The sequence below is a fragment of the Gavia stellata genome, chromosome Z, assembly GCF_030936135.1.
Source record: "Gavia stellata isolate bGavSte3 chromosome Z, bGavSte3.hap2, whole genome shotgun sequence".
Lineage (NCBI taxonomy): Eukaryota > Metazoa > Chordata > Aves > Gaviiformes > Gaviidae > Gavia > Gavia stellata.
This window is the reverse complement of record NC_082637.1, coordinates 1,816,660-1,960,838: the sequence shown is the minus strand read 5'-3', so window position 1 is coordinate 1,960,838 and position 144,179 is coordinate 1,816,660. Positions and strand designations below refer to the sequence as shown.

At 41.1% G+C, this 144,179-nt stretch overlaps 5 protein-coding genes across 5 annotated transcripts; 3 read left to right on the top strand and 2 right to left on the bottom strand.

Annotated features, from left to right (window-relative positions):
* Positions 1–47,235: 47,235 nt before the first annotated feature.
* MBD2 (methyl-CpG binding domain protein 2) lies at positions 47,236–89,190 on the bottom strand. Its single transcript, XM_059833915.1, has 7 exons — positions 89,070–89,190; positions 75,486–75,645; positions 67,803–67,940; positions 56,905–56,995; positions 55,981–56,158; positions 49,812–49,952; positions 47,236–47,678 (listed from the first exon to the last, which is right to left on the bottom strand). Exons 1-6 carry the CDS (start codon positions 89,180–89,182, stop codon positions 49,823–49,825), a joined length of 810 nt encoding a protein of 269 aa, XP_059689898.1. The 5' UTR covers positions 89,183–89,190; the 3' UTR covers positions 47,236–47,678; positions 49,812–49,822.
* Positions 89,191–90,535: 1,345 nt separating this feature from the next.
* On the top strand, positions 90,536–100,979 carry POLI (DNA polymerase iota). Its single transcript, XM_059833574.1, has 10 exons — positions 90,536–90,568; positions 91,636–91,761; positions 92,480–92,644; positions 93,455–93,607; positions 94,609–94,845; positions 95,529–95,707; positions 95,980–96,071; positions 97,580–97,713; positions 98,762–98,964; positions 100,087–100,979. Exons 2-10 carry the CDS (start codon positions 91,725–91,727, stop codon positions 100,909–100,911), a joined length of 2,025 nt encoding a protein of 674 aa, XP_059689557.1. The 5' UTR covers positions 90,536–90,568; positions 91,636–91,724; the 3' UTR covers positions 100,912–100,979.
* A 602-nt stretch (positions 100,980–101,581) lies between these two features.
* On the bottom strand, positions 101,582–109,645 carry STARD6 (StAR related lipid transfer domain containing 6). The gene is made up of 7 exons (XM_059834161.1): positions 109,614–109,645; positions 108,209–108,302; positions 108,009–108,058; positions 104,853–104,979; positions 103,744–103,861; positions 102,569–102,662; positions 101,582–102,235 (listed from the first exon to the last, which is right to left on the bottom strand). Exons 2-7 carry the CDS (start codon positions 108,296–108,298, stop codon positions 102,082–102,084), a joined length of 633 nt encoding a protein of 210 aa, XP_059690144.1. The 5' UTR covers positions 108,299–108,302; positions 109,614–109,645; the 3' UTR covers positions 101,582–102,081.
* Positions 109,646–111,164: 1,519 nt separating this feature from the next.
* On the top strand, positions 111,165–121,209 carry CZH18orf54 (chromosome Z C18orf54 homolog). Its single transcript, XM_059834150.1, has 6 exons — positions 111,165–111,458; positions 115,517–115,667; positions 116,775–116,883; positions 118,290–118,421; positions 120,008–120,081; positions 120,970–121,209. The coding sequence occupies exons 1-6, from the start codon at positions 111,179–111,181 to the stop codon at positions 121,079–121,081; spliced, it is 858 nt and encodes a 285-aa protein (XP_059690133.1). The 5' UTR covers positions 111,165–111,178; the 3' UTR covers positions 121,082–121,209.
* A 6,562-nt stretch (positions 121,210–127,771) lies between these two features.
* On the top strand, positions 127,772–136,897 carry LOC104255705 (uncharacterized). Its single transcript, XM_009809853.2, has 9 exons — positions 127,772–127,849; positions 129,625–129,849; positions 131,095–131,301; positions 132,636–132,869; positions 133,639–133,792; positions 134,976–135,085; positions 135,229–135,342; positions 135,972–136,118; positions 136,772–136,897. Exons 1-9 carry the CDS (start codon positions 127,772–127,774, stop codon positions 136,895–136,897), a joined length of 1,395 nt encoding a protein of 464 aa, XP_009808155.1.
* The last annotated feature ends 7,282 nt before the right edge of the window (positions 136,898–144,179 follow it).

The following is a 144,179-nucleotide window of genomic DNA, read 5'->3' as shown; positions in this document are numbered from 1 at the left end:
TGCTCATAGATATGTTCTACTGGGACTTCTTACAAGACTAGAATAAAAATAGAAGATATAAAAATCTCCAATTTAATTTATTCTCTTCAATATCTCCAACAATCAATTTGCATTTCTTCCTAGCTGAAAATCAAGGCTCTTTAAATGACCTAAAATTATCTTTTCAAAACATGGTGAAAAGACTATTGATTACACTCCTCTAGTACGGATAGAGAAATTGATGCGCATACAAGTCAGAACCCAAATTTTCAAAAATAATTATCTGTAATAAGGAGCTCCTCTGCTTTCCTTTGTTTAGCAGGGGAACTAGCAAACAGGAGAGAGAACTTCTGCTTCACATTTTGGAAGAAGCAGTAAAACAAGCCACCTTCAACTGAAATAGCAAAACTAACATAGGGATGCAGACAAAACCAAACCCCTCCTCACCAGGGATTCATGAAAATTTTGGGAATTCACCTAGTGTGAGTTGATTACATATGTTAGGCATTTTTATATGGACAAGTGCAACTGGTTTATTTTCTGAAGGCTTGAAAAAGTATTTTAATCAGCAAACAGTCCCCAAATAAACTCAGGTTAGTGGAAGGGCCTCCCTTCACAGAGGATTTACACCCCATTGTATTTCAAGCCTTGATTCTATGCAGTGCAGATATAGCCTTAGAGATATGAGCTTGAACCTACTCATTAAAGCTCAGGTGTTTGCTGACTCTGGTTTTTAATCTAGGGTATCTCTACACCAGTTTTAAGCTTAGTTTTTGAGTTGCCTTGTGTTTGGAACTCACACTGCTGGCTGTTTCTGTCAGTCACTTACCTCATTTCTCTCTCTGAATCTAGTTAAAACACTGGATGTGCAACAAAGCAGATGAATCATTATAACTCAAAATCTAATTCTTCCCAAATAATAAATACTGTTTAGGGACTATGTGATACACCAGAGAAACTAAGAGGCAATTAGGAGAGGCACAATAACATTCCCTCTTCTCTTTATACAATATAATTTAAAGGATCAGACCCTTTAAATAATACGCATTTGTTCTGTGTCCCATTCCTGTCACAGAGGGTAAGTACACTTCAAAAGAAAGCATGAGGTCAGCATAACTTCAGAGTGCTCATGGGACTGGAAACAAGACTCAGGACAACCTTCGGCAAGCAGGTAGGATGCAGATGGCAACAGATCGAGTGCTGGACAGGACAGATCAACACAGAGGAAAGATGAGTTTCCATTCACAAGCATTCTTCCAAACACTCTGCTGGGCAGTGCTGTAGGAGGAAAGGATTCTGGGTGGCTACAGGAAGCAACCTAGAAGGTCACTACTTGGCCATGTTAAGGTTCATAGCCCAGAGTCCATGCAGACTAACCACATCAGTCAGGCATCCAGGAGAGAGGATTGCAGGGCAGGCCATGAGCACGGTCTTTGGCAAGTCCTTTGAATCATTGGCTAAGCAGTGGCTAAGCTCTGCTGTTCCTGCTCAGACCCTCCTGTCTGCTCCAGCATGTGACTGCTGATCTACAAGCACTCAGCTGTTGTCAAAGTTGGAATATATTCCTTAAAACACACTAGTGTTTCGGGAGGTACTCATAGTCAATCAGGCAATCCAGCCCTACTCATCACAAACAGCATTTGAACTTTCCATGTCTTGAAGCCAAACTGAAGCCTGTTCAGATTCCCACTGGACTCTTACAATAATGTACAAAATCTGTAGGTTTTGGAGAATTTTACACTGCTGCTTTGTCAATATTATTCAAGGCTTGAAATTCAGTCTGGGTCATAAAAGAAAATACAATGGGAGGTGGGTAACTTGAGCATCACATCAGGTGAGATATCTTAAAAAATACCAGCCTTTTGAGTAACAGGATGGAAGCTGTGGTATAGCACAGCTTGGGTCCATTCACATGCTGAAGTGCACTGTCAGCTCTTCTCAGCCTTTTTTCTATCACATAGCAACGTTATGAATTGTTTTGAGCTACACAATGAGTATCTTGGTTGCACAGCTGCCAAAGTGAGCCGAAGTCCAACTGAAGTATGGACTTGTAGGAAGTTTCACAGGAGCTTCGCGAAAGTACATGGCATCCACCAGCAGATGCCCAGAAATGGCAAAATTCTGGTGCCAAGTACTGTTCTGGCACTGCTATTCTATTAAACCACCGCCGCTAAGAGGAGGGGATTTCAGCAGTCTAATTATCACTAGCTTTCTGTCAGATGGTTCATTAACCTTCCCCCCAAACACGCAAACAAAACAAATCATTCTGATTTAAAGGTTTCTTTTTTTAGATCTCAGACAGTTTACCATAACTATTTGGAAAAGAGTATCTATTTTTAAAAACATAAGTACTTCCATTTCTCTGAGGAAAAATAGCAGTTACAGAACTAAGTCATCATTTAGAAGCACTTTTATCCCTTCTAACAAATGGAAAATTGTGCAGCTTTTGTTTCTACATCTAGATTGCCTTAAAACTCATGTCTGGATTTAAGCAATTAGGAATCAGTGCATTTCCTCTACATCTGTGGATTGCATTAAATAAATTGGAAACATTTTAGAAAAGGCGATTGTCATTCTTAGTAATTAACAGCATTTCTAAAGTAACCATCTTGCAATTCCCTTTGTTATTCCCAGATAATCAGACCCCTATGTCTATGTTCCACCCAGCTCATCTACCCCTGAAGTTAGCAGGGATACTGTAGTACTTCATTTCACTCAAGGTATTCCCATCTTAATCCAGGTCTTTCTTCAGAGCCGCTGGGTGCTTCTTGCTACATATGCACATAGCTAGCTCAGACCATCCGCAATCAGAGAAACCAATCTGGAAATGCATTCATTCCCAGAGTCCATAGTTTCAACTGGTTTTCCAACGGAAAGAACACATACAAAGTAAGTCTCATAACTAGTTACTGTAGGCAAATAGATAGGTCCCAGATTCTGTTCTCAGCTGCCATATGACATTCAGCAAATAACTTTGTCTAGGTGTCATTACTCCTGCTACACAGGCAGAGAAAAGACAATTACTCTGCTGGAAAGTGCATTGAGCTCTATGGTTGAAAAGTACAAAAGCTAAATAATTATTAGATATATTCATACTTTGGTGATGTTGCTTCCAGCATCTATAAACCACAATTTTCTTAAAAAGGCTGTTATTTTTGCATGGTGACAGTCTTTGGGCTGTGAACATCCAGCATGTGTATCACAAAGACTCAGTGGGAGCAAGAAATGCCATAGGGAAAGTATAATGTACAAATTAAAAAAGAGCAAGACTTAGTTTGTCATTTGCTTATACAAACTCTGTGTTGTCTCCTCTGCATGAATACAGTCCAACTCACAGATGCTTAGAGAAAAACAACCACTAAAGCTTATGGCCATCAACTAAATGTAAATATAATCTCATATTCTGCTTCATCACTCCAGCAGAGCCCATGTCCCTTATGTTGGCAAATGGCGCTCTCTGCCTATACAAATCAACCCACACAAGGAGAAAGAGAGTTTCAGTAGTAAGCTTACTTTTATAAATTAGGTAGAGATGTCTTAAATTGTCTTAGTTATTCAGCTCTGTGGCTACAATTGATCATGATGCTTTACTGTTCATTCCCATCTGCCCTAGAACAAAGCATCCATTAGAATAATGCATATCTCATTTGCCATATTTAACTTTACTGTATAAAAGGCAACACAGGTAATAACTCCAAGTATAATACAAAGATTTACATAGGAGATTAACAGAGCCAAAGAGCAAGGCTCTTTGTATGGTTATTTAGAAGGCAAGTGAGTACAAAAATGCCCTCACTGCTTGAAACCTACATAAAAGTCATCATTAATAGCAATAATTCTAATGTCAGAGTGAGTGCAGAAAGCTGTAGCATTTTGTGCTGTAGAGGATAAGCAACCTGCAAAATTCAGTTCTGATTTCACTTAACTCATTAAACTAACAACTTCCTGTGCTAGTGCTGTTTGAGAGTCCACTTTCTGTTTTGAGCTACTCTTGAGCAACCTGACCTAGGGAAAGATGTCCCTGCCCACGACAGGGGTTGGACTAGATGATCTTCAAAGGCTCCTTCTAACCCAAACCATCCTGTGATTCTAAGAAACTGAAACTTCTAATTCAGATGACTAGTCATCACTGGATTCCTTCAGTACAATCTTTTTGTGTCTAATCTCATATGATGCCATATCAGTTAGTCCTTCCACCATTTCAGGAAGGTCATAGCAATTCTTGTTAGAGCCAGGAGAGAGGAGGAAAGGACATCTTGGAGTTTTGGACTCTCCAAAGCACTGAGCTAGTTCTAACTCAGATTTGAGCACATTTACCTCCTTGTGTTATTTCAACTAAACCATTTTAAAAGCCATAGAGAGGATTAATTTTTCAGCCATCTGTAACACAAAATAAATAAAATCAAAGAACATGAGCTTTATAGGAATTCATGAAGAAAAAAGCACAGTAAAATGAACGTAATCCCATTTATCCTGTGACACCCAGGATACCTTTAATGGCCTGCAAAACCTCCATAAAAATTAAAATATAAATAAGATGAGATAAAATACAGTAAAAACATAATTAGTAGAGTGCTTCCCTGCACACTAACAGGGATAGCAGCTAAAATGCAAAGGTTCAAGCCTGCCTATAGTATTGATATTTACAACTGAGTGTATAGATTACTGGCGATTTGTTACATGGACCCGCAGCATCGGCATTTGCAATGTATGTGCCTGGCTCCTACGTGTATATTAGCAGTGTCTCCTAACGGTGACTGTGTTTAGAAAGATGAATAAGAAGAGGGAAAAAAAATCAAAGTGAAAAGGTTTGTACACCTCTCTGTCTGTGCTTGTGTTCCCTGGCTGGTGCACATCAATCTTGAAGTTATTATCACATTGGAGATGGTTTTTGATTCTGTATCTCCACCTAGCAACACAGCAATGCATCAGAATAGGGCCATACATAGCTACAAAAAACTTATTCCAAATAATGCAATGTTTTTATATACACCTTCTAATATTGAAAGAACTTGGTCTTTAGTACAGAAAGGAAGGTAAATTATAATATCTTTGCACAAACCGGATGTGAAGCACAAAACTGTCAAAAACCTTTATTATAATGTGACAACACCAGAAGAGGATTAGCATAATTAGCAATGGTAGCTAATTATTTTCTTTATCAAAATAGCATTGTTTACTCTCTACAGAGTGCACAGCAGCAGGCTGAAGCTGTGAAATTATAAATGGCATGGCAGAATTTCTTTACTGGAGTGTGCGTTTACAGCCAGAATGAAAGAATACTCAGTGTGATGCAGAGACCTGTTCTATAGCAAACCACTTCAGAAATGCACAATCAGTAACCTGGAATGGAAACCAAGAGGTTTTTCCACCTAGGGGGAAATTTTGATTTTATTTCCCCCCTTTGTAAGCACTGTAATCAGAGTCTCCACAGCGGAGAGCGCTCACTGCAGACACCTGCTCTCACACAGGCAGCAGCCGAGCTGGGACGGAGTCCTCCAGGGCTGCAGCTCTGCTTGCGGGAAATGCACTGCCAACACCTCAGGGAGGACATGAACAGCACGGAAGGAGCAGGCTCTGTTCAGGGAACTGGGAAGGGGCAGCCAGTGCGTTTTAAACATTAAATGACATTTTGGCATAGTCAAACAGCGCCATTAACCCTGCCTGATACCTGAGGGTGAAAGCCTGCATGAAACAATTCTGCCATGAAGGGTCAGTGTATGAGGGCTGCTTAGATGAAGCCAGAAGGAAGTCCTGCTGTTTTGGTGGGATGACTCCATGCAGAGCTGCAGGGGCTGTCCCAGGAGGGAGCCTGCCAGCATCCCTGTGCTGGGACCAGGGAAGCATCAGTGGCTCTGGTCAAGCCCACTGCAGCCAACAACCTCACTCTCCCAGGAGGGAGAGGGAAAGTTTTGAGTTCTGGACTCCCTCATCTGCAGAAAGCAAGCAGTGGCTGTGTACCCACCTGAAGAGGGAAACCTTGTTCCAACTTAACGCACTCAGGAATGGAAGATCGACCTCAAGGCAACTGATCAAGCACCCTGGGCAAGTCATTGGTCTTACTTTTTAAACACTGTGTGAGAGAGTCAAAAAGCCATCCCTATACTCACACATGTGTTGCTTAGTTATTACTTGCATCATAAGTTATTCTCTCCTCCTTCTCCATCAGTAAAGTTTAAGGCTTTTTTTAAAAAACTTTTCTAGGACAGCAGTTAGCCATTGGGCCAAGAGAAGCATTACCTACAAAGAATGCTCTGGCAAAGTAAATGAGTTTCCTAGATTTCAGGAAGAAGTTCAAGCTGGTATCACTTAACAAGATTCAGTGGGAGCCTGTAGTTACCAGGGGTGACTCTTATTTTCTATTGATAAGAGTGTCTGAAAATTTAAAATACTAAGTATTTATTAAATAAAGAATAGCAAAATATTTAGGCATAGGAATCTTGGGATTTTTGTTTTTTTGTTAAACACTGAGAAAGCAAGTCCCTCATGATGTACCTTTACTGAAATCCATTTTTCCTTTCAAAAACCACTTACACAGAAAAACAATCTTACTAGAGGCATACAGAAGAGAATATCCTTCTATATACAAAATGAGTTACAAGAGAAGGAAGAAATCATCCCATAGTATCACAGTGAAAGAATACATTTGTTTGTCAGCTGAATGCTGCTAGCAAAACTTCAGGCACAAACTCTCAAGATGGAAAACCTAGGCACTTTTCACAGCCAACCATGCCCTTGATCCGTGTAGCCCAAAAGATCAGTGTAACCATTATAGATCATAGCTGTCCTATTTTTAATGCAACCCAAGCCATCACAGCTATGCTGCTCTGGGTAGTATTTTCCCTTTGGTCATTCCATTGGTATTTTTGCTCTACCTATGCTCCCAAATGTTTTTCTGATGAAACATTCCTCACTGGATCTGACTTTGTGTCCTGCTTTGGTGTTCCATTATAATTTATAATTAATGAGGGTATGATTCCTTCTATGTGTGTCTTCTCAATGGCCTAACTTTGTCTTTCCTTGCAAGACTCTAGTCCCTATGCCATGAACATTGCACAGCAACAGCTAATATGCCATCTGCTCAGTATTCAGCTATTAAATGATTATTAATATAAGAAATTAAGGGCAATTTATTTTATTACAACAACACGAGTACACCTAGGAAAGCAATGAAGTCATGCAGTTAAGCTTATAAGGAGAGGTTTTCTTGAAAAAAAATCAATATACTTATTCATTATTCTTGCCCACTTTCAGTCTGTTGTCCTGCCCCATGATTTATCTTCCCCCAACTCCAATTCACAGTCTACCCAAAAACAAAATTTATTCCATGCAAAGTAAATTACAAGGTGCAAGGAGAATAGGGTTTGGCTGGCTTAACAGAGCACTAACAAACCACCACATAGTTGCTCCCAACATAAAATTAACCTGTCACTACTGCGTGCAAGAATTCCACAGAAACTATTCAACAGCAGAAAGTTGCCCAGACTTGAGCTTGACCTATTTACTATGCAGACAAATTAATCAGTAGCTCAAAGAGCCTGAAAAGTAATTTATTTGTTAGAAAGTTTCAATATTTTTACAAAGAAAGTGTTTGACTAATTAGGAGCTGTATTTAATTGAAAAAAACGAACAAAACAAACTCTGACCACTGAGACCATGCATCTTGGCTATCACTTAAGAATGTAAGCAGGATTTAAGGACAAAATCTACCCAATACTTTCATTCCTACTTCTGATACATCCCTTATGTTCACAGCCACAAGAAAAACTACAGCAGTTAGGATAAAACACAGCCTATCCCTGTTCCTGAGGAACTTCTCATCAAGAGGCTTTCTTCATTTATTCATCCCATCTCAAAGGATGGAAATGCAACTGCAGAGACATTTTTAAGTCCTGGCTGTGGAACTTTCCACTTTAGAAAACTAGCAGAGCCCTGCAGCTGGAGCATGTATGATGACAGGGTCAAGGGGATGCAGGTAGAAGGTTTGCAGCATGACTGAAATCAGGGAGAGACTTCAGGGACTAGATTGATTTCTGAGTAACTTCAGCACAGAGACCTCCTCTTGGTGACTTCCACGCTGAAAGATGGCATGGCTTTCTTGACTGACCATTTTCCCCATGAGCTCAAAATGAAACCTAGAGCATACAGCTTGTTCCTTTGACACAGCAGAGCCACTTTTCCTCATTCTCCTTTTCCAACCTTAGGGAGATCAGAGACACATTTGTAGGCATAGACTGAGCAAAACTTGAAGCAGAAGTACTTGACACACAGTTGAGCCCATATAACTTCAGAGGCTGCTGGCACCACTAGAAGTTACAACATTAGCATTAGGACTTATGGAAACGTTGAGTTTAAGTGCCAGCCTTTTCCCTGCATGTATTTTTGCTACAAGATGATATATAGTGTGTGTTTCATAGATGTCTCAACATATTTTATGCTTAACATTGAAAATTTATTCAGGTATTTTTAGCATTGCATTGCTGCCCTTCCTTCTTGGGGAGGGATAATATACAAGATTTAACAACCAATATGGAAGAGACCCAGAGACAGCAGTAATTCTTGGGGTTCAGCTGACATTTGTGAACCTCTGAGCTCAGCTGCTCTCATGGTTTACGATATGTGCAGAACCACTTGAGGGAATTAATAACCCACTACCTGTCTGGAATAGAAATCTCCTTCAATCGAAATAACATCTGCCCACCTCTCCTTTCTACCCCTTCCAACCATTTTTTCCTTCTGCATGACTGGGGACTGGATGAGAGGTTTTTCAATTTTAATCAGAAGGCAAGGAATCATGGAGTACTTGAAAATTAATCCTAATAACAATCTAATTATGGGCTCTGAGTTCAGGTCTAGAATGAAATTCAAAATTATTGATTGACATGGGACAGATAAAGTGCCCAACTTCATGTTGAGACCTAGTTGGAATGCCCATAGAAATCAGTATATTTTTTAAAAATGGATGCAGAATCTGACCATCTCTGTTGGAATGGCAACCACTTAATTAGGACACTAATTAACCCTTCCAGCTTTGTTTGAAGTGTTTCAGACAGTGGTGGACCTGCACCTGACAGATGCAGCGAGAAGCCAGCACCCATGAGGTGCACATCATGCCTGTCACCTGGAACCTCAGAGACTCTTTTTCTAAGGAGCTAAAGCAGCCAGTTTAGCCACATCTGTAACATATATACTGAAAACTATTTCCGTAAGGTCATAAATGCACATGAGCATCCCCAAACATAGAAACAAGTGTACCTTAGACCTGACCAGACACATTCTAGATGATTAAGTAAGCTGTTCATGATTTCTGCTATTTCAGACCAATATTGCTGTCACAGTACTACAAAGCTTCATTGGGGCTACCAAAATAACATCATTGTGACAAACCCCAGTTTAAGGAAAATTATTTGGAGTAAATTTAAAAACTGCATCTCCATACCCTTTAGATGAGACATTCAGGATATATTCCTTACATAGGAATGGAGGCTGCCAAGACAAGGGTAGAAACAGGCTCAGGGAACTAACTTACACTGAATAAGAAAGAATTGTCTTTTGAAGCAGTTGCTAGACAGTATGGCAAAAAAGCTTGTACATAGCAGTCTAGCCTTACTGTGACCCTTCAAAGTCCTTGTTTTCTTGGAAATATTCATTCAAACATACTCTGAACTTCCTAGAAAGTACAGTCTACAGTGGCTGAAAGCTGTAAGAGGGGGACCTTTTTGAGCAGCTTGTACCCAATTATTGGCAAACCTATGCAGAGTTACATGCATATTCCCCTCTTCACTTAAATATGTATTTAAAATACCTCTGAAGGAAGTGAATTGATCAAATACTTGCAGTCACCAGTTGAAGTAGTAGCAAGTCATATCCCTCCTATTAGCAATGGGAAACAAGGTATATGGTAACAGAGAGCAACCCAAGGACCACCACCAGAGTTCCTTGACATTTAACATGGGTCATCAATGAAGAATCCATTTGCACGTCTCCCTGGGAAGTCAGCATCATCATTCCATTCACAGGAAGAGATACATGACAAGTGTAAGCAATTCCATAAGGAATTCCAGAGGGGGAGTTGGTAGGGTAAAGCACTGGCAGAAGTCAGCCAACAGTCTCTGTGTCCCTGGTGGGTACAGGCAATAATTCTGCCTGAAAACACAGGATCAATCTACACAAGAACAGCCCTGTTTAAAGGCAAAGAACAGATTGACTAAACACAACTGGACTGATCTTCACTCTTCAAGGCAATGAACCAGCAGGTGTTACCATATGGTTACAGGGTGCCACACTAGGCATGATCTGTCCTTAACCAAGGTAAGAGTGGGTCCATGCTTGGCACATAACATCAGATTCATATCCTCTTAAAAAGTGCAGGTAACATAGTCCAAATCCTGAACAGGCATGCTCAGGTGTTAAGGCATTCGGGGCATTTCTATTAATAACATTTGTCATAAGACCAAATTCAAAGCAGCAAGAATTACTAATACTTATCCCAGCTCCTGAAATGTCTATTTTTCTTTTACAATTGGTTGCTAAAGCTGCTGCTGAGCTCTGGGCACTGAAACCAATGAATCAAGTATAATGAGTCTGACATGTCACCTAGCAAAACACTGGGAAGCTTTAGCAAAAACACCCTTGGTTCCATGCCATTGCCTCCCCTAGATTCAGAGTTCGAGTTTTATTGTTTTGTTGCTATAGACTTCACAGATGAATAGCCACATTGCTTCCAATAAATGCCTTTCTTCATACCTTTCTCATCTCCACAGCACTTTCTGACATGGAAAATACTCCGAGGGTATGTTAAGAGCTAACAGAAGCAAGGAGTTTTGGAAACAGGATTAGTTCAGTATACTTACTATAGGTATGGGTGTGAGTACATGACTATGTTCGTATTGAATACATGTAAATAAGTTAAAGAACAAAGCAAGAGAGCATGAGGAACTGTCATGCATTTGAAAGTCTCCTGTGCAGTTTCTGCCACATGAAAATGCAGCTTTTCTCTTCCTAGTGGAGATGGCTCATCTGGTTGCTGGAGAATGCTACTGCTCCAGGCTCTTAGGTCACACGCCTTTTCTGTGGACACCCTCTGTTTGACCAGTTCAGCTACATGGTCCCTTTGGAGCATGGACAAACACAGTCATTTAAAGCAAAGAAGCCTATGAAAGTTTTAACAGGAATCAGCTCAAAATCAAGAATCAGCCCAGCCTTAAACACTCTTCCTAGGACTTTTCTCCCAGCCATGTTTCTGTCTTTGTTTATGCTTTTTGGGTTTTTTAACATCATTGCTCCAACACAGAGGGAAGAACTGCAGATGTGGGCCTAGGCAGATGGATGCTGAATTACTGGAAGCAGAACTGTGACCACACCGCTGATCCAGCAGCCCCTGCCTTCGGAGGCCAGAAGTGGTTTCTCGGCAGCAGAAGTTCTGTGGTGTTGAACTCCCTCCAAGTATGTCTTCTACCATGAGACAGGGGAAGAGATACTGAGAAGAATTACACTGCAACTGAGAAAAATCATTACCTTCATTATCACTGGATTAAAGCACCTTGCTAATAATAGAAGCAATTACAAGTATGTTGCTTCTGCAAGCTTGCTAAAGAGCTCTTTATTCCTGTTAGCATGGAGGACTGTACAGTCACATTCAATTTGCTACCAATTTCAGAATAAAAGAATAGTTAGTTTGGTTATATTTAACTAATTAAGATTTATTCAAGAAGCTAAATCCCAGCATATGGCATATGTTACTCAGTATTCAGTATGCATAATCGTTGTGTTCTTCTGTAGCTCCTTATAGCACCCCAGAAAAGAGAAAGTATATAGAAAAGTATCAACAGCTATTTTACACGTGAATAGCTGCGGTTAGGTTCACCAGTTAGCAGCAACAATAGCAAATAACTGAATATCTGGAATATGGTCACAGCTGACATCTTTCTTACCCCTTCTAAGCTTTTCTGCACTCCAACCACCCACTTGTGATCAGTAACATGGCTGTTGAGTTTCTCCAGGGCAGGTCTCCAGCTGTAAGGTGAGGGTGCCAGGGTTAACTGAACTCCTCTTTGGACTGTTCATCAGGCAAAGATCCACAGCTCCAGCTGGAGGACCCATGCTAGAATATCAGCTTTTTATTCACAAGATGTCCTCTGAAGTAGAAGATCTGAGTTCAGTGCAGAGAAAAAATCTCTGAACCTCAACCTCCCTTGTTCCCTGACTTCAGGGCTGCTCTGCACCACATGTGGGTGTAGGTTGTAGGGAAGTGTTCCTGCTTTCAAGGTATTTTATCCAGTGTCTTTTTTCCAATGCCTTTTTTCTAAATTAATAGATTCCTCCAAAAAGCTTTTTTTAATCTGTAGTCATCTTGTAACCACAACTGTTTTGACAAAAAGCTTCCCACGACGCTGACAGTGAATAGACTAGGGGAGCACGTGTGATGGAGCAGCAGCAAGAACCAGGTTTCTACAGAAATATCTGTTTAAAGTGAAATTATTCTGTTGGACAACAATATACAGATTCAATGCCATATGAAGAAGGGATGCTATGCTAGGATTTCTAAAGGAAGAAATAGATAGAACTCAGCTTTAGTTCACTGTATGCCTAACTGCACACCAGAAAGGTGCGCTAGTATTTTCAGCAATTATGGAGCTTAAAAATCAATTTGTTCATTGGTCCAGGTCCTTTAACTCACACACTGCACTTCCATGTGTGCAAGAGAGAAGTAAAGGAAAGTAAAGAGAAAACTAGGTAAAGTTTTAGAGCCTGGAGAACACAATGAAGAAAACAAGGGACTGGAACATTAAGTTATGATCCGAATTGTGTGTTTTCAGAAAAGCTGGGAAAGCCTGAGGGGGAAGTCAAAGCCTGAATAGGCTCGTACAGCTTCTTGCAATGTTGTTTATGTATAGATCATTGGGTTTTTTCCAAACATGAAATGCCTCTTCCTAGCTTTGATTGCCTTTTGATGAAGAAAGACTGTCTGATACTATGTATAGCACTGGGTAAAACATGTTTTTCAAGCCACGGTACAAAAGGGAAGAGGATTTTTAGTAACACTAAGGAAAGCAAAACAAAGCTAATGCACCCTACTCATATAATTCCCAAACCTAATCCCTGTATGGTCAGCAAGCAAACAACTAATTTCACATCAAGGGTCTGTAAGGCAGAGCTTTCCCAGTGGGAAAAGTCAGCAGCAGGGAATATCCCTGCAAGACAGACATGCCCCACAGCTGTGAGAAACAGCTCCACAAACCACCCAGGACCCTAACCCATCTGGCACAGGTTGGGAGTCACAGCCATAGTTTCTCCAGTTAAGTGTTTTTCTTTGATGTGCTAATAGACCTAAATTAATGCTTTTCTTACATTCTCACCATTCTGAAACCACATCAGCACTTTACATTTGACATGAGCCTCACATGTATCAGTCTGAACTGGAGTCACATAGATCCTTTATCTACAGTACCCACCTTCTGCACATCTACAAGGCAGTCCCCAATACATATTGATGGTGCATGCAGCTGATGCCATCTCAAAGAAATAATACCCATACAGAGTATCAGAAGTACATTTTCAATCCAATAGTCTCATTACTCAGCCAACAGTGATTCAGCCCCTTAGATGCCGATTTATCCATTTCAACATTAATTCTTTGTCATTATTGATGGCACACTGTTAATTGATTAGCCCAGCCCCACTTTCTCCAACAATAGCAACAGTATTCTTTGACTTCAGAGGAAGCAGAATCAGGCTTGTCATTAGTAAATGATTTTACTTTGTCTTTTTGCTTGGTTAGTCATGAGTTCCATGTAGAGGTAGCCTCATTTATGGTCACTTTCAAAGCTTTATTATTTTTTGATGATGAACCATAACATTTCTTTACACAAGCTAAACTGGAGGAGACAGCCAGCTTCCTTTGATAGCCAGTGAATTCTGAAATGACACCCAAGCTCTAAGCTCTGTGCTGTAGGAATGCATTATGCACATCTAGCAATACCATCTATATTCGTTAGTTCCTATGAACAACCTTGCAAACACTGATGCTAAACTCAGTGTGGTATATTTTATTAGACTGTGCAAAAAAGAAAAACCCCTGAATAACATCATCTGTATTTGAATATAATGTTTACAGTTAAAGGTTCTGAAACAACAGACATTTGGTAGTTTGAGAAAACTAATTGATATATTATGCAGATTAGATTCTCAGTTGTTACACTAAACCCAGAAAGTGCTGTATGCTAGATTTATTTTTAAACATGCTCTATTTTCAGTTGTTTTCATCGTCTACTCTTGGATAAGGAAACACGAGAGTTTCAAGCACTTAACCAAAGAACTGGAACAATTAATTCGGAGCCTGACTTCTCTATACCATAGGACCCTTCCTTCTACACAACCTTGTTCACATACAGGGGCCTTTAAGGTGCATACTACATTCATTGCTGTAATTCAGTTCAGTGGTCAAAAAATGCTAAAAAGATTTTTAAAGGTAATTAAGAAGCATTCAGAAGAATATCCAGCACACTAAACAGATGCAATGATTGAAAGCTACATATTGTAATAGGAAGAGCCATAGACACCACTTCCCAAGAACTCAGACAGGAGAACCCATCTGAATGATACAATTCTTTAAGGGCAAACAGCTTATTATTCCATGTCACCACTTTTCTTGATCTGAATTATTTGTAGGAGACTAATATAAAGTGAAGAAGCACAAATGCAAGGGAAAAAATGGACTCAGCCTGCAAAATAAAAATGTCAGCTCCTCTCAGACAGCAGAAACACCCTCAGAGTTCAATCTGGAGCAAAATAATATGGCAATAGCCTTAAAGTAGAGAACCATATTCATTACGAGTTCGAATATTCCACACAAGTTAGCAAACCAAATTGTGCACAGAATCAGCTGCGAGATAAAGCTGGTTTTTAGGAATTAATTCAGACCTATTCTTCATCAGTATATTTTAAACCAATTAATAGCTGTACAAGGCCTGCCTGCTGAGCACATGTGCTGTTGACTTTAAGCAGTTACACATTCTAGCCCAAAGTTACCTACACTCCCCAAATATCCAGATAAAACCACTCAGTGCCTTTTCAGATATTTCCGAGTATCTTGTCTGCCCTCTGGCTACCACCCCAGACAGCTACAGCTCTCCCTCGGGTCTTGTCTCACACATACCACCACCAGGATGTCTCCAATACCCCAGAACACGCCAACCTGCACCAGATACCTGCCTATGAGCAGCTGAATTGAGCTCACACCATCAGTGGGAGGTAGAGCTCCTCTCCAGCTGACAGGAGCTTACACTAACCAGAGCTGAAATGGCTCCCCAAGCTTCACTGCATCCATCAGCTAGATCTCTGGCGAGGTTGGAAGTTTAGATATTAACTGCCACTTACGCAGACACGTACATCTAGGTGTCTTCATCTGCTAACTGAAATCAGCTCTGGATTATTAGTCACTTTTATTCTTGGAAATTTACTTGTAATGACATTAGCAAGAAATACTGGTGAGATGTAACCTTTACAAAATATTACACCAAGCAAATGAATACAAACAAGGGTTTACAGGACCTTCACATCTATCACTTCAGATTTACAAAGGAATTCCTCTTTATCTGCTCCACTCATGTAGCTATGCAAATAAGGAGAAAAGTCCTGTCCACCTTCTGGGTAACCCAGAGAAGAAATCCCCATTTGCCAGGTAAAGCCAACAGCCTAGGTAAGAGATATATCAGCACAATTACTCATGGGATTAGAGAACAATCCCACCAACTCCCCACATTGTACCTTGGCAGTGCCTGAGTATTATCAGCTTTCCTACAACACATTTACCCACCCAAGAGTGGAAAACAAACAGCAAGCCATTGCATTGCTAACAGTATGATAATTAGTTATCTTACATGCTTACAGTTAAGCAAATTTTCCATCTGCACAAAAAACCATTTCATTTGCTAGCTACAATGAACTGTTAACATTGGAAAGATTCTGACTGCATCCTTCAGGATGTTCTGCTATTAGCTGTACCAATAGCTTCAACACCATTGACTCCACCTGGATTTCCCCATTCTAGCAAAGGGGGATTGTAGAAAAAGTTCCCAGCCTCTAAACTTTGAAACATACTTACATAGAGGAAGATCCAATAGAGCCAGTTGCATGAACATTCAAGGTGGCCAGAAGACACAGCAGATGTTGCTGGTAAAGACTACACCATCTACCCTTGCTCACACTGCAGCCCATCCCAACAACACCATAACTAAGCAGAGGATACAGCTACTTCCCTCTCTTGTGTGCCTTTTATTTCCTAGTGCAAATGATTCTTACTGATGGGAATCCTGAGTTTAATCAAAGACAATATGGGTTTTCAAAGCAAAGAAGCATGATGACTAATTAAGCCACTCCACCTCTCTTAGTCATTCATTTTAAAAATCAATGTCGTTATCTCTAACACATGGAAACCATTAACAGCTTTGTTCATTTGTTGTCATCATGTGCTGGAACCAGAATTCATTGCTTGCCAAAACCAGGAAAAGATGTTACTGATTCCATGGGGTGCCAAATCATGAGTCACTTAGAAAGATAAAGTGATTATAGAGAATAAAAGACTTATATAGCCACCTCTCTGGCATTATAATGCATTTGAGATTAGTATGGAGCATATGAGGACATTCCCTATTCTATGTCTTTGGTCCCTGATGCTCAGAATTTGAAAACTTGAACTCTTCTTGAAAAAAATCATTTCTTGAAAAAATCACAGATGCTTCTGCAGGATATGATAACCTGAAAGCTCAAAAGCCTTGTTCCCAATGCTTGGGAATGTCAGAATTCGGCTTATGCCAATGATTATTCATGTCAAACTCAAATTCACCAGGTGACGTAACTGACCATCAATCCATTTTAGCGACAATACGTTTATTTCATGAGTAGGTATAATGCTGTAGATCATATATATCACCCTGTCCACTTGAGTAAACACACTGGCTTTTGTGCACTTAAATTCTTGAGCACACCCTTGCAGTAATGTTGTGCTGGGCTGCTGGGTGTGGGTTTTTTAATAGAACAATATTTTAAAGTGATTTGTTTCTTAGTTACAGGATGCAGATAACGATAATGCTGTAAATATTGTAATGCATAGAGGACAGTAACTCAGGAAGACTCAGTCATCTATATAAACAAGTCATCTATATAAACAAGACATACTTTATCGCTGCCTTTGCTGAGAATTCTGTGCCCAGATGCTGAAGCATATTTCCAGGTTTGTTATATGTGAGTTAATGGATGGAGTCGGATTCCCCCAGTGAGATTTATTTTGGAAGGTACCTGGTATTTGACCTGTGTTTGGACAGTTCTTCAGAAGTACCACGTACACATTCAGAACTGCCAGACTATTAATATTTTACGTACATTGATGGTCCAAATATAACATCATGCTTCACGTCTTTCCCTGGTAGGAACTAGTTTATCATCTTACTGACAGTCCGGCTTCTGCACCGTGCAGCTGAGTAAATCATTTGTAACAAAGAAGTTCTTTCAAGGGAACAGCTTTTTTTTCTGTTTGCACATGGTATGCGAGGATGCATCAATTTTCTCTAAAGTACTTGTTGTGGAGGTTTATCTGCCCACACAATATGATGGAAAATTAAGTTAACTATCGTGCCTGTTGGAAATAAGTTACATACAGTCTTTCTGCAAATAATGTCCATAGGGTTGATACTCATCCCTTGCACCAATGAGTCCTGAGGTCAAGGTGCCATAATATCAGTTGGCATGTGGTCCCTTAAAAAAATGGTGAAAGCTGCTCTGATCGGACACTGCAGGTCACAGAGCATTGTTGCATTATCTCGCTTCGCGAGGACAAGCCTGAATCAAGTGGCTCCAAAAATGGAGCCGGTAAACGATCAGGAAAAAAGAGATGGAGACTTCAAGTTGATGAAAGAGGAATAATGAATTTAGGTTATAAAGGAGAGAAAGCTGGGCTAAGAGGAAACGCAGAGTAAAGCAAAATTCATAATAACTTAGGTGGAAAAATACATTGTTAGCTATTTATCTAGTTTATTTTATGAATGTGGCAAGAACAATAATTTTCTTCAACTATGATTACAAAAGTAACTTGTCAGAAAACTAGTAGACCCCCACATTGTCGACATACTCACCACAATATCTTAAATATTCCCCCTCCCCTTAAAATTCTTTGGTCAAAGGACTTCTTTCCAAGGAACTTCATTAGTTATTAAAAGTTGCAATATTTTGTGGGATTTTGGATTAGGTTTCTGAATGTCCAGCTATGCAAGAAAAAGAAATATTTAATTATAAAAATTGGATCTCTTGCAGTCCTTTCACTTAGAATAAAGGTTGCAGGATAAAGGGTTGTTGGGGAGGAAAAAGTCTGAAACAAATTCATTTCATTTTCACTTTTCCATATTAATTGTATTCATTCACGTATCTGGAGGTAATTACAGGCAAAGAAGAGGAATCAAGAATTTAAATAATAACTATTAACTTTTTCACTAGGTACATTAATTTTATGACAAGTCATTTGCCTATGATAATTAGCTTGGTGATACTGATGTACTTTCTTAATAAATCATACAAAATAAATGGACTTGAAAGTTACATTATTTCAAATTAGAAATAAGGTTTTATATGTAAATGGTGAAAAACGGTGACTTCTGCCAGACCAATGGGAACAAGGACAGTATAAAACATTAACAGGGAGATTTTTATGCTGTTCTTCGAGGGTCTCAGCCTGACATTAATGTTTTGGAGAAAACAGAAAAGTCTTCATACGGCCTTGTTCAATGGAAACCATCTTTTTCAGGCTTCCACAGTTCAGATTTTCCAGGGCCAAAGACAATTTGAAATGCCAACGTGAACAGCATAACCTGGCTGAGTCCTGCCCGGAGCTGGGAACGGGGGGGCTGCTGGAGCTGGTTGTCCCCCCCATCACTATGGGATCAGCGGAGATGGGGAGGTGCTCTCGAATCAGAGATATTAATATATGCTCAGAAGAAAGCCGCTGTCCAGGGATGGGATTAAATATTTGCTGGCTTCACACTTCCACAGCCCCCCAGCCTCAGTTACAAGGGGCAGCGCGTCCCGTGGGGGCTTTACCAGCGCGGAAGCTGGGAGCGCTGGCTGCCTCTTCTGCCTCGGGCACGGCGGGGCTGCGGACAGAAAGCCCCAGCATGGAAAACTTGCTTATGCTTCAGCACCTTCCCATCAAACAGCCTGCAAGTTATCGGAGGAGGGATGTCAACTAAAGAAAAAAGTAGGCAGAAAATTAAAAATTTAAGGCAGGTAAGAGAAAGCTGGGTTAAGGAGAAAGTTACTGTGCCCTGAACTTCACAAAAAGGAAAGTTTTAAAACAATTCTGGAGGTAAGAGATGGGATTTTTTAGGGATAGAGTGTGCTCAAATCTGAACTTCATCTAACAGGAGTTTGGCAGACTTTTTTTTATCTGTTTTATTTTTTCCTGGGTTATTTTTATCTTGTGTCTACATGAGCTATTTATAAATCATATAGTTCATATGCCCTAAGGAAAGCTTATAGGCTAGAAGTGTCTTCACTGAATTTTGCATTGCTTTTTGCATTTCATTTTTTGCCTATTTGAGATCCATGAATAAAAATAAGGAAAATCAAAACAGACATTTAGGGAATGTGAACAATCCTATTTACTCAGTTTAATTTGCTGAAGTCCAGTTGTCAGCCCATTGCATAAATAGTTAAAGACACTACATCAAATCTTTCACTGGTTTACAAGTAAAATTTAGGGTTGTTACTTCTGACTCAGGTTTTATTTGATATATTTACATACTTAAATTTACAGATAGGTAAAAGGTGTGGAAATTCCTTTCTCTTGCACCTGGAAATGATCGGAGTTCAGCTGGGTTGGTGCTGTGTGTGTTTCACAACACACATACAATTAAATTTTACTCTCACAAATACCCACAATAAAGAATTTTAATCTCACATGCTCCTTTGGCACTTTTCCCTTTTACTGATGAAAAATTACTATAGTCAATAGAATACAACTAGCGGATCCAGCTCAGATATAAACATGGAATAGCTGTGGTAGCCTGCTTGCAATCAATCCTTGGGAAACCGGGGGGAAAGGAATATTAAAAATGTGCAGGGAAAAAAAAAGAAGAATTAACAATTAACTCAATAAATTGTCCATTTGGCAAATTCTCCATATATGGCAGAGGGAATTGTGTTATCAACTGCATGCTCATTTAAAATTATTTGCTTGGTCCTACATACAAAATAATAAAGGGTTATCACATTTAAAATGTCTCCAATTATATAGATATCAAAATGCAAGTTCCGTGCCAAGCTTCTTTAAACCAAGCATCCATAAGTAAAGGTGCAACACAACGCTATGGGTTGAATTGCCCACGAGGGTTTACAAGGAGACAAGCAGGCAAGGCGGGCAAGGTACCGGGTCCTGTGCGTGCCACCGTGCGCACTCCCGTTGCAGGATATCAAAGCTCGTGGGTCAATGTGCCATTTGGCTGCCAAACACCTACACTCTGAATTCCACGGCCAAAATCCCACCCCAGCTGAAATAAAAGGCAAAATTCCCCATTTAATTCAGTGGATCAGGAGTTTATCCCGTAGGTTTTACAGGTGTCAAAAGAGAAACGGAGCAAGCGCACTTTAATATGCCTCCCTCCCTTGGTTCATCCTTTCCTGTATGAATACGAGCACTGGCATCGTTATTCAAAATTAAGAAGCCACTTTTTGCATCCACAGATGGAAATAAATTCTCTTCGAAAGTGGAGGAGCAAATATATCAAACGCTTTACACAGCTGGAAAAGCCTGTCTGGAGAAACGAGCCTGGGCTGGCCCACGGATGAAAGCAGTGGAGAAGTAATACTGCAAGGGCAACAACATCGAGGCTCTTCCTGTTTCCCTAGGAAATCGCCATCCTTACAAAGCAAACCAAAGGGCCTTTGTTTCAGATGGCAAAGTAGGATTAAAAAAATGTAATTTTCATCTCTAAAGTGGTATCTGGCTCTTCATAGAGATGCCCAAGTACTCCTGGTCTGGCTGCGCTGGCACAGCCATGTGTCACTGTTCAGTGCCATGCAAAGCCATGGGCTTGGAACAAGGAACAAAGTAGTCACACTAGTGCAGCATTTAATCCAGCCGGATCAACCGAGTCACAAATCCTTACTGCAGCAGTACCATTGCTGGCTCTGGGCAGGGTCATTCAGAGATGGTTCAGGTAGCTGCAAACGGCTGCTTTGCTCCACTTCGACGTACCACAACTGTCCCCAGTCCAAAACAAGCAGCAGGTAATAATAAGCACATAATATAAAATAAAATCAGACTGTAAGCGCAGCCAGCTTCACCTGAACTGTTTTTTTCAAAACCTCCCCTGGCCCACAAGAGAAATTGGTGTAGCAAAACATTTTCCTAACCCACAGGGTAGAGGCCACTGCTGTTACAACATGAAAAAACCCTCTTTCAACAAATGCCCAAGAAGCGGGCAGTCAAGAGACCCCGCTGCAGTACAGCAGGACCTGCATCAAGCGTGCCACCTGATCGATTTGTAGACATGATGCAAAATCCAGCACGGAAAAGAACTTTGTGTGGCAATATCATGTGCCTTCCCGGCTCCTCTTTAGCCATTTGTATTTGGTCTCCAAGGCAGACGTACCATGAAACACCGCAAATTCTTCCCCAAACCCTCCCCTTTTTCTTTTTTACATCCCATTTAAGCACAAGGCTGGAAACCGGTTTTGAGGAACAGCCCACTCCGAACAAAGGCTGGATGAACTGCCTCCTGCAGCACCTGCGGCTTTGCCGGATGGATGGTTATCTCCGACAGACAGAAACGTTGGCATGTTTTGAAATGTGAATTGCAGCGGGGAAGTTCATGCCATGGGGGAGAAACAGAAGGGGAAAGATTTCCTTTTACCAAGCCTTATTAAAATGGAAGAAAGTGAAACTCAACAGAGAAGGTCAAAGCGAGCCATGGGAGACAATGCATTAGGGGAAGGGAGCATTAGGCATGGTGGGTGGTTTCATAGCTTCCCTTTTTATGGAGTGCAGCAGACTGGGATGGAAAACATATCTCACAGAAATGCAGAACGAGGCATATGGGAAAAGAATAGGCAGAGAGGCAAAGATTTTGCAATAGCGGACTTTCTTAAGAAGAAAAGCAATGGGATTTAGAACACCTCCTTCAAGCCATTCACCTAACCAGCACCAGGCCTCTCAAAAGTCGCTTATAAAACGAGTAAAGCAAGTCCCAGCTAGAAGCAGCATGGCCTAGTCTAACAAGGGAAAATGAGACAGAGTAAACTCAGATGATGGAAATTCTGAATTAATGGCAACATGTGGAAAAGAGCATTTGATTTAGGAGTGAGAGAAGCAACTTTTCTTTTTCCTGCAACAGAAAATGCTATGGAGGATTGAACTACATCGATACACAGCAAAGAGGGTATTAAAGAAAACTCTAAAAAACCAAACAAGATAAAAAGCTGCGGAATTTTTGTTCTCACTTTGGCAGCCGTGCCCTTTGTAACATCTTCCGTGCCTGTTGCTGTACACGCTGCTGAGAAAAGGAATTGAAAATTGCTCCAGCAGAAGCATGCATCACAAGGACAGGTGTCAGTCAGGGAGAAAACACCAGGCACCCAAATGAAAGGCTGGGGAGAGCTCTAATTTGCAGAAGACATTGCTGAAGGTGCACACGGAAACATGGAAATCAACATATTGATTTGTTGACTGGGGCATCAATTTTTACAGATCAGAGCACAGTATCCAGCATAGCACAGAGGAGGATAAAACAAGAAGTGCAAGGGAAGAACATGATGTACTGGCAAGTTTACAAGTAATGCATTTTGGCTGGGTCTGAACATGATTTTTAAAGTCACGTCTGGCTTAGGAAACCCAAACTGAAATGGATAAGTTTTTTTTTTTTTTTTAATGCCAGCCTTAGTGCTGAATTTAGACTAGACAATTATAAGCTTTTCTGCTATGGAGAAGCTTGGAACTGTATCGTTTTTTAAAACAATAGACTGCTCTGAGGTTATTAATCTAAAGTAAATATTGGAGTCAAAATACAAATGCTCAGAACAATATATTGTGCAATAAACCGTGCAAACCGGATGTTGAGTAAGCAACATATCATTTTGTTTTAAAAGCACGAGGATTAAACATTAACATGTGAGAGGACTAGAATAGGCAATATGAGGGCAACACTGCGGTCAATCCGTTTCATGAAAGAAGCACCTTGAAGTACTTTTAATTTCATGGGTTAGTGGAGGTGGGGGAGTTATTTACTTTTGGGGTGGTTGCTTTTTAACAGGATTTATGATACGGTCTTAAAACAGCTAAAGACAAATAGGACTAGGGCTCTCTGCATGAGGAGAGTTAGGTGTCTCAGGATGGGATCCAAAATTGCCAGCTCTATAGGACACCATCACCCAACATCAGCAGTTGGCTTCATCTATTCTGCCTGTGATAAACCCCAGACAGTGGAGAGACTTAGGACCCCCAGACTAAGCAGGTTGGATTACCTTATATCTATGCTGTCCAAGTCTCAGGATCCTTTGACATAACAGGTTGCATACGGATTGTGTCCAGTGCAGCACTCCCATAAGCCCATTGCATCTAGACAGGACATCTCCTCCGTAGGCTCCATTCCTAAGTCTTCTGGGAGACGTAAGGTCTGTGTGGATAGCCTTGGAGGCAGTCTAAGTCAAACCTGTCATGGCTTGCATCCATGCAAGGCTGAGCCCTGGTGCATACTATCCTCCGCTTCTGCAAAAACAAAGGAATTGCTTGGTTTGGCCCTGGAAAGAGCCCCAGTATGAATGATGACGTAGGCACTGGGGAGAAAGCGGGGACAAGAACCACAGAGTTTCAGTTTCAACGGGTCTGAGCACATCACTTACACCTAACCCCAAAACGTGACAAAAGACAAAGAAGACGGCAGGCGCTCAGACAACTCAGCCTGACTTGGTTTAAGCCAGAAAGGAACTGAGCTGGGAAAAGAAGTCTCTCAATGCTTAGATGTATATAAGGTTCTGTAGGTGGTATTTTCTCCTGCTCAAATATGTTGCTTTTGTTTTAAAGAATTGCAATTAATGCTTTCTGTCAGCCTGAAAGGAACGAGTCTGAGAGCACCTACCGCTGGCACATAAATATCAGTGACTGCACTCAAATGCAGCTCACTCCAGGCTAATTCACTATTCTGCTAGCAGTTCTGTATTTAGTTTTTCATTGCTGCTGGGTTTTACTGCAGACAATATACTACTGCCTGGATGCTGGATGCTGTTTAATTGACACTGAAAAGGTGGCACGTCAGGGGAATAAAATTATTTAAAAAAACTTTCCCTTTTGAGAGCTGAGCAATAAAGACTTTATGGAAGAAAAGTGAAAAGTGAATTATTTTTTAGTGCTGGTGAAAGATGCCAGCCCAATAGGCCTAAAAACTGAACTCCTCAATTACCCATGGTCGGGAGAATCTACAGACCAGAAAACAAGGAGAGGCTGAGAGAGATTGTTTATTCAGCCTTAGAAAAGATGGGTATGGGGAGACCTTGCGGTCTTCAGTTACCTAATGGGAGTTGGTAGAGAAGACAGAATCAGGCTCTTCTCCAAGGTGTGCAGTGATAGGAGATGAGGCAATGGACCCAAGTTACAGTACAGAAAATTCCAATTAAATGTAATGAGAAAAATTTTCACCATGAAGATGGTTGAACATTGAAACATGTACTAGGGTGGTTGTGGACTCTCCTTCTTTGGAGATATTTAAAAATTAGCTGACCAAGGCTTTGAGCAACTTGATCTACTTGGAACCCTCTTAGAACATCAGAGTCAACAAGATGACTTCCAGGGGTCCTTTCCAACCTCTGTTATTTTATAATTCTATGGTTTTGTGCCATCTACCCAGCAACAGGACTGGGACAACATAAGAGGACTCAAAAGTACTTATGAGCTTAAAGACACGATTTTCAGGCAATTTTGAATAAGAAAATTTCAGCAATGGAAGCACAAGCCTTTTGCCACCCGAGCTAACACCGTGTTAGGATGTAAATGTGGCAGTACTGCTGTCGCTTTGGTCCAGTCACTACAAGAAACACTTCCCCACCTCACCAAGCTCCTCATGCAGCTGAAATAAGAACTTGTCAGGGCTGAAGCTGCTGCTCTCAAGCAATTTATAAGGCAGCTGACAAGGAAACACCCTGGGAAAAATTTATCAGGAGGGTTAATTGGTTATGCAGTGTCATGGTAACATGTCTACAGCACTTCTGGTGTTGACCTCACGCCTATATCTGTGTAAAGCTCTAATCTAAGACCCATTAAAAAAAAAAAAAAAACACAAAAAAGTGTTTGCCATCTAATGCAAATGACTAAAACTAGGCAAAATAGAAAGGTTTTTCCCCTTGAGATTGGGCTTATGTAGGATTTAGATGCTTTTATTCATGCACAGGTAATAGAGCAAAATTATGCATTATTTTAACCCTGCAGTTTTCACATTTCCTAGCCAAAGGACACTCAATATTTTTTTAACTTAATGCAGACCACCTGAATTTACAAAGAGTTCCCAGTCAGCCTAAAATGGAGTGATAGGCTGTCATTATTGCTGCTGATACCAGCCCCTTCTATCACACCAGAGAGCTGGGGCCCCTGTTCCTTCATTCTTACTTATGTTCCTCCAGAGAAAGGTCTGACTGAGTGAAACTGCAAATAAATTACTTTCATTAACAGCACTTTCTCATAGTCTGTGTTAAGGATAAACCTGACAGGGCATGCTTTTTCGAGAGAAAGTAGCCAAGATCCAAAACCGTCTCTGGGCACGACACAGGCAGCCTCAGCCTCACTGTTTATTTAAACACTGTCTTTATGTGACAAACTCTTACCACTGACATTTTCTGTATCTGCTGGGTGGCGAGGTGGGAGCTGTCAACATGCAGCAATTCAAAGAGAAATCCAACTTCCCCGATTCGTGATTTTCTTTCCTTTCTCTTCTCTGATAAAAGCAGCTACTTTGGTTGCCTCCTACTAACAAAAAGGCTCATGATCTCCCCTTTCTCCACTGGTGTAAGGATGCAAAAGGACATGGCACGTGTTTTTGCTCTGTGTCCTGTTCCCATAGTCAATCCTCAAAGCCTTCCCTTTTTCTTCTGCCTTTCGCAGAAGAGCCAGCCTGGCCGGTTTTATGGGAAGAACCCTGCATGATGCACTTCTGTTTTGAGAAGTTTATGCTCGGTCGTAAAAAATTCAGGCAGGATTTTGTTCCCATTTCTTTTTTATTAAGTTTCATTTAAGTGCTTCAACAGTTGCAATGCAAAGAGAAAAGAAACATAAGCAAAGATGTCACCAAGTACAGATCTTAAAAAAAGCAGTAGAGTGTCAGGCACTATAAAATTTTCTGTTGGTCAGTTATCACTTGGGTTCTGCTCCATCCCACCTCATTTACTCCCGTTTCATGCCTCAGCCATGAAGAAGGTGGCGTTCTCTTCCTCTGGGCCTTTTCTTACCTTCTTTTCTTTGTCCAAAAATTCAACCCATTGGCTCCCTTTGCATTTCGACTTGGCCATAATTTTGCTCCCACCAGAGTAAAACTCCAGATGAGGAAGCTTCTCTGACACCCTCAATGTCCCGTCCAACAACATTCCATCACTCCCTCTTCCCCCAGGATAACAGAGGTCCCCTACTCCCTGCTTTGCCTTGTCCACATAGTGAGCTGTTTAGAAGCCAGTCTTGTCTTGATGTCTTACAAGCATTAACTCAAGTGTGGCATCTTCATCTTACAAAATGTCACTTTTTAAAAACCTTTTCTCATCTGGAATTAAAGCTGTGCTAATCATAACTAAAAATGCCTTGTGTACACCCGGCTGTAATAACAGAGACCTTGATGACTGGTTATTTCTGCTTCTCTTTCCCTGTTCTCCCAAACTTCCCTGTGACATGGATGTGAAGATAAAAGCCCTTGGAAGCACACACCTCACATTGTTTATATTGCAAATCTGGATGCTTTAGAAAAATCCGGTTAATAATAATGGGCTATTTATGAGTTTATTAATAAACTGATGCAAAGTGTGTGTGTAATGAGTCATTTAGGTCCATGGCACTTTCTTGCATTAATAATCCAAATGCCTGAATTAAGATTTATATAATGAAACCTTAAGGGGCCTGTTACTGTCATTTTTGTTAAATAATTTTCTTCAAAGTCGTACAAATAAACATGTTTTTTGCATACTAAAACCTAATAGCTCCTAAGAAACCATTACACTCATCTGTGAAATAATATGCATGTTTAAATGCATCTAAATACATTTTTAATGTATTTGTGCTATTCCAAGGGAGACCATAATGTCTCTTGTGCCAGTAATAATGGTTAATTATGTTGAATTTCATATATGCAAGCTTTTCTTCTCCTTCCTAGTACAAAAGCAGTAAGAAATTAAGCCATAAAATCACACTCGAACAAAATTACAGATTTCACCTAATCCCACAAAATAGAGGAAATTAAGACTATAAAATTACTGGGGTTTTTCATCCCCGGCTCAGCTCATTTTGCTTGTAATTAAAGCAAGGTTCGCTCAAGGAGGTCACAGATTAGAAAACCTGTTATTAACTCTGATTAGGACAATTAGGATACAAGCCACAAGCCCCTGCCTTGACCCTTGAGCTGGGTGAGCAATGTAGTGCCAGGAGGTGGTCCTTCCCATCTACTCAACACCAGTGAGACCACACCTGGAGTAGTGTGTCCAGTTCTGGGCTCCCCAGTACAAGACAGACATGGACATACTGTCCATACATGGACAGACACGGAGAGACCAATGAAGTGCCATAAAGATGGTGATGGGACTGGACCGTCTCTCCTATGAGGAAACGTTGAGTGAGCTGGGGCTCTTCAGCCTGGAGAAGAGGCGGTTTGGGGGGATCTTACCAATGTATATAAATGCCTGAAGGGAGGGTGCAAAGAGGATGGAGCCAGGCTCTTCTCAGTGGTGCCCAGTGACAGGACCAGAGTCAATGGGAACAAACTGGACCACACAAGGTGCCATCTGAACACCACGACACACCTTTTCACTGTGAGGGTGACCGAGCACTGGCACAGGTTGCTCAGGGATGTTGTGGAGTCTCTGTCCTTGGAGATAATCAAAAGCCTCCTGGATGTGGTCCTGGACAACTGGCTTTAAGTGGTCCTGCTTGAGCAGGGGGTTGGACAGATGACCTCCAAAGGTCTCTTCCAACCTCAACCATTCTGTGCTTCTGTGATCGGTGGACCATGATGGGTGACATGGGCATGCAATTTTAAACAGCATTACCTCAGAGTTGCCAGTTATGGGAAGTGTGTTATAAGGGGTAAAATTAGAATAGATTGATGCTTATTCCAGACACAGCATTTTAACCATCCAAAGTTCCACTGTTTCTATTCCTGTACTGAAAATGTCAAAGACCATGGCAGTATGTGGGGAAATCCTCCACAAATAACTAATGCCATGACAAGCAAGGATTTAAAGTGCAATGCAGTAACATAAATTTAGATTAAAACACAGTGGAGCTAAAGTCCAGCGAGTGTTGAACACGCAGCGAACCTCCTCGCTAACGAGGTGGAGCTGGAGGTTCCTGAGGCTTGGAGGCAGCGAGGCAGCAGCCATGGTGAAGATGAGCTCGGTGACTTCTCACCTCAGACAAGAGCGTTTTGTGAATGCTAGCTACCCAACCAATGGGCAGCCTGTCCAGTAAAAGCTAGAAATAGAAGCAGCTCATTAGCAAATAATGACGAACCCCAGAGCCACCCTGCCTACAGTTTTCGGTTGTCTGCGTTGTGTATCCTACTCTCATCCCACCCTGGTCCATGAACTGCTCTGCAGTCCCACCAAGAAGAACAGATCTGCCTCATGCCTTCCTTCATATGCTCCTATGTTAAACAATGTTGATGCACTGAAATAGAAATCTATTAATCTGTCTGATGCATGTCTGTGACTAAACGATTCGTCCCTGTCGTTAAGCCACGGACAATAATCCTGAGACAATAACACAGTACTCGTGCCACCTGCGGCATCAGTGGGTGATTCACCCCGCCCTTCCAGGATGCTGTTTCAGAACGATGAGAACGTAACTCTGAAGCCACCCAGCTCTTTCCATCCCCTGCGGAGGGCGAGCTTAGGCAGTCTGTGCCAAGTGTCATCTTACCTAGTTTAAAAGCTGGATGCTTTAAAATATGCTATGGAGTAAAGTAGGATTTTAGTAGACCTCCACTTAACCAAAACACAATTTAATTGGGTGCTTTAAAGACAAAAAGGTGTTTTGCTGGTATCTCCATGTTTATTGTTACATCTGCTTGCTTATATTTTTCATTGAGAATACCCTGTTCTACACACTGAGTTTTTAAGAGTTCAGGCACAGAATGCGGTACATGCACCCAGCCTAACTGGTCTTCGTCAGCTTGGTGTTCCTCACCACCTTGCACCATTACAAGAAGTTGCATTAGAAGACCACTGTGGTTTCCAAGTCAGGGGCCTGAGAATTGGACCGTGACAGAACTGTGTTACTGCCATTAGTAACACATTTTTACACATTTGCACATTTGTTAATAATGTATACTTTCTGGTGCATTAAAGAAAATCCACATCTTCATTCATCTCCCTAGCAAAATCTCTTGCTGTAATATAGCTGATGCTGACATTATTATTCCCCATCAATAATTCACGTCAACTTGATTATAGTAAAATTCTTTGTGCCAATTTTACTGCTGCTCCTTTCTCATTCTTCCCTGCAGTCAGACCATGGTGGTTAGATTTCTGACATGGACTAAAAGCACTCATTTGCAGAACTTGCTTATTGTGAAATACCATACTCCTCTGTGCTAAGGAGACTTTGCTAATCATTGCTATTCAATACCAGAACAATTAAGAAGCCTTGAGGAAGCCACAAAACACATGGGATATGAAGTGAATTACTGTGACTATGTCTCATGCCTTTCATTTATTGTTTAGGGTTGCCTTTAAGTAAAAATTATTGAAAATATCTTCTATTAATGATCCTAGCCCCAGTTCTCACTTGCACTGTAGTTCTGTAATCCCAGAGCATCCTCACAAAGGTCCATGCCTTAATGAAGGAAAGTTTCTGAAGTGTTTAACTGATGTACTAAGCTCCCACTGCCTTTGTGGGATTGAACAAATGTAATTAAACAGAATATTCCCTGTCTCCCCCCCAAGCCCCTCAGATGTTCCCCTGTGGTCAGTATTGAATCTTCTTTCACCAGGTCCATACCTAATCCTTCTGAGAAAGACTGTGTTGGCTCAGAAAGGATAAAATCAGATGCACTATAAATGAAGCCAATTCAAGGCTGCCGTTGAGTGGCTTCCAAATCATTCTGTCAAACGTTAACATAAAAACAAAATCTTTTCTCCTTCAGATATACTATCTTCTTCCCCCTATCTTCATCTTTCAGTCAAGATGTCCTTACCTCTGGTGAATTAAAGTGAAATAACAATATCAAGAAATTATTTGTGTGTGGATGCATCCTGGTCCTACTGCAACGGACCACAGTTAAGCACAGGGAAAGGAAATTACCAAGGAATACCTCCTTATGTCTCAACAGACTAACAAACAATAAAACAAACACACGTTAGCTTCCCCCAGCAGAAGTTTATGTCAGTGAGAGCTAAATTATGGTCTGGCCCTTGATTTTAGAGAAGAATTTCTCCCCTCATGCTGATGTAACACCATTGAGGGCAAATGTGCGCGTAAGTGCAAGGGTAATGTAAGAAGCAAATCAAGATGCTGTTCTTTTCAACATGAAAGCTGAAAGAAAAATAAAGAATTTTTGTTTTAAAAACCTGTTACAATAAACTAAACAACTGCTCAGCATACCTAATTTATCTTTCAGCCACAGCGTACATATTTGTTTAATACTTCTAAACATTTACTTAAAAAAAAAAAAAATAATCACGAAAGAGACTTGACCTGTATTTAGGTCAATTGCTAGTTTTCGTCTTTGGCATTTAAGTCCAGTTTTGTTTTCCAGGACTACTAGGAGAAAACAGAGCCAAAGAAATCAGAGGATGAAATGAATGCCACATGGACAAGGGCTGAACTCCTTTAGCAGATGTCTTTGATTACAAAAACACAATAAAGAAGCAAGAACGATTAGGAAGGATAAAAAGCCCTGAAAAATAAACTCAGCTAAGAGTGGATGCTCTCACAGAGACGAACAAGTCCCAGTCATGTAGCTGTGAGATGTTCAACAGCACCGCAAAGGCACAAGATGCAAGACACAGTACTCACGCTGTGATACTTGTTGTCCTACAAACACTGTGAATAGATTGACTAGTTTGGATAGACAGCATCCCAATTATGAAAATGTGAACGTATTACATGAATAGGAAAGTGCTAGTAATAGCTTTTGGCACAAAGCATCCAGTGTTATAATAAGTTAATGGAGCAGCCTGAGGTCCCCAGGCTGCACGAAGAGGGACCAGGCAGGGTTCCCACTGCACACTCCTGCTCCACGACTGCGATACACAACATCCCCCTAACCACCCTCCGCTCCCATAAAAACCACCCCTGAGATGGGACTTTCAGCGCAATAACCTGTGTGACAGAGAAAGAGGTATTTCTGCCAAGGGAGATAATGAATGTCCTTCCCAATACAGAAAATAATGTAAAGGGCCATTGTAGTTTAAGGGATCTGAATGGCGTGGAAAATAGGGGCAAGGCGAATTTCGGCTGCTGTGAACACACATGCACACACCAGAGTGGGACTCTTCTCCTGGAGAGTCCTGGCACAGAGTCTTTATTATTATCTGCAGAATTTATCCCAATTCTGTTTGCAAACACTATTATTTACTATAAAAGCAACAGTTGCTAATTTCCCAAGTTACCTCAGTCTTGCAGATCAGACCTGTTCATTCTGTGGGGTATTAAGCATTCCCCCACTGAGTCCACAGTGCTCCACCACTGGCACAGACTGACTTTTTTTTACTTCTTATTCACTCCATACCTTGACCATTGCTATTTTTGAATCAACACAAAGCCTTGGCCAGAAGAGTCAAATCCCTGTTGCCGTGTCTAAAGGATATTAGGAAAAATTTCTTTGCTGAGAGAGTGGTGAGACACTGGAATCAGGTGCCCAGGGAGGTGGTGGAGTCACCATCCCTGGAGGTGTTCAAGGAACGCGTGGACGTGGCACTGCGGGACATGGTTTAGTGGGCATGGTGGGGTTAGTTGATGGTTGGACTTGATGATCTTGCAGGTCTTTTCCAACTTTAGGGATTCTGTGATTCTGTGGTTAAATAAGCACAAAGCACACAGCAACCCAGAGGAAGGACACACTGATATCATTTGGGTATGACTCCCCTCCCCACCATACCTTCCTCCCTCGTTCCCACAGCCTTTTCAGAATAAATTTATTTATTTGGAATAGATACCTGACAATGGGTACTAGCCAAAAGCTCGCAAACGCAAGCAGTTATTTCAGATTTGTAGTGTTCGACATCCTTTATCTGCCCCTCAACAATCCAAATTCTAACGGCTATGCCAAACACCTTGTTAAAACTTTTAAAACTGCCACGAAAACTGTCAGGGGAGATAAACAATCTTTAAATCAGAAAATAGCTTCTTGCCTGTTATCTTATCAGCCAATAGCACCTACTTACAGAGAAAGTGTGCCTGCTGAACTGCTCCTGATGGGAACACATTTGCAGAAGACAGGAGCTCTGAGACCTGCCTTGCGTAACAGTCCGCATCTCTTTTTTTGCAAATTTACAGCTTCTTTCCAAGAGCCTTTGCCCAGACTTTAAAGCCAGCCAGTCACCATCAGGGGCCTTTGCAAATCTCTGCCTTTCACTGCCTACAGTTCCTCCTTTTCTACATGAAAATTGCTTTGTGCTTCCAGGTATTTCTTCTAATCCTTACATACACACCTCTGCTTTTGTTTCTTGCACTTCTGTTTTTTTCCTGGGGCTATTTCTTTTTCTTTCTTTCTTTCTTTCTTTCTTCTTTTTTTTTCTTTCTTTCTTCTTTTTTTGCTTTCTTTCTTCTTTTTTTTTTTCTTTTTTTTTTTTTTTTTTGGGTAAGGCTTCTCATTTGAAAAAAAAAAATCCCTTATCCTAGTTTAACTCAAATCTTCCTTCTCCCAAGGCTTGTTTCTGGAGAAGAAAATGCATCTCTCTTCCTCTAACTGCAAATCGCAATGCTCATCATTTTATAACTCCTGATTCAGACCGTCTTTTGAAAATAACTGCTTGGCTGTCCATCAAAATATCATCTAAGTCTGGAAGCTGCAGCATAAACTGCTCGTGCTGGTAGGAGGAATATTTCAAACACAGTCACACAAATAACAAGAACAAATGTACATAAATAAATCATTCAAAGCAAGGTTTTCCTCCATTGCTGATAGTAGTGAATGTTAACAGATAGAGAAAGTAATATACTTTAGCTACTGAAAAGAAGAACAGACGTGCACGAAGTCAACATTTTCAGACCCACAGCCTTCCGAGGTGAGCTGGGGCAGCTGCCCTGGGTCACAATTTTCAAGAACAACTGGCAATTTTGAGCATCTAATGGAGGGTATTTTGGACACCATGTTCAGACTCGTCGAGCCTCATGCATGCCCACTCTCAATGAATTACTCAGCGTCTTAGGAAAATGCATTCAGAATTTTAAGAGCAAAAGTTAAAACCTGCACTTGGGGAAAAAAGCAGCTGTTAAACCTCCATGTCCCTGCTCCCTTTCCACTGAGGAATGACTAGCCCTCATCTCCCTCGTAGTGGTGGATGGTAAAAGAACAAACCCAGAGCTAGAAATTGGAAAAAACCCACAAAACATCGATGCTTCTTCAGGAAACTCCATAGTTCAATCCTTTGTATTTTCACTGTAGTTACAGAGACCTTGAGTGCCCCCAGTGAGCGGAGGGAAACTCCATTCCCACCAACGCCAACACTTGAACCTTTGAAGCCAGCAAGGTATCAGAGCAGTACTGGGCACCAAAACACTCACATTGCCTGAAGTCTCTTTTAGCACTGACAAAAACTGAATGAGTCCTTTCCCCGTGCTGAATGGGGAGCCATTTCAGAGACGAAGCCAAAGGAAAGGCTGCAAAGGAAGTTGGCAAATACTTGTGTGGAAATAGAACACGACAAATTAGGTAACGTGGTCTGATGGTACAGGAAGGAGAGGACTCAAGGGGGATACAGGAATTGGGAGTGAAGATCATGATGATAAAGAGAAGTCTAAAGCATTTAGATGTTACAAATGAGGGTGAGGTAAGAAAACAGACATTTGGGCTGTAATTACAGGGCGAAGTTTCTCATGGATCTACATGATTTTGAATAGTTGCTTGAAGAGTAGTAGAGGTAACAGAGTGGTGGGGTGGGGTCTTCTAACAAGGCTGGATGTAGTTCTAAAATGTAACAGAGGACTCAGCCCTATAATATCAGCTGGATGACCTGACAGCCTGCCATCTCTATGGGCTTTTCATTACAAAAGAGTTTAACATCCAGCTGGATAGCATCCGAGATCCCGCTGTAGCAGCAGCAGAATATCCATAGTCAAATGAGATGAGAAAGGGACTAATTGTGTTCCCCTTCCAGACACCACCTTCTTTCTCCATTTCTCTTCTTTTCTTTCTTTTCCCTTTAAACAGCTGGGACATGCCCAGCTCTTCAGTTAGATGCTCGTGTTTCTGAAAAGAAACTTTCTCCATTCCCTTCTTTCCTGTTATGAAACAGTAAAACTTTCAGAAAAGTTCTAAAGCACTTTAAAGCCTATAACCTTATAAAGTTATAAGGTTCTCCTGTCCCAAAGCTATACTGTAAAATAAGTCCACTGCACAAGCTCACTTCATTTTTAATAATTCTATAGTTATTACCCCATAACTTTCCTGGTCATGAACTCCAGGCATAAAACTGAAAAGAACAAAAAATCTGAAGAGCAGTTAATAAAATGTTCTCACACAATTTCTCCACACTCCCTAATTTAGGGACAGATTCCCCCCTTGGATGGATGCGAACAGACCCTGTCAGCAAACGGCCCTGTGGACATCACCGCTGGATTTGACCTCAGAAAACTCAAGGTGAGATGTCATTGCAGGAACGTGTTCTCTCTACTGTTACTTTTAAGAGGACATAGGATTGCAGATGCATCACGCACACACAGAGGCCCACTCTTGAAAATGTATCAAAGGGCAAAATCAGGCTGTGAATGCTGAAGGAATAAGATATTGTCATTGTCAGGAAAAAGAAGAGCGCTTTGTGTAGCTTTGAATACAGAGAGGAGTCTATACGATTCAGCGCTGGGATGCAGTCATGCAGAAGAGCAGTCTTTACCAAACCTTGCAGTGCACATAGCGGCAAGGACTACCGTGGGGTTTTTCAGTGCCTGACTAGTTTATATCCCAGAACAGCGACATCCCGGGGGGATGCAAAGCCACCCCACTGGTGTCATGTCCTGCAGGGGACTCGGGCACTGCCTGGGTGAGGGGGCAAGGACTGGCCCCTCTCTGCTTGCCCACCCCTGGGCATGCTCCATGGCACATGCATGGACATCCGCAGCACATCCACACTTCCGTTCCATTCCATTCCATGCCATCCCATGCCATGCTATGCCATGCCATTCCATGCCATTCCATTCCATGCCATTCCATTCCATTCCATTCCATTCCATGCCATGCCATGTCATGCCATGCCACGCCATGCATTCCATTCCATTCCATTCCATTCCATTCCATGCCATGCCATGCCATGCCATGCCATGCCATGCCATGCCATGCCATTCTACCCTATCCTACTCTATCGTATCCTATCCTATCCTACCCTACCCTACCCTACCCTATCCTATCCTATCCTATCCTATCCTATCCTATCCTACCCTACACTATACTCATTAATAAAATGAGGCTCCAGAATGGATGATCTGTAACTTCCAAGACTTACTTTTGAAATTCCGTAAGCAACAGTCTCAAATAAAGCAGAAGGGTTTAAGTCCTCTACTAAATTTTTAATTTGGGTTTTATAAAACTGTCCATGAAAGACATCTCTGAAAGGTTTCCAGGGGTTTAACTGAAAAAAAAATGTTTTTGCATACCCATAAAAGTGTCTTTTTAACAATTACATTTTACATCGTAGTATTACAAAAATTGCATTCACAATTATTGATTAACCAACTATAAGACCAACAATTGATTATAAAAACTCTATAGGATTTTCCCATACAAATAAACGATTCACATTATTCTGTGCTGGGAACAAAGAGTTTCCAATGACACGAACATAACTGTGAGCACTGACTGAACAAACATCAGGTTCTTACCAAAGATAATTTATTATATTAATTACATCTTGCTTGAAACTCATAGAATGAGAGATATTGGAAAAAGTTATTTTCCTTGGAAATGTAAAACATTGACTATATTGATTAATTTTAAGTGTGATGATAAAAATTCTCCTGTCCCCAGAAACCTGTTCTGCTTCCTTCTCTTATCTTTCCCTTATCTTTTTCACCTTCCGATTTTAATCCTTTCATTTTAATTTCATTCTTCCATTAAAAGCAGAAAAATTTAAGTTGCATTTGTTTTGGCCCTTATGACCCAACCCTTGGCAAAGCAGAGCTGGTTTCTTTAACGATCCCTGTGAAGGCAGCGAGGTTTGGGTGTGCTCATGCCTTGGGAAATTTCCCAAAATAGATGTGCTGGAATAATTGTTGGAATAATTGTTCCCTAAGAGTTATTTTGGTATACCCCTCACAATCTGAAATCGTTAATTTTTTCCCCATCTGGAGGTGGATTGAGCTAAATATGAAAAAACAATCATTACAATCTGGAATAAATTTCCACAGGGGGCCTCCGTTGGAATAACTTTTCGGGAATAATTAGTCCATCACCGGTCTGCTGGCAAACTTCCAAGTGCAGACAAGCCTTTATAGGGTGTTACTTAATTTATTTGCCAAGCACCACGCCAGCCAGGGACCCAGCGTGACCGCAGGCTGGTGGTACCCAAAGGGGCTGTTAGGTTTGCCCCGATGGCACAGCAGACACCTGCCCAGGGGTTCACCTAAAGTCTCTGCAAAGCAATAGCCCCCGTTAGAAGATAAATCAGAGTGCTTTTATTTGGTTCCTGCCCTTTTGCATCACCCACAAGTGCTTAACTTTCTGCAGTGGCTGCAGAGGGAGCTGGAGGGGACTTGCCACTGTGATGAGCCCAGCACCAGTGACGGCAGCGCAGCCGGAGCAGCATCGTGTCCGTCCGGATCACTGCACTCTCTGGGACTCCCAACCACCATTTGGGAGATGCTTTCTAAAGTGATTAAGGATGAAAACTATCACCAGTGGTTTTAACTGTGAAAGCCAAATGGTGCTACTTTTGGATTCCCACCACAATAATGCCTCTATTAACCACTTAAAGGATATCTTACATGTATTTCTCCACTTAAATAAAAAACAGTGCAGCTATATAACATCACAGCAGGTCAGATGAGGAAAGGAAAGCCACCTCATAAGAGAGACGGCATTTTGAAAAGTGAGAGGTACCTCTTCAGTCATGTCGGTTGTTCAGAGCTGCCAGTGTAGGGGGAATATAAAGCAGTACTCCACCTCATCACCCACCAATACTGACTTCTGCAGCAGGCAGGTAACCCTGAACCCACCAGTTACTCGCTCACCAGCCCACCATGCTCACCTTCTACAACCTCCAGCAAGGTGGTCTGGCTGAAGGCCAACAAGGTGGCCCACCTTCTCTCTACAAAGCTATTAAATTACCGGGAAAGACAGTTACAGGCCACTGCAGTGATATGAGGCTGGTTACGAGATGCTAGGAAGCAAGAAGGCACCACAAGACTAGTTCTTGCTAAGCTGGCAGTCTTGCCAAGCTGGTAACTCTTGCCCTTAAGCAGAAGCTGACAGAGTTTCTGGGTTGAAATACATGGGATTTGGGATCATAAAAGTGCCAGAGATTTGGAATCCTTTATGAAAACAGAGTGATGTTAAATTATCCCTCGAACTGCTGATCCCTGGATTTGAGGATGCGAATCGGAGGAGCTTTCCCACACACTGCCTCCTCCGGAAACCTTTGAGAAGGGGTCATCATTGACAGGGGGAGACAAGTGCTTGGTTTTTTACTACAAATTTCCCCCTGAGACGAATGTCAATATAATCATTCAGAGACTAAAATCTGTCCTGAGATAGGAATCAATACTTCTGTTTTAAGCCTCATTCACGGAGAATGAGCATGTGCTAAAATAGTCCATAACGGATTGGGTGTTGGCAGTTTATCATCTGTCAGCAAACCATTTGAGAAATATTTCTCTCACACCCCATACAAAGATATGTATGAGATCGTTGTTCATTCTATAGGTATAAGAAGACTCTTTCTATTTTTTTTAAATTTACAAAACAGATGAAGAAAACCTGACGCTTGATAAAGGTTATTTGCTGAGCTGCACATGCACTCAGAAATCTGGTTGATACCATTTTAGACTGCAGTAATCATTATTCCATCTGCAGGATCCGGTGTGGATACACTGCAGGATACAAACTGAACTTGTCCTTCAATCCTCAGCCTGAAACTTTTCCGAGTGCGTTTTGGTATGCGGGCAGGGCAGTGCCAGAGGGAAGCGCATGGGAATCACGCCTTATTCAGCCCCATGCTAATGCAATTCCCTTTTTTGTTACTCTCCAAGTTCACATTCAGCCGCATGAGCAGATACTAACAAGTCAAAAATATCAAAACCACTTAAGAGGCAGCATAACCCTTTCACTGTTTAGTACCTCAGAAGAAAGCCATGGGGCTCCAGCTGAAGTTGGGAGCACGAACCACTGATGGGGTCAGGTGGGGAGAAACTTTTCAGCCCCACAGGTACGATGCATCAGCGGGAGCTCGACGAGTCCAACCACCAAACCCCGGTAAAAGCATCACCTCCCTGTGTTTCAGACTCACTGCAGCCGAGAGGTGTGACACACAAGGTGCACATGCTTTCCCAGTGCCTTATTTTCCACTGATATTTGTAAATCACGGGAACAATTCCTTGGTCCTCAGGCCATTGTAAGAAGGTGCACAGCGTTTCTGGCTAAACTGAGCTCCACAAATGCCCTTTTAAATTCTTTTCAGTACTCCTACCTTCTCAGAGGCATCCAAACCTGCAAAACGGATCAGTGGGATCTCGCCATTTAACGCAGGTAATGCGGTGGATATTGCCTCGGCGCCAATAGGGTTTTCTACCTCAAATCATCCACTGCTGCAGTCATCCAAGCAAATGCATATTGCCACCTAATCCCAAACTGATTGAGTTTCCATTTTTCTAACAGCCTTGTCTATACCTGAAGAATTTGCTGGTATTATCTCTGCTTAGTGCAGTCATATTTTTTAAAAGAGCATTTTATTAGAGTGGAACGAATCTCAGGAACCTGGCAAAGCCCTTTCTTGGGCAGCGTTAGCGGTGCCGGGCTGAAGGGAAGGGGAGTACGTGCAGGCAGGGTGCAGGCAGAGGCAGGACAGACGGACACCGCGGGCACCGGCCGGCGGGGAGGTCACAGCAGGCTGAGCGGAGCAAAACACCTGCAAGAAGCCTTTTGTTCATAACGTTTCTGGGAAGGCAATGAGGTAATTGCTGAAAGTTTTAGGTAAGGTAAGTACCATAAAATTAAAGAAGAATAATTGAACAGAAAAAAGTACTTTTAAACAGAAAAAAAAAACCCCCGACATTTATAGAACAGAAATCTTTACAAGTATTTTGTTCATGACAAACTATCACCAGAAGCACAGAAAGCCATATGAGTACAGGAAAAAAAACCCCAGACAGGTCTTTCACATGCAGGTTTAAGGTAACTGAATCTGTGAATTTGATAAGAATTGGGTATCATTGGGAAAAAGAGAGGAGAAACTTGGGAATATTGCATGATTTATTCTGATGCTTTTAACCAGATATTCGAAATCTTCACTCAGAAGAGATTTCATCTTTTGATTTACTTCATTAAACTTTGTAAAGAGCAAAGCCACCTGGAAACAAAATGCTTTGGAGTAGAACGTCTATTTTTCAAGCAAGAAAAATATGTTTTCATTGTGAGTCTACTACACAGGATTTTTCCCTAACATTTCAGTTTACCCACTGAGCAGTTAAATCTGTTTGCAGAGGCTCAGTGAAGACTTTGGGCGTCAGAAAATATCAAGCACCTTCCCTTTGAAATGCAGCGAGTGTAAGACTCTGCACCAGTTACCTGTGTGTTGTTGGCTCAGGTAAACTCCTGAAAACCACAGTAAATAACTAAACACTGATTGTTGGGACACTGTGACTCCTGCACCTCCCTGCTAACTAAAAAGCCAAACTAAAAATAACTCCTGCAGAAGCACAGATGTGTTGTAGAGGCTCCTTCCAACTGGATGTGCCAATGAAACGATCAAAATCTGCCTAAATCCTGGCCGGCCGGCCTGTTACATATTCATAGTGTAAGTCACCAGGCAGTTGCATGAGCAGGTTTTGAATGTTAATTGTTACTTTTTGTTAGTATTATAGTTACGATTGAATGTGCAAATAATGCCATGTTTATGGCTGTTTTCATCGGCTCGCTGTGGCTTCTTCTGCAGCAGAGGCGGGGAGCTGGGAAGCCTCAGCCCTTTGCTAGCAGGGAGCAGCAGGAAGGCAGGGAAAGGAGAGGCCGGAGAGGGCAGGTCCCTGGGTGACATGCAGGACACGGCTCTTCGGAGAGGTGCTGTGGCTCGATTTAAATGGAGAACTGCCTTGCTTTCCAATGGCTTGCAACACTACAGGGGGACGAGTGGCTGGAAAGCTGCCCCGCAGAAAAGGACCTGGGGGTGCTGGTTGACAGCCAGCAGAATATGAGCCAGCAGTGTGCCCAGGTGGCCAAGAAGGCCAACGGCATCCTGGCCTGTATCAGAAATGGTGTGGCAGCAGGAGTAGGGGGGGGATCGTGCCTCTGTACTCGGCGCTGGTGAGGCCGCACCTCGAATACTGTGTTCAGTTTTGGGCCCCTCACTCCAAGAAGGACATTGAGGTGCTGGAGCGTGTCCAGAGAAGGGCGACGGAGCTGGTGAGGGGTCTGGAGCACAAGTGTGATGAGGAGCGGCTGAGGGAGCTGGGGGTGTTCAGTCTGGAGAAGAGGAGGCTGAGGGGAGACCTCATCGCTCTCTACAACTACCTGAAAGGGGGTTGTGGTGAGGTGGGTGTTGGTCTCTTCTCCCAAGTGACAAGTGGTAGGACAAGAGGAGATGGCCTCGAGTTGCCCCAGGGGAGGTTCAGGCTGGATATTAGGAAAAATTTCTTTACTGAGAGAGTGGTGAAGCATTGGAACAGGCTGCCCAGGGAGGTGGTGGAGTCACCATCATTGGAGGTGTTCAAGGAACGTGTGGATGAGGCATTGTGGGACATGGTTTAGTGGGCATGGTGGGGTTGGGTTGGTGGTTGGACTTGATGATCTTACAGGTCTTTTCCAACCTTAATGATTCTGTGATTCTGTAAAAATAACCTCAGCTGAAGCCTGATAGAGTCAACGGTTTTTTTCCTTCATTTCAAAGGGCTGTGAAATCAGACTTGTACCACAGTAAATATAATCGAAACAGTAAAGCCTTATATTTCTCCAAACATTTCTATTTTTAGACCTCAATGTACTTTGCATCAAATTCGCCAAAGGGCCAAGGTCCTTTAGTGGAGTTCCAGCAGAATGGGGATGTTTAAGGCCCGAGCTGAAGCCTTTGGTGTATCTGACCACCCACCTACCATCCTCCCTCCCTCCTGGACGCTTTGGCAGGGAGCTGGTTGACGGCTTTCCCACCTCCTACTCAAGAACATGTACCACAGCGTGATGCTAAAGCAGGATTCCAGCTTTGCTTCTAGAGCTGGATTTTTACAGCATGTCCCCAAATAGTCAATACGCAGGTCACAAAAAACCAGACAATTATAATTCTGGAAAATACTGGAAAAGAGGGGTGTTCGACACCTTTGCCTTCAGCTGGTGCTGCTGTCTAGCAGCCGGTATTTCTCCGTGGGCCGCCCCTGGGAGCAGCCCCTCCTGCCTAGTTTCTCCGGGCGCTCAGGCTGCCCGCGGGTGCTCTGTGGGCAGGATAAACGGCATTTTTTTCTTCCCAGGGCATCCTGTGGGGATGCAGACTGCAGGTGGGGATGCAGGCTGCTGCCGGGGATGCGGGCTGCAGGCAGGGATGCAGGCCACTGCTGGGGATGCAGGCTGCAGGCAGGGGTGCAGGCTGCAGGCGGGGATGCAGGCTGCTGCCGGGGATGTGGGCTGCAGGCAGGGATGCAGACTGCAGGCAGGGATGCAGGCTGCTGCCGGGGATGCGGGCTGCAGGCAGGGATGCAGGCTGCAGGCGGGGATGCAGGCTGCTGCTGGGGATGTGGGCTGCAGGCAGGGATGCAGACTGCAGGCAGGGATGCAGGCTGCTGCCGGGGATGCGGGCTGCAGGTGGGAATGCAGGCTGCTGCCGGGGATGCGGGCTGCAGGCAGGGATGCAGGCTGCTGCCGGGGATGCGGGCTGCAGGCAGGGATGCAGGCTGCTGCTGGGGATGCAGGCTGCAGTCAGGGATGCAGGCTGCTGCCGGGGATGCAGGCTGCAGGTGGGGATGCGGGCTGCAGGTGGGGATGCGGGCTGTTGCCAGGGATGCGGGCTGCAGGCGGGGATGCAGGCTGCAGGCAGGGATGCAGGCTGCAGGCGGGGATGCAGGCTGCAGGTGGGGATGCGGACTGTTGCCAGGGATGCGGGCTGCAGGCAGGGATGCGGGCTGCAGGCAGGGATGCAGGCCGCAGCCCGGCGCATCGGTTGGGCTGCACCGACCTCTAGAGGCTTCGGCCCCCATTGCCGCCATCGCCGCCTCGCAGCGGCCGGGCCCGCGGGCGGATTTCCCCGGCGGAGGGAAGGGATTGAACGGGATGGAGGGGGGAAACTGCCCGGTCCATCTGCTGCTCTCTCGGGCCTGCTGTGCCGCCTCTCCGCCCGGAGAGGCTTCAGGCAGCGGCTGCGGGAGTCTGCGACAGCGTGGGGCCGCGGCTGGGGAGGTATTTACGGGCTTTTTTGCACAAATTGGGAAATCTGTGAGATTCCCCTAGGGAAGCCTGGGGACAGTCATCTGCCTGCGATGCTGCAAGCACCCGGACATCTTCTCTGGCCAATTTATTGCTATCCTGTTGGAAAAAGTGGGTACCATCCCTACCCAGTCCCAGACAATGTGTTCCCAGAATCACAGACTGATTTCAGGACCAACGCCTGAGTGCAGATTTTAACAGGGAAGCTGGACGTCTCATCCAAAGCTGTGCAAAGTGCCTGAACAAAGCTACTAACTCTGAAAGTCCACTGAAGATGCAACCAGTGATGCATCAATGATGCAAGCTCAGCTCTAATGGAGAAGGCATTAAACTTTTGACATAAAAGCTAGGAAAAAGCCAATCTTTCCCATGTAGATATAAAAATGAAAGCCTGTACCTAGGTTCTTCTAAAGTCAATGAAAAAGCACCTGCTCATTTCACTGAGGTGTACTTTAGCAGAGAATTTTAGCACCCCCAAAAGACTATTGCATTATTTTTAAGTAACATCTGCCTCAAAAGATACGCGATGTGAAAGACGATGCACACTCACACACCAGAACAGCTCCTGCATCCCTAACACCCAGCCCTTTGGAAAGATCCCTGCTGTTGTTTGTGGCATTTGCTCCACTACCCAGCATATGCTTTTTTCTAGAAGGCGGCGATGTATTCTGTACCACGGCTCTTCTCCAGCTGGCTTTTGGACTTCATCTCCAGCCAAACCACAAAGGAAGGAGAAGGGAGAGCTGAGTATTTTGCTGAGTAGTAATTCCACCTCCTCGAGAACACAAATAGAGTATCTGATTTTGGTTTGGTCGTATTAAAGAGGCTGCTTCAGATTTAAAGATTATCTTTATTTCTCTTTAAATGTGCTCAGCGAATCTCTACGATCTGCCCCTGCAAACAGAGTATGTACATACACGGGAAGTCTGTAGCTACCCCTATATATGAAATGCAAGCCACTTCCATGCACAAAAAACACTATAAATACTGTATTCAACATACAAGACGACAGTGATTGCCTATTTTAGACCGTATTTGAGTTCCTCCAAGGACTAAATGTTAAGGCAGGCAATGTAAACAAAATCCAAATAACCACGGAGGGGAGATCCGGGTGAGCTGTGGTCACAAACAGTTCTCTGCCCAGCAATCTCCAGTGTCTCCAGGGAAGAGCTACAAACAGAAGATGGAGGCAACTGTTTAGATCCTCCTTCATTTCAGGACCCTGACCTAACCTGCTGATCTCACATTAAATATAGGTATTTCATAAAGGTACCTGTAACAGCTTACTTTACAAAGCAGTCCTCGATCAGGACTGGGGAAGAGAGAGGAGGAGGAATCCCAGTGACTGATGAAGGGAACTGACTCATCTTTTAAGGAACTGTAGCAACTAAATAACATGCATGAGTTGCAAATCATATTTATTGCAAAAAGTTTCAGCATAAACCAGCATGTGCACACGTCCCTGCTGGAAAGAAAACCAGAAATGAGTGTTGTAATGTGTGTACAGCAGGCAGGTTCAGTGCTCTGGGACGAAAACTGGGCTTGCACAGAGCAATGCAATCACTCATGTGCCAATGGCTGGCAGAAGTTTGTGGACAACGTAATCACATTGTAAATGATAAATTCAAATTCAGTTGGGCTATGGCGAGGTACTGTACCGGAGCGTGTGCCCTCCCGCACCCTGCCCAGCCGAGCTCTGAGGGAAACAAGGTGGCTCGCAGCAGCAGTGAGGTGGACAAGGAACCTGAAAAGTCTTCTCCCCGTCTCTCTCCTGCAGTGACAGACTGCTGTAGTTAGCACGGCAGGAAAAATAGGTAAGATCACTACTTTTTCATGCCCAGAGGCAAATGCCTTTAACCCAGCTTTTTCTAGAGTTATTTCTCTCTCTCCTGGAAAAAAAAGATGAAAAAAAATGTTGTTTAGTGATCTTTGACAACTGAAGAAGCAGCAAACCATAAATCTCTCCTTCCTTCTGCCAGCCACACCAGCAGTTCTCAGGCAGCCCCTCAATCCCAAGTCCCTCCCGTCACAGGTAAGGACCCGAACTCTAAGCTATAGCACGCCACGCTTTCCCTCTGGCCCCAGAATTTGGTATTATTTTCTCAAAAGTGGAATGGCCTTAGCTGGGAGCCTAAGGAATATCCCTGTGTAGTCCATGAAATGAGGGTTAGCACATACCGAGGGGTGGGGAGGTGTCAAGATGTGGAATCCCGTATCTTGAATAACCTGTAACCACCACCATCTCCCCCACCAGTTAACCAGTTAAGCCATTTAAAATCCACCATGGTTTGGAGCTATAGGCTAGCGGTGCCCTTCCTTCTCGGTGGTTTTGCTGATTTTCAGATAGGAAAATACCAGTAAAACCAGAAAATCATTCATTTCAGTATTGAAATACCATCTCACTGCCAACAGGTGAAAGAAAGGCTGCCGTCAGAACCACGATTTTGACAGAAAGGTGATGAAAGCATTAGTGGAAATTATTTTGTCAAATTTGAGTCCAAACTTTGGAAACTTCTTGGGTTTTAATACAAAGCTTTCTTGTTTTGACAGAGAACATATTTTCATTAAAAAAGAGAGGCATTTTCTTCCCCCAAGGCTTTTCAGCTACCTTTAGTAATGGTGGTTACTCACTAAAAAAAGTGATAAGAGACATCACTAAGAAAGAAAATAACAGCATGTTAAATAGCGTAGCAACATCTCATAGGAAAGGAGATGCATGACTTTTTGCGCCCGCCCGGGAGGTGTGAAGCACAATCAGGGGCAGCACAGTCTGGACATGCAGTACCAGAGGTTTTGAGTGCAAGCCCAGGACAACCCCCCTGGCCCCAAGGGCATTAGTTGTTAATGTTGGTGTAAAGAACAACAAAAACCCTACAAGACATGGTTAAACAGTTACTATGAAGAGTAGCCTTTCTTCTGAAATAGCTGTATCTGCTTTTTGCTCTAACATGAAATATTTTAATCAGGAAGAGCCTTTTAAAGCAATTTCTGTGCTGGTTTTATTGCACTTCAACATACAGTCGTGTGAAGAGTAACATCCTGGCATTTTCATCCCTAAAATGAGACTCCATTGTACAGCTACGCAGGAGAAGTCACACACCATCCCCATTCATGAACTCTTTGGTCAGTAATTATGCAATACAAGTCTGGAATTAGAACAAGTATAAACTGTTCTTAAGTTTAACTAATTATCAATGGTGATATGTTTTCACTCATCTTCATTCAAGTTCTACTTCCTGAGTTTACCTGTCAAACCCTCAACTTGTGTTCTGAAAAGTTACTAGGTAGCACAGCACACTTACATTCCCCAAAAGCAATCTTCATGAAATTCACCAAATAATGATAATTTGTGGGCCACATAGCTTCCTTCCAATTTCACAGAAGCCTGTTAGTAACAGGCTCCATTCCTTTCTTGAGGAGAGAGTTTGATCGCTCCCCAGTCTGCACCCAGGCAGCAAAAGACCAGATCCATTTTTCTCTTTTATTCTGCCCAATTATAAACTGAAGGAAGCTACTTCAGAAAAATGACAATTTGTCTTGATTCCCATCCCAGGAAATCCTGCAGTAAGATCACCTTTCTCTCTGCTCCCCTCTTGTGATCAGTATTGTGTGGACAGAAGAGAGACTCCGGAGGCGATGGAAAACTTCTCCCACTGTCGGCTGCAGAGCAGTAGGATGCGTTAACTAGTCATTGAGAAGCAGACTTTGTTCTAACCTTGGAACTACTCTGCCCTGCCAGGCAATTTAGTCTTTAAGTCTCTGGGGAAGTTAAGCAAACCTGTGCAGTTTTTGGATTATTTCTGAGTTTTCTGATTAACTGTGCAAGACCCAACTCAGTTCTCAGAAATCTTTGCAGTACCATAGGCCATCCCGGTGTCCCAACTGCTTTGTCTAGGCAGACAGAAGCAAGCCCAAGTTTTGGCACCTGCTGCATTCTGCAGTGATGCCACTTTCTTTACAGTCTCACTTTGACCTCAAAGCAGAACTCTGTAAAGTCATGCTGGCTACTTATTTTTAGCACTCGTCTTTCTCAGAGGAAATACGCACTTGTACTTCACCTGGGCTGAAAAATCCGCAACTGCTCCAAAGTTCAGACAGATTTCCTGAGGCAGTGCTCCGGGCAAAGACAGTGCTTGTTGATAGACGCCTTTCCCAGCCTAGCTAGTACCTGGCCAATGAGCAGGGACGTTCTTCGCTTACTCTATCCACAACACAACAACTTTTCAGCTGCTTGGAATATAATCATTTATTTCTCTTTACAGTGATGACGGAAGAATGTACAGGTGTTTTCACCCATAGGTATAAAAATCTGTTTATATACAGAGTCACAATAATCTTTAATTGGGAAATCATTCTGTTCTCCTGATCCATCCTTACTAAAAACCACAGGAAAAACAAATACTTAGTACAGGCAATATAATTCCAGTAGGTTTGCAACCTGGCATCAAAAGCTCAGCTTTAGATTAAGGGTAACGTTCGATACTTAAAAAAGGACTTTAAGTCATAGGACACAAAATAAAGTTGCTTTTCAAATAAGATATATACATCAAAAATAGGAGTCTAAAAAAGGCATTGGTTTTAATGCTATTAGAAAGCTATATAAATGTGCATGGGTCCATTTCTTCTTGTAACGAAAGACCGAAGGAGAAAGTGCCTCTGTCTTTTAGGAAGTTCCTCCTGGGACAAGTCAGTTAAAAGTACCTGTAAAAGAGAAAGAAGTAAGTCCTCTTGGAAAAGTAAAGGCTGACAGTTGCCTCAATTAGGATGACTTTGTTGGAGCAGTTATAGCTGCGTTTCAGTTCCATATTAAGAGCACACCATAAATAGTTCATAAGTGGGTAACAAAAAATTACTACAGTGTAAATAGCTACTCAGTTGTTAAGAGTCCCACAGATGCCTAGTTACTTTTTCATTAAGCACAACCCGCATATATAACATGCTTTTAACATCCAGCCTCTTTCACCACACACCCTCCTGGCACATTACCCAGGCTTCTGCAGTACTTCATCACGGCCTTAAATCACTTTCTGAATTCTTGTTTTTTAAATACAGCATAACATGTACATAAAAAGTTTCTTAATGTAAAAAGATCATACTGGAACATTAGTCTGTATAAAGGAAAAAACCCCGTGCATCTTTCAAGCTATTTTACATCTCAAAAATTTTGTTTAAGTCTATAATTAAAGCCACTAAGGCAAAAAAAAGCAGTTTTATAGAACATAACCAACACACATACATGTACATGTACATTGGCTACGTACTTGTAAATAGGTAATGAGTTCACCAGTTGATGAAACTCAAGGTCTACTGATCCAACTGATTTCTGCAGAGAACCATAGTACCAGCGCAAACATAACCACTTCTATAAAGAGATTTATGACTCTGTTACAAAATAATTATTTTATGCTAAATTAAAAAAATCAAATTGACAATCTGATTCTAAAACGGCAAAGGTTTGAAATGTCACATCTTAAAACAATGTCCTTTCTTGACTTCCTTTAAAGTTATCCATAATTAGACTTTTAGAGGAGAAACACTCAGGGATTAAGAGTTTAATAGTAAATAGCTGTAACTTAAAGATTCCAATAGCCTGGAAAACATCAAGATTGCTGGCTTATGAAGTGGACTAAACAACAGTGGCAAATAGCTCTTGTCCACAACTTAAAGATCAAATTTCCCTTTATGCTGCACTGACACTATAAGTAATAAAAATGACTCTGCATTAGAAACATGAGTATTCAAGGGTTGGTGGGTACATTATAAATACATTTTGTTTCTAATTATAAGAATTTACTCAAGCAACACACCCTTGTGTCTGAAGCACTAACCTAGCGCGCAGTCTCAGTGCAAAAATAACACCTGGCTGTTGGGTGCACCAGGCTCATATTCTTCATACGGGGGGAGCCAAAATGCCATGGAATTACCACTCTGTGCTATGGGTTGAATACCAGTTTGAACGTTCAGCAGCCTTGCTAAAGCAGGTCACAGCCTGGAAGCTTCCATCCTATATCCACAAGTTAACTTTTATGCAACTATGAATACTATGTTCAGGTAACTCCTTTCTATCTGTCAAATAGGAAATACATACATTCTTTCCCCTTGTGGGTAGTAACTCCAGAACAAAAAAATGAAATTAATTCCTTTAAAATTACACAACCATCTCCAGACAGAATTCTTAGTTGTTACAACTTCTGCTAACTCCTTATGAAAAGGTCAGATCTCAAAGCTGTGCACTTTCATAAATGAGCACTACAAGCTCAATGGAAACAAGAAAACGAATTGCCATTCTTCTGCAGATTATTAAAAAAAAAAAGATTTTTTTTAAGAAAGTGTTTGGCAAATCCACAGATCAGTACCGTAAACAGGTATAAGGTACAAGAAGATGCCTTGGGAAATTAGTTTGTAGAGGTATTATCCATTTAAAAATAAATAGAATAGTTTCAGGATAGTAATTTCTACTAAATTAGATTTTGCAGAACAGAAAAAGGCCAGTTACTTTGATTGCTTTACCCTGGTTTCACATCAAGTATTAAATGCCAGAAAATATACCTATAACGGTTTCTAGAGACTGGGTCTTTGCTGTAAAGGACAAAAAACACTGTTTTTTTCCTCCCTGGTGATCCATGTCGCACTTAACATGAGGATGTTCATGCTTATATATGCAAAACCAACCCAGTGTTCTGGTGATACAGTGCATGTCAGCTAACATACGTGCGGGGATAAAGCAGGACTGCTTGTGTGTGATACACTACCATCCACCGAATGATGGCGAAGTGACTGCCAGCAGCTGAGACAGGTAAACCTCAGAGTGTGCCTCCAGGAGATCTGACTCACCTGATTTCTTTTTATGCTTCATCTCCATTATCCATTTCTACATCTATATCTTTTGTTGTATCAGCCGCTCGTGACAAAATGTCTGCCATTAGTGCTTCCTCCAGTTTTTTACGCACTTGTTGCACCCGCTCTTCTTGTTTTCTGAAGGGAGAGAAGGGAAGAAAGGGTAGAAATATCAATCCTTCAAGTATACTAGTAGGCTGGGAGCCTAACACTTGCATAAACAATGACTCAGGACTGGTTTCTCAACTCTTATTTTGACTTAGAACAGAATATGATAGAATAGTTCCAGTTGGAAAGGACCTACAATGATCACCTAGTCCAACTGCCTGACCCGTCCAGGGTCTAGCAAAAGTTAAATTTTTAAGTTAAGTTAAATTATTAAGGGCATTGTCCAAATGCCTCTTAAACACTGACAGGCTTGGGGCATCAAGCACATCTCTAAACCCTTAGTGACTAGTTCTATTACCTTTCCACATACACAGGCACACAGGCAGTGCTTGGCACTAAAACTGAGAGCACTCTGAGCCAGAAACCTCTGTGGTTTAGTGTGCATGGTTTACTTTCCCTCATACAGAGACAGAAGGATTGAATGTGACATATGATCTTCCACTCTCAGATTAGATACTTGAAAAGACCAAACAGAAAGTTAATGGAGCGATATGCTGCTGGACTATCTTTGTCAGACTGGCTTTTTTCTTTTTTTTTTTTCTTTGGCAGAGACATTTTAGGGTAGATCACTGAAAATCATAGCAAGAGATTCCCTTCATGAGCATTGTAAAGGAGATCTGAGGCAATCTCTATCTTTCCCAGTGTAAGGGTGTATACACCAGGAGCAGCTTTACAGGATGGTGGGGCACTGAGTAGGTTTCTAAGTGCTCAAAGAACCTTGAAGTGCCACACAGGGAAGAACATCAAGGAGCTTCACTGTTTCCATTTATTTATTTAATTACTCCTACCTGTCTATTCAGTCTTAACTACTAGTCAGTGATGCATTTAAGATGGCAGCAACTTCTGCTGAAACAAAGATTTGTTTCCCTGGGGAGAGGTAATTCAAAAATATTACCTCAGATATCAACATGAAGTTAAGATATTTTGATTCAATGTTTAGTTTGGAAGGTAAAATTTAGCTTTCAAATGTTACCAGAAAACAAAAAGTCCTCTTTTGAAGTTTTCCCAAGAGAACACAAATTTTGCATCAGACCCAGGGGTTTTTTACATGAAAATCCACTTGTTCTATCAAGCTACGTTTTCCAAAACAGAAATCTTTAAACAAAATATATGCTTAAAAATGGCCAGAACTCATCAGAAGCAGGCACAGGAAACCATTTGTTAGGGCCGCAAACTCCCTGGGGCTACTTAGGATGGCAGGACAGGTACAAAGAACATCAAACCTTAGAAGAGCAGCAGTGATATCCAACAGGCTCCACAGAAGCCAGAAGCCTCTAAGGAGAAACAGCCTTGAAGGCTATTAATTCTACGGCTGCAACCACTACCAGCACTCCCTAAGTACTTCAGAGGAGGATGTCTGCTTACAGAGACAGCAAAAGGAAGAAAAAAAAGAACAAGCTAGCACTTCAGTACAGAACTTGTTTTCTGTCTTCCAGCTGTTTTCTATCCTTGTTTTCTATCTTCAATATACAGCTTACTCTCCCAGAGCTGTTAACCTTCAATGCCTAGAAAGTGATCTTTCAAACGCTGGGGCAGAGAACCGAACAAAACCAAAGATGCCTTATCTTTTTCAGAACTTGTGTGACAAAGGAGAAATAAAAGTCAGAGTAGCAAATTCAGTATTTGTTAATTGAATGAAAATGATCCCAAGGGCACACTAATAAAAAGCGCTCATCTTTAACACTAAGTAAAACGCTAGGACTTAAGAGTATTTCCATTCAATTTGATTAATTTGACTTCTTATGCTAGTTTATCACAGCACTATTAAGTAAAATTACTTTATCCCATCACGTCAACAGGGTTAGCAGTGCTGCCAGGGAAGGCAAGCGTGCTGCCCACAAGTACCCTCTCTTCGCTACCGGCCCTCAGCCCTTCAGCTCCGCAGCTCCCCGGCACCGTCCTGGCGATGGAGCTCCCACACAGCAGCAGCCTGTGCTGATCCTTCTCACCTCCCCAGCTGCATCACTCACTGCTAAAGCAGCTCCCTGGCCACGTGCTCTTTTCAGCCTTCCTCCCAGCAAGACACAATCCTTATCCTTTAGTGTAAGTACTATTCCCTTCGAAACCAAGCTAAAATTAAAGACACATTACTCCTAAGACAGAAGTCCACAAGGCCCTAATTCCAATTCTGACATTTTCAGTGGAAAACTGCTTTATACAACAGGATTGTGCATAGCTCTGCATTCAGATGATTTCCTTAGTGCTTAGCACGATTTTATTTGTCCTCACTAATTGCACTCTTCTCAGCCCACACAACTAAGTGATGTGTGCATGCTTGAAAGACATATGTGATTCCACACTACTGTATGCAATCAAACTATGATATTGTGCCAAACTCCCCTCTTATTTCTCCATCTATTTTTCCATATTGTTTAATCTATTGAGGCTCCATTTGATTTAGTTCCTTATGTGCCGGCACTGCAATATCTACTCTGTCATCAAAATAAAAAACTGTGTATAGCTCTAGTAATAGCATTTAGCTGCAGCAGAAACACAAAGGCATCTTTACATTTAGGATGGGTGTCAGATTAGATAGGAAAAATCCACAGAACCAGCTTGTCCTTGTCTGAACGCCAGGTCCACCTCCCTGCGTGTCAGGAGGGAGGTAATACCCCTTTCCCCCTGCTCTTTCAGCACATTCAGATATAGTATTTTTTGGAGACACTCTAATTGAGAACTATCACTATAAGTGCTTACAGTAAAATTTACTCTGTTTCTACGAAAAACATACTCCAGAGCTTCTCAGCAGCAGGGATTCCAGGTGTCTTCCACTAACCAGATCTGAGATGCACTGCTGAAAGGAGAATTAATTACTAGTATGTTGACTGTATTTGCTGTATTATATTAAACTCAAGTTTAGGGGCATCTGCTAATTCCCCCCCACACACATACACCTCTCCAAAACATCACTTCCAATAGATCTTTCCCATCTCCTCCTCCCCTCTCAGCAGAAATTAACCACTGCTGAGACAACATATTCTAAATGGTAATTACAGAAATTCTCAGATGCCTGGTTACTGTGCCTTCCTGACATAGCCTGTATTAAACTCATCTTTAGATCTGGGGTCAGAAAGTTTATCTCCGTAGCCAAGATTGATAAGCATTATTTAGGGTTTTGCCTCCCTGCAACACACATCACTTTACCTGACAATTACCTTATTCCTAAGGAGAGCTCAGACCGTAGAAACATTCTCGATCTCTCATTTTCTTCCTTTGCCACATTACAGTTCTCGTGGCTTTGGTCTGTCATACTGAAAGTGAAATTTGTATAGGGTATTGAGGAATATTGTGAGGGACTAAGCTACAGCTGACTAGCTTGGATCAAGGTTCATATAGCTTAAGATTCAGACATTCGTAAACCCATGCCAAACAAACTTAGAGAGCATTAAACTTGAATTACTCTCCATTCCTGCCTCATGATAAATACAGCTTAGGTTTTGGACAGATTAACAGGTACTTTTTCTTGCCCACTACTATACAGAGCATGACACAGCCAGACATACGGCATTAATTGTTATGCTTTGGTAAATTTAACAGGTTATGGCTACCTGTAAGAAAAAGCAGAAGTCCCATTACCATGCTATTTGAAAAGGACAATTGTGAAGATACCCGAGAAAGCTCAGGAACAAAACCTACTGGGTGATGGTAAGTGCTCAGCAAAGAACCTAGACTGAGCAAGAGAAAGGGCTGTTGAAAACTGAAAGGTGGGATTTTCAGAAAAGACTTACATGCTTTAGGAAAAGAAATCCCGGGAAAACTATAAGCTTTAGAAAATCCCACTAAACAGAGAGACATTTGAAAAGAATGACAGACTGGACTATGAAGCAGAAGAGAGCTGTGAGTCAAAAATTAATTTTATAATATATTGAAAAACTTCATCCACCTAATCACAACTAGAAAAAACAATCCACCTATTTGTTATTTTCAGAACATACCATTCCCCAGTTCATCCCAGAAGAGAGAAACTGATTAAAGCATTTATTTAGCAGAGACACAAAGGATGTCACTCTTAGCCTTTCCACGGAAATGGAGGCAACTCGACATGCAGTTGCAAAGAACATAACTAGATGCTGGTCAGGAAAGAAGCTACAGACAAAAGCTGCAAAGCAGCAGTCTCAAGACAAAGGATCTCACAGTATGGGAGAAGACAGTTAATAGAGAATTCTAAAAGCCTGCCTCAGGAGGCTAAGATTTGGATGTAAAGACCACTGGGAACCACACCACACTCATTTTACATACTTACCTTTCACAGGACTAGCATTAAAAAACCCAGAACTATTCAGAAGGTGTATCCCACAACTGAGAAAAAAACCAGGTGCTTGTCCCTAGGGATAAAGAAGCATGGTTGTTTCTTAACCATGCATTCATAGGAGGTTATTCAATGTTTTCTCAGTGACTGTGCTAAACCAAAAGAGGAAATTTTGCATTTTACTCTGATTATGAAAGAGATTTACCATCATTACATGACCAGGAATACTTCAAGTTAAACACGAGTCAAGCTGACAGCTATTTTCTTAGATGCAAACAAATGCTATGATCTCTCTGAAGAATTTATATATAGAATATATGCTGGCACCTGACCAGACATCCCCAATGGCGAACTTTTGCTTATCATTATGTAAGTTCAGAAAGCAATTGTACTGCTTTCCTTAGTGATAACAGCTGCTGTATTCTGATGCTGCTTCATGCACTGTGTTTTCTGGATGGTCTTAAAATGAAAGCCAGCTTCACACGAACAGTATGAAAAGGTAACTTCTAAGAATATTTAATCCTTTTGCAGGGAGCTGCCTAGGAAGTCATGAACCAGAAGAGACATCAAACTGGCAGCATATTCATAGAGGTAGAGCTGCTCCAGTTCAGAATCTGTGTCCTTCCTGAGTTGCCAGTACTGTCTGACATCAAACTCAGAACCTGCTTTGTAAAAACAACTGCATGACTGATAAGACAAAAAAGGAATTTTGTTTCCAATAAATAATAAACGTTGTCAAACACACTAAGAAAGTTTCTCATCCTGCCCTGTAACTTTCTGTAACAAAGCAAGAAGAGTTTACCTTCTGAAAGCATTTCAAGTTGATGTTTAAGAAAATCAAGCAAAGTGAATCCCTAAGCAAAGGACTGGGAATCAGATTAGCTCTGCAGAAGTTGCAGCTAGACATCTAGGACTTGGAAAAGAATGTGATAGTAGTGGACTTTGGTGCTGAGTGAATTCCACTAAGTGGCAAGATCCAAGTTTGGTCTTCAGATTCCCTACGCAACCTAGAATTTAACTAAAAATGTGATACTAAAGGCAGTGTTCATCCCATGTCTTGATTCATACTAAGCAATACTAAAAAAAAAAATAATTGGATGACAGGATTGTGTCCTGTGTCTTGCCACACTCTGGCAATTAGTTAATGCAACAAGAAATCTCTCTCTTCACTCAGTCCTAACTTTGAAATCCAGTGCTGAATCCCCTGCTTTTAGTACCCAAAAAAGGATGAGTCTTTCTTTGGAAAGAAAATTATCAGCGCAGCTATTAAAACCCAAAATCTTTGTCCATATGTGAATAGATCCATCTGCGCTCTACATATCATACCCCAGCATGCCACTTTCAGAGAGTGTATTAGCCGCAAAGCTATATGCCATAGGGGAATATTCTTATTCTCCTTTGTTGAAATTACCTACTTTTTAACTGAGATCAACAAATTAACTTGACCAAACCAGAAACGGGAAGGAAGAAAGCCAATATTGATCATGACTACAGCTTAATGTTTAGGGCACTCTCTTGGGAAAGAAAATGTGGATTATGACTCATACCTTGGTGAATATTTTATACTACTATTTTGACCACAAAGAAAAAAAACAGGTTTTCATTTTTTCAAGTTACTGAACTAATCAGCAGGTACAGGAAAAATGTTCACAGTTCTCTTCCCTTATCTCCAGGACTGCACTGAGCCAGGAAGGAATCCACTTTAATTGAACTTGCTTTTCATTTTACTCAAGACTTCATGGAACTTACCTAATGTCATCATCTGTGACTATGAAAGCTTTGCAGAGGGGTTGAGATGTATTAAGCCAGACAGCTGGGTTCTTCTCAACAGCTGCAGAGAGCTGCCCCGTGATAGGTGCAGAACTGGTGTGCAAAGCACTAGCAACAGCTGATAACAGGGTATCATCATTGTTACCTGGGCCAACTCCTAAAACAAAGGTAACAGAATAGTTACCGTTTGCATTTCATATGTAACTTCCAGTGGCAGAGCCCTTCTCAGTTTCTAAGGTTACGTACACTCATGATACAATTGCCACTGGACACATGACTGCATAATCTAAACAGTTAAATGCAAGTTCTTACAAATGGCTTTGTAATAGCACAGTTGTCACTTAAGTGTAAGTTAGCATTTCAAAAGGCATCTCATTTCTAAAACTGGCTAGGTTTTTTGCTTGCACTAACAATTACAATATCATCAATTTTTTAATCAAAATGATCACATAATAAATTTATCAGTCACACATTGAAATAGTTTATTTGCAGCTTCATGGTATTAATCCACACCAGCACAGTCTTTGCTTTAACACTAGAAGGTATTAAATTAATTCTGGAAAATAAACACTGGAGATTTTTACAACACTCAAATTCCCAAGAAAATCTCCCAAGCAGTGGAACAAAGTTATTAATTTTGAACTATGACTCGAACATATTTTAGATCAACTTTCACCAATAAAAGTGCAGTTCTGAAGTGTAGTTTATAGTAACTACATAAATTAACTAAAAATAAACACAGTTTTGGAGACTGAGGTATTTTGTCAGCAAGAACATTTACAATTTGAAGTTTACTTAATCTGACTGTAAACTGAAAGCTTGTTAAGAGCATCAAAAACTCTACCCTTTTTAAGCACAAACAACTGTGTGGATCTGAAGCAACTACAGTAAGTGAACACATACCTTGAAGACCTTTAGGTAGCTCCATGGATTTTATGATTTGTTCACTGACATCCGATGCACTGAGGCCTTGCAGCCTTTTCTCCCAGAAAAGCTGAAAAAGAGAAAACAAGATTGCTCATTAGAAATAATTAAAAAAAACCCTAAATCAGCTCATGGAAATAAACAGCAGTCACGATCAAAACAGCATCAGAACAATAAAAGACAAACAGTGCCTAGCAGCTTACAAAACAATCAACCTAACAGTCACGTAAGCTACCCAAAAGGTAATATCCTATCTGCTGATGGAGTTTTAGTCATCGGAAACATACTTTTATGGAATTATGCAGTGTGTGTTGAGACACTTGAGACAGCTCTGCACGTTGGAGCGGTACAGCTGCACTAACACTAATGCTAATCAGCAGCTATGCCACTTCAGACCTGTGCTGGCTTGATGACCCGTCCCTTTCCAACGCTGGATAGAACTTTTAACTTATCTGGAAATGGAATCAAATCTTTCCACTTTTAGGAAGATACACAAACTAAATTCACATTCATTTTACTTTCTATTGCTTTGTTTGTTAGCTGGGAACATGTTTCCATTTCTCACAGAAATCAATTTCTTGACCTATGAGATTTTTGTTTAATGATACGGATTTCCCTACTCACTCCTATCTTACTGGTCTGAAGATTCATCCTGAAGTTCTGGGCTAGAGATTAGCCACACCTATTCTTTAAATGAGCATTTTCTATTTAGCAAGATAGTGATGAAAGCTAGTTAAAAAATTGATTTCCATTCCATGGGAAGCTACATTTAACAAATAATCTTAATAAGAGGTAAGCAAGAACATAGCCACGCAATTTCCTGTGGAAAGGGCATTCAGAAATAGTTTGATTTTTCTGCAGGATATGGGGGAGGAAAAAAATAATCTTTTTCTTTTCATGCCTGCAAAATCTGTGACAAAAAACTAGACAAGTAGTTATTCTCATTCCTAGGAAATTCTTTGTTGTACCCAAAAGCCTCAGTTTAAGACAGGCCCTTCGAATGTCACATTCTGCTCTAAAACTGGAACTGAAACAACTAGAGCATCCCCTTTCATCTTCTGGGGAACCTATATTGCTAGTCACATGACATCATAACTGAAGCACTGTACATCAGTGGTTCTCATTCAGAAAAAAACCCATAGAACATCTATCTTAGCATACAAGTATACGACTGACTGAAAATAAAACATGCAGTTATGCTAAGAAAAATACAATACTCTCCACAACATGTCTGTACAGCTTTATAAATCAGTAGGTTGAATGGTACTTGCGTTACCTGAGAGATTACTATGTCATTTTATAGAGATCTACTTACTTAAGAACTCTTCTCTGGCCAATAGGACACATTTGTAGCCAAGTTTAGGTCTAAGTGGCTTAGAAAACCCACACAACATCACCTAAGTAAGCTCTTCAACTTTTTTACAAGCTCTGACTACATTTCACACGCTCTTGACATCTCTGTGATTCGTCAGCTTTTTGAAAATGCCTGTGGCCACCTGTGTCTCATTTTACTAGAGCCACTTAAACTTCAAATGCTTCCTGTAAACTGACTGCTCACTCTTAGCTAGTATTAATTTTCAACATTCCAACCCAGGTTTGAGCTACAGTGTTAGCTGAGTATCAAGGTACCTCTTTTATCTTGTTAAATGTTAAATATTTAGTACCTCCAGTCATTCACTCCTGCTGTTTGCCACTATTGCTAAGCCCCCACACCAAGAAAGCACACTAGATATCTTGTAGCTGTCCTTACAGCTCTGTGGGTGAAGTGGCAGTGCCTTAAAGCTGTCTAGAATGCTAAAGAAATCCTTCGTTACAAAGGCTCAGACAGCAACTCATTAGCCAAACTCTAAAAGGAATATTAGGATTCAGAAAAATGAAGTCAAAGTAAAACCCTGTCAATTCAGTGTTTCATTACTGGGTTAGCTTCCCATCTTGATAAAGTCTCTACAAAGCTTATTCATGTTTTCCACTATTAAAAGAATTCACGCTTCATTCCCCTTTCCCTCTCCATTTCATTGACTTTTAGAGATTTAAACAAAAGGCCCACCAACTCCAAATCCAAGCCATGTTTTTATATGATACAGCTAAATATAAGAACAGCCTCTGCTTATTCAGGATAAAAATAACTGGCCTACAGCAGCAAGTACATCACCAAATACAATCAAATATTACTGGGTTTTGATTCTTCGGTTCCCTACTCAAATCAACCCTGTACACATCACAGAGGGAACGAGGAATCAGAACAGTTTGGTTATAGAGGGTGTATAGGAATGCAAATGCCTATGTGGGAGAAAGAGGTGCTTGGAGAAGGACAACTAACACATAGGAAAGCTTAGAAGATTTGGAAAGTGTAGTGCAATATTAATGGGGTGGAGCTTCCAATGCCTTCCTCAGCTCTTTAAGCACTGATTTGCGAATGCAGGGAAAAGTCTATACAACTATCAACAGCTCAGATGACTTCGAGGTCAGGTAGAAAAAAGCACTTGGCACTTAGACACACCTGTTAAAACAAGACTGGAACAAAGGATATTCCTAGCACAAAGCTTCCAGCACCAGCTTCCAGCATCGTTAGATACAGTTATTTGCAAATGACAATGACTGTGCTCCAAATTTTCATCTGCCCAAATCTCCTTTGAGGCTGCACAAGTCACTCTTACTAATTTTTTGCTCAGAAATTAATCACATCCCTAGACTTTTATTATGAAGTTTGTTCCCCAACCCTTTACGGGTTCTTACGAGCCCTCTCTGAACCCTTTGTATGTTTTCGTGGATCCTACTGAAGATTCTGACCTGGACCAGACCTGGACAAGTATTTCCCTAGCAGCTGCACCAGGAATAGCTATTAAGGGACAGAGAGAGAGGGAAGGAAGCTGCTAATACAAATTCAGAAAAAGCTTTTCTCTTACTTCACTTACATGATGAAGATGCCACCATTCCACAGCAACGGAAGTATGCATTCAAGTAACTGAAAAAGACCGTGCAAGTCTCGATGTGCAGAATGCTCCCCGTTTCAAGAAGGACAGGGAGCTGCTGGAGAGGGTACAGCAAAGGGCTACGAAGATGATTAGGGGACTGGAACATCTTTCTTATGAGGAAAGGCTGAGGGACTTGGGGCTTTTCAGTCTGGAGAAGAGAAGACTGGGGGGGGATCTTATCAATGCTTATAAATACTGCAGGGGTGGGTGCAGGAGGCTGGGGCCAGTCTTTTTTCAGTGGTGCCCAGGGACAGGACAAGAGGTAACAGGCACAAACTCGGTCATAGGAAGTTGCACCTAAACCTGAGGAGGAACTTCTTTCCTTTGAGGGTGGCAGAGCACTGGAACAGGCTGCCCAGAGAGGCTGTGGAGTCTCCTTCTCTGGAGATATTCCAAACTCGCCTGGACGCATTCCTGTGCAATCTGCTCCAGGTGACCCTGCTCTGGCAGGGGGGATGGACTGGATGATCTCCAGAGGTCCCTTCCAACCCCTGTCATTCTGTGATTCTGTAATATCTGCCTCTGAGGATACAGCCCTAAAAATAGCTTACGTTATTTAACCTGCAACTCTCATCATTAGTGAGACAGGGAATAGAAAAAGAGAAAATAAAGCTCAGGTTCACAGGCTTTGTGCCCCGCTAAGCAGAGCAATAGGCACCTAAATTAGAAGCAATGCATAAAAATCCCATCTAGTTTAACAGTTAGGTATCAGCATCCATAGACCACTGCCTAGGCACTGCCCCCTTGGTATTCGTCTCCTGCCCAAAGCCATCTGGACTGCATAAAGCAAGCAACAGCCCCTCACACAGTGCAAGCGTCTGCAGATACGGCCACTCAAGTTCAATAAATGACTGCCAGCAACAGAGGCCACCTTCCGCATAATAACCTTACATCATCTTGCAATTAGAGGTTTCCTTGTAAAACCGAGTGAGCTATCCAGACTCTGGGCTTTTCTCAGCTTGAGTACCCTGGAGCGTACTGTAATCCCTGGAGCACAGAGCAGGCTGATACTGTCCAATCTTCCTTCCTCCTGCTGAGAATGCACCAGTACTGCCAGAAAAGCAAGATTCATGCCTCCAGGAAAGAAGCATTAGCAAACATGAGACCCTGTTATTCAGTAATGAGAATCCTGATGGGACCAGGATAGAAAGGAATGAGAGAATTCCAAGATTCATCATTGTTATGATGTGATATTCCATTACTAATGCAAAATGAATAACCATTCTGAGGATTCATCAGTCAGTTCTGGGTATGCATCCTGTTGAAGGATGAAAAATGGCTCTATTTCAGTTTTGCTTGAAGTAGTGGTTAGGGAACACACACTGAAAGAAGCCTAAAACCCAGGTCCTTCATTTACCCATGTTTGAGCGTTCTAGATTCAGAAAGACCCAGCAGCCGAGTGCTCCATTTCCTAGGAAATTAATCAATATGCATTATGCCAAAAGTGACCTCCTACGCAATAATCTCCTGCCAAGCAGGAAGTGTATCTCTTATCACTCAAACTTACTATCCTAAGGGCAACCCTGTTTTTTTCCTGTGACAGAGGAGGCAGCACAGGAATGCAATGCCAAGGTCCCCAGGGTGGAGCAGAATTTTCACTTCCTTGTTCTGAAACTCCATAATGGCAGAGCTGTACTACAGCTGTGCTTCTGAAGTTCTTTGTTTGGAGAATTATAAAATATTGCTTCCTCCATAATTGTTTCTTGTCCAAGAAAAGCTACTTGTGACTAATGGTGAACTATAATCTAACCCGTAATCTCTGTAAAAACACAATCTCCTAAGCAACTACTATTTCTCATTCAGGCAACAAAGAAGTGATAGATTAGCCTCCCTATTGCAAGAACCACCAAATACAAACATATTATGAGCTGCTCCTTTTCCTTAGATAAATAAAAGTCTATTTGCAGTTGCTCAAGCAGTGGAAGCCTACAGGAAATTTTTGCTAGAAAGGAATCCACTCCAATTCTATTATTTTTAAAAGAAAAGGGCAAATGTTCTTAACATTCAAACATTCTTGGAGGGTGACTGATTTATACATAAATCAATCAATCAAGAACATCAGATTTCATCTGCCATTTACTATTTACAGAGTATTGAAAATACTGTAGATGTCAACAGAATGATGTACTTGACTGGACACACAGAAAAAAGGACAATGATTCTGGTGTTGATAAGTTCAGAGATTTGTTTACTGAGGTGATTTCTTCTATTTAGGCTGCTACAGGTATCTGCTCTTAAGTTGCAGCAGTAGTCAGAAAAAGCTACCATCTAATTCAGAAGTATGATGGACACAGCAAGTTTAACAGCACAGTCACAACTCCAGGTAGCTGCCTTGGCACCTTCCCAGCTCTCTGGAACCACATTTATTTCCACGCTGCTTGCAGATACACTATAACCCAATAAGCGAGCTGATTAAAGTTAGTCGTGTCTACATATCTGTGCTGTACTGCAGACACAGACAGCCTGCAATTTTGTTATGGTTTAAAATGTGTTTTAAAGGCTAAGTGAGACCAGAATGCCAGTTACCATTTGGGAAACTGCTCAAGTGATTGACAATGCAGGCAGTTGAATGAGAAAATATGATTAAAGAGAGGTCTTTTCAAAGTCTCCCTGAAAGAATTTAAAAGCAGTGAGAACTTCCCCAGAAAATGGGAAAACTTCCTTCCTCTTTTTATATCCAGTTGCTGAGTTGCTCAGCTCTGCTGCATCCATAATTGCCAGTCAAAATTTCAGTGTTCCTGTAGTTGCCTGGGAGAGGGAGATGAAACTTAACAATCTCATTGGGTTCCTTCCATCCCTCTTTTTGATAATTCTAATAGATATTAAGCAAGAAGCTTAAGTTTTCCAACCCTGTCTAATTTTAGATTCCAATCCTTTTAAGTTGATCCACAGGAAATAAAATCACATCTATTTGACAAAATACAAAGTGCTAAGATCTAAGTAAGTCTTTCTTGTTAAGAACTGTTCACAAGAAGGCATACATAAAATGACATCCTGCAATTTTTCTCATAAATCAGGCTTTTTAGACTGCATACATCTTATGTCGAAAAATGACTACAGTCAGATTTAATTTGTCATATATAATCCTACTCAATAATCCATTACCATACAATCCACTGCAAATATATATGACCATAAGTATAAAAGAGACTTTCAAACCAATTTTAAAGAGTACTTCTGGCCTACAGATAGATGATGTTATAAGTAAATATATCAGGTTTATCCTAAGGTGTTTTTAAAAAGTAAATACCCTCAGATTTATCCTAAGGTGGTTTTTAAAGGTGGTTGTCTGCCACAGAACTAGAGGTATCAGATCCAATAATACTAACTGGCTACCTGATTTTCTCAAAATGAGCTTTGAAGAGAAGGATGGCCTTCTTTTAAACACTTGAGGTATGTTCGTTGAATGTTTTTAGCCAAATGTATCAGGAAGATACTGAGGTCAATGCTTTGCAAATTCAGTGTTATGATTATCACTTACATAAACATCAGTTTTACCAGTATGGTTTCAAATATCCCTACCATTGCAATCAACAGTATACAACAGAATTAACTAGTGATCAGTGGGTCCTCAGGAGTCAAAGCTCTCTCAAAGCAATACCTCAGTTACCGTACATCTGGGGCACAGGGATAAATGACTGAGTTTAGTATTTACCCTGAAAAAGGTCAATAAGCATGCAACAGTGTGAACCAAGAAGCTCCAGCATACAAAGAGAAGGGTAAGTGCTCTACATAGGACACAGACCTGGACCTTTTGGAGGCACCAAGTAAGTGTAAGTACAAAGGGCAGTGATCTGTAAGAAAGAAGTTTGATTTGCAGCACCATTGCATTTGATCCAGTTAGGTACAGAACACTTGACAGGCAAGTAACTCAAGTTTAAGTGATTACATAAAAGATTTACTGCCTATAACAGTTTCAGATAGTTACAGGACTTCCTCTGCTTCACATTCACTCTTCTCATTGAGGAATATTCAAATCCAGATGTGCAAGAGGGGTATTAACGTGCCCTGAAGTACTGCTACATCTAGTGGCCTTTTTGCTAAATAGGAAGGAGGGAGAAAACAATGTGATTTTAAGACAGTAGTCAACACCACCTACAAGGAAGATGACAGATACAGTTGCAAGGTTTTTTTGATTCATCATTAATTCCAGTTTCAGTTTAAGCAACGCTAATCTGACTTTTTACAATCCAAACCATTACTCTTAAATTCATCAAGAATGTATCGTATCTTATTGAAACTTAGTAAGTCTAACAGTGGAGAGGAGGCTAAAACAAGGGGGTTTGCTGTTTGGTTTTTTATGTTATTTCCTTGTGGAGCGCACTAGCAATCTTTCAGGATTCCTTTTCTTACACTGGTTTATCAGTGGACTCTGCAAGAGAAAAAAAACCCAAACCCACAGAAATAGTAAGAAAACCTAACTTAAGTAAGCTTATGGAGAGTCAAAATATTTTGAGCAGGTTTATACTTCAAAAAGAGACGTTAAAGCACTTTGAAGAAAACTGCAATTGAGGCTGTTAGATTTGCTATTTAGGAACTTACAGATACTCCCATCATTTGATTAGATATGAAGAATTCAAGAAATCTCTGTGGACTGACTGGTACTGGTATTTCAACAAAAGCCACAGAGGAAGAAGATTGATAGTTAAGAAGAGAGAAGCCTAGTGAGTACCAGAAGACCCTTCAGAGCATGCATGCATACACACACAGCTCAAGTTCTGACACTACCTACTTCCAGGATTCTCCAGAACATTTCCATTTTTTCTTGGGTAAAGTTCTCCATTCTGATAATCAGTAATCTATAAAACCTTTAAGAATGGCTTTGAAAGCTTTAAGATGCTGTCTTGCAGAGCTGTTGCTTGAAAAAGGCTCAGATAACCTCATGACACTTCTTGCGTGCAATGAACTAGCACGCTAAATATATGGAACCAGCAGTTGCCACAAAGACCTGTTGCTCTAATTGACAGATTTACCTATACGAAGATCATAGGCAGGCTGTTATTAGTTTACCTTTCCAAGAACTACCACAGGGTTTACTGCTTAAAGAAGAACTGCTGCCAAGTATCTTCCCTGCCAACACCAATAAGCATGTCTTCTCACTCTAAGGTCATGAAAAAAACTACTGACTGCCAAAGGAACTACAGTATTCATTTATTTTGATCTCTACATAAGGAGGCAGGCCAAAGAGAATTTTCAGGGAATTCTGGTTAGACAGTCTTTTGAAAAGGGAGATACAATAGATATAAGTGGATAAAGCTTTCAGAGATGGATATCTAGAACTACAGAAGCAAGAATCCCTTAAGGGATTTGGGCCAAGGATTGAAGAAACGGAGGAATGACACTGGAAGTGATAACTGAGTAAGCTTTATATACAAACAGGCAGTATAGTCAGTGTTTCAGCATTCACTTGAATATCCAACACTGATGTATTTACAGCCTATGTACAGGAAAATTTGCACACCTGAGTATGAGAGAAGGAGAAGACAGTGATACATGTAGGGATTATTCATGTACAGAAAATATAGGCTTTCTCTGGAGGGGAAGAGAATCCAAATACATTTGCAAGGCTGCATTTGTCCAACAACTGTATCTCAAGTGACAGGTGCTCCACATGGTGCAGGTTTTATTAAGAGTAAAGTTTTCCAGCAACTTCAGTCCTCACCCTGGCTTCTCTACTTTATCTCAACAGATCACATCAAGAAAAGAATCGTTGCTTTTTGAAAACCAAGCAAAGATCGTATCTATTAATATTTACGCTCCAGCTAGTGAGTAAAGCATCAGAATGAACTGCATGCTATGTTCAAACAAGATGTGCATGTGTGTGCATCTATGTATTCATATATGAAGGGTGCACACATGATCAATGACTGGAGTTCCTCCATATTTTGGATACTAATACAAAAGAAATACCGATAACTGTATGATGGAAATCTGTGTGTAAAGAAACCAGATCACTAGAAATTGTTTATGAAAGCTGTCAATTTGCTTAAGATTCTCCAGTAAGTGACAGCATACTGCCGACATTAAATTGCTTTGTTCCAGATTTTTTAATGAAAATTTTACTGAAAACTCACTCAAATTTTATATAAAAACAACTGTAACGATCTATTCTCTCCCTTCCCCAAGTCTCCCACCTATGTCAATCATCACTACTCAGAACCATGACAAACCAGAAAGCAGCTCAAGGCAGCATTCTAGCTTGGAGAAAGCCAGGCTAAGACACACCAAGATTTGCTTTGCTATTAGATATATACGATTAACTATTCCACATTCAGTGCAAACAGAGCTACCATTTCTTCCAAATGAAGTATGTCAATACAGAGTAAGAATTGTGTTTAAAGTGTCCTCTTCCAAAGATGCACTGTTGCAAGCAAGGAGAAAGGAATTTGACTGAGAAAGAATGCTGACACAGGGATCAGAAGATGACGATTTCCTGAAGATCTTGCTATAGCTTAATCCATTAGAACCTATCTTAAGGAGGCAAAGATTTAACCTGGGTAGGTTTGAAAATAGCCTATTCTGCAAATCTTTACTAGATAGTCATTCTCAAAAGACAAGGGATGCATTCCCAAGATTTCAGTCACTATGTATTTGAAGAAAAGTTTCTGGAAGAAAGAAAACAAGGCGGAAATAGGCAAGCATGAAAGGGTTTGGAATCCATCAAGATATGAATTGCCAGACATCCATTTCTCTTGCCACAAAGGTGCCATAACTTTCATGTGCTTTGGTGATTATTACTGGTTCAGCAGACATGACCAAAGGGAAATCCCTGATGCACAAAGCATAGTAGCTCAAAAGGAAAACCCAAAGAATGTGAAGAGAATCAATAGACACATGCAATTATGCATCTTTTAGATCTGAATGTGATACACTTACATGGCCCCTGTTGAACTTCACGGGACCAACAGTGAGGTTAGCTGAGGCCTTCAAATCTTGCTAAAAGACATCTCAACAAGATGATCCAATACGGCTCGATATTTCTTCTTTTTCTTTCTCACCTGAATTTAGAGGATGCAGAGTCTAAATTCCTTATGTTATTTCTTAGAAGAACAGCATTCAAGATGTTTGAAAGTGCAATATTAGAGACAGCCTGAGTTTCAAAGGAAATGTTGTTAAAAGTTAGTGACATATGAGTGTACAAAAATTTGAACATGCCTCTGCATTTTCTTCTCATCCCTGCACTCCTAAGATAGAATAAGGTGTTTCAATTTGATGGTAGTAATGCCATGACTCAAAAAACCCAAGTCAGACTTTAAAACAATACCTCAATCCACATACACCACATTATCTAGCCGATCATTTTTCATCAACTAGATTTCCGTTTCTTCTCAGCTCCCTCCTCCCCATGAAAAAAAAACCAAAACAAAAAAGCGTTCTGTGAACAGGCAATCTGTTATTGGTATAAAGAAAAGCAGCCAGAGGAGAACTTGTGTAAGATGAGTTTATGTTACTGTGTTTTGTATTTACAGTAGTATTATAGTGAAAAAGAGTGATTTAAAATAATTTTTTAATTGATTTTCCACAAAGTTCTTCTACAGAAAAGAGAGATATTACTTCTTGATGATAACCCTGCATTTCATAGAAACTTCTATTAAGAAGCCGCACATGACTTTTTTTTTTATATTTGATGTCCAATTGTGACAGTACAGCACACATCTGAATTTCAAGAGGAATATGGTAATCAAATATGCATGAAGTTTTGGATTAAGAAAGATTAATCTCCACATGAACTGACTGTTATTTCTGTATCTTTTTAAAAAATTGTATGTATTGCACACATTTCTATAAGTAACCTTCAAGATAGGAATTCTCATCTGTAATTGAAGCACAGCTGAAAACAAGCACATTTTCAGCTTGTTTCAATCTTCCGAGCAGTAACAATGGAAACAGACTAATTCTTACCTGTCGTGGCTGCTCTGTCACTCGCTGTGGATCAGATCTTACTTTGTTACTAGGATGATTGGTAACTTTGGTGACTGGTTGTTTGAAAATTGATGCAGTTTGTCTGATTGGTAAAGTTGTATTTAAGTCTGGTTTTCCCTGTTAAAAAAAGAAAAAAGTGAATTAACAAAAATTATACAGAAAAATTACACAAATTAACCATGGATTCTTCTACTTCTTCTACATCTTCTAGTGATGTGCAAAAGAAGGAGTCTTTTTATGGAGTAAAGATTTCCCTTAAATGCTGTACTTAACTAACCTTTGCAGCTATCCATTTTAAAGAAAAAAAAAAAGTAACACTTAACTGGTTCCACACATTTTCACCTTCTTGGGAAGACTCAAACTGCTTGAAAGTCCATCTTTTCTTTTCTTAAAATATATATGTTAATTGTACAAGTGACTTACATTCTGAAAAGAGACAGATTCACCATCAGATGTCAAAATGAAATCTCCAAAGCTTCATGAAAATATGTTTGTAGCCAACAGTTTATAGAGTTCCAAGCCTTAAAGAACAGTAGCTTCCTACATAACTTTGGTCACAAATTTACTAAGCAATTCCTACATCAAACAATTCTTAATTAAGTGCAGCAATTTATTCTGGAATGAAATGAAAACTGTATCAACTTTAACAAAGCCTTTTGGCAAAGCTAGCTTTTATCAAGTTTGTGAACTGATGATTCCCAAGCATCAGCTATAACTCCACCAATAATATTTTGTCACAAATCAAACTCTAAGGCCCTTGGAGATACTAGTGCCTGAACCCCTGTCTGTAGCAACAACCCCAGAAGTACTTGGGGTGGGGGAATGGAATTCTCCCATAACCCTCAAAACTGATGGAGAAAGAAAAAGGTATATCATCACCTGCACACCATTCCAGCTTTTCTAAATCTGTCTCTCTATCCAAACGCAGACTGCCAGTTTGAAGTGCTGTGCCAACAAAACAGCACCTACAGCTTTTTGTTTGTAATCCCATTTACTCCAAGTCCTGAAGACATACTTTCGGTCTTTTCTGCTCTTGCATGTTGTCTGGTATTTTTCTTAACAACTGAAATAATGCCTTTTTTTTTTTTCCTCAAGGATACAAAGGTGTGACTGAGAAGACATGTGATTATATCCACACAAGACAGACACGGAAAATAAATATCCCATGACACATATTTTCCCAATGAATGTATATCAAAAATCATGTTCTCTATTTTGCAGGGCAGTGCTAAGCACTTCAACACATTAAGAGACATATCTAGTTTCTGACAAAGAAAAATGGTTAAGCTTTTGCTTTTTAGAAGTTTACTTCTGTTCATTCAAAAGGAAGAAAAATAAGTTATTATGTAATATTTCAGATCTCATAAGTTTTATAATTGGCTGTCAGATCATAGCTCAAAGTTATACAATGAACACCAATATCAGGCTCCATCCAAGGATCATGTTAAAAGAGTTTTTCATTAACATTTACTTAGACTCCTGATTTTGTGACAAAAAGCAATCTCTTCGGCTTAGAAATGGAAAATAAATCTCAATCTTCAAATCCTCTGTATTTAGATTCTACAATTTGGACTATATGACTTCATAAAAGAGACTATGTTAAGAACCAGAGAGCACATGCTTGTTTAAAAATCATTCTGTTCCTAAGCTGAACACTCTGGAATTCCAGATGTTGAAAGTTAGAATACTCACTATAGATATTCTGTAATGATCTGTATAAAAATTAAATTAAAAATATGGCAAGAGGCTTAGGCTTATTAAGCAATAAGCCTTCTCTTCACTGCATCTGTCTCAGATTGAATTCTTATTTTAAAAGTACGTATCCCCCTTTTAGAGCTTTGCTAGAGCAATCCAACAGGGTAGTTCCTCCATCATCAGCATGTCCTGTATTTTAGCATACCTCTGTTATTGCAAGGTAAATGGCTGATGAGAAAGGGGGTGTGAAGTCATTCTTCCTATACGTGTATAGTGCATAATCTATAAACTAGCAATAAAGACAGTATCGTCTCTGCACTCCACAGAAAGTAATTTTCATTATGAAGACCACTCTACAGGCAAGCCACTTAATCCCAAAATCCATCCTTACATACTACAATGGTTATTATATTGGCTGCTCCTATCCAACTATTTGATTCATCTGTTGGGTGGGGGGGAAGGCAAGGGAGGAGCCTCTTTCTACAGCCTCTCCAGGATGACACGGCGCTATTACAGAATCACAGAATCATTAAGGTTGGAAAAGACCTGTAAGATCATCAAGTCCAACATCAACCAAACACCACTATGCCCACTAATCCATGTCCCCCAGTACCACATCCACACATTCCTTGAACACCTCCAGTGAGGGTGACTCCACCACCTCCCTGGGCAGCCTGTTCCAATGCTTCACCACTCTCTCAGCAAAGAAATTTTTCCTAATATCCAGTCTGAACCTCCCCTGGTGCAACTCGAGGCCATCTCCTCTTGTCCTACCACTTGTCACTTGGGAGAAGAGACCAACACCCACCTCACCACAACCCCCTTTCAGGTAGTTGTAGAGAGCGATGAGGTCTCCCCTCAGCCTCCTCTTCTCCAGACTGAACAATCCCAGTTCCCTCAGCCGCTCCTCATCAGACTTGTACTCCAGACCCCTCACCAGCTTCGTCGCCCTTCTCTGGACACGCTCCAGCACCTCAATGTCCTTCTTGGAGTGAGGGGCCCAAAACTGAACACAGTATTCGAGGTGCGGCCTCACCAGCGCCAAGTACAGGGGCACGATCACCTCCCTGCTCCTGCTGCCACACCATTTCTGATACAGGCCAGGATGCCGTTGGCCTTCTCGGCCACCTGGGCACACTGCTGGCTCATCTTCAGCCGGCTGTCGACCAACACCCCCAGGTCCTTTTCTGCGGGGCAGTTTTCCAGCCACTCGTCCCCAAGCCTGTAGCGTTGCATGGGGTTGTTGTGACCCAAGTGCAGGACTTGGCTTTGTTGAACCTCATACAATTGGGCTCGGCTCATCAATCCAACCTGTCCAGACCCCTCTGCAGAGCCTTCCTACCCTCAAGCAGATGCTTCCTGGTAGAAAAAATGAGGAATTCCTTCACGTATTCTAAGGAATGTAATTGATAGGAAGAATCAACAGAATAATGTTTCATATTTATCTTGGCATCTCAACATAACCTAAACAAGGGATAGTTTTAAAATTCCAGACCTCAATTTTTCATGCAGATGGCAAAGAAGGTGATTTATCAAGAGCACTATGCATATTCTTAACTATTCAACAGTATGACTCAATTCATACACTCATAAGTTAGCCCTGTAGCGTTTTGGGGATCCTTGCTTACCACTGATTTGCTCACCCTCTCCTAAGAGCCAAAACAGTTTTCCAGACCAACAGAAGAAATATGCTAGAACATACAGGAGAATTCTGAAAGAGTTCTAGAAATCTGTTCTTTTCAGTGGAAGCGATTCTGATCACAGGTCTCTATTCCTACCACTCCTTTAAATTTATGTTGTTATTTTATAGATCCCCTTTCTTCATCATTTCCAGGGAGCAGTTAACTCATTAAAATATAATAAGGCTAAACCCACAAATTCCAGTGGAATTTTTCCTCAGAAATTCAGGCACCTATCATTTCTCATTTATAAACTTCCAGCCAGAAACTAACCAGTCTCCGTATCTTGCAATATTACTGCTTTCAAATGGGAAGAGCAGCACATCTTCAGCGCTATCCCTAACACACTGTTGATTCTTGTCTAACTGGGACCAGGATTTCCACGGCCAGAGCAAACAGCAACAGAGCATGAGTACTTCTACCTGATTATACCTAATAGTTTTAACCAACCAGAGAAACTACCATTCAATTAGCACGGAAATCGTAAGACCTTTTTATACAAAGCAAAAGTGAGAATCTAGGCTTATAAATAAATCTAGACATCAGTCTTCTCCTAATGTTTCAGCCAGGTAGTCCCAGCCCGCTAGAAAAATACTTTCAGATACTTTGGTCATTGCTTTTAGCATGTGCTTTGCATGGCGGATACTGGTTATGGGCTCTGTTTTTTTCCCCACTGATGATGACAATAGTAAGTCTAATGTTCGACTTTTTCACATAAAATATATATTTTCATATATAATTAAGGCATCTCTGATGAGCACAGAATCACCGACCAGAGCTAGACAATAATCACATGTACTTAAATTTGCACAAAGTATTTTGACAATGAACTTTCCTCACACCACATAACTTAATTTACACCAGAACCTTGATAGACCTTACCTATCCTACAAGCTTCGCATTCCCTGCTCTTGTGACATCAAGTTCAAAGTAGTATTTGAAGCTTTGAAGTCCATGCCCCTAGGGCATTCTGCGCTGTAGCATCAATATTAGTGGTAAAACAGCTATTAAAACTGACAAAACCAATAATATTACAGAGCTATCTGCCATATGGGGGATAAATCTGGTTTAGCAAACATTTCTAGAACAAAGGTCTTCGTTTCAAGTTCATGAAAAATATTTATAGTTTCCTTTTGGCCTGTAAGGTTTCTTAAAGAAAAGTTAAGAAATAAATCCATTAAACTTAAAAAAATAAAAAGGGAGATTTCTTCAGGCAGTGTGAGAAATTAAGAAAATTCTGTTAGATTAATAATATGGCCCCCAGAATTAAAGCAAAACCCTGATGAGTTATAAACTATGCAGGAAATACAGGTTCAAGGGCTAGATGTCCCATATACTTTTTATCAAGGCTACATACTAGAAAATGGTCATTCGGATAAACTGTTTAAACTAAGTACAGATCAATTCCTAAGTACTGTAATTATAATCTTACTACTTCCATATTTTATTTCCTTTCTAATCATAGTCACATCTGGGCTTTCTGATCTCATCCTAAATAAACAGTCTCTCATTTGTGGCACTGAGTTTTGAACAACAGAAATAAACTCTTTAGCACAGAAACTTGCTAAGCTCACCCATCTCCAGCACCTGCAGATCTTCAGATGTACAGCAGAAAAAAAATTATCACACATTAGCAGGAAGCGACTGATACTCAGAGAAACTCTTTTTCCCAGTAAATCTTAAGCCAGCCATACATAAGATTTATTCATGACAAAGGAAAAGCTTCCAGTACATCCTAGTAGAAATCAGCAACAAAGATCCCTACCATACCACCCCCCCTGAAGAACAGAAAGCTCTTTTGAGCTTTCCAGATAGAAGACACTATCTACGTATTTAAAGTAGATTACTTCATTTCAGATGGCAATTAAGCTCACAATATTCAGTTTTAGGCACACCTACAAAACTTCAGCCTCAGAAACACAGACGTACTGTGGGCTTTTACATTGCTTGACTACTATCACAAAACAAAATCTCTTCCTACTGTGGGAACTATAGCAATGTATCAGCTAGCAGAAATACCAATGTTTCCTGCTCATTTTTATTCATTAGGAGTATTTTATGCTCCAACAACAGTTTCCAAAAGAATTTCAGCCCACTACCTTTCCAAAGACATGTATTTCCAAAAGCATCAATGTGCCCCAGACATTAAAACATTTTAAAAACTCAGCAATGTATTTCAAGGCCTTTCAAATCCTTTAACCTAAGAAGTCACTTATAACCAGACAGCATGTTTAACCAGTAGTCTCTATTATGTTTTCTTTTCAGTAGAAAGAATTGATAAGCATAATTTTATAACCACAGCAGTATGCTGTATCTACTGGATTCATATTCAATTGTACTCCTTATTTCATTGTCTCTTCAAAAGCACTTCAAATAAACACAGTAACTCAATTTGCAAGTAGAATGTAAAAATAGTTACACAGGAAACAATGGCAAGATTAATACAGGTTGAAGCAAAACTCCTCCTGCGGCTCTAGCGTAAATAAACCTATCAAATATATGCCCTTATTCCAATACTGAAAGGTCAGTAAGAATGCACAAGGCTAAGATTGGAGGTAAGTGTTGTGCTAGAAGAATATCTCCATGTCATTTACACTGTTGTACGTTAACATCACAAAATGAAGAGCATTCATTAGCATATATTATCCTCAGTTCCATTTTAAGCCAGGTGGCATTAGTATGTCAATCCTGACATTGAGTTCTAGTCTGCTAAGTTAGAAGTACGGCAAGACAAGAGTTTCCATCCACCAGCTGCATATATCTAACTGCCTAGACACATCCGAGAAAGAAGACTCAAGTATATTTTGATATTCCTTCTTGAAACATAAGGGGAGCCAAAGAATTTAGAAACATTTGTGGTAAATTGTTTGTACAAAAACAAACAACCCATAAAATATGAGCAAGTTTATACACAAACTTGCCTATGCAAGTCTGTCTTTCATGGCCCCCCAGCAGCACAGCTGCAAGGCGGACTAGAAGACGACCACAACCAATCTCTTTCAGTGTCTGTGGAAGAAAACATTAACTTCAGGAATAAGTTGAGATCCCATTTTTAAGGATCACAGGAATACTGCAGAAATTCTTGAAAGTTCATGAGTTACAGATTCAATCACTTAGAAGTAATAAATGTTATTTACCTAAAAAAAAGCATTTTTTTCTAATTTTGTATTTAACAGAGTTACTGTGAGCAACATTCAAGGAATCTAAGATCATAGGAATACAAAGTGAGCAGAGACTCTTCTACATTCTATATACCAAATTTTGTAATTTCTGCTCATGCCTAACCAAAACCTTTCCTTGGACTACCCCCAAATGTTACATTATTTGAAAGCCTCACGTCTGTGGGAAGAAAATATTAAACAATTTGAACACATGCTTTAAATAAAAAGAAATCAGCATGAAATGTGTGGTTCATGCATTAAAAATGGCAGATGACAAAAAACATCAGTGCACAAGACATAGCTATAACTTGTAAGGTATTTTCATACACCACTGTAAGTTATGAAATCTTGAAGGATAAAACACTTTAAAAAGAAAACATTGCAGGTTGTTACAGAAATCTTTTCAAACTGTTGTATGAGGTTTCTGAAGTTTGTCCAGGAACATATTATCTGAGAGTCAACTAAATTTACTTGTCACGTCCCTATGTGCTACATCAGTTACTTCACTTCTGTATGCTTCAGCCTTTTATTTTTAATCTACTATTCCCATTTTCTTCAGTATTCAAAAGGATACGCTGTTGTTCAAAAAGACAATAAAAGAACAATCAGATCAATTGAGAAAGGCCCAATCTTAAACAGAAAAACACCTGGCCTTGTTAAGCTACATAGCTGTACACAGGCATACAGATAAACACATTTGCCTCAGAAAACAAGCTTCCTGGCACATACTGCACACATTAAAAATGTGAACTATTTCATCTCAGAACAGGAAGATGAACATAGCAATTTGAAGCCTTGCACAGGAGAATCTCTTGGTGTCAACAGTCCTAACTTTTCCCATTTAGAAGAACATCATTCAGGTAGCTGACTAGCATTGAGATTCTTAGTCCCAAGCCAACTCCTGAATTACTCAAACTTTTGATTTGTACTTAGCCTCACCTCGATATTTTCTCGGTAGTAGCAGAGTATTCCTTCCATTTATAAAATTACATCTCTACCACTACTAAAAATTAAACATACATGTACATCTTAGAAGCGGACTGCTTTAAGCAGAAAAGAAATTGCTAAATGAACTACAGGAAAGGAAATTCTTAGGATATCCTTAAACACAGTATTTACTAACAAACCTTATTTTGATTGAGAGAATCATTCCTTAGTCTCTGTTTGTTCTTCTGCAATTTACTGGGCATCATCTTTCCCGTTCTGAAGTCAAAACTGCTGAGATCAACAGTGTTTCCCAGGTATCTTGCCAACTGAGGCTTGCTTCTGAACTTCTTACCACTTGGACTAAAAAGAAGAAAACACTTTAGTATGTTTTGTTGTACAAGAGGATACAACCTTGACTTCTTATAACAGGTTTTATACCTTGTTAAATACCTAAAAAGTTTCCATTATCTTTATTCCATGTGGCATGTTCACTGATGTGTTGATTAGTGATGGTGTACCTGCCCAACCTCTGCATATCCGCTCCCATCCTTTGCACAGGATTTAATTTGTATGTCAGGCTGTTGGACGCTAGGATACCCTACACCTTGGGAAGCTGGGTTAGCAGTACAGCTAAACCAAATTCCAGTATAAGAAGTAAAAAATGGAATGTCAGACTGTGGCCAAGTGCAAGACCCTCTCTGCACAGGCAAGGTTTAAACTGATTGCTAGCTAAGGCCAACCTAGACTCAACAGCAACCCTTCTCAGCTATCAAACAGCAAGGCATTAAACAGATGCGCAGAACTAGGATTTGAGGTGACATGACGTCTCTTAGCTATTCAGTCACTAAGACTGGTGAGCAAAGCCAGGTAAGTAACTGAGCAACAAGCAAGCAAGCAGTAAGCAAGATGATGCAGAATATGAAACAGGTCAAAAGCTGCAATTTTGTATATAGATCCCACCAGAACAAATGAAATCAGTTGTAGGGAAGTTATTTAAATCAACTTCATTTGTAATTATGGAATTATTATTACCCCAAAGTCCCAACTGATGTTTTTGAGTAAGACCAGCAAATATCCAATTTCCAGTTATCCTAAGGAAGTGGTATGTCTACCAATCTTTACATCACAGAACTTTCTACGCCCTCATCCCTACTTCGTTCTCAAGCATCCCAAACACAGTCACACACATTGTGCACACTGTCTGCACTAAATACACATTTAATCCATGCGTATTTTCACCGACCTTGCAGACTGATTAGTAAGTCTACAGGACTGAGGCTTCCTGTAGACTTACTAACCAGTCTGCATGCTCTGTGTGCAAGTCATCACTAATAAGCACCTTACTGACAAGAAGCTGTATAGTTTGTTTCACTGTAAGGGACAATGGTGCTGCCCCCAGACTTAAAAGCTCAGCAGAACATCAAGTATCAAGAACTGCTATGTAAAACTCAGACTGCAACAGCAGTTTGTGATAGTCTCTCAGTAAAGACAGCCATGAAAATGACTAAATATCCGTCATGTGAACTCAACAGTCCCTTGGTCTAATGCAAATTTCTATCCAATGAAACAAGCCAAGTGTCAAAATCTTCCCACTACAGAAACCCAAAAGGTTAACTGAGCTCAGAGAGTTTTTCACGCCACTTCCTTTCTGCAGAAAACTACTGAAGATTTTTGTTTTCTTCACTTTTTCGAAGTGTTTTTTTTTTTAACTTAAAAATACCTTAAGGCAAGAACTTCCCCACAGAAGAGTATGTGTTGAATTCTGGGAAAAATAGCTAATTAAGCCAAACATTTTTCAAAGTCATTTAAATGAATCCAGAAATATGGAAAGACATAATTAACAAGAGGCAAAGGGTGGGAGAAAAAGACTTAAAACAGATCACAATCTGAAGCTAACCTCCTCAAGGATGGGTGTGGGAGGGAAAAAAAACCCCACCACACATACATACACACACACCCCACCACAAAACTCTTTTCTACTTCTTGTAAACCAAGAATTGAAGCTATGTTATAAGCCAAACTAAACACAACACCAGTTTTATTTAGATAGTGGAGATTAACACCCTGGTTTGTTAACAGTAAGAAAAATGCTGCACTGAAGGTCAGAGACAGAGCAAGTCTTTTGTGGGGCAAGTAGGTTTGCTATTAAAATAGTTCCTACTCAGGCACCTATAAGAAAAGTTCAGGATAAAACCTTGTCAAGAATTGCCGGCTGCTTGTTCCTGTTTCCCAATGGAGTGGAAGGGCTGAATTGACTAACAAAGCCTCCTGTTAGGAACTGCCTTCCCAGCTTTCCTAATGAACATAAAACACTGAATGAAAAGGAGAAAACAATGACTATAAGCAAACCCTGAAGTTGGTGTTAACATTCTCTGTTCAAAACACTTTTTTTAAAATTAAAACCTGTACACACACAGTCATTTTAGCCCATAGCTAAGTACTACTCAAAGGATATAGAAAATTGACAACCTACATCTTCTTCTATTATATCCTAATTTTGGTACCAAAGATGAAACATACTATCTTTCATTTTTCCCATATCACCACCTTCTATTGTTCTGTAAGAAGCTAACAGACTGTGTCATCAAGACAGTGCTCTTTTTACTAGCATTCCTCTTCAGGTTCCTTGGAGAGAAATGCTTCATGTACACCTCGAAGAATCCAAAATTCCAGCAGTGAGCGGTTATCAGCCTAGCTTTGCTAAAAATTCTTCCTGTAGAACTCTGAAAACAGATTTCACAAGTAAAAGCGAACTTTATAAATGCATCCAACATTCTTACATTCTATTATTTACACACCTAACGTTTTGGGGCTCTTGTTTGTTAGTTTGTTTGTTTTGTTCAGTAATCCAAAAGCAAACCAAAGCATATGATCCAATATTCCATATTAGCATCTGCATGGATCACCAGTAAGGCGGGTATTAAAGGCTACTTCAATCCACAGCACAAAATCTACCGTTTAAGTTGACAGTGAAACTCTTAGCAGGGACAGACTGCAATCCATCAGCAAAATATCTAGTTTCACCTTCATTTCAGTGTTCACAAGAACTGTATTTTTGGGCCGAGATTAAAAAATAAAAATAAAAAATACACAAATTAAAAAATTATTCAAAACAAAAAAGAAGCAACTGAAAATTGACTTTTTTTTGCTAAAAAGTGTTTGACATTCTGTCCCATAGCTTTTGCTTCCGTGTTTTCCCACACTGGTGTGAAGGATCAGACTTGCTCTATCTGTCCTCGACCTGACCTGACACGAGCAAACAAAAAAGGCAGGCAGAGAGGAATCTGTCCGCCTCAGCTTTGCTTGCCACTTCAGTCAAGTGCTTACTCTGGACTTTTTTACATTTCTCTTAGTCCACCATTCATTCTCATCGTCCTACTCCTTTTCCAGACGTTGCTGCCTCCAGTCAGCACTCAGTGACCACAGTACCTCCCCGGCTCCCCAGAAGTATGTCACTCCTTTGCATCCCACTACATTCATATTGTTTTCAATGCATCCTTTCCTTCCAAGTGGTGAACTAACCATCTGCCCCCTCTGACAAAAAGCAGAAATTCTTTTTCTTACTCCTTAAGTGCACAGTCTTCTATTCCTTATTATTTTCATCCTAAATCATCCCCTTATCTTTGAAGTCATCCGATTTCTCCTGATTATTTTCTGATCCTCACTTGTTCTGATGATGTCCCAGGTATGAAACTTGCTCATGATGCACAGTACACAACACTTGCACATCCAAGTTAACAGACGTTAATAACAGACTGGTGCCAAAAATATCATCCATGCAACTCCATTGGTAGCTTACAACAACCAAGAAGCCCTTGTTTTATTGTAACCTACTATCATCTCCTCTTCACCCCACACCTTAATCATTTAACAAAACCTGTAGTATTTTCCATTCTCCAGCTTCAATGAAATCTGATGACACACAATTGAAAGCGCAGTTCATTGAAGTCCAACAGACTGAGTAACAGTCCTTCTGCTTACTTCAGAACATTATTTTGGCACAAACTCTAAAATCTAGTGAATTCTACTATGAAACTGCATTTTGTTTGATTCCATTTTCCACAAAAGCCCCTATCCTACATGGCCCCTCACTACAAGAAAGATATTGAGGTGCTGGAGCGTGTCCAGAGAAGGGCAACAAAGCTGGTGAGGGGTCTGGAGCACAAGTCTGATGAGGAGCGGCTGATGGAGCTGGGGTTGTTCAGTCTGGAGAAGAGGAGGCTGAGGGGAGACCTCATCGCTCTCTACAACTGCCTGAAAGGGGGTTGTGGTGAGGTGGGTGTTGGTCTCTTCTCCCAAGTGACAAGTGATAGGACAAGAGGAAATGGCCTCAAGTTGCACCAGGGGAGGTTCAGACTGGATATTAGGAAATATTTCTTTACTGAGAGAGTGGTGACACACTGGAATAAACTGCCCAGGGAGGTTGTGGAGTCACCCTCCCTGAAGGTATTCAAGGAACGTGTGGACGTGGCACCGGGGGACATGGCTTAATGGGCATGGTGGTGGTTTTTTTGTTGGGGTTTTTTTTTTTGGTTGATGGTTGGACTTGATGATCTTACAGGTCTTTTCCAACCTTAGCGATTCTGTGATCCTTAATTGTTCTTCATTTCAGAGTTTCAACAAGTTCATATGATGTCAAAATACTGGAGAAAGTATACGCTCTGTAAGCCTTCTGGTTCAACCTCAGTAGCTGGCAAACAAAATACCCACTGCCCTTTCATTCAGTTTCAAGGCTGCAATTTTTTCTAATGCCGTCCAGACTCGCCATTTCATATGTCAGACCTTGCCACTGTTCTAAGAGGGAGATGAATATGTGAGCTGGAAGGATGTGAATAAACTCAAAACTTTATTTCCACCCCAGCCATATTAGTTTTCACATATATTCATTTTTTCACTACCAGTCCTGTAGTTGTTTCCATTTTCTACTCTGAAAGTGTAGGCTGTCAAACCACAGAAATAATGCCTTAATTTCTGAATCATTCCCAGATTATCTTCAATCTCTAACCTGCTCCTCTTGCAAAGCTTTCTCTTACCTGCAGAGAAAGCTCCATGAGGTAAAAGTCAAATAAAAGGCCGATTTGCAGAGGCTTTATTTGAACATCTATTAAATAATTAGTATGCACTAACAGAAAAGAGTGAGGTTATAGAACCTATTTAAACCAGTATGTCTACATAAAAGCCTGCTACTTACACATCTTGGTTGAAACTAAGAAACAGCATGTTTTGTTTTTTTTTTCTAAAGGTGTTAAAACCAAGTTTAAGTTCAAACTTAGTTTTGAGTAGAAAAGAAAGGTGGAAGGAAAGGTATGAAGCTTTCTTCTCTCTGAGAAGGCACTCTGGCTGATACTCTGGAGGTATCTTCAAAGTCAAACTGAAAGGGACATTGAAGAAAGCTTAGACTTCGAAGTCATGCTTGCTGCAGAAGGTTTTTAAAACGTGTTGCTCTGATGTCACATACTCTAAAATTTCAACTGCTACAAAAGTCAGAAGCATGGACCACTACATTATTTTAAGGAAATATTACACAGATATGGGAGAAACCAGTAAAATTTGCCCTCATCCACAGGTTCTGGACATTCATTAATTTTACACTGACTTCTTTCATGCAACAAGAAGCAAGTGAAAGCATTCTTTCAGGGTGCTGTGACATAGCGGAGCCTCTGGTCTGACTAAATTGCAGCGTGACCCAACATTGAGACAATTAAGATTTGCAAGATAAATGTGGGATTACACAGGAATATCTCCAAATTTAATTTCAACAGTAGATTGTTGTAAGACTGTTATTTTCATGAGCATTAACTAAAAGTTACAAATCTTTAGTCTTACCTAAAAAACAGTTAACTTTCTATAGCTTTTAAAAAAAAAAGTTAACTTCAATTAGCAGTTTCTAGGGTTTGTTTTCTGAAATAGAAATATTACATTTAGTGCAACTGAGAGACTTAGTTCTACCATAGCTGACATGCATATCAGCACTTAAAACTTTATCCTGTCAAACTAAACACCCTACAATGCTTTTTGACATAACCAATTAACAAAAGCCAGCATACCTCAAAAGAGGTGACATGCAACGACATCTAAAAACTGTTCTTTCAATGACATTATCAAGGCTCAAATCACTTTGTACAAGATTAAATGAAGAACACAACCCTTCACCTCCAGCTATACGCTTGTGCAAATTCACATACTATACAAATTGAAGTTCTTAGTGGGCTGAAGGTGATTACGTTATATAATGAGCTTGCAAGGAAGTTTATTAAACAAGACAGTTTTCAGATGTTTCCTGTGAAGCAGTAGAGCAAGCTAATTAACGTACAAGGAAGTTACCTTGAATTTTATTGTACAGCAAAACCTACTTGATACTAGCCTATCCTGCCCCCTCCCCAGTTCAAAATGCACAGCAAGTTTACAGGCAATAGAGTAGTGTGGCTTATTAAAACAATAATCTTGTTGGCAGACATCTCTGCGTTTCGTTGCTTTCAAAAACATTTTGGCAAACTTCCTTTTCTTTTTATTTTGAGTTTGTGCTTGCTGGCCCTCCCCATCAAACAGATTTTTGAGTAAAATTTCAACCACGGCAAGCTAGATGCTCCAACAGCAGATGCTAACAGGGAAAACATGCTGTCTTCTCCAAGTTTAAAATGTCTTGCTTTTCAAAGCAGCTCTAGCTTCACAGTTTTGCAGCAGTGGCTAAAATGGTAAGAAACTGAAGAAAGAGAAGGTGTGACCTCATGGCTATTAAAACTACAATTCATTCCCTTAATTTAGTATTTACACCCTCTACTACAGCACTGCAGGGTCAGTCTAAACAAATCAGTCACACCACCTATCCCAAGGTGGCCAGCAGTTGCACAGTTCCTGTTTTCTCAGGATCCCATCTGGCAGGCTGTAGTCTGACCTAGAGCCACACACCAATGAAGAGGAAGAAAAATGCTGAAGACTTTTGAAAAGGCAATTAAAGACATCTTAATTTGGCTACCTAACAGAGGCAAAGTATTTCTACCAATCACTCCCTTTCACAGGTTAGGAATGAAGTCCAGGAAACTAAGGAGACTGAAAATATATCCGAGCATTTCACAGTGTAATAATAAATAAGACCACAGAAATCCCACAATAAAATTAGTTGTTTGATCTTATGTTCAAGGGAACCTAATATTGGACAGCTGCTGACTAAAGCCTCCTAGGTAGCTGACCTCTAAGGGAACATGACAGATTTGTTCACCAGGATATAAAAACTGCTTTGCAATTGTTGGCAATATCTTTCCTCAAAGATTTGTTTGCAAATATTCAAACACACACTTTAAGACATTCAAAGATTTGGTAGTCACTACACGAATGGCAAAACATAATACATTTTCATGCCTTCAGAGGAGTTCAGCATTTGGTATCTAATTTCACCTGCAACAAAAATGCATTTTTTACACAATAGTACATATAGTTTATACCAGCACACTAAATAACCAACAGCAATTGAGACCAATAAACTGTAAAATGTTAATTTCCAGATTGTTATTTAATCTTCTATTTCTGGAAATATTTTGGATTCATTTATCAGAATCCGCTTCTATGTTTCCTAAACAACCTGATAAGCTCCTTTGCTGGCACAGAGGACTGACTCATTGTGCCCCCGTAAAATGAAGTCAGAGTTACCACTATGACTTCGTAATAATCATTATTATCACTCAGTACAGGGATGAATTCAGTCTATAAAGAAAATAATTTTATTTTACCTACTAAGACCCTACTAGCCAGCATGGTTCAATCAGCATTCCCCACGCTGCCCCAAACTTATGTAGGGGAGATTGTTACCATGCATTTTCAGAGATCAATGCAAGTAATTGAGCCATGGAAATACAAAGTAACACCCATTCCACTTAAACTTCTTTTTTACATTCTTCCAACAGGCAGAACAAAAGGCAGACAAAATATTCAAGCTAAAACCTAAACTTGATCAGAGAAAGCCTACACAAGAAAACTTGGGGTAATTTGTCTGCTGTTATCATTGGCCTTGGGTTGGTTTTCAAGTTATGCTCAGGCATGAGCACTGAAGGAGAAAAGATGCAGACTTTCAGAAGAGATGAGAAGAACAAGATGGCAACTGACAATTCTCAGCGAAGGCCAGCCAGCCCCTGAAGTGGGTGCACTGCAGAAAAAAGATATAATAGGAGCAGCACTGAGAAATGAACAAGCAGCTAATGGCAGCCATTTTTTTTTTCCTGCACAGAAGGTGAAGTACCTTCTCAAAATTTAGACCTCACTAATAGGACTTGTTCCATACTCTAATGACCTTTGGAAACAAAAAAGCCAGTAAGGCTATGTATAACATAAGCACAATTGAGCATCACTCGGGAAGTCGTGACTTGCTTGCTTTTAAAGATAAAGGTAAAGGTCTCCCTAAAAAAAAAAAAGGGGAGGGGGCAAAAAAAAGTACAGAATTAAACTAATGCTGCTGTCACTGGAAACTCTTTGGGATTTATCTTACTGTCAAACCACAAAACAAACTTCAAAGGGATGTCTGTTTGCCCCATGGGTACACCTATACTGGAAAAGCTTTTGTAGTTAACCTTAACAGCCTATTAGAATCCCCTGAAAGCAATGTCAACCACTTGGCTTTTTTAATCTCCACCAGAAAAAAAGTAGAGTAGTTCTTGCTTGCTTTTTTCCCACAAAGAACAAATGCATCAAAACAGAATATTAACTTGCTGCTGCTATGAAAGAAGTAATTTCATGCCAGAGTTTAAGAAACATTTTTCAACAGGTAAACGCTCTAGGGGGTTATATATACTAAAGGGATTTTACCGACAAAAGAAGGGGTAAAGAAAGCAGAAGCTGAGATACCCATGTTCAAAGTTCCCACTTTACTCAGACTTTTGCAGGACTTCTGAAGCATGACTGAGTCTTTCGACAGGACAGCAGCACCCCCTACCTCATAGTACACTGAATAAATAATACTTTAAAAAAATCATGATGCCAATTTACTACAGTATTGGGCCTTACATAAATAGGTTACTACTAGGAGAGTCACTTAAAAATGCTCTTTGTGTAGGTACAGTTTCTCAGATAACTTTGATTACAATAAGATAACAACAGTTACGACAAATTGGAAATATGGTTCATACAAGCACAGAAGCTTGATTTAAAAGAAAAATCAGCTCTATAGCCTTAAATGTAATATCCTGTCTGTAGACAAAGTGAAAGAATACTCTCAGATTATCACTCTGCAGGTATGGGGAGGACATTGTAAAGGGCTTCGTAGCGAAGACAGACAAGCCATTCAGAAAGGGGACTTCTTCGTCTTGAGGATGAACAAAAATTACTTTCCAGCTTGCCTTTGCTGTAAGTTGACCGTTCACTTTATAGTATGGACAAGACAGTCATTAAGATAATTCCTACCTTCTTTAAACTAGAAAAGATCTTGTATATTCCTGGCAGTTGCTACGTATCTCAAACTGATTCAAAAGAACACTGTTTTGTCACAGCACCATCGTAACCTTCTTCTTTACTTCAATCCGGACCATTGTCACTGTGAATATTCCTTGCGCGCGAGACAGAACATCTGTATTCACTACAATACTCACGCTACGGGCAGCGCACACCAGACCTATTGCACGTACAGCCTTCCAGGAAGTTACCTGATGTGTGGATTAAAGTCTAAACCAAGCATTTATTTTGAGAATGCTGTGCTGGTTTTGCATTTGTCCTACATTCAGTATCATCATTTTTAATGCACTATTCCCTAGATCAAATAAGTTTATATTACTAAATATAGTAATCCTCTCCTCCCTCAAACTCGGCTCCAGAAGAATTACATTTTTCTCCATCACCATTAACAAGGATTCTGTAAGCCAAGCCAGGCCTCTGGTGTCACCTGTACAAGCCTACTATCCTCAAATCACACATGGAAAACTATTTCTTCTGGCTGTTTGTATAAAATTAAGCAGTTGGAAGTTTAAGTGAGTTATTCTGAAGATGTACAGACTTAAAATGCAAAGTACATGTTCGTGATTGTCGTACAGTTGCCAAAAAAGGGTGGTATTGGTCTTTAAGCGGTCGTGCCAAATCCTGACGATGCAGGCTTTTAGGGAATATTAGTCTGTATAAGGCACACAAACCAAAACCCATTTTGTATCCAACTACATATTTTAACAACGTAGCATTTATTAACATCCTTTTTTTTTTTCTTCTCAACAGAGCTAGAGTGACATAACTCTTTTGAATGTATCTGGCCTACTCTACTTACTGGATCAAAACAGATTTTCATTTGTTTTAAATATAGCAGTGCTGAAATCTGCCTCATAGCTATAACAGAATGAAAAGGGAAAAAAAAAAGAAAAAAAAGAGACATTTCCTATGCCAGTCCTGCCTGCAGCCATAAAAACATTTTTTATTTGTTTCACTTTGGTTGTGCAGAAGTACTCCTGTTACTGAACAGAAGTTATTTCTCTAGACATAAATGACTAGTTATTTTTCCAAACCTGTAATCTGCAGTGAAATCAACAAACTCTAAGCTATGAGTTGCCTGGTAAGTTTTTAGTTTCAATTTTGCGGTTGTTTGGCAGAAGATCTGCATCACTGCTAACCATGCTGGAAGGCATCCTAAAATTTGAAACATTTATTCCTACCACTTTCCCACATTAAAAAGACAGAATTCTAGAGTCAGTGATGAGCAGATTACAGTCTTGCATCTTCAACAAAAATTGTGTTAAAGAGTTTCTTAACAGAGTTTTAAGCAACAGCAGCGGCAAAATCTGAAGGATGAAGGCTCAGATCATTACGCAGAAGGAGCTAACCTCAAAAGCTGTGTTTTGATCTAGTACGGTATTTGTGAAGTATTTCCACCACACCCCTCTTTTAATAGCTTTTTTAGGATAATCAGGAAGGTCAGAAGACTCATGGATATATGTGAAGAGGGGCAAAAAACATCCTACCAGAAACTGCTGGAAGTGTTTTACTCTATCTGAGCAACTGGTTCACATCTTCCTAACGCGTGACGGGTTAAAATACCATAAAGCAGTCCTGAAACAAGCAAGTTTCAAAATGCAAATAAGGTAGATTGCAACATGTATTAATCTTGCAAGAGTTGTTCTTAATTACTGTTATTATTTAGACCATCACAGTAAATGAAGCTTTGTCCAATCCCTTTTGGGGGTTTTTCTAGCCTTAAGAAATCATAAAAACATAAACCTCAGGTTTTCAGTCAGCTAACTAAGGTGCCTTAATGAACTTAATGAGGTTACATATCATTCTTTGCAAAGCAAAAACTAAAACCTGGAAACATTAGAACTTACTACATTTTTCTCATGTTTTCATAGTTTAATTAAGGATCTGACACCCCTACATTCTGATGGGACAGACATGTGGCTAAACTCAAAGGTTTTTACAAAAGGTCATTTTAAGCAAATAGCTGAAGTTACTTGGGCCTTCTACATATTCCAACACAGTCAGCAGTGACTGTCTGGCTTGAGAAAAGTCTGGCATTTAATTCTGGAAAGAACAATCCTATGCAGAAAGTTCAGTTTAGCAATCTGCAGAAAACCAGGACCCATCCAGAAAACAGGATTCAGACTGTAGACTCAAGCGCAATCATTCAGACAGGCTTCACGAGGCAGCACCGCAGAAAGGAAAGGCAGATGCAAAGAGATAGACAGTGATGCCAGATGCTACCCAATCATCTGCTGCAATATTAGCATACGGTTGGGAGCGCAAGTCAGACAAAGGCGGTAAGACAAAACCAGAACTTGTCTAAAAAAGTTTTCAACCGGATTCATTCAAAAAGCTCACGAAAAATCAACATTCCTCCTCCACAGCTAGTGATCCTTTTGTCAGACATTTAATTCTCTTTAGCAGCAACACGTCATGGGTCAAATGATGCCATATTCAACACCGACAGAAACCGACTTTTCCATTAGCTGGTATCTGAGGGGGAGCAAGCATGACTTCTCACTCCTCCAGCCGGGCAGCAGAAAGACTGAGTCCATTCACTGCAACAAAAGGAGACTGCTAGGCCTGCGATGTTAGGGAGAGGTTTCAGGTGTGGTTCATCAGATGCATATAGAGCTATAAATAGAGGTGCTGTGGGTAAGAGGTTAGCCGTTGCAGAAGACAGCTTCCTCTGCTGTGCAGCAGGCTGGACTTACAGAAGCATGGCCTAAGAGCAAGACTTCAGAATTTATTTGCTTTCTGCCTTGAGAAAAGAACTCTCTTTTCAGTTTCTGAAAGCAAGCAGGAGGGTGAAACAAAATTAGGTTGCTGTTGCTTCTCTTGGTTTTACTATAACCTGTGCAGTAACAATGAGAACATGTAGCAGTGGCAAGACTTCTCCAATCTTGGCATGCTTTTAACTTTGCTAAAATTTCGACTGTTGTTACTAATGGTAAGCTTCCTAATTAATTCAGTGTGGTGTGTGTGTCCCCCACCAATGACCTAACTATTTTGGTAGGACGGCTTGGGTACAGATTATGGCAACTCCGACTTAGTTTAAATGCCGGGGGGGTTGCTCTTTAGGCTGTTCCCGCTCTTCTGAAAAGCTAGGCTCGGGAGGGCTGTCACGGGCCAGCATGCAGCAGCACTAGCACTCCTCTCCCAAAGGAAAACCGGGCTGAGGGGCTCCTTACAAGCCCTGCTAGCTGCCCAGCTGTCAGCGCTGCAGCCAGCCAGCCCTGGGCTGGCAGTCGCCTGCGGTGGCAGGGAACGATGGAGCATCGCTACAGACAGCCGGCGGCTCCTCCCGGGCTAGGGGCACGGCCGGCTGCCCGGGGCTCCTGCACACGCGGCAGGAGGAGCTCCGGCGGGGGGGGCCTGGCCTCCAGCCCGCCCTGCGGGCGCCTCTCCCCGGGGCCCCCCACGCCGCCGGCGGGAGCCGCTGTCCTGCGCCCACGGCCCCCGCAGGCGGCGGCCAACCGATCCCCCCCGCCGCCGCCTCCCCCGGGGCTGGGCTGCGTCGGGGCGCTGCCCGAGGAGAGACGCCCGTCCGCCCCCTCCTCTCCCGGCACCGGCGCTCTCCCCAGCATGGCCGTGAGGGCCGCTCCCCCCGTCAGGAGGGCGGCGGCGGGAGAGGACCGGCCCCGTCCACGCAGCGGCCCCTGACAGGAGGCGGCGGCAGGGCACCGGCCTCACCCCCCTGACAGGGGAGCCATGGCGGCAGGGCACCGGCCTCACCCCCCTGACAGGGGAGCCATGGCGGCAGGGCACCGGCCTCACCCCCCTGACAGGGGAGCCGTGGCGGCAGGGCACCGGCCTCACCCCCCTGACAGGGGAGCCGTGGCGGCAGGGCACTGGCCTCACCCCCCTGACAGGGGAGCCATGGCGGCAGGGCACCGGCCTCACCCCCCTGACAGGCGGGCCGTGGCGGCAGGGCACCGGCCCTCTGACAGGCGGGCGGCGGCGTGCGGGAACCGGCCCCGTCCTCCCACCGGCCCCTGACAGGCGGGCGGCGGGAGCGGACCGAGCCCCTCAGCCGCCCCCCGGCAGGCGAGCGGCGGCGGGAGGCGAGCGGCGCCTCCCTGACAGGCGGGCGACAGGCGGGGACCGGCCCTCTGACAGGCGGGCCGGCGGGAGGGGAGCGGGACTCCCCGCGGCCCCTGACAGGCGGGCGGCGGGAGGGGACCGGGACCGGTCCCGACCCTCCCCGCCGCCCCTGACAGGGGGGAGCTCGGGGAGCAGGTGGCGGCGCCGGGGTGCGGGGCCGGGGGGGCCGGAGGAGCGCTGCCGCCGCTCCCTGCCCGGGCCGGCCCCGTCCCGCCGGGGGAGCGGACTGTCACGAGCCGGGTGGCCCCGCCGGCACGTACCTGAAGTAGTAGACATCGCTCTTGCCGGCGCTGAGGCCCGACTTGCGGATCACCTCTTCCTTCTTCCAGCCCGGGGGCAGCGCGGGGCAGTCCATCCTGCCCTGCTTCTCCATGCACCGGGCGCAGGGCCCCAGGCGGCGGCGGCGGCGGAGGAGGAGGAGAGACGGGAGGGGAAGGGGCTCGCCCGGCGCCCAGCCCCCGGCGCTCGCAACAAGAGCTTTATTGTTCCCGGACACGGCCGGGGCCGGGACCCCCTGGCGATGGCGGCCGCGGCGCGCTGCTCGGCGCCAGGAGCGCGGGCTGCGCGCGCAGCCAGCGGAGCGCTCGCCCGGCGCCCGCTTCCGCGGCCGAGCCCCGGAATCCGTGTCAGCGGCCCTCCGAGCGGGGCGCGGCGCGGCCTAGAAGGGCCAGAGCGGCCAACCCCGCCGACCATAGAGAGCGCCGTAGGCGGGACAGAGCGGTCGCGGCGGTGCCGGCGCCGGAGCGGGCAGGGGCACGGGCTGCCGTCGCCGGCATCTATCTTTCGGGCGCCTGAGGACGTCCTGCGAGAGGGAGCTGCCCCGGGAGGGCTGGGGCTCTCCGGCGGCGGAGGCTGGAGGAACCCCGGAGCGGAACCGCGCCGGCGGGGGCTGGAGGAAACCGTCCGTCACGTCCCACTTGTCCCCCAGCGTGAGGGAGAGCGGTGCTCGGCGGCTGTCGGGGCCGGTGTGGGGACGTGCTGCGGCATCAGAGCCCGTCAGGAGCGGGGCGCCGACAGACCTGCTCCACCATGAACCTGAACTCCCCCATTTTCTCCTCCGAAGTGTCCATGAACAAAACACTTCCCTGGATCCCCCACGTTCAGTTTATTCGTGTCCTCTACGCTCCGACCACCACGACGCCTTCCCCTCACCGGGCCGACAGCCCTCAGCGGTCCCGGCCGCGGGCCGCTGCCCTCCCGCTCGCTCCCGGGACCCGCCGGCTCTGCCGAGCGCGGGGCGGTTTCCCGCAGCACGACGCTGACTTCGCACCACGAACTCCCCCGTCGGACACCCGGCAGTCCCGTAACGGAGCCACCGCTTCTCGGCGGCCCCGCCGCCACAGCGCAAAGCCCACAGGGCACAACCGAAGGGCTGCGTCCCCACGTCTCTCCTCAGGAGGGCCCCGTGCCCCCGCTCTCCCGGCCCCGCGCGCTCCTCGGAGCCGGCCGCCCTCCCGCGGGGTCCCCCAGGGCGCCGGGGCCGGGTTCGGCGGCCTCGCAGCCTGCAGGCGTCCGGCGGAGGCCCCGGCCCTCACCCGCCGCCCCCGCCGCGGCGCTAGGACCTGCGCGGCGCGGCCGTGCGGCCGCCTCCTCCGCGGGGCGGGCGCAGCGCGAAGGGAGCTGCGGGAGCGCGGCCGTCCCCGGCGGCGGCGGCCGTTGCAGGGAGCGGCTCTGCGGCGGCGGATGAGTCAGCCCTAAGGCGGCATGGAGCCCTTCCCGCCGCCCACGGAGGAGGACGAGGAGGACTGGCTTCGCCCGTGTGAGCGCGGGCCCCGGGCGGTGGCGGGGCGGGCAGCAATGGCGCCGGCTGCAGAGGGGAACGGCGGCGGCCGCCGCGGACCGGAGCCCGCGTCCCGCCGTGACCCCCGCCCTCTCCCACGGGTGGCCGCAGTCTGGCGCGGGACCGAGCGCGGCCCGCTCCGCTCTGAAGCGCTGCGGTCTTCCCCGGGCAGGGGCTCCGCGGCTCGGGCACACGCGTGGGGCGGGGAAGGCGGAGTCGCCCCGCCGGGATGAAAAGGCAGGAGCTGCGGGGGGGGCGTCCGAGCCCGAACCGGGTCCCTGCCGCCCGGGGGAAACAAACGCGAGCTCCTTCTGGGAGCCGTGCGGAGGGGAGAGCCTCTCCTCGGCAGCCGTGGCCCTGCCTTCCGCTTTTTTCATCATTTCTGTCAGCCTGCTGGTACCCACTTCGCTTCTCCGCTTAGAACAAGAGACCTCGGTAGGCATTAAAAACACCACCCCCACCGCCCCCAAAACAGCATACACAAATGGACCAGGGTTTCGCTTGGACTCTATCAACCACTTGGGGTTATTTTCAACTTAGAGAAATAAAAGCCTTTTTTTTTTTTTCAATTTTCTTTTGCTTTTTTTAACTTGGCGGGTTTGCTTTCACAGCAGGGTTTGCTGTTTGTCGGATGGTGATTTGCCATCTTCATTGGCCACCCCTGGGGAAGGTGGATATCCGATAAAGCTATCTTAGCAGAGTTAAAGACAGATTATTTTAGAAAAATATCTTAAAAAGAAGTCTCAGTGTTCCGCTGTGAGAGGATATGTATCAGTAAAGCAGTGTTCTAAAATGGTTCAGTGAAAAACAAACACAACCGACCCTCCGAAAACGGCAGTATTTAGTAGTAAGACGAGTTGCTATGGATGACTTGCGCTCCTAAGTAATCCTAGAATTAATGCACCGCTAGAAGTAGTATAAAACTTGTATATTTTATATTCTTCTTGTAATATCGGTTTATTAGTATGGATTAATTTTTAAAAAATGGTTACATCACATGTAAGGTGGCTCGTAATTTTTAATCTGTTCATTTACTTTCCTTGCAGCAGGCCACAGCAAGTCTGTATCAGCAAGAAGCACAGCATGCAGAGTGATTGTGCACATTGACTTGGACTGCTTCTATGCACAAGTAGAAATGATCCGTAATCCTGAATTAAGAGACAAGCCTTTAGGTATGAGTTACTTTGCTGTTAATTTGGGGATTATGTGTATTCAGGCAGAAGAAACAGGACATGAATAAACGACGGACATGCCTGTGTGGTGAGATACAGGCAGTCACACCAGAGCTCTAACCACATCCAGAGTGAGCAAGGTGCAGTCTAGACTCCGTGTAGCCGTGACTACAAGATTAATAAATCCTCTCATGTACAAGTACAGGCACTGGCCAACGTGTCTGAGCAGTTCTGGGGGTTGAAGCTGGTTTATAACGTACACGGGCATAGGGAGGGCTGAGCTCCACAGAGGACCCTGAGCCTTTTGACACGGTCACGCTTAAAGCACGCTTTATTCCATCCAGAAGTTCAGAATGAATGTGAGGCAGTCAGTAGCGTCTACGATCAGTGGAGAAAGTACATCGTAAAATAACTATTACATCAAGAGCACTTTCATGGGGAAGATCGCCTGAAAAGGCCCAAAATTAAGAGCGATATTACAATGGGAAAAAATTTCTATAAGGTTTTAAAACATTCTTACTGTCTAAATCAAGAGATCTGTCCTTCTCATTGTCTTGTAAAATAACACTCTCGTGTTGGTTTGTTTGCTTGTTCTCTGATGTTGCGTTCTGATCAAAGCGTATGCTTTGCAGACTTTGCAGTGGCATGAAAGTACTGAGGTCCTCTGTGAAGTACCAAGAAACCTAAACGTTAAAAAACATTTAACCTTTATTTTTAGGTGTGCAACAGAAATCCATCGTAGTTACCGGTAACTATGAAGCCAGAAAACTTGGAGTTAAGAAATTGATGTCTGTCAAGGATGCTAAAGAGAAGTGTCCTCAGCTGATACTGGTTAATGGAGAAGATCTAACTCCATACAGGGAAATGTCATACAAGGTTACAGGTACAAAATTAACAATTTTTCAGTAGAGGACAAACACTTTCTGTTAAACTCTGTGTGCACATGCACGTGTGTGCCATAGTATACTAACATTTTCCTGCTCTAGAAGTTCTTACTAGAAAGAGCCTCATACCATGGTGATAATACTTACAGTTGTACAATGTCAGTATTTCATAAAATAAGCTATTAGACTTGGTTGCAGTCTGGGCCAGGCACGATAAATGTATCACAGTGATGTTATACGGGATCTGTATGCTGTGTTGGGGTTATGCCCATGTAGTTCTTCAGGAACAATTTTTCTTACTTAACTACTGGCTGTGGTAATATATTTTTAAATGGGAAGCAATGGAGGACTGAATGCTGAAGCCTTTGAGTGGGTGAACTTCTCCAGTATCTCTTAATTAAATGATACGCCAGCATCGCCACTGATTACTGCTTTTATCATTAGCAGTGTTAGCAGGTGAAATAATAACAACTTAAGAATGAAAGCCCACCTAGCTGGGAAACAGATTTCCTTCAGAGAAAGTACTGCAGAGGTTAAGAACTATCATTTCAAAAAGAAATGAGGAAAGAAAGAAGAGATTTGGGGAGAAGAAAAGCAGATGAGAGAGGTAGTTCTGGGATGAAGAAATATTCCTCCTCTTCACCTCTGCTAAAATAAGTGCCTTATTATTTTACCTGAAAGAGAACAGTTTCTCTTCATGCAAGCATCCTACCTGAATCCATGGGAAATCAGCTGGGGATTGATGCAGACTTGAAAACCTCACATTATTAGTTGGGTGCATATTATCTTTGGTTATCTTTTCCTCCTAGAGTTGTTGGGGGAATTTTGTCCACTGGTGGAAAGGCTGGGGTTTGATGAAAATTTTGTGGATATCACAGAGATTGTAGAGAAAAGACTGAACCAACTACAGCAAAGTGGATGTTCCAGAGCCTGCGTGTCTGGCCATGTGTACAACAACCAAGGTGAGTTAAACATTCTTCATGCTGAAAAATACGGTAAACATTTGTGAAGTTCAGTACAAAGTACCTGTCTGCTTCTAAGTATTGTCCAGAGCTGAACAGTTGCAAACTTGTATTGCTCTGTGCTCTGTTTCTGCATTTGAGAGTACGTGTATCACAAATGTTAATCAGCGTGCCGATTAGATTGTAGAGAAAATCAATCTCTGTGGTAGATAAGCACGTACAACAACTTGGGAGAACAGATTTTCATTGTCCTTTTATTTTTTCTTTAAAGAAGTTTTACTGTAGCAAGACATAAAATTTTATTTCAGCTTGAATGTTGTTGTCAATTGGCAAAATTGAATGAGTTTTTTTAACGAACAAAAACCAAAACCCAGTATGTTTTTGCTATAGCCATTAGGTCAGGAATAGACTTACTGAGACTGAAGTAGCTAACGCAGCTGCTTCGTACATCGTCAAACGTGAATGCAATAGTTATGCCGTGATACTCATTTCATGCAGTAGCAAGGAAAGTGGTTGTTTTCGTCCTGGACTTTAAGCTATTGCAATGGCTTTGAATGTGGTCTGGAGAGGAGGGAAATGCCTGAATAGTCCTTTTCCTCACTTGGCATTTGCATGTGAGTAATAAAGGCTTAGCTGCAAGACAACCCTCTGAATTAAAGATTTGTAAATCTCTACTTTGGTTACATCGGTACAAGAATCTTTTCTTTGCCATCTCTTAATATATTGTGTTTTATATTTAAAATACTCCCTAAACATTATCCTTCCTGGACAGTATGCCCTTGGTTTTAGACAGCAGCAGTCTCCCTTTTACCAGGGTTCTTGGGAGACAGGAGTGAGGTCAGACTTGGATACAGAAGCCACAGCAATACCTCTTGACCCATAAGACCATACTTTCTTGTACTGCTTTAATGCAATGTAAAAAAAAAAAAAATCCAAATCTAGAGAATTAGCTAACTAGGTGGCTGTTTACATACTGAACACTGCTTTCTTTTTCTTTGCAGCTATCAATTTGCATGATACAATGCATGTGAGACTAGTTATCGGATCTCAGATTGCAGAAGAGTTCAGGGAAGCCATATATGCGAGGCTGGGCCTCACAGGCTGTGCAGGAGTGGCCTCTAACAAATTACTGTCTAAACTAGTGTCTGGGACCTTTAAACCAAATCAGCAAACAGTTCTTCTGCCTGAAAGCTGTCAAGATCTAATACGCAGCCTTAATCACATCCAAAAAGTGCCTGGTAAGTCTGGTGCTATGAGCATAGATGGAGAGTGTATTGGCAACTCTTCAGATGAGAAGAAAAAATTATTGCAGAAATAATTTTAAAAATCTACTTCTCGCAAGCAGGCAGCAGGGTGTGTAGGTATGTCTTTAGGGTCCTTTCTTTTTTTTCATTAGCTCTTTGAGTTTTGTTTAGCAGAAAGAATGAAAGGACTTTGGTTTTCTTAATTTTCAGTTGTGATATAAACATGTTGTAGAACTTTACAAGATTCCTTCAAAAATACTAAAATCTCATTTTATCTGTATTGAAGCCCAAACATTGTGGTTGATACTAGGTTTTAAATAAAAACTTTTTTAAACTTCCCAACTGGAAACCTACTGACAGTTATTAAAACAGTCTATTGGAGCCTGATAGAATACTCCGAGGAAGTACTTTTCCTAATTATTCTACATGACACTGTGCTGTTGGCCAGGAAACACTGATGTACGGTACAGACACAGGCGGACTTTTGCTGCGTCCCAGTACAGCTTTTCTAATGGCAGACTCTAAAACTCGAATGGAAACTCACCAAAAATGGTGCTGAAAAGCCTGCATTGCAGTAGTGAAAATAATTGTCAGTATTACGCAGGTCGGCATTATTTATATATATGTATATACATACTTTCACTTTTCTGTGTATTCTTAATCCACATTTTATTTAGGCATTGGCTACAAAACTACCAAACGTCTTGAAATGCTGGGTGTTAGGAATGTGTGTGATCTCCAGGCATTCCCATCTCCTGTGTTAGAGAAAGAACTAGGTGTTTCTATTGCTCAGCGTATCCAAAAACTCAGCTACGGAGAAGATGACTCCCCTGTGACTCCATCAGGCCCTCCTCAGGTACAAGTATTGTTCTGAAGTACTTTAAAAGCAATTTTTTTTCTCTTTATAGTTTTATACAGCTTTGCTGGACTACCCAAAATGATGCACTTTTGTATGTGTTCTCCAGTACAACTCAAATTAATGTGTAATTCTCCTGAAATTCAGTTGAGCTCTGAGTGTCAAAGATAGCCTGGTGTTAATTCTACACACTTAATTGTGATACTTTTTTTCCTCTTTGGAACTTTGAAGTAAATATAAAATTGAAAGGACTAATGTGGTCTTTTTTTTAGTCCTTTAGTGATGAAGATTCCTTTAAAAAATGTTCCTCAGAAGTAGAAGTTAAAGAGAAAATTGAAGAACTGCTTCCTAACTTATTAGACAGGTGACTGTCTTCAGTAGCTCTTTTTGACTGAAATTGTGACCTGAAGGGACTTGGAGCGTATGTTAGGTTTGTCTCATACTCTACATTTCTTCTAACAGCAAAATGCATTTATAGGGACAACACCTGCCTCTCCAACTTCCCCTGTGGCCTTTTTTTCTCAGTTCAGGGATTGTCCTGCTGTATTGCCCCACTTTTCCTCTTGCCCCCAGGCTAGCGGCCAGCCCCTCCATTCCCGTGCAGCCTCTCTGATAAAGATACTTGCATATTCCATTTGCTGATCCTTCTCCCTTGCTTTGGTCGTGCATCACAGTATTTAGTGCATCTTCACTAATCTCTGTGAAGGACCGTAGGTTTTCCTTCTCTTTCTGTAAGTGACTTTCTCTACTTCCACACCCTCAGCGATCACCATTTATGTATGTCTGCTGTTCCACAGCTTATCTTTCTGTCTGTCTGAAAGAACATTTTCACTTCTTCCTCCTTCCCTTCCCTATGAATCCAGGCAGTGTACAAGCCCAAGATACTTGACAAAAACACCAGCATAGCAAGAGGATCCATTTACTCATGTCTTGCCTACTGTGACTTTCCTATCCTCCCTTTCTATCCTGTGGCTCTCTTTACTTAAAACAAATTAATAAAGAAGTAATACTCTAGCAGCACTGAACTGTGTTTCCTGTTATGCCATGCTTCAGCTTCTGATTTTTGAAACCCTCTTTGCATCAGTCCTGAATAGCCTTTGTGTCCCCCATTAGTTCTTGATTTTTATTTTTTTTCCTCTAATTATTTTCATATTCTCTGCATGCCTTTCCAAGCCTTAAAATAATCTACAAGTCTTAAAGCTTTTCTGTCCCCACATCTATGCAAGTCTCACAATACATATATCCATTTTAGTTATATTAATATTGTGGGCAAGTAGTCTTTTATCCATATCTCAGCCATTGCTCAGTAATCACAAAATTTAAAGTGAGGCTGTTTGTCCTATCTTGTTTACAATATATAGAATTGAGAACTTTTTTTTGTAGGGAAAATACCCACTCCATGCCTTTTGGAGGTGGAAAGAAACAGTTACAAACTTTGCTTCTTACCCTTCTTCCAAAAGCCAGCTGACGTTTTGCTGCTAAAGTGGGGATGTTTCCTTTAAAAGCAAAAAGAAGAGCTAAAAGCTGAGGATTATACAGGGTATAACTGCAAAGACTATACTACTTTTAATGTATTAAATATTGAAACGTGGCAGTATTGCAGACTGACCCACTTAATTTTCACATTCACTTCAGTTGAAGACTCTTGGAGGCAGTATTCACATTGTATTGAATTTCTAACTTACGGGGAATTAAGGGAACCAGCTAGGACCCAAAGTTCCCTTTATAATCAGTGGAGTAAAGCCAGAAGTTGGGAAAGATCTGTAATGCTTAATTTGACTTTGTAACCTAGCTGCTGTGACAGTTTCCGTAGACCCTCTGAAAAATACTCGTAGGAATACTTACTGCTTTGTGCACATTAATGCCCCATAGGATATACAAAGATGGAAGACAACCCCACACAGTAAGACTGACCATACGCCAGTTCTCTTCAACCGATAAATGGTTTAATCGGGAAAGTCGTCAGTGTCCTATTCCACCTCATCTCATTCAGAAACTTGGAAAAGGTAAACAAAATTTTTGAAAGCATCAACTTTGTGCTGCTACCACCTAACTTTTCTGTAAAGTTCCGTTACTTAATGTCACGAGAATATTCCCTACACTTAATGTTTGGAAACTCTTCCATTACTTGTAATGGGTGTATCTTGATGAGATACGCTAAAAATATATAGATCTTCACTGTAGGAATAACTTCTATGTTACTACCATGTTTTAATCCAGCCTGGTTGGATTCCTGGCAGTAAATTTCTTGGTGGGGTGGGAAAGGGTGACTGGGGGCTGCTTCCCAGACGAATAATCTGCTTTTCCCTGTTAGGGATCTGAATTATGTTCTCTGTTTCATTATGTAATAAAATGTCTTTTTGATGTACCTCTGAAAATTAATAACAGAAAGGCTCTCATCCTTCTCAGACTTAAGCTTTCCAACCAGCAATTGCAATTCATTTGACACTTCATTCAGATTGGGGTGAGGAAATAAATCTGAATCACTGCTGTATTAGCACACAGAATCACTGTTCCCTGACTTCAATTCCTGAATTACTTCTCACAGTCCTAGAGAAGCTATTGAAAATCTATGTAGCTTCTCACTTAAAAATTGCTACTGGACTTCTACAGTGGAGGAGACTAACAATTACTGTCAGCTCATATAGTCATGCAAACTCCAATAAGCCATGTTATTATTACCAATGTTGGGGTAATGTTATATACCTTCGTGGCCCTGTAAAGGCCCTTTTTGGTAAAATTAGATCATTTTTCGTATCTATTCAGCTTGGCTTGTATTCTGTAATTCTTCTTTTCTAACTTAAGCATATACTATAAAGTAATCTTCACAGGCGTGAAATTACACATTTTTACTGGAGGGGGGAAAAATAGTCAGCTATTCAGTTCAGGACATACCTGACAGAGCAGAATGAACATCTTAACGACTATATGGACAGACTATTTTGGAAGTCTTTAGCAGTGTTTGCCTTTGTACTTTTGCTATTTAAGTCAATCTTATTCAGTCAGTTACTCGTGATTATATACATTGCTTTTTTTCAACCTTTTTTCTTTTAGAAAGCAGCAGCATTATACCCCCGTTGGTTGATATACTAATGAAACTATTTCGAAAGATGATAGATGTAGATCTACCATTTCATCTTACCCTTTTGAACGTCTGCTTCTCCAACCTCAAAGATCTTCCCAGCACCAAGAAAGGATCAATTGGTTTCTATCTAAAGCAGATGTCACCACCATCAGGCTCTGGTAAACGTGTCCGGGTAAGCTCAGAGATACTGAAAACTATCTGCAGATAAGAAAGTTCCGAGATATTTCTGTCTTTATTACATAGATTTAAACCTTAACTGCTTTGGAATTTTTAAGATTGTAAGTTTTAGTCACCTGGTAAAAATGAGGATTAATTTGGAGTCTTCTGAGCAGGTGTAACTTGTTTGCTTTTTTTCATTAGATAGGCTGCTTAAAAGATGTTTAGTACTATCTTGAATGGGACAGCCAGCTAGTTAATCAAGCCCCTTAACTGAAAAGAACAGAATTCACTAAGGGAGAAATCCAAACTTATGTCTTCTAAAAAAACAACTACTGGAATGAACAGCCAAATTCATCAAGATCTGCCCTTTATTTAGCATTTGTGAAACAACAGGCCACTTACTCAGATATTGTCATACTGAAGCATCTTTTTTTACCTTAGACTATAATCTCCTTAAAGTTGCTTATAGTTTACCTTGTTGCTTTTACTGGGATACTTTCACAGTGATTATTTACCTTCCTATGCATTCTCAAGTCTCCCTGTTCAGACTAGAAATTAATCAAAGATTCAATTCTGTATTGGCCACTAGCTTCTGATCTAGTGAGTTTCCAATTCCTGCTCGGAATTGAACAAGTCTCCTGCCTCCCAGTTGCATATGCTAGACAGCGTAGGTGCTTTCTGTGGGAACGCTGCTGCATATTTCCACAAGATGCTTTCAGTACATAATACAAAAACTTAGTAACTTCAAAATTATGTTGTGTAATGAATTTACTGTTTCTGTCTTGACATAGCAATTTTGCGTATTGATAAACTTGTCTGTTTATCAGCTGCTCAGGAATATGAGGGATAACATCATATCGCATATTCTAAAGCTTTGCAGAGTTTTAAAGCAATAAAATGTAACTTCAAGGAATGTGCTACTTTAAAATAAGAAAAGGATTCCTATGTGTATGTACTTTTTAAGATCTATGTTTGAAAATAAGATTTAAAAAAAACCCACTACCCATCATAAGGGAAAAAAAATTACTGTCTGTTAAGGAATAACTTGAAGAACTTGCTGTTAGTAAAATAGAGCTTGGTAACTAGTAGATTACACAGAACATACTTATGCTTTTACATACATTTTTTGCTACAGGAAGTGGAAGATGTCTCACAAGGTGAGGGAAGTGCTTCTTGGAACCAGAATCGCAAGAGAACTGGAACTACAAAAACGAGGAAACTTTCAGAGGAAATGAAAAGCAATACAAAAAAAGCAGGAATTCCTGACTTCCCATTTCATTTGTCTCCTGGTGATATTGACCAGGAAGTCTTCAGGGAACTTCCAGAAGATATTCAGAAAGAAATTATTTCTGAAAAAACAGAAGCGACGCCTACTGAGACTGTTTTGGGTCAGCCATCAGTATGTTTTGCAGAAGAGGTACACAGCACTTCCCCAAATTCTAAGGGACTGAACAGGGATAGGCACGCTGCAGGGTGCAGTATACATCTCACATCAGCTCCCGAAGCTGCAGCTGTTCTGGCACACAGCTCCAGGGCCAGTTGTTCTTCTGAGTGTCCCAGAAGTGCACTGACAACCGGCAGTATGGAACAACAACCTACTGACTCTCGGAACTTCAGAGGGAGAGATCTGTCGTTTCTGGAAGGTGGAGCCAGCCAAAAGGTTCTGCGTGTCCATGTCTTGGATAAAGATAAGCAGGCCTTTGAAACACTTTCTGAGGATAAAACTTACAGCAGGCAAGCAGGAATTGTATTTCCTCCTAATGTTGACACAAAGACTTTTTATGAACTACCTGCAGATGTGCAAGAAGAACTACTAGCTGAATGGAAGAATCAGAAACCTGTGTCCAAGACCTCTATGGATAAACCCCCTGAAAAGCCTAAAACAAATAAAGGAAGAAGGAATACAGCACCATGTTTATCACAGTCTAACAGTTTGCTAAGATATTTTAAACCACAGTGAAACATTTTGCATAATAGTGACACTATAAGAATCAGCACTTGAAGGCACTTTAGTTATGAAAATTTTACTGTAAATTGTAAAGATGTGAATATTAAATACATTTTGACAACTTTTGACATAAAACCTGCTACTGACTCTAAGTAGTCTGTCTTACTTTTCTTTCTTTCAAATTGACATCTATCTGATGAATCTTTAGTTGTCCTAAAAATATTACAGTATACAAACATATTTTAGTATTCACTATTAATACCTTAATACACTGACTGGGGGGGGAAGGAATTTTTATTTTAATTTTTATTGAGTTATACTACGTATGCAGTTAATTGTTTCTAACAACTGCAGAGGGGAATGAACAGAGAAGATGAAAGCAATATTCACACTATTGTTTCATTTGCACCACCGTTTCTGTGATTTGTAATGAAAATTGCTATTCACATGGCTATCACTATTTCCTGCAGTTCCTAACTTGTAACTAGAGGTACCAGAAATACTAAGGGGTAATGGGAAACATTACTTTCAAATTAATCACATCACCATCTTGTTCCTGGAAATCAGTCAGCATATAAAAATTGGTTAGGTTTGGTGCTCAGGATTCAGAAAATGACAAACAACTCTGTGTATAAACAGCAGCTTTTAATGAGATGCTATATACAAATTCATCAGGCTTTTCTTCAAATACTTAATTCCAAAACAGTGAAATAGTTGCTAATTACACTTGCACACTTATAGTTAATATACACGTTTAAAGTCTCTAGTACATAAGATGTTTGCTTGTTTCAGTCAAGAGTACATTAATTGAGGTAAGAATTTATCAAAGTGTGTTTAAAGCTATGGCAAAATATTTGACTACTGTATTTTAACATTGCTATAATTTATATCACCAGATTCTCGTGTGTGTGTATATATGTATTCTCTGCATATAAAGTGCAAAATTATTACAAAACATCACCTGATTACACTGAAAGCGACACCCTGTACTTTGATGGCACTTCAGTGTAAATTTTTGCATCATTCCCAAGAACAGAGAAAACCAGCATTCACCATTATAACAGTTAAGCTTTACACATTTCTACATAAACCGCAATTAAAATAAGCTTCATGATCTACTTTAAAAATGAATCCAAGTAAAAGATACATGTGACTTAAGTGCTTATTATTTTCCACTTACATTTAATTATGGTCTTTCAAGCCTTTCAGTCCAGCTCTTGTTTCAGTGATTAAGTTTATGAGAGTAGTAGGTAATGCTGTCTCCACTACAGAAGAGGGAAGCATTCCTCCTAGTTCTGGCTGAATAAATACAACTAGCTTAGAATGCTGGGGATTCCTGTGATGAAAGGAGCAAAATCCTTCAGTTAGTTAACACTTGGTAGTTTTGCTAGGAAACTTACTGAGATGTAGAATTGTTTACAATTTATAGTCCATCTCTGTTGAAATTACTAATACAAAAAAGTCTAGGAGGTATAAAAGTTTCAACTGTTTCAAAAGATAGTCTGAGTCACAAAACCGATCTGCACAAAACTCTCAAGTTTCCCCAGAATAAAACTGTCTAAATAAAGCTTTAAAAAAACGCTGTGTGGTTAAGTAAATTTTAGGCTTTGTATAGAGAAGACAACCGAGTAACCAAAGATGCTAATACAAGGGGGCTTTAAATACTTACTCAGACAAAGGTGAGCACACATATCCACAGGGATTGTTATAGCCTCGGACACAAGAGGGAGTTGGAGGGCAACTGGAGTATTCCACGCTGACAGCTGGAGTAAGTCACCACACACAAAAAACAGAATCAAATTCATTATGTTTATATACATCAATCATATGACTCAAAAATACCTTTTAAAAACAAACTAAATACTGTAGGGTAGTACAAGATCTCTCAATATGGTCACTGATGTGTTTAGTGATTCCATTCTGTATGCAAAACACCTAAAGGACATTAAATATTTGTGCAAGTAACTCATTACATGTAGAAGTTTCTATAGCTGTTTGGGCAGGTACACCCAAAAGTATTATCCTTGAGACGTGATTACACATACCTAAGTGTTGAGGTATGTCTTAGTTCTGGACAAAGAAGTCAGTTTGTCAGCAGATGTCATTAATTAGCAAACGCAATTGCAGAGAAGATGAGGAAACTGCTGCACGCACAGTAGTAGTTAGGAGGGGTTGTTTTGTTGAGTTATCCATTACTTTTGCATAATAAAAGTACTGTAAGAGTATGGCTTGAAGAAAACTGATAGGTCACTAAAGTTCCAAGATGAAAATGTTGTTTTCTGCCATGTACCAAGATCCACACAAAGGAAAAAGATCAGCACAGAAATGAAGTAGCAGTGAGGTATTTTCCAGGCTGGCCATGCAGTTTTAATATTAATCATTTCACATTTTTCTAAGTTTACGGAGCCAAACTCGAAGAGAATCAAATAGCAAATTAGCAAGTTCACTCTGAGAATAGCATACTAGGCAAGTAGCATTTGGTCAGGAAGCCAGCTAACTACAGAAAAGTGTTCTTAAATAAACACTGAATTTCTATAGTAAAACAAATTCTAGCTTCCTCATGCTACTTTTTTTCAATTTTTCAAGTAGAGGCATAATAGCAGACTAAACAAAGAACAGTATTTTTGTTGAAGATCAATTTTGCTAGTTTTTTCAGTATTAAAAAAAACCCAGCTTTGTTTTGGGGATAAACAGGAGGGGACTGTTAACGTCAGTAAGACCACACATGGAGCAAGGTACTCTACACTGCGATTAAGCTGCAGAATTTACTCTACAGCCATTCACCTTAGGATTTCCAGAATGCAGCCAAAATATGAAAACATGCACTAATTACATGCAACTTACAGTTAGTTGTAAGGATATCACCAGGGTATGCTTTAACATGCAGCAGGTCAACAAAATCTCTCGATGAAATCAGTCCCATACCGTAACTGTGTGTTACACTGTGGTATATACCAGTGTCCTACAAGTAAGTAAAAGATATTTTTTGAATTAGTATATAAGTTTTATTTAATTGGCAAAGCAGCATTACACATTGAATAATGAGAATGTGGCAAAAATGGATTCCTATTTTTAGCATAAGATGACAGTTCTCATAGCTAATTAGTGCTGAACTAACATGAGGGCCATGAAAGGGATCTTCCAGTACACAGGGTAGGGATTCACTGCCATTCCCTGTGGCCAAGATTTGAGACAGGAGTATAGGTTCTGCATGGAAAAACTCAAAACATGCACATTTAGTATCCATGTTTAGCAGCACTAGAATCCTGTTTGCATTAAAAGACACATTAAAATACACACGGCACATTGTGTTCTCGGACAAAGCTGTATAATCTGTTAAACTAAATCAGTCCCAAAAAAAGCAAAGAAGGTATGGCTGGACGTACCACCACATCCTAACATCTGACCAACTCTAGCAGATCCAGGCAGAGGAAAGAGAGAGATCAAAACCAGCTAACACAGAACTGATAGTCTTCATAGGAATTCCGAGTTCTGGGTTTCCAGAGTGCCTGAGACAAAGCCCCAAACAACTGGAATTCAGAACATGCAGTATTTCACAGTACTAGTACAGCACCAGTTCAGTTTCCATGCTGCCCTTGACTTTGGTGACTTTTTTAATTTGTGTAAACCATGCTCACTGTGAGAGGGAAGCTTTCCCTACGTTCTGTTGTGATTATGTCTCACCCTACTCTTGATGGAGACTTCTGTTGTTTCCCATGGACTGAATTCTTGGCACACGTGAGGACATTTATTTCACAATAAATATTTAACTCCTACGGGGAGGGACACATTTCATACCCATTTCACATAAGCAGCAGGTTTCGAAGTTTTTACCAACCCAGAATGTATTTTGCATTGAGAGCTTTTTTCGTCCCAGTAGAGGTCTTTTTAGTCACCATAATTCAATGCAGAAAGAGTTAAAATAAAATCTTTGTATTAAATTATCATATTACCTGGTCAATCCTTTCTAACAGCTTGTAAGATTGTAATGCTTTGTCCCATTTGCTTCGATATTCAGGAAGATACATAAAAGGAATAATTTTACTAGGGACTTCCTTAATTATCCCTTCTCCACGGTATCTAGATTGTGTAAAAAACAGATATTTAATTCACATTTATGAATTGGAAAAATAAGTTACACAATAATAAGCATCCAGCAGTTGGGGATGCCAGGCTATAATGAGATAAAGCACACAAAGGTGATTGTCCTTGATGGATTGATTACAATTCAAGTAGTAATAAAAATTATTATTCTGTAACTGATTTTTGAGATCGTTACATTCTTGACACCACACATTTTAAATGAATTATTTGTGAGCTATTAGACAGGAACCTGCTAATTTAAATATATGCAATTAAGCTATTAATTTATTTTTTCTATATAGATACTTCCAATCCATTTCAACAACGATTGCAAATCTTCTCAGTATTTATGAACCAGCATATTCTGGCACTTCTCCAACTTTTGTTCATAATCTTCTGAGGAGTTCAAGGGAAAGTTCATAAAGGGGAAGAGGGGCCTCGCACAAGGAAATAGGAAACTCCTGTAATGCTGGGAACTGCTCACTAATACTGATAGTTCTCACACCTAGTTCCTGGAGAAACTGTCAATCACTATGGTAAGCACTCACAAACAGCAATTAAACGCAAAGGTGAAGGATGCTGCATAACAGCAGATGAACTCAAAGGAGACTATGCTTGCAAGCAGTTTAAGAAACGTGAAATCAGATTTACAGATGCTGACGATGCATGAGTGTAAGTCAGAAAGAGCAAAGATAGCCAAGTGCAAACCCAAACACAGAGGCCCTGTAAACTCGTGGGTGTTTTCTTCACTCTGCAGCAACTCTTGTCACCCCTTACTGCTTTGGTGGAGTGAGCACAGTGTGGGCGTATATAACTACTCCAGAAACTTGCTTCTCCACTAGCTACAGCAGGTCCAATGGCAATGGAAAACATTTTAATGCCTACTCAAAAACAGCTAACGTAAGCTGTGGTAGGACCAGTTAAAACCAGTATATTAATATTTGGAAACACCCTTTATTTCCATAACTCCCATGAACTGATGTTTACCAATCTCCTAAGCAGCTCTCGCCCGCATCCTGCAATATCTTCTTTCCTAAACTCAGTGTGAGTTGTTAATCAGGAGGACTTCTTCTAGGCAAGGCTTCTGAAAGACACTGTTGCTAGAATAAAAGAAAAGGCATACTTGTGAAAAATCTCAATTTCCAGTTTTTACATTGGGAACACTGGAAAAAGAGGAAGTAAGCCTGGAAGTAAAACTGCTTGGCTCACCAAATCTAGTCTCACTATCTTAGACAAACTGAAATACATACCTCATTGTCTTTCTTGAGCTTAGGTGACCATTCCAAATGAAATCCTATTCAGCCTTGAACAATCACCTTAATGCTTCCCTGAACTCTGCTGAAAATACCTGACTGAAGCAAGGACCTCTATTATTGCTTTTCACTACCAGATTCCATACTGATTTCTTTTAGCAAGTCAAGCAAACTGTTAATACTCCTGCCAATTAAAAAAGAAACTGGCATTTGCGATATGCAGTTAATAAATATTCGATGTCAAGCTGAAAATGCAACAGCTATACTTTTGCTCCTAGAAACGGCTAGTATTCCTTCACAAATGACATTCTATGGACCAGTACTGCTTGTTAATGTGACAAAGATTTGTACAAAACCAAATGAATGAAAGATTCTGGTTCCCTGTACCAAATGGCAGAAAGCACGACGATGCTTTGGCTAACTGCAAAGGACTTGCTACATACAGATCTGAGTACAACTGAAAATGGCTTCGTGCCTGACTGAGACTATAGCGTATCTTTTTTCCTCCACAGAAAAGTCAGGCACATTCTCATGAATTCTAAGCAACCAAACTCTCACTCCTTCACATCCACCTGTATTGTATTTCTCATCTTATTTTAATAATTATGCCACATACAAAGTATGCAAATTCTTATTAAGGTAACAGTACTTTTAACATATTCTAATGAAATATTACAGCTATTTTCCATTATAATACTGTAGAGTAATTCTTTTGTAATACTAGTGATATAGCATTGTCTTCTGTAATTAATACGTTCTTTGCTCAAACCTTCCGAAATAATTACAAAACCAAGCAAGACTTTTGGATTCTAATCACAATGTGCTCATCCCATTGAAAGCAAGTTTTCTCTACTGCCTATCTGTCTAGATTGGCATTTAATATAATTTAATACCCATTAGGCATTAAAAAAAAAAGAGAGAGAAGCTAAGGACACGTTGCAAGTGTCCTCTTTGCTTCTGCACACTTCTCTTCAGTGAGATTTTTTTTTTTCCTTCCCCTGGTTTAATGAGCTGAATCAGCTTGGTAAACAGTCAGCTGAGTGCCACAGCCACCATAAATGAGAAGCAGGATTGCAGAGCCAGGAGAGGGGTAGGGAAGAGGAGGGGAGGACTGCAAAGAGTAGAGCCAAGTCTATCAGTGACAGCAAGATCTGAGATTAGCTTAGTCTGCCTCACCTAACTCCACCCTTTGGACCAAATCTAGCTGCTTAACAGCAGCCCGCAATTCATCACTCAAGAGAAGGAAGGACAGATGAAGTTGCTGCTCGAGAGATTATATGACCTTCTTATTCTCAGTGTAGTTAGTTCAGTTTCAGGTGCTGGAAAGAAAAAGGTACAAAGGACAGATAAGGTAAAGCGAGAGCGTAAGCATGTCTGCGTGTGTGAGTATCAGTCATTTCACAAGTATGAAGGGGTAAAAAGCGAAGCCCAGCTGATAAGATGTAATGGCTTGAAGAGAATATTCCACCAGGAAGAGTCACAAACTTCAGGCCAAAACTGTGGCTCCATTATCTACTTATCCCATATTAGTAAGTGTTATACAGTATTTAATTTTCATAGCACATTTGAAAATTGCTTGGGAAATCCATCTCTTGTATTCCAGCCTTATTGCTGACCCAGGGTAACCACAGCGCAAAATCTTCTCTACAGCTAACAAAACTTAACACTTTCACGAATGACAGAACATGGTTAACTTTTCCATTTCAATCTTGGGTGTCACTGTTCGAAAAAGATGTTATTCATTACAATGACAAACAAAATGTAAATACTTACATATTTCCTGCATACTCTTTTGAAGGCTTTGAAGAAACTGTAACATTTTTCTCAAAGTAGAAAAAGGAAAAATAAAAACTTAACAGTTGACAAGGAGTTGACAACTAATTTTTAAAGGAAAACAGTTTTAAATACTTTTTGCAACAAAATGTATTTAATAAAAATAACTTCATAAACAATATTAATTAATATTTTCTTACTGAAACTTTTATCACTCTCCATCCTGAAGTATCTTGACTGTATGATAAAATTTTTTCTGAAACTTCCTCCACAATTTTCTTATAGTCCATTTATCTGTAAAGATTTAAAAGCAATTTACTGGTATATGATAAAAGCATTCCTTAAAGAGCAAAAACCAGGGCTCATTCCTGTATTCCTTCCACAGGCTTTAGTATACCTTAGCTGAGCATTTCTATCAAATGAACTTCTTATTAATCATATTCAATTTCAGAAAAACACAGTCTTTATTTAAACAACATTTTGTAATTGACTTCCAGTCTGGGCTACTGAGAAGTAGCCATTGGTGTAGAACTTGAGAATGAATTACAGCATCTAGTCAGACACACTATTCACTCCATACTAAATCCATCATTACTCCACGTTAAAACTTCCCCTGCTCACACAGTTTATCCCCTGAGATGCTGGTTCTGCCGTGATTTGCTAAAGTCAGTAGACTAGTAGCCAACTTGTGCAGTTAAAACACATGAGACTCAAACAACCAAAGAGAGATTTTTCTTAGAGCAGAGCTTTATGCAACGATCATTACAGCCTGTGCTACTGTGGAAACTCTTTGGCAAGCGAGAGGCCTGGCTCTAGCAATAGTGCAGCAGCAAGGCTGCAGAAGCCCCCCTCCACCCAGCCCTTTCCAGCCCTCCCCAGCGCTGGCATCTCCTGCCTGCTGGAGCTCCCTACCCCTCCACCCCTCCTTCCCCCAACACATGCAGTATCTCTCGGGGAGCTCTTCCTCATAAGGGTATCAACTGTGGTTCTCAGGCCAATAGCACTGAACACTTCTGGACCAGTCTCTGACACAGTTAACTTCGCACCTAAACCTCTACGGGGCTGTCGCGTGTAACGGGTTGCACAGATTTTTCCGGAGCTACCTCAGTGACATCCTGCCGACTTCAGCCAGCTGCTCAGTTTGCGCCCCCGAAGGAGCGGTGCCCGCCGAGGGCCAGGGCAGGGCACATCCCACAGGGCCAGGGCAGGGCACAGCCCACAGGGCCAGGGCAGGGCACAGCCCACACCCTCAGCCGGGCACGAATCCGCCGCGTCTCCGGCGAAGCGGTGGGCTGGCCGGGCCCACCAGCATACGCAGCCCCCCCGCCCAGCTCGGCGAGCGCTGACAGGCGAAGCCGAGCGCCGAACACGCGGCGGAGCCGAAGGCCTGGCCGGCGGGACCCCCGTCCTGCGCGGAGGCGGCCCTGAGGCGCGGCGCCCACCCCCGCGAGGGGCGGCGGATAACCCACCCCGCAGCCCCCCGCCCCCCTCCCTCCTCGCTCTCCCGCGGAGCCAGCGGCTCGGGTGAAGCGGTGGGGGGGCTGCCCCACCAGCGGGGGCTCAGGGCAGGAAAAAGAGGAGGCGACAGCAACGACTCACGCTCACCTCAGCGGCCCGGCACGGAGCGGAGAAAGCTGCACCCGGCCCCGCCCCGCCCCGCCTTCCCGCCGCGCCGGCGCAGGGCATGCCGGGAGCTGTAGTCCCGGCTAAGGCAGCGCCTGCCGCTCGGCTTCGACTACAACTCCCGCAGGGCCGCGCGGCCGCCCCTGCGCCTGCGCGCCGCCATTTTGCAAAGGGGTGCGGTCCTTTCAAATCGCTGCGCGGCAAAGCCCGGAGGAGCGGCTGCTGTGGGGTGGGGATGCCCGGGGCTCCTGGGCAGGGCTGGGGAGGTGGCGGGCGGGTAGGAGCTAGGGTGATGCACCCTCGTGGCGGGGCGTAAGGGGCTGTGCTTCTTTGGGTGCTGCTGTTTCCCGCGCTGACTGCTTCTTGTGAGGGAAAGGGGGTCGGGGGTGCCCGCCGCGGCCGGGTCTTCCTGTGCGGGCCCGCCCTGCCTCTCCCGGCGGTGTTGTGTGGGGATGGGGCCCCCGGGGGTCTCTGTGCCGGTCGCGCTGCCCTCGGGGCGGTGCCTAGCCCGGCCCCTCGTCTTTCTGGGGAAAACTGCTTCGGCCTTGGAAGACCTGACCCCCACTGTGCCTTTTTCACATAAATCCTTACGCTGCTATTGCATGGTGATCCTTGTACGCATGCAATATTGGATATAACAGAGTTATTAATCTTTATTGCTTGTTACAGTACCTGTTTCCTTAACACCTTAACAGATTTTTCTGTAAAATGGTATTTTACCTACAGGGATGAAACGTACTGTTAGGTTTCTTTCAGTGACCTTGACCATCCCAATTATAGCATTTGGAACAAGCCTGCACTTCCAACTCTTCAAATTACGGTTTGTGGGGTTACAAAGGCGGCTTGGATTGGGTTGACTAAATCGCATAAATAGGACGATTCTAAGTGTTCGCATGTGGCTTCTTTTGCTGTATGTACCCGTTCCAGTTATACAAAAATATCACGAGGGTAATGGCTTCCTGCTCTTGTTACTCAGAGTTGTTTAGATTTTCATACTAAGCTACTTTTACTTCTGTTTTTGACCATAAATGCTACTTTTTTGTGCTGGTTCTGAAATCAAAAGTTATGATACTTCTGTGGGTCTTTTGCTGAATAGTATAATTGGTGACAAATGTCAGCAATTCTTACGTTAAATCCTGTTCTTGCAAAAGCAGGGTACTGAGGTTCCTCTAGAACTAGCAAGGAGCTGGATTTTCTTGCTCTATTGTTGTATTTTTTTTTTTCCCCCACTACTAAAGTTTCAATATACAAGAAGTTTTCCCTATTGTTATCTTTTTTCCAAGAGCCTTTATTTTCTGCCTTTTACTTTTCTAGGGGTGCTGCATATATATGACAAACTTATTTGAAAAGCAGCAGAGTTGAATAGCTAAATAGCATTTTTCAGGAAAATAATAAAACTACATAACAAAATTTAAAAATCCTAGATGTGTTACAGTTTAAGAGAAGGCATTTCAGTGCAGATGATCACTTGTGGTTTTGTTTCCTTTTTCCATTTAGAATGTTTAAAAAGATGAGTGAAGATTCTAACAGAAACGTGGATAAAAACTATGACAAGCTCAATAAAAGAAAGCAGTGTTTGCTCTCCTGATTCAACAGTATCTTCTCTTTTAACAAGCTATAGTATTGACAGCAATAATCCATACTCAAACAGTTTGATTCACTACAAGGACAAGCTTTACAGCTCTGCATCTGAGGCTTTGGAGGCTTATATTGAAGATTTTGATTTAAGTCTCACGTCTTCAGAAATAAGCACTGGAAAAATATGCATATATCAAAGCACTCCCAAACAAGTTAAGTTTTCAAAGCATCATGCCAAAGAAAAACATGGTATGTCTTCTGCAAATATGCCTTTTAATAAGTTCTGGTGTTTGCTGTTCTGTTCTTTGTTTTTTTTTCATTGCCAATAGTATTGCATCCCTTGTCTCACACCAGGTGTATTTTGTTGAAGGAATGTTCCCTGCACAACTGCTTACAAGTCTTTATGGTATAGTAAATGATGCTTGGTCATGGCTAGCAATATTTGTCATTCTCTGTAATGCTTTTTTGTAAAAGCTTGGTGGATTGGTGAGGATTCATGACCACGCTTATAGATGCAATAATAAATTCCAGAGTATGGAATAGAAATTGTATTTTCTATATGTGAATATGTGCTAAAGACAGTGTAAATCATTGCTTAAACCTGAGTCTTGAAAAAAAATCTGTTTCCTTTCCAGAGTAAGTAACATCAGAATCTAATTAATTGAAGGAATTCCTTTAACCACTGCTTTGTCTTAGAACAAAATTTGCCTCTTATCCATTGAATTTTTTTTTAAGGAATGTCCTTTTGGGTCTGAAGTCTAACCCAAATGGGTAATGTATATGGGTTTGAATTGGCTTTTGTCGTTATTATTTAGCTTGAATAAATAAATATTTAATTGATTATATGAACTTTTATGAGAAGATCTAGAGTAGATAACTGTGCTTGAGCTCATTTATATTGCAAATGTTTTGTCCATTATATCTAAAATAACAAAGTCCTAAGTACAGGCAAACTTCCTGCCTGAAAAAGGATACTTGCCTGGGTTGCACTGGCATTGGCAGGTATGGTAGCATATTGTATTATTCAGGGCTTTTTTTTTTTTCTTTGCCATAGCCTATAACCTTCCTCTAGCTTCACACCTTTCCTTTTTTCTCTTATCAAGACAGCTATTTTTTAAGCTGTGTTTAGCTTTTGGTTTATATTTTTTTAATACAAACCACCTTCTACTTATGTTTAACTGATTTCCCAAACAAAAATAAGCTTTCTGTTTATCACTAAAAATGAGAAATTGTTCTATGAAAGATGTCATCTCCTCCTATTTTACTTGTACTTTCTCTATTGCTGTTATTTGCAGAAGTCTCATTAGCTCTGTTCACATATTGGCTAGTCTGCATGTATGTTTTATGTTATAACAGTCTGTAATATACAGATTTCACTTACTGATATTACAGTGAAAGTGAGAAAAAATAACTTCCAGGTACTAGCTGAGGAGAACCTATTTTTGTGAATCAAAGTTCTTCATAGTTTCAGTGAAAAAAAAAAAAAAGTAATGCTGTAATTCTTCCCTGAAAAACTGCCAGGTTGAATCTTATATAGCATGAGTTTCTGTAGAGTCACAAAATGGGTCTATAGGCCCATTGTCTGTCTACTTGCCTTGTAAGCTGTTGCTTTTAGCCATCTTTTTCTTTAGTAAATGTGCTCAATTTCAATATGGGGAAAGTCATCCCTAACATTACTGTGTGGAGGAAGCGTCACTACCAGGACTGAAATACTAAGGACACATTTACAAAATATACAGTTCTGAATGCGAAACTAAAAATGGACTGTAGAATATTGATTTCTTGTTTCTCTTAAATAAAAAGTTAAAAAAAAATCAAAATTGTAAATGTGTACTATGAAAGGAGGGGTAACTTTTGACTGGTAAGGTGTTTATCAAGATTCTGATTAGAAATGGAACCACTCTTGCAAGAACTAATTCAGTACTGCCTGATAAATAATATATTGCAGCTTTAAATTATTATGCCATGTTAGATCTTACAATGTATCCTTTTGGTATGCTTGAAGTTTAGCAATTCATGTAAAATATCTTTGTTTTTCAGCATTGGACGATTTTAATCAGCACATAGGATTGGGTTCTCTTGCTTCACCCTGTAGAAGGCAGGCTGAGTGTGACCCAGACCTGATTAGTCTTGCAACAGATGATCTGTTAGCATACCCAGCAGATGGATCACTGCCCTTTGTCCAGCATACTCCTTTTAAATCAGGGCATCAAAGTAGTGAGTGGAACAGACAGTCACTTAAAACATCTTTCTGCCCTTACCAAACTTCATCACTCAATACTGAAAGTGGTTTCAGTCTCCAGGAGCATGGGAAAGCTGTTGCTCACCAGAATCAACACAGAGCCTTCAGCAAAAAGAAACACAATGTGTATACACCTGATGGGTACGATTCTGTCTCCTCTAAAGGAAGTTCGAGACCCTTGTGTTTTGAAGAGAACTCTAACACTGTTCCTTTTAAGAATTATCCGAGGTGGCTTACCAGTGAGAAGTCTGACTTAAGTGTATCAGGGATAAGTAGTATTCCCAATTTTCAATATCCAGTCTGGCTTAAGAGTTACAACCTTTTTTCTGATTCAGCTAAAGAAAGTGATGGTCAAAATTTTAACATACGAGGCAAAGCTTCCTCTTCACAAACTTTTGAGATCCTGAAAAAAAGACACTCTGTAGATAAAGACAGTTCTAATTTTTTTGAACAAAATGGTTGCCTGGATCTGAGAGGTGATAACAAAGTAGAAGAAAGTTGCAATTATGACAGTCCAGATGCACACTTCCCATTTGAGAACTCGTTTTCAAGACACACTAAAAAGCTGTTCCGAGGTAACTATATTTCATATAATTTGTTTTTAATTTTGAGGGTATGTGTATAAAGACATGTACATTTTTTAACCAACACTATGTTAGTCTGACTGTACTGTACAGTAGATTTATCCATTTCCATCTTTGACAAATTACTCAAACCACTTACTAGTAGTTGATCAAGTTAAACAGCTTTTATACTGTAAGTTTTCATATATAAATCAATATTTAAGCATTCCTTTTACAGCAAAGTATTTATTACAGTGGCATATTTAGTACCTTATTGCAAGATAATGACAGTAATTCCATAAATATTTTAATAGAATTTCAGGCATTAAATTAAATTACATGAAGTGTAACCTTGGGGGAGAGAGATTCCTAAACATAGTGTAAATTAACCTGTCAAACTGGTAAAAAATACCATTTATTGTGCAGTCTTTTTTTCTCTACTTTACACAGTCATCAGGAGATATTTGTAACCCATATATTTAGGTTATCCAGTGCCTTCAGTTTATGTAAAGACTTTCCTTGTGAATCTCTCATGTAGCTACTCTCTGCAGCAGGCCATCGCTCTTCAGAAGCAGGGAGGTCCTCCCGTGGTGAAGCACCACCTTTGTATTATGAAATATCAGCAAGATTTGCTTTGATATGAGATACTAACATTTCAAAGTGTTAATTACCTCCACTTCTGTCTAAGTTTATTAATTGAAAAATATCTTTTCTTTGTTATGCAAAGCGTAAATACTGATCTCTCCCTTTTTCCAAGAGGTTATACATAAAAACTAAGTTAAAATGTTGTTTATGCTGTGAATTCAAAGCAACAAAATGCCGGATATACAAATGTTTGCAAATACCTTTCTAATGCATATGCATGATGAACTTTAAATACAGGGTTATATCTTTTTTTCACAGAGAACGTTTTACCAATTATGAACAGGCTAGGTATAAAAAAAATACATGAGAATGTGTTTGTCATTTTGAGCACTTGTCTCAACGTATTTTTAAGTGAGTCCTGTATGTGATTGTATATGTGATTTGCATGTCTGTTTGCATGGTTTCTCTCCCAGGTGTCTGTAAAAGCAGCTATTAGAAAAACCTGTACAAAATAATAAGAAAACTAACCTAAGAACTTACAGTATTAATAAGTAATATTTAATATCATATTGTGAATTAATTATATTTTCTATAGCATGAAAGCACAGTAAAAACATTAAATAATCTTTAATGCTGCATATAATGCTTGTTTTACATCAGTTAGGAAAAGAAGCGCATGACTACTTGAAATACTCTCCTGGCTAGAACCTTGCAGATCCCATTTGGTACTGGTGACTTACATGCCATACCAAGATAACCAACGGAGTTGTATTGGGGCTATACTCTCTGTAAAATATTTCCAGTGTTAATTCATCTGTAGTAATTTTTTTTAGTATTACATAAAATCAAAAGCAATGTGGAAATAATACCCTTGAAGAGGGTTGGACACATTGTGTCCTTGGTTTTTTTTTTTTTAGAAGACCAGCTTGAGCTACTTACCTTGAAGGCTGACAGAGGTCTGGAGAGTTCAACTGAAGATTTGTCAAATGCTCTGGAAAATGATGACAGTCCTTCTACAACAGATATACTAGGAGCAGAAAGATCATGGGAAAATGCTCCAGGTGCTTTGTAAGTAAACATACGTTTTGGACTAATTTGTTCATGAAAATGCATAACATATTAATTGCTTTTGTATATAGATTATAACTAATAGTGCTGTGGCATGTACATAAAGAAAGGATTTACTATTAGATTTCTTGCTAGTGCTAAATGTTTGATATTTCAAGGTCAAAATAATAACTTTGTATATCAGTGATATAGAAGAAATTTATTTCAAAAGAAAAATTATTTAATGGCACTTAAATTAACAGATTTACTAGTTTATGATTAAAAGTTTATGAAAGAGAAGTTAATAGCGGGAAGCCCATTTCTTAAAAAAAGCAGTGTGGCTTTGGGAAGTTTTGGAGTGGTTTTGGGAGTTAAACTTCAGTTGTTCAGGAGCTGAAAGGTTATTTCACAGGATCAAAGAATGCTAAAAATCAATACTACAATTTCCTACAGTTTCTAAGAAGCAGCTAGGTGTATGTGGTCTGGGTGTTTTCTGTCTCTCAGTTTCCCTTTACCCCAGAGATTTTGAACTATGGGTTCATTTTAGCAGTATGTAACAGGTGAGTAAAAGTCTCAAACTGCAGCATTCCTGCACACGATAATAGAAGTGGTACGATTCATGCTTCTGTTGAGAGAGAGAGGCTAATAATCTAAGCTCCTGCTTGCCACCAGAATACCCACATAGGAGAACATCACTGGAAATCAGGCTTCATTAATACCTGTTTCTGTGAGACTACTAGCTTTGAATTAAAATACCTTAGAGACTGTAGAAGAATTAGAGGTCAGTAAGCAGAAGGTAACTATTTTTCTTTAGGTGTTGGATATTAATGGAGGAGTACCAGGTGTAAGAAAGAAACCCATGTGTAATAAATTATAGCTAAGAAGTCCTTACCTTGCCTTTATTGTTTAGCTGATTTGTATGGCTACCCAGGTTTTGATTATACTGGCAAAACTGGAAAAAATAGTTTCTCTCACATACACCAAAGTGCTGACAGGACTACTCAGCACCCCCTTGGTGTTGCAGTGATGAAACATATCTGGCTTTATCACAATTACTATACCCTAAAACCATTATTTTAGTTTATAAACCTATTATTGTTCTCCATTGCATCTTTAATGTTGGTTTAGCAAACCACCAGTGCCTGTGTGCTGTGAGGACATGGAGAATGCTCTACCATTCCCCAAGGCAGATATCATACATAAGTTCTTGGAAGACTGTTTAAATGACAAAAATAAGGTCAGTAAAATTGAGTATTTATTTCTGAGAGTGCTCAAAATATCTGAGGCTGGTAAATATTAGAAGGGGGAATACCTGTAAATTGGTTTTTCTTCTTCTGTAATATATTAAGTAGAAAGTCTAACTGCAGTAGTTTAGTCATATTTGAGCATGATGAATTCATACAGTCATTAAATCCTATAATCTAACCCGTGGTTACAACTATGGTTAAGAAAGCATCTAACTGTAAAATGCTTTGCTTAGTAATAGTTTGACTTTTACACTTGATGTTTTGTTTCAATAATAATTTTCCTGCCTCGAGTAAAGGAAGAAAATGTTTGTTATCAATGTATTAAATACTACTAATTTCCTAGCCTGGCTGATGTACTGTTGGGTATGAGTCAAGTTCAAGAGGTAAGTTAAGTAACATATTTCTTATTATTTATGCTGTTGCACTGGAATTGGGTCATGGATTGTATTTACTCTTTTGATTCATTATTTTATTCCCATTCTTGCATATTAATTACCTACTTGGCATTCTTAATATTGTTCAGTCTTTCATTTTGATTATATGAACCCTTTATCCTTTTCTTAGCTAGGGAGATGAGCACTGAGCTGCCCAGTATTCTAGTTGAAAGGCATACCGTTAATTTCTGTACTGGTATGTTTCCTTTACTTTCTGCCCTGTTGTCCTTGAATCTTAACTGCTCTAAGATTCTGTTTTCCCATCTTGTAGTAGACAGAGCATTGTCCTTTAAGTTTTCCCACAGTGGCACATACTTCTGTTTCCTGAAGGAGTTAATTGACACAGAACCTAACAATGTGCATTAATAATTCAAATTATTCTGTCTGATGAATGGTGCTTCACTGTATTTCATCCTTCATGTTCTCTTGGTTCTGCTAGATCATCAGACATTTCTAGGCAGAAGTATTTCTAGATTATCCACAAATTTTTGTCGCCTTGAGTTAATTTGCTTTTTTGATTCTAGAATGAGCAGATATCATATCATATAGATGCTAATTATATGAATAAATCTATGTTTATCATTAAGGAAGCTTACTTGCTCTATCAGTTATGAAATGTTGAAACATGTTCCAGCACTGCTGCCATAGCATTACAAGGACCGACAGTCTTAATATTCTTGAATTATTTTACACAAGCCAGGGCTGAGGCCTTTCTGTGTTGCTTCACGTCTTCCTAACAATGTATGTATTTACAGTGATTTCACTGACCATACAGTGGCGTAAATTAAGATGAACCAGTGTAGCATCATACATGTACAACTTACAAATAGACCTTTAAAGAATAGGTAGAGGGAAACACTCATAGAAATTAGCCTTTAAATTGTTTTAGGGAAACTTCAAAAATTGGTTGGTTTGTTTTACATGCACTGCAGTCTCAACAAATTCTTTGGGTTTTGGTTTAGGAAAACACTTTTTGTGGAGGTCATCATCACAGACCCCTTGAAGCTTTGAAGCTGATGTTGTTTAAACTGCAAGCAATTCAGGGAAGTTTAAGCCAAAATGAAACTGCTGAGCAAAAGGAAGAGTTTGAAAAAGTGAGTAGTCAGTTTCCATATGTTGTGTCTTGTCAAAATCCAAGTGCTGCATACGTTTCTGAGAAAAATTGTTAGTCCTTTTATAGACTTGGTTTCCAGTCACCTTAGAAAGATCGCTGCCAGCAGATGCAATCCAGTTTGCATCAGGAGCATATGCTCAAGGCTGCTGTGCCCTAAGTCCACTGTGTCTTGCTGCTGTTGCAAATTGGAGACTCTGTGCTACCTCAGGCTGCAGTCTCTCCTGTTCGCAGGGGCAGCATGTGGCAGGTCAGGAGCTCGGGAGCGGCCTCCGTGGTGCTGCAGAAAGCAGGACTTGTAAGCCAGGAGATGGCGACATTTCAGTCAATCCTGCCCTAGGAGAGCAGGCTGTGCTCTCCTCTGCTGCTCCAGCAATAGCTGTGTTCTGGAAGAGTTGTCGTCTTCTGATAATCCCCGTTAATTCTAGGCTTTCAGGGGCGTGGACCAAATTTTTTAAAAGCCAGACATTCTCGAATTCTCTGTCCTTGCCTCCTTTGGCATCAGTGAGTTGGTATTTTGTGGCACTTTTGTTTCAAAATTATTTCATAGACTTCATTATCTCTTTCTACCTTTTTCATGATGTTGCTTGCATACAGGTCTTAAACCCTATGTCTTATACTCAGTAGTGATTGAAATGCTCTGTGTATATGTGGATCAGGCAGGCTGAGGGAACGGGTCCACAGGAACATCATGAAATTCAACAGGGGCAAATGCAAGACCTTGCACCTGGGAAGGAAGAAACCCCTGCAGGAGTACAGGCTGGGGGCTGCCTGGCTAGGGAGCTGCTCTGTTGAAAATGCCCAAGGGGTCTTGGTAGGTACCAAGCTGAACGTGAGCTGTCTGTGTGCCCTGGCAGCAAAAGAGGAGCAGCGGGGCCTGGGCTGTATGGACAGGAGCACAGTCAATGGAACAAGAGAAATTATTGTCCCTTTGTATCCCCCAGCACTTACTAGACCACATCTATAAAACTGCATCCATGTTTAGGTCCCTCACCTCAGGAGAGACATCAATAAGCTGGTGGAGGGACACCTAGGTGGTTGGGGGCTACAGCACTTGTTTATGGGGGAGAGCTGAGAGAACTGGGCTGGTTCAGGCTGGAGAAGAGGAATTTTTGGGTGACCTAATAGAAGTCTTCCTGCAACCTATGAGGAGGGTATCAAGAAGATGGAGCCAGCCAGGGTCTTCATAGTGGTACATGGTGGAAGGATGAGAAACAGGCCTAAACTGAAACGGGAGGTTCACACTGGACATTGGGAGAAACTTTTTGACCCTGAAGACAGCCAAGCACTGGAACAAGTTGTTCAAGAGAGGTTGTGCAGTCTCTGTCCTTGGAGCTTTTCAAGATTTAACTGGATAAAGCCCTGAGCAACCTGCTGTAACCTCATAGCTGCCTCTGCTTTGAGCATAGCCCACCTCCTGAGGTCCCTCCCAACCTGAATTACTTTATGATGCTATAAAGTTGTTGGCAATATGTCACAATGCAATGTGCTATAAAAATTCCATGTTCTCTGTCATAGTCAGCTACTTTTCTTCCCTCAGTTAACAATTTTTTTGGGTGTTTTTTTAAGCTTTCTGAAAAAGCAGAGGCTGAATTAAAACTGTGTGACAGTGAGATAATCCCTCTTACTAATTCTATTCAGAAGTAAGTGACCATTGATTTTCTGACTTTTCACTGTTTTCAGAAAGTACAGAAAAGAAATGATAAATTAGCTGAGAGAGTTGTCATGTGATCTGAAATCTCTGTTAAGAATAAGCCAGTAGTGAATAATTAAAAACATGGCAGTTAATGGAGCAGAGAAATAGCTAGTGAATGGTTGCAGAGATGTACTCTGTAAATAAGCATTTGTATTTCATCAATACCAACAAATTAATTATTGCTACACATAGATGGACTTTACAAACTTCTCCAGGTCTGATTATTTTAATATGGGACAAAAGATGTTCTTACTTTTTTCCACTACATTGGAGAAAATAATTGCTAGAAAACATTTCATTAATGAAATCAGCAAAGTCCTAGTGAACAGTTATAAGTGACTAAAATAATAAGTTTGAGAAAAGGCAGAATGGAAAACGGGGTTTTATTATGTAGAACACTTGTTTCAACAAAACTCAGTGTTGCGGTATAGTTTTATACTGTAATGTAAAATTAAAAGATTTTTTATTTAAAATAAATACAGTCACTTTCAGTATTGATATGCTATTTTATAACATAATGTTTTGCAATGTTTAACATCCTGTGTTAGGTACCCATCCCATAATAATTTAATAGAAGCTGTATGTTTGTGTGAGCACCTGTATTTGAGATGTATTTAAAATTTCCATTCCAAAAAGTGTTTTATCTTTTAAAAAAAAATCTTAGTGTATTTTATAATCTCTAAAACAGAATAAGTGGAACAGTTAGACATAGAGATGTAAACTGTGTATAATACCATTCAAACTGTTAAGCTGTTTGTAAGAAATCAACATTTTGTGTTAAATGTAAATAGTAATATATACACTGTTGTTAAAGTCTTCATTTTTCCTAATCTAGGGCTTTGCACCATTTGTCACGTCTTAAAAGTCTTGTTGAAGATAACAGTAACCAACAAGAGCAGACCGATGATCATGAAGAAGATAGACAAGAAAAAAAGAATAATCTGTGAAGTTGATATCTTAAGAATATTTTAATATTCTGTAACTTGAATAATTTGTCAGCCTGTCCACTGGTCAAGAGTTTTCTGAAAGCTGAACCAGTGCATGTTCTCAAATGTTGTATTCAGTATTTCTGTACATATTTGTTCTTTTCATTAATTACTTCAAAGCTTAACTGAGTATTAGTGCTTCAAGTAGGATCTAACAATATGTGACAAGAGATACCACTTTTTAAAGAATATTTAATTAAAATAATGTGAACATTTTCGTGGAAGAATCTGTGTGTTTATAAAGATTTTAAAAAACCTAAACTATTTGGCAAATTCTAGTCATCGCTTCATTACATGGCCTGTTAGAAACGGGGGAGCTCAGTATTATGCATAAAGTTATGCAGTAAGGTTTAGCAATAATATAATTATGTAATATTCTCAGTCCTGTTCTTTCTAACAGGACTTGAGTTGATGTAATTGTATGCTCCTTGTTCCCCGACCACAAACTTACCAAATATATTTGGTATCAAAAAGTGCCTGAAGTCTTTTTGAATTGTCCCCCTTTCACATCCTAGTAAAGCCTGCTTCTTTGGGGAGAGAAAGCACTTGTTTAGAGGCATCCTGTTTAGGAGCACAGGATGTGTTTCAGCTGAACTGATCCAACAGCTGGTTGTCACTGTTACTAGAAAGTCCTAATCTCCCTTCTGTCTTCCTTGGCTTTGTTCTTAGCTTTAGAACATATAAAAATCCTTTAGTGGGCCTAAATAGGCAGAGAAGTAATAGAATATTATTTTTTTTACAATGTAATTGATAGAATTAGCTTGTGAAAGCTACTAATAAGCACTGGAACTTGTGCAGGGCAGAGAGTAGGACTTACCCTATGTAGCAATAGCAAATTGAGAGACAAAGAGAAAAGCTGCAAGTAGTAATCTGAGTTGTGAATGGAAATATATTGACAGAACATTTTGAAAGAAGCATTTTGTACCTCTTCTGAGGCTTACATAACGTAGCCTAGCATTTTATGCTGTCAGTAAACAAAATATGTATGGCAACATGCCTTTCTAGTGAACTGTTTCCTTTTAATCTGGATATTTATAGGTACACATGAGAGCGCGCTACCTGAGCATGTACTGATTCGAAAAATGAAATAGAAACCAGAAGGAAAAAGTAGAAAGAAGATTAGCTACGTATTTCTCCCATCTCCTTGTTAAGAATTAGTAAGTAGAGGCATAATAAATGACTTCATTTTATGACTGTCATGACATCATGAGAAGGAAGATTAGCTACGTATTTCTCCCATCTCCTTGTTAAGAATTAGTAAGTAGAGACATAATAGTAATAAATGACTTCATTTTATGACTGTCATGACATGAGAACATAGGTGAACCATAAGTAATATGTAATAATGTATTTCAGACAGATTTTATTTGTCTGTCTCAATTGCTGAGAGCTAGATCTGGAATCAGAGTGCAGAAAATGACATTACTCCTCTAGAAAACTTTCTTGTAGAAGCTGTTATAAAGCATTGCATTGCTGAGACGTGAATGTACAAAACAACTGATACTGTAGGTATTACTGTTGTCTGTGTTAAGACAGTATCTGTTTGCCAGAGGTCATTTTATCAAAGGAATTCAGATGTGCAAGGAAAGATGAGGGTTTTTTTTCCCTGACATCACACATGTGTGAGTATGGATCACAATGAATTTGCTCTACTTTTGCACTACTATGGATGCTATGTATAGGTAGTTATGCATAGTGTGTGTATGCTGCATCATTTGAGCTAGTACACCTCAGATTCAGCCACTGTGTGGCACTACCTATCATAGCTCTCCTGTTCCTGAAGGGGCTTGTGCCTATATAGCTCATAGTAGAAAACAGATTTATCCAACCAGGTGTACAGATAGTCCTTGGGGTGCTGGTAGCACAAGCAAGGGGGACTCAAAGCAAGACTTGATGCCCTGAGAGTCCTTACAGGTTATACCACACTCCCCTTGTATCCTGTTTGCAGGGGTGCATAGGACAAATGTAAAGCACCTGCTGCTCCCTTAGAACTTCTCTTAATGTTAGGGCAGAGTTTGTTTGCCATTTGGAAAATCTTTTTCATTAATTCCCCCTTGGAGAATCCTCATACCTATCCGTATTTGTGAGATTCCTCATTCTTTGGAGTTTTTTTATTAGCATCTGGATATTTCTCCTCTATCAGTTTAATGTGCTTTGATGGAGAATTTCAGCACAACATTTTTGGGCTTTTGTGGCACACAGACCTAGGTAACAACTAAAAGTATTGTTGACATTATTGAATATTCATATTTACTAACTTTATATTGGCCAGGTATGAAAGGCTTTGATCATGGATAAGGTCCACTGTGTGTGGTACTGTACTGTACAAGATGAAAGTACCTTAAGCATGTGAAACTAAGCAACGAATGAGTGACATTTTCTAGTTGTAAACAATAGAAATTCAAATAAGACTATAATAGAATAAAATAATAAAAAAACGCAATAAAACACCATTAGTCAGTAAGTGAAGACAACTGGTTTCACATCAAAATAACTTTTTTAATACTATGAAGATTTTTATGGCCATTACAGAGTATTTTCAAGAGGAATTTGATCCCTTATATATCGATAGAGCAAAGTAACTTTTTGGTTGTATGCACTGGTCAGCTCTTGCAATTATAGCTGGAATTTAGTTTGCTTATAAGTTAGAATAAAGAAGTTGCCACTCAGGAAAAATAATGGAATACGTAAATCAAGTACTAAACAAAAGTAATTGCCATATCCAAGATGTCAGTGATGATGTTGTCCTTGAGGCTAGATCAGAGAAAAGGAATTTTATGGAACTACAGTCTTCTGTAGTGACAGTCGGAAAAACAAAAAGGCAGGCACAAGGACAGAGACCAGGCTTTGGAGGAAATACTAAAATAGAATTGCGGGACTACATAGAAGGAAAGTCACCGTTTCTCAGCAAGTTACAAAAACTGTTTGCTAAGTACGTGCACGAGTGTTTGTGATCCTATGTATTTGCATATACAGGAAATCTTTTAGGAGGAGGGCACTTCCTGAATTACAGTGTATATATATCAGTAAAACAGAGCTGAGGGGAGTAAAGGCTTTGATGAAGACAAGTATTGTGCTCTTATATCTTGTGAAGATCCTATCTGTGGTAAGACTGACTTGTCATGGTGGGAGGAAAATAGATGGGATTTTTATCTCAGGGATTTTTGCCCTTTAAAGGCTTAATGAGAGAGTCTATTGTGATACTGGTCTTGAAATGGAATGACTATATGCTGCAGTTATCTTTTCCTCTGTAACAGCCCATTTGCATCAGCAAATCTCTGCATCACTGTATTCACACTGCTACAAAAAGGTGCTGATATAGGAAGACTTAATTTCAGGCTCCAGATATCACAAAGACTAACGGTGCTGCCAGCAGATGCTTAATTTGGCTAGAGTTTATACCTGTTTTAGTCTGAAAAGGAGGATCTGAAAAACTGCAAGCCCCATAGTCACTCATTATCAAGCTATTAATTCTTTTCTTAGGTAACTGACACTGTCAGAGCAGTTGTATTTGTTTTCCAAGAGATGCTTATGGATTCTCACACATATATATAAGTATCTGGAATTCTGAAACCCTTGAAAATCATGATGTATATTTTCCTTCTTGTTGATCATGGATTCTGTGATCTACCATGGTTTTTAATTTTTGTGCCCTTACTCAAAATATTTGGTCAACTTTACAGTTGGTAGGTTTCTCACTGTGCAGAGAGAATTGCTGCTCAAAGGGAAATGAGAAAAACTTTTCATTAATTTTAATTGACCTGATCCTGCTGTTGCCAATTTGAATGGCTGAGCTTTCACAGCTCTTCCAGAACAGAAAAGAAAGGACTGCTGAGGAAAGACAGGCTCTATCTCATAAGGAAAAATAAGTGCTTCTTTAGGTTTAGGCTTACCAACTTAGGAAGGAAGGCTTTAAACTAGAATTAATGGGGACTGATGACAAAAGAATGTGAGTGTTATCAGTGGAAAGGTGACCAGCAGCATAGTAACCATGAATGTAGGGTTTTTTTAAAAAAGATTGAAGCAATAGGGACTTTCAACATTTAAAATGTCTATACTAGTGCAAGCTGTATGGAAACTCAATGAAAGAATGTACACGGTTCTATACAAAGTTGTGATTTAGGCACGTAAATGTTTACTTGGTGGGATATTTCATTTGTTAATGAATTAATACAGAAAAAAGTGGAGGTGGCTCCTGAAGAAAAGGGGAGGGAAGATATGTTTCTCTATGAATATTTACCTTTGTATTGGAAGTCTAGAATATAGAGGGAGATAACCTGTTGAAAGTATCTTTATGATAATAAAAGGATAAAAAAGCCTGAATGCTGTTATGCTGAGGACCTACCATTAAGACCACCAAACAAAGAAGGATAAGACGGAAAGAACATTTTTGTAAACAACTGACAGAATAATTTGCCTTGAGGAGATACTAATTAACCAAATATTTGTTGGGAAAAATAAATTGAATACAGGGTATCCAGGGTATTTTTAGACAAGGATGATGTCAGTTTTTGATACAGAAGGTGAAGGTTAACACAATAATTTTCTTACAAGGTTTTCAAGATTTTTAGAATGGAAAAGAGGAAGAATAGAAAAAAACAAGTACAAGAAAGTGAAAGACCTGTTTGCAAAATCCTGTGAAAAAGTCAAGGAAAAAGGTGCTCAGAAGTTTGGCAGTTCATAAAAATACATATATTTAAGATATAGTTGCAGGATATCCTAATATGGAACAGTGAAAATAAATGTAATGTGTCTTGTAGTCCTCAGTAGTCTTCAAGAAGGAAGCATAATGGAAATAGCTAGAATTGTCCCTAAAGATGAGTCACCTTGGACTTTTGTGCTTTTTGGAAACTCCAAAGCACAAAAATGAGAGACAAGGAGGAAGACCTGTGAAAGATAAGAAGATAACCCAAAAGTTCCTTATTGCTTATGCTAGTAAGCAGTAAGTCCCTTACTGATATAAGGGAGGACCAAAGAAAATCTTGGTCCATGACCTCCCTGCAGTGAGTAATAAATTATGTCAGTGAACGTATAACATTTACTTAAAACATGAATGGCAACGGGCAGTGGATAAAGCTCAGATTACGACAGGGAAAACATCACTCCTAGCTCTTACGCACACTACCTGTGTTCAGTGGACTACACCTACCAGCATTAACACCGGGCTCTTGGAGAAATGGCTGAAGCTATCTTTGAGTTATCAGTAATGTTTAGAATTCAGTGCAGTCTCATAAGGGTCTAGAAATGGGACTAGCAAAGTAACTTAACAAAAAGTCAGCTAAATGATACCAAAGAATTACAGGGCACTAAGCTTAACCTCAGTTTCCTAGAAGTTCAGAAGTACATAATCAAACATGGAATATATCAAAGAAATGAGGGGGGAAAAAAAGAGAGAGAGATCATTACGAACACTGTGTATTACACAAGCCTCGTTTCTTTTTTATGGCTGCGTAGCAACATTTAACACTTGTGTGCCTCAAAACAAGGAATCATAGTCTATATTAAATTATTTTTAGGGAAGTGTAAAGATGGGTGGAAAACAGTACTTGGAGAGCAGTTAACAAGTCTATTGCTATTCTTTATTTTCATAATGTGGTAGAGTTAGAGAAGATCCAGAGGAGAGTGACTGAAATGATCACGGAGATGGAAGAGCTGCCTCATAGGGAGAGACTAAAAAGGCTGGGACCTTCAGCTTGGAGAGGGGCACATGTGTTTGTTGTTGCTCAAATTCCACAACACAGAAGTGTAGGAGACCTTAAAGGAGCTAGTAGGAGATCTGTTTCAGACTGAGAAGTGCTCTTTGTTTTAACCAGCAAGCAGTAAACTTAGGAGGTCAGGGAGTATCAGCAGGTTCAAAAAAGACTTTGTCTAGGTCACGGAGTTTTTCATAAAATGAAATCTAAAGGGAAGAGGCTATTTCCTCTAGCATCTCTCATCCAACAGTTATGTGTGCTTGTATAGTATGAAAGGTGTAACTTGGAAATAGTAGCCAGGCTATGCTCTCCCTTATCATTTCCTAAAGCCCCATTGGAGAAAAAACACTGGACTGAAGGTACTGTTGGTCTCTCCTAGTAGGGCATTTCCTGTGTAGTTAGGTCCATCGCGGGAGGGTAAAATGTGACAGTTCTGTCGCAGCAAGAGTGACTTAAGCTTGTGAAAACCTTTTTAACAATAATAATATCTAAGCAGGGAAATGGGTTGCCAAAGAAGTTCTGGAAACTCAACCGTTTTTGTGGTTGTAAAAGTAGATTGCACAACCAGCCAAAACTGTAATATAAATATATTAGGCCTTTAGCATAGGTAAAGGAACTAGATGACCTCTGCTTTTTTTTTTTCCCCCAATTATTTGATGGTTCAGACTCTATCTCATTGTCATGTTGTGTCTTAGGGTTCATGTGATATGTGAATAACGTTAAATCTGAATGTGGAAATTGTCAGACCTTTCTGTTGTAGTTTAGTGAAGAGTTTTTTGTATTGCATCACATTTCTGCACAATGGTACTGCACTAAATGCCATTAGTGTTACTATGCAGAAGAAGATGAGTCACTTCCCTGGACCCTGTAACATAACTGAGCACATATCGGAATTAACATTCTTTTGTTTCAATGTTTTTCTTGTCTTCTGTGGACTAATCTATTTCAGCTTTACTAAATGGATAACCAGGCATTTGAAATGCATGGAGAGAACATACAAAGTTCTTCAAAAGGAAAAGAGTGGCCAAAGAAAGAGGTACCGGTCATTTTCTTCTACAGTGCTAGCAAACTATTGTTAACAGAGTCAGTCTGAAGACTAAACCCTTATTTTGTGGTATGACCTAATCCTATACTATTAAGAAGGTCCTGAAGAAAATAAAAGCTGTAAAGGGTTTCAGTTGCTAAGGTCCTAAAATGCATAGCTCCATGTGCACTAGCTAGGATCTGAACTGTGAGACAGAATTCCCTGGCCCCACTTAAGTTAATAGCTAAATTCTTTATCCTCTAACTACTGGACAAAGTAATTATCTTTGGAGGATTCCCCATTGATTTTAACAGAAAGAGCTACTTAAAAGCTCATCTTGTGGTAATGTTTAGTATCGCTACTGAGTTACACATTAGAGTACTGTTTCATCTTTTCTTTTTTTTTTGCCCTTGAGAAAAGTAATTCTCTGTAATTTTCTCATTAAAGTTTTTGCTTCCTGGGATTTGAATGAGAGTTGGCGTATCGCTCATAAGCCGTTACATTTGTTTGCAGTCAGCACAGTGCTGCTTCTTGGCTATAAATATACCAAGGCTATTGATTTTCTCACAACATAACTCACTCCACACAGTTGAGCTGAGGTTGAATGTTCTGTATTAGTTGTTATTGTGTAATATGTACTTTCAACTTTAAAAATAATTATTGAATTGGTGCCACTGCTGTGAAAATGCTGTAAATTAAAGGTCCTTCAAATCTGGAAAATGGGGATTTCAAATGCATTTAACTATAAAGCCTTGTTCTCTGATGAGACTCCGTGGTCTGAGTACTGCTGTTGTAATACTTAATTGAACACAAGCTTTAAAAAGAGAGTAATTTAAACTGTAGAAAAGATTATTACCGAATAGAATAGGGTGGTATTTTGAGCACTTTTCTGCTGGCAAGAGAAATATATTTGTGAAGAGCTTTTGTCAAATAGATCCACGCAAAAGGTAATTTTGTTAAATTCAGCAAGTCATCTTCAATTTTTTCATTTCTGATTGTCCAGCTTAAGAAATCAACACTTGTAGCTCATTTTCAGGCACTCACTGTCTGAAAAATCAGACTTTTAAAGGTAGATAAAGCTGTGCACCCAGAATCAGTAGATAGTTCTAAAATTTGGGCCAGAGAATGCAGTCTCTATTCATCTGAAGCTGCAGCTTCAGCAGCAAAAATGGTTAAGGGACCAGAAACTCTGAATATACTCACCAAGGTGATGCTTTATGGTGCCAGAAGTGCCTTGGCCTTCTATAAAGAACTTGTGTGCTTCCGCATGCCCAGCTGCTTCTCCCCTTCACCCTCCTCCAGAGGCCTGAATGTCCACAAAGGAAATTTTCAGGAAAGAAATTATGCCCAGAGCCATTAGTACAGATGACATTTCCCCATTCTTGTCTGCCTTCTCCGCTGCCAGGGAGCTGGGCTGTGTGAGATGTGGCATAAAGCAGGGGCAGCATTTCTGCCCCAGAGTTGAAGGTTTGCCATGAGTTGATGCCACAGGTCTTCAGTGTTTTGTGATATAGATTAGAAACAGCAATGAAAAAATCTTCAAGCATTTGTAAGACCCTAGGATGATGAAGACATGCTTTTACTTGATGAAATAATGAAAGGACAGCTACAATCTGATAACATACTCTATGAGGTTTCCCTGTACTGGGCCCAATAATTTGGCTACACCTGTGTTTCTGAAAGGCATACTGTTTTGATTACAAAAGAACTATCACAAACTTTCTCCTGTGTGTTAGATCTAATAAAGCTTTCTTTTTTGGTTGCGGGGGACTTTTTATTGATTTCAGGAAAGAAAGGGCAACTGGTCCCTAATGAAAGTCTTTCTAGTTTGTCTGTTGGCCTGTGTTATCACCACTGCAATAGGGGTACTGGCCCTGTCCTTGGTCTATGTAAATAATGCTGCCTTTATGAAAGAGACGGATGTTAAAGACGATGGTGCATCTTCCCCAAAACCAGATGAAAAAAGTGTGGATATCAAATTCCAGTTCCTGAATCATCTGGGGAAATCAAAGGTAAATTGTTCATCTTGTGCAATAATATTCTAGCATCATATATAGAAGTTTAATGAATTAATTTCACCTAACTGTTTTTTAAGCATTAGGTGATCAGTCTAAACCTGTTATCCAGGCTTCTTTTATAATCCATGGGGAGAGACACAAACTTCCTGATGGCATTTCACTCCAATTCATAACAGATGTTGGAAGTGGTATGGATCTCTGGAGTACCTCTTGGAGAACTAAATAATTGCTCCAACAAATTAGGCTTTCAAGACAAGACACCCATTTTATGTGTGATTCTGAAATTACACAGTATGAAATTCTGAGAAACAAAACCAGAAAGAGCAAATTTTAATGTAAGCCGAGTAGCACACTAACCTTTTCGTTCTTAGGACTGGAATCAAACAAATTGTTATGTTACAAAGAAAAATTAACTACGATCTTATTTCAGTGAGCTAAAATGAATTAATTGACAACATAATGAAGCCCTAGGAATTATATAGGGTTTTTTTAGGTGTATTTTGATACTTATCGAAACATATGCTTTGAGCAAACTCTAAAGACATAATCCATCTTCTAAATATATATCTGTATAAAAAAATAATTCCTGATTAATTTTTGCTTTTCAGCAAAAGAGGAAAAAGAATAGATAGATAGTAGGCCACTTTAAACTGACAACAGCCATTCTGGTACTTTTTCATGTTAGATTTAACTATGTAACTAATTTTCAAACAAAAAATGTTTTTAAGAATGCAAACAGAAGTGTTTAAGAGGAGAGCAACCCTTTTAATATACCCTTCCTCAGTGAAAGATGATTATTCTAAGTACAAAACATGTTCTAGAGGCAGTACTAATATTGGGAAAGGAATATTTTCAGGTGAAAATAGTTTGCAAACATAGAAATTCAGGAAAATGTCTTACTCAGCAAATGTTCTAAATGTTTTCAGTCTATAAGTTTAAGCATATATGTAATTGATTTCCCAAATCAAAGTCCAGAATGATGTAAGACGAGGAGGAGCAGATCATTTTGTTCTTGGTATCTCTATTTATCTCTCATTTGTAAAAACAAATCTCACGACACGAGAAAGTATATAAATGATTGTGAAAAGTGACTAAAATACATACAGAGGGAATCCTCACTGAGAAAAGGAGTAGTCCCTTCAGTGTTGCTTAGACCAAGAATTTTCTGAACTATTTTTGGATTGTTTGGTCACCACTGTCCACAATTAACACAATTCTCCACTCTCACTAACTTTACAGGTACATAACTACCCAGGTGGTGAAATTCAGTGGGCAAGATTCAGGAAGGATGTAAATGAATATCAAAGTGATGAAGAAATGGAATTTGGAAAAAGTATCAATAACCATCGCTCCAAAATGACTTTTGGAACCTTACGGATCAAAAGCAAAGGGCTTCGGGCTCCCCACTGGCATTTTAATGCCAATGAACACGGCTACCTGCTACAGGTATTATCTGATTATTTCAGCTTTCCCAATTGGTTTTGCAGTTTAAAGCATCATGTCTATACAGATGATGTACTTATGTAAAAAAAAAAATTACATATACATTGCATATGAATGTTAACGGGTAATAAAAGCAAAATTACCATTGATTGATGTATGACATTAGTTTTCTTGCTTGAAATAACATTTTCAAATGGAGATGCTTGAAAGAGGTTGTTTAATGTTGTTACTTGCAAGAGTACCAAACACCTGTAGCTTCCAATGAAGTCTAAAAAATGAGGTCAGAGGAGACTTTGGTTACCTGGAAGTTACAGAATTTTATGTACTTATCCAAGTGCTTACAATGATTAAAGTAATTATATTAGAGAACCATCACAGAATCACAGAGATGAAGGACTGTTAAGGTTCTTCAGAAAGCCTCTGGCTCCATCCCCTGTATTGATGCAGGATAAGAACACCTAAAGCATATCTGACAGTTTTGTTCAGTTTTTAAAAATTTTCAACAAAGGAGCTATTATAAAATCAAAAAATAGTTGTCTCCCATGTTTCATCACACAGACCATTAGAATGTTTGTGCTGGTACACAAAGCGCATTTTTGTTTATTGCAGAAAAAAATCCTTGTTTCTCTCCATTGGCTGTGGAGACCCTCAGATCATCTTTCTTTCTCACAACTTTTTATACACGGAAGACTGTTTTGTTCCTATAAAGCCTTCTCTTTCCTAGACCAAGTACCCCTCCCTTTTCCCCCCCAGATAAATATTCTTTGAAAAGGTTTGTTCTATCTCATCTGAGTGTCAAATTCCAAATCTGTAAAAATGAAGAAAATAAGAGAGATAAATATAAACTCACCGTGAGGAATTCAGGACAGCATATTAATTTGAAAACAAAATGATCTTTCTTTGGAAGAACAGGTGCTTAGATATATCTCAATTATTAATTTATTTCTAAGAATAATTATTCCTATTTTGATCAGCATAGAACTGAACAGCTCCAGCTGGATGGGGGATGCTCCTTGGCATAAGGCATTCCACAAACATCCGGTCCTCTCTCCAGCAGTTTTGGGTCAAAGATGGCTCCTTTATAGCCGTTCACAGCCTCTTTAATAAGAAACTATTTAAGTATGAGAAATGTGTATTTGTCATGTGTTCCTTAAACCTTCTAAAATTTTGTCACTTAAAATGCTATTCTGGATTTAAGTTCACAAAGGCTTGTTAGAGAGTGCATCAGGATCTGTTTTTTCCTAACAGCCTTTAGGTTACTTGAATTATTGATTTGCCGCATATGGATTAAATGAGAAAACTTTCATTACAATTGTTAAGTTCTGATTATGTTACAGGGTACTGCCTGGATTGGAGTAATTGGTGCAGATGACAGCGTGGTTACCACATACAATGTCACGGCTGGTCAAGTGATCTTCTTCCCTAGAAACACTGTGCATTGGATAAAGAACGTAGGGTCAGAAGACTGTGTGTTCTTGCTGTTTTTTACAACACATGAAGAACTTCAGACCTTGGATGTAGATGATGCATTTTTCTCTACCCCAGAGGATATAGCAGCTAGAGCGTTAAAGGTCTGTATGATAGGATAGCCAGCCTCTATCTAGTCTTCTACACATTAACATGGCAGTGCAGGCTTGCTCTCTATATTTTTTGGAGCGGATCCTCCCTACCTCAGCTGTTCTTTTTAGTCCCATCAGCATGGAAGGATGTATACATGTCCTTTGTGTGACACTGTGCCACCCTGTGTGTTCCTTTTTACACAAGCAGAAATAAATGATGATGCTGTCTCCAAGAAACTTTTTCTCCTTTTCACATTCATGGAGGATCCTCCATATTTCCAAGGGTGGAAAGGAAAATAACATAGTGAAGCCCAAAGCTAATTTCCCAATAGACCCTTGATGAATTCTGTGGTATGAGAGGGTCTCATAGGAAACTATAGATAAGTCCATAGCCTTGTTAAAATGGATCTTATTTGAACTGACTAGTTGGCAATGTCCCTTGAGCAAGAATACAGCCACAGAGTTTCTGCTGAGTCTGAGGAATTTGCATGTTCAAACCACAGAATTGTGATAGACCTTCCCACACTGAAACAGTTTGATAGGAGACGGATCAAGTTTCCCTTCTGCTCCAACCCTCTGTGGTAACTGAGGAGGAAGGGCAGAGAGCAAAGGAGGATAATAGAGTATTGACAGGGCTAGGCAGTTAAAGAGATGAGGTATGTCCACAAGGCAGAATTTGTCTACCACCAGGTACTAAGTGGGGTATTCAACAAAGCAAAATTTTAATTCCGCAGTTTGCTGTGTGTCTCTGTCAACTTAATATGCATTGTGTGTCCCACAGCCACAAGGTGGAGTTAACTTCATCAGAACATTCAAGAAACAAGCAGAAGATCAAGCAGTTAACCTCCCACCAAACTTAGATGAGCTTGTAAAAAATGCCACCTATGTGCAGTCTCCGGACAACCTCGTATGGCAGTACTTCTACAATCTCAAAGGTATACATCTAAGAACTTTGTATGCAAGAGCTCTTCATGTTTCTAGAGCGGGAGAGGAGGGGATCTGTAATCGATTCACTGAAACAGGAGTTAAAAAGTATATAGAGAAATTATACAAATTTGAGGAGATAAAATGAAAAATATATTGATAATACATCTAATTACTGCCCTTTGCAGATGCATAACCTGATTCTTATCTCAGAGTAGTTTACCCTTTTGATTTTAATGTTTCTATCTGCAACAGTAGATATGAGAGCAGAATGCCAGTAAGCAGCAGGGCATGAACTAAATACTTCCCAGCTCAAGGTTTTCTACTGATGTATGTAACCAGGACTGGTGTGTTCCCTGCTACAGTTAAGTTAAGCAATAACCTAAACCTAAACTTTTCATTCAGAAATTAAAATCTACTAGGCCAGGCAGACCTGCAGCAGATTAGCTGGAGAGTGAGCGGTGCTGAGCTTCTTAGAGTATCTTGCATTTGCATATGAAATGTCAATAAATAAACACCTTAACATATACCTAATTATGTCCTCCCTGTTCTTTTACAAATAAAACTTCATAAACAGCATTGAACCATATCTACTCTTTGTTTATCAACAATTGCATTAAACAACCTTTGTACAGCCTGGATCTAGTGATTATCAGTGAGCACCTAATAAACATAGATGGCAAAACTTAATTCCAAGTAGTATAGTCTATTCAAGCAGCTATAAAAAGCAAATACAGGTCCGGAATTCCCCACACAGCTGATGGAGGTCATGAGAAATAAATGGGTGACAAAAATCATTGCAGTTGGACCAAAATGTTCTTCTGCACTGGCAGTACTTTACAAAATTCTGTGACACACAATCAGTGCCATAAAGGTTAACACGAATTAATATACTGAAAGTTAGTATGTTCTTTAAATGTATCGTTATTGATAGCAATTTGGGATGGAAAAAATCTAGTTGGAGGTTTTCATTATGGTTATCTGAATACACAAAAATACTGTAAAGGAGATTGCATAGTGTCTAGTGCACGAAGGATAGATAAGCTAAGTGGGCTTTCTTTTTGGTTCCAGAGGCTCGTAAGACTCGAGGCCTCAAGTTTAGTACGTAGTAATGGCTTGAAGTTGGCCAATGCGCTAACAACTAATGTTAACCAAACCTTGTTGGAAATGCTCATTTAGCTGTCTTTGTTTTAGGGTCAGCAGAATATCATTTTCCAGGAGGAATCTTCCAGTGGGCTCGCTACCGCATAAATGGCACTGGACTAAATGAAACAGAAAAAATTTTTAGTGAGTCACTGAACAAGGTATGTCTTTTAATTGGATACTGTAGCTATTTAAACATAAGGCACAGTATGCAATTTGTGGGGGTTCATCACTGCTTTGCCATGTATAACAGGGGTGTAACAAACTTGGATGATTTTCTGAACATTGTTGTTCTGCTTTTCAGCATGAAAACACCCTTACCTTAGCAACTCTCAGGATATTCAGCAATGGACTGGGGCAGCCTCATTTCCACTTCAATGCTAATGAGATGGGTTATGTCATTAGCGGCTGTGGACAGGTAATTTGTTACATCGGGGAGGGATAAGTCAGTGGAGTTTTGGCTGTATAACAATTACAGACCTAATAACTGATTCCCAGCCCTGATTAATAATAGTACAGTTAGTAGCATTACAAAACCTTCAGTGTCTGCGCTTTCCTTCTCCATGCAAAATTTTGATCTCAGTTACATCTGTGGAAGCTTCTCTAGTCAAAGTGGAGTTACACAAAGAGCAGAAGTGGTCCACCTTGTTAAGTTGTTCAGCAAAATCACACATGCTTATGACAAGAATCCCCACTCTCCTGAATACTGGGAGTACAAAGTAAAAAGGCAATACTTTTGATTTAGCGCCTCTGAGGCACAGATAAATAGAGAAAATTTTGTGAGTATTACAATTTAGAGTACAGGATTCTATTACGTTTTTCACTCAGTGCAAATTTGAAGTGCAAAGGTAATAGAGATGGAATGATGAGACTCCATCACGTGAGGACTTAGCATGTTCTTACTCAGGGATTTGCCTAGGATCAGTGAAAGCACTGATGCTATGCTAGCTGATTTCGGTGCAGTGCTGGGACTGTTGCTGTGCATTTATACAGTAACAACACACTGAAAATTGTTGGTGTTGAAGATTGCTGCTTTACTTGCAATAGGTTGGAGTTATTCTCTCTGGAGTCACTGCCAACTTCAACATCGGCATTGGAGATGTCATATTTTTCCCTGTTGGAACCCAGCATTATATCAAGAGCGTATGTGATGAGGATTTGTTTTTGATTCTAGCCTACAGTACGGGGAACCAGGTGAGAATTCATAGGGACAAGGGGAGTAAAAAAATGTTCAACTGTACATAATCTTATGCTTTTCTCATGCATGTAAGCTTTATGCTCTGGTGCACACCTTTCAAAAGAAATTCTAAGAATATGTAAAGTACTCTGACAGTGCAAGTTCCCTTCTGGTGTGAGTGGTTGGCATGCAACACCTATCAAAACTCTGTACACGGAAACAGGAGGTGGGGAAGACAAAGAAAAGCTCTGTGGTAGGGTGTGATATGCTCGCATGTGTGTGTATTGTACGTGTGTGTAAGAGAGATGGAATTCAGATTGTGTTTGTGCATGTGGTACTGCTGGTGTTCAAGAGACGGAGCCTGTCCTTGGGCGGACTGGCCAGGCTGAGGGTCTTCACAACCTGAGCAGCCACGAAAGGGAGAGATCTTTGTAAGCCTGGAACTAGTCTACGTCGGAGGAGCCAGAGCAAGGGTGTATTTCTCTAAGGTTACATGTACCCAGTGGTCTTGACAGCCCAGTGTAAGACTTGTCATCAGTTATATACTTTTATATTAATTCATTTTCATCTTGGATTTGAGGTGCACTTCAATATTCCATATTATTAATATTGTAAAAATGATCAGGTAGCTATAATTATTCTTTTTTAAATATTGTCTTTTTCTTCATAGCTGGAAACTCTTCGTATGAATGACTACTTCCATGCAACAGCAGATCATATCCTTGCTCAGCTTTTTTTCAAGGAACAGGATGAGTTTAAGAAGTTCCCAAAGGCTGCCAAAAAATTAGGCAAATAACCTCTCTTAGCAGTTAATGGCTCCAAGAATTTTTCATGATCGCCACGTTTCTAGCAGTACTTTTTGGTACCTTTCTCGCATCTCCAGAGGAGATGTTCAGAAAAAAGAAGAATTTGGGGTTATTAATTATTAAAAGTTATTTTCTTTTTGTATTTTATCATGTTTTATTTATAGTGTAATGTAATTTGATTGTATATTAAAGTCATTTCTACCATGACAATTGCCTTTTGCTCTGTATAACATCCGTTATCCCACCATGTCTCTTCCCTCACGCTCCTGAGGTTTACATTGATTTTCTGCCATGTAGACAGCGCTCTTATCTAGCAGCGTCTATAGACAAATGCAGGGTGTTTATACAGCTCGGCGTATCCCCAAACCAGGCGTTGTGTTACAAGCCCTGCACCTAACGGTGACGGTGACGGCAGGAACGAGCTTGTCACACATTCAGGTCATGCTCGCCCTCCCTCCCCTAACTGCAGTCCCCTCAGTGAGGCACTGTGTTAGAACTGAGGACGGCTAACTCCTTTTCCTGACTTTTTTGCCACCAAACTGCTATCTGATTTTGATTGAAGCATTTGAGGCTAGATTCTTAGCAGAATGTAGACTCAGTAGCAGATAAGCTCATGATGGGCACCTGCGCCTCCCGAGCAGAAGGTGGGGAGAGATAAGCCCAAAAACACTGCACCAAAAAGAAGCAAAGATGATTTCCCAGACTGGCATCTATGCCATTTTCTTGTGACCCTCAGGTTCCTGTTTCTTCTTGTGTAAATACTTAATTACAGCCAACAGGGTGGCTGCAACAGGGAAGCAAGGAGCTCTTTCTCCATTTCCCATGGGTTAGGGCATTTTTATTTTTTTTTTTGTCTCAGGAAATACTTGCTTAGTTCATGGGGTTTAAATCAAATGAGGATCAAAGTGATTTACTGATTTATTATCAACACATAATAAACAAGGATTCAGTGAAATATACAGTTGGGATTCAATTTCATTTCTTATCAAGGCTCTTGGTAATCCCGTGGCTACTTTTCAATCCGGTTGAAGGTCATCTTCCTCTTCAGCTTTAGCAGTTTGGGGCACGTACCCCATCAGCCTGGGGTACTCCATTTGCAGGTGCTGCCACGCTCCCCTTCCTACCGCACCGGCTGGGGTTGTCCCGGCCGTTTGCAGGGCAGGGGCTGTGCAGGTCCCTGTGCAAACCTCTTCCCAAATACACAGCCCAGCTGCCTCTCCGTGAGGATTTTGTGAAGCTGTTTGGTAGCCATGCTCAGGCTGGGCCTCGCAGACCAGACAGGAGAGGGAATGCCCAGACTGCAGACCCCAACAGGGCTGAAGCAGTGACTTGTTCATTGCCTTCAAGCAAAGCTATTGCATGCCTGTCCAGGAGGAGGAATTTCACTGTCACGTAATTAACCTGCAGCCCGGTGGTGGTTTTAAAGGCCAGAAACTATGCCTAGAGCAGGACTTGGACATAAAAGGCTTGATACGACCTAGCTGAGGACACCACTGTCCCACCAGAGCTCACAGGAGCAGTATTTCTTCTGCTCCATGCCCTCACTGGTCACCTGGCCCAGACCCCAACCTCACAGTCAGTACCAGGGCTAGAGAAGCCCTCTAAGTCATGTTGCACCCCAAGGTGGGGAGATCTGGCTTATTATCAGGTTATTAAGTGCTTTCAGGTGTTAGGAGAGACCCAGGCTGGTTTCTCAGGTGCTGGGAATGAATCAGCCCAAGGCTCTGGTTTAAAACAATTCAGGGGGGAAAAGGAGGGTTTCACTGTGGGGTTCTCAGTTGGGATGCTGCTTAGGAGATCCAGAGGCACCTGCCAGGTAGGGGAGATGTTCTTCTTGGCAGATGGGAAAAGGCAGCTTGCTGAGGAACAGGGAAGTGGGGGTTGTTCTGCTGTCGTCATGTTCCTTTGCCGTGCTGGAATAACAGACTGAAAGCTGTGGTCTCCTACCTCAATGGCCGTGATGTCCCTTGTCCTCTGCCCTCTGAGCCCTGCAGTACCAAGGTATGGTGTTCAGAAGTTGCTTACAGGCACCCACCAAATATTTCGGTGCCTGGTTTCAGCCAGTGACCTCAGTTGTGTGCTCCTAGGGCTGGGTTTGACCTGCCATCCGCTGTTGGAGAGGTTTGGTTTATCTCTTGTGTCTCTCTTTTTTTTTTTGGCATGCTGCTTTTATTTCATGTTGTATTTGACTGCAAGCTAGTCTTTAAAACATATCTTGATAGATTCAGGTCCTTCACCCAGGTGGATGCTGTTTTTAGCAGGGTAGAGCAGGATGGTGACTGTCAGTAAGACAGGGTGAGCGTGTTGGTTATAAAAGAAATAGCTAAAAGTGTTAAAAGCCTGGAACTTCTAATTTCTATTTTGCTGGCTGCTCTTTGTGAGGCCCCAGATCCTGAGAGGCCACAGAAGGGTGTGATTAGCGTGTGCTACATAAGCAAGCCAGGGGAAATGTTTATATAGTATACTTCGTTGATCTATTTAGCTCTACTAACTACTTCATTAAGACTCGCAAGCAGTGGGGTTCGGGTACCAGCACTTCTGCAGGTGTGTTTCTGGAGCCCTGAGGGAAATTTGGTTGTCCAGCAGCCTGTTTGTATTTGGGTGTAAACATCTCAGTCCACCTGCTTTACTCTGTGCCCGTCTGCTTCATACCCCGTACGCTGCGAGTGGGGTGAACGCACTCTGGAGAACCTCTCGGAAGGGCCGTGAAGGGAGATGCGTTGCTGCCGTTTATCACGCTGTAATGAAATGATCGTTGCCTCGCCCGTCCGAATCAATCAGGTTAAGAGCCTGCGAAATGCGCTTCCCGAAAGTGGTTACTGCCCCGTCAGCTGCCGCAGCCGTGCCCTTCCGCTTCACAAGCAGCCTTGCACTTGTGACCGCTTTATTTTTGTTTGGGTTTTACTAAAGAACTAGCATGCTTCTTCCCACCTTGCTTTTGGTTTTTATTACGTTTGGGTCTGCTAATTGCAGACTGATCCTTTAGCTGAGTGAAGTGCTTTTTGCTTAAGCTGTAAGCGTGTATCCATGTGGACTGACTTCAGTATCCGTTTTACGGATGTGCTGGTTTTAATTCTGCCTTAACTTTTACTAATACTGGTAGCCCAGCTGTTCTCACCGTAGCTGCTTTAGGGGTCAGTCAGCCTTTGGGCTGGCATCAAGCCTGTCTTCAGCTGACCACAGTGGGATTTCGTACTGTGCTGAATCGTGTTTCTTGCCCTACCTCCTGGATCCAGAATCCAAGCATATGGTCAGAGCACGAGTGCCAGATCCCCAGTTCCTCTTAAGTTGCCTAAACCAGTGAACTTTTGTTAATGCTGAGCCCAGAACCTTGTCTAAAGACCTGATAAAGATCCAGATACCCTCTGATTTAGTCCTGCTTTTAGGGCCTGAGACTGCTGCTTGTACAGTGTTTGAGATGTAAGAGTAAGATGTGCTGTTAGGCTCTAGGAGAGACCGAGATACGAGGTTATAAGGTAGCTCTGTCTGACGGAGTATACGGTTGTTGCTGTACGTTGTACAGCGCTGGACTGCTGTCAGCCCTATAACTCTTGGTATTATTCCAGGCCATTAATATTACAGCTTTGCAGAGAACATTTGGCCCATAAGAGCAATATATTCATTGAGTGATGAAATACACTCTCCTCTTTTCCTTTCTTTTTGATTAGGAAGTTAACCAGACTCCCCCCCGCCCGGTACTACCGGCCCAAGGTGAAAGGACTAAGATGTAGTGAGGTCTGGTTCCTAAAAAGATGAGACTGGCCTCTAAAGTCTCCTTTATCTTTTCCAAGCCTTTTCCCTATTTACCCAGAGGATGCTTGGTCAGATTTTATTCAAAAAGGTTTTCTAGTCATGAAGTTCTTGAACTGACATGGGAGAGATGAGCTTGAAATCCATCCGACCGCCTGCGCTGAGCCTTGTCCAAAGAGATGAGGACCAAGCTTCTCGGCTCTGAAGAACAAAAAGGTGGAAAGCGATAGGAACTGCAGAAGTTCCCGAGGTCTGATACAGGGAGCTTCTCACATTCAGTTCTGCTTTCCTCTTTCTTTTAACTCTAACTCATGTTTGTTTAAGGGATTTGCTTTAAGTCAACAGGAAGAAATACAAGCAAATCAAGAGGATTCTGCTCGGTCTTTTAGTTTCGGTTCCCACCTTCAATCTGCGGTGCTGTTTATCGCCTACCCATCCGGAGACGTTCCGCGTGCCAGGAGCGATGGTCGAAGCCGCGAGGGCACCCTGCCACGGGGGGCTGGAGACGGGCTCGCTGTGGACACGGAACACCGCGGCCTTGCTGCCAGCGCAGGCTCGCTCGCTTGGCATCTCAAACGCAGATGTGCAATGCACAGCTGTCTCCTAAATGCACCTGTATTGCAAGACCAAAACCCAGAGAGGACCCTCATTTTGGTCACCGGGAGAATGGGAACTTGGCAGCTCTGGCTTTCTCAGGCTATTCCTGCAGCACGACAGCGTGATTCACCTGAAACCAGAGGTGCTCTTCAATGCAATAAGTCCATCCCTGGTTGTGCTCTGAAAATAACAGGTTAGACATTGATTGAAACAGCAGTACTTAAAGAGTAAAGGCTGTGTTGCATCCCATGAGAAACATGAATTATGGCAGGTAATATTTCTTACCTTAGAAACTATATAGATCTATTCAGTGGAAGGGACTTCAGCATCTTTGGGTAATTATAATCAGAAGCAGAAATAAAATGCGTGGGACACTTACAATACCAAATTAATTCACAAAATGCCTTGTGTGACTTACTAGCAGTGTAGGAAGCAACAAGAGGTTAGATATTTTAAAAGCCATTTAAAGCATCTTTTTAGCCAAATCTGGCGATCCAAGCAGCCCACCAACCCTGTGCCTGTGAATATGAAACTGGTTCAGAGTAAATTGTCTTGTGACTCATTTAAGTGACAAACCCATACGTGATCACCCACTGTCAGCCCTAAGCAATCCCGGGGGAGAGTGAAGCTTCAAATCTGCTCGGAAATGACGAAGCTGGTTCCCTGGCTCAGGGGATGATTGGTGTTGGGGTCACCCGGGAGAAGCTTGAGGCTGATTCATGTCCATATTTCAGGGCTGTCTGCTGTTCTTCACGTGGCAAACACAACCCAGCACAGCTGCGCTCCTTTCCTGTTTCCCCAAACGCAACCCCTTCATCAGACTCTTCAACTGATGCTCCCTCACTGCCTCCGATGCCCTGGCTTCGGTCAAGCGTGCACCAGCCCTGGGTTTGGGTGGGTGCTATGTGTGAGCCCCCACCCCTGGCAGAGGTTGTGATGCTCCATGCGGCCTCCCCCAAGAAGAGAGCTGTCCCTGGCGTGTCTGGGGGCATTTGCTGAGCCAGTACCTGGCCATCATGGGGATGGGGCTCATGAGTTTCCTTGGGCAGCCTGAGTCCTGATGGGCCGTCAGTTTTGGTTGGTTTGTCATCTGGGCTGCCCCCCACTTCCCCCTTTGGGGAAATCCCCTTTCCTGCCCCATCTCTGTGCCAAGCCACCTCCCGGAGGTGGCCAATGTCATGCAGAGGATGCAGTAGGGTTTCCGTAACTACCTGCCATAAACCAAAGGGTTCATGTACCCCATAAAATGCTCTGCGGTGGTTTTTGCTTTCAGAGGGTTTATCCTTTTCCAGGTCTGGCACCGCATGTTGTCCTTAAAGGCGCATGTTTTACAGCCTGGCAAGGCTTTACTCCCAATGGAGTTTGACCAGTTTCCTCATACAGGAAATTATTTGTAAGAATTTGATGATAGTGAGAGATTTAGCACAGGACTAGCGCTACCTGGTCTAGTGGAAGATGTCCCTGCCCATGGCAGGGGGGTTGGAACTAGATGATCTTTAAGGCCCCTTCTGCCCCAAACCCTTCTGTGATTCTACTCGGAAGCTTTTAAGCTCCTTGAATCCACCAACCGTTCATGGCTCGGTGTCGCGGCTCGCTGCCTGTGCGGGGCACTCCTTGCCAGTTGTGCAAGAGCTTCGTAAGGCTTACGGCTTGCATCTGCTTGGGTTAGCAGAGCTGCTGGGTGGGGAGATGCGACTTCTTCAGCCAGGGCATGCTCCGGAAAGCTGCTCGGGGAGGGCATCTCGGCCCCAGGGGCTGCTCTCGCCAGGGCTTGAGGAACCTCTCAAAAACCCCCATGTTGTCACTCTCAGCATGGACAAGTGCTGGCAGCATGATGCGATGGAGGCAAAGTGTAGGAACCCATTGCTACTTGGCTAAAAAAAACCCAAAGCAACAAAAACCCCACACCCCAACTAATTAAAAAACCCCTAAATCTATTGAAACTTTTTTACCAATTCTTAAAGAAGTACCAGAGTTCACACGTATTCGTGCAGCTGTGCCGTAGCCCCCCTCATCTTACTAATATTGCCATTGTAATGAGTAACCTGCACTGTTCTTCTGCACACACACAAACTTCCCCTACAACTTTTTTCTGTTGAGATCCCACCAGCTAAAAAGCCATTATTTGTGTAAGTTCGGTAGAATCTCAAGGGGTCTCGATACAGGATGATTTAATAATTAAACCTGCTCTGTACATCTCAGTCCTGCGCCGCCTTTCTCATGGCGACGAGCTGTTATGGCCCAGGTGAGTTTTATAGATCCCAAAGAACAAAAGGAAATTTCCTTCATTTTATTGTATGTTCTGATCACAGCCGGGTTAGAAATGTTGAGAAATCTTTCTCTTTCTCTGCCAATGCAAACACAGCCAAACAGAAAATCCAGCCCACGCCCTGACCCCAAACAACCTGCGCCGTGACGAGTCACCTCGGAAGCTGAAAGATCTTTTGAAGGCAAGCCAAGGCTTGTTGGAGCTGAGCAAGTTTTTGATGGCTGCATAGCTGGAAATATCTTACCTTGTTTTACAGAATGATATTGCTAATTAGAGGGGTGGCATCCCTTTGTAGTCCAGGGTTATCCATTCCCCCAGCCGGGGACTTCCCCAGCACCCTCAAAGGTACCTGCCGCGTCCTTTGTGGGTTTATGGGCTGTCGTTAGCGGGGGCAAAGAGGACACATTCAAGGTGAGCGCAGACAGAGCACGGCTCGCCCCCAGCCCGGCAGCAGCTCCACGGAGGAGACGGGTTTCCATGGATGGGTCAGTGCAGCCTGTGGGATGTGGGGACCCTCTGAAGGGTACCAAAATGCACGCTGAAATGAAAATAAAGCCTGTCCATTAAATCGCCTGCCCCAAAGGCATCAGGGATGCTGCTTATTTCCCTGTTCAATCAGGTGGGAGTGTAACAAATGGAAATGAGAAAATGGCCTC

Coding starts and splice junctions, on each gene's coding strand:
- MBD2 (XM_059833915.1), bottom strand. CDS start 89,182: ATGGAGAAGCAGGGCAGGATGGACTGCCCCGCGCTGCCCCCGGGCTGG. Junction 75,646..89,069: donor AGCGATGTCTACTACTTCAG/GTACGTGCCGGC, acceptor TCTTCTTTTTAG/TCCAAGTGGTAAGAAGTTCA. Junction 56,996..67,802: donor TGACAGAGCAGCCACGACAG/GTAAGAATTAGT, acceptor TCTCTTTTTCAG/CTTTTCTGGGAGAAAAGGCT.
- LOC104255705 (XM_009809853.2), top strand. CDS start 127,772: ATGGATAACCAGGCATTTGAAATGCATGGAGAGAACATACAAAGTTCT. Junction 127,850..129,624: donor AAGAGTGGCCAAAGAAAGAG/GTACCGGTCATT, acceptor TATTGATTTCAG/GAAAGAAAGGGCAACTGGTC. Junction 135,343..135,971: donor TCATTAGCGGCTGTGGACAG/GTAATTTGTTAC, acceptor TACTTGCAATAG/GTTGGAGTTATTCTCTCTGG.
- STARD6 (XM_059834161.1), bottom strand. CDS start 108,298: ATGGACTATAAGAAAATTGTGGAGGAAGTTTCAGAAAAAATTTTATCA. Junction 104,980..108,008: donor AAAGAGTATGCAGGAAATAT/GTAAGTATTTAC, acceptor TACACAATCTAG/ATACCGTGGAGAAGGGATAA. Junction 103,862..104,852: donor TGTTAGAAAGGATTGACCAG/GTAATATGATAA, acceptor ACTTACTTGTAG/GACACTGGTATATACCACAG.
- CZH18orf54 (XM_059834150.1), top strand. CDS start 111,179: ATGACAAGCTCAATAAAAGAAAGCAGTGTTTGCTCTCCTGATTCAACA. Junction 115,668..116,774: donor GAAAATGCTCCAGGTGCTTT/GTAAGTAAACAT, acceptor ATGTTGGTTTAG/CAAACCACCAGTGCCTGTGT. Junction 118,422..120,007: donor AAAAGGAAGAGTTTGAAAAA/GTGAGTAGTCAG, acceptor TGTTTTTTTAAG/CTTTCTGAAAAAGCAGAGGC.
- POLI (XM_059833574.1), top strand. CDS start 91,725: ATGATCCGTAATCCTGAATTAAGAGACAAGCCTTTAG. Junction 91,762..92,479: donor ATTAAGAGACAAGCCTTTAG/GTATGAGTTACT, acceptor CTTTATTTTTAG/GTGTGCAACAGAAATCCATC. Junction 96,072..97,579: donor CTTCCTAACTTATTAGACAG/GTGACTGTCTTC, acceptor AATGCCCCATAG/GATATACAAAGATGGAAGAC.